The sequence below is a fragment of the Haliotis rufescens genome, unplaced genomic scaffold, assembly GCF_023055435.1.
Source record: "Haliotis rufescens isolate VD_foot unplaced genomic scaffold, xgHalRufe1.0.p SCAF_7, whole genome shotgun sequence".
In the NCBI taxonomy this organism is placed as follows: domain Eukaryota; kingdom Metazoa; phylum Mollusca; class Gastropoda; order Lepetellida; family Haliotidae; genus Haliotis; species Haliotis rufescens.
The window spans coordinates 52151822-52296000 of NW_025964361.1; the positions used below are offsets into that span (position 1 = coordinate 52151822).

The 144179-nt window shown below is 41.5% G+C and overlaps 5 protein-coding genes across 12 annotated transcripts; all 5 read left to right on the forward strand.

The window, feature by feature from the left end:
• Positions 1-17022: 17022 nt before the first annotated feature.
• Positions 17023-53651, forward strand: LOC124111253 (NXPE family member 3-like). Of its 2 annotated transcripts, none has more exons than XM_046470902.2 (4): positions 17023-17421; positions 45471-46193; positions 47039-47091; positions 51502-53651. In XM_046470902.2, exons 1-4 carry the CDS (start codon positions 17339-17341, stop codon positions 52293-52295), a joined length of 1653 nt encoding a protein of 550 aa, XP_046326858.2. In that variant the 5' UTR covers positions 17023-17338; the 3' UTR covers positions 52296-53651. The 2 variants fall into 2 exon arrangements, with proteins under 2 accessions (XP_046326858.2, XP_046326857.2); XM_046470901.2 differs by lacking the exon at positions 17023-17421 and adding an exon at positions 25668-25914.
• Positions 53652-72912: 19261 nt separating this feature from the next.
• On the forward strand, positions 72913-77242 carry LOC124111233 (putative uncharacterized protein DDB_G0286901). The gene is made up of 5 exons (XM_046470874.2): positions 72913-73658; positions 74127-74174; positions 74986-75140; positions 75927-76156; positions 76941-77242. The coding sequence occupies exons 1-5, from the start codon at positions 72974-72976 to the stop codon at positions 77110-77112; spliced, it is 1290 nt and encodes a 429-aa protein (XP_046326830.2). The 5' UTR covers positions 72913-72973; the 3' UTR covers positions 77113-77242.
• A 9238-nt stretch (positions 77243-86480) lies between these two features.
• On the forward strand, positions 86481-95647 carry LOC124133642 (uncharacterized PE-PGRS family protein PE_PGRS46-like). Of its 6 annotated transcripts, none has more exons than XM_048388356.1 (8): positions 86481-87728; positions 88106-88260; positions 88984-89225; positions 91136-92958; positions 93200-93351; positions 94213-94439; positions 94841-95175; positions 95206-95647. In XM_048388356.1, the coding sequence occupies exons 1-8, from the start codon at positions 86552-86554 to the stop codon at positions 95274-95276; spliced, it is 4182 nt and encodes a 1393-aa protein (XP_048244313.1). In that variant the 5' UTR covers positions 86481-86551; the 3' UTR covers positions 95277-95647. The 6 variants fall into 6 exon arrangements, with proteins under 6 accessions (XP_048244313.1, XP_048244314.1, XP_048244315.1 ...); XM_048388357.1 differs by having other exon boundaries at positions 94841-94965; positions 94996-95647; XM_048388358.1 differs by having other exon boundaries at positions 86481-87362; positions 87501-87728; positions 94841-95647.
• A 5560-nt stretch (positions 95648-101207) lies between these two features.
• Positions 101208-107883, forward strand: LOC124133742 (collagen alpha-1(I) chain-like). Of its 2 annotated transcripts, XM_048388259.1 has the most exons (5): positions 101208-103027; positions 103196-103862; positions 103970-104124; positions 105391-105617; positions 106680-107883. In XM_048388259.1, the coding sequence occupies exons 1-5, from the start codon at positions 101270-101272 to the stop codon at positions 107521-107523; spliced, it is 3651 nt and encodes a 1216-aa protein (XP_048244216.1). In that variant the 5' UTR covers positions 101208-101269; the 3' UTR covers positions 107524-107883. The 2 variants fall into 2 exon arrangements, with proteins under 2 accessions (XP_048244216.1, XP_048244215.1); XM_048388258.1 differs by having other exon boundaries at positions 101208-103862.
• Positions 107884-112718: 4835 nt separating this feature from the next.
• Positions 112719-128426, forward strand: LOC124133644. The gene is made up of 13 exons (XM_046498104.2): positions 112719-112848; positions 114936-115090; positions 116515-116747; positions 116945-117141; positions 118198-118346; positions 119298-119539; positions 120048-120163; positions 121711-121868; positions 122439-122680; positions 123702-123799; positions 124381-124532; positions 126301-126533; positions 127572-128426. The coding sequence occupies exons 1-13, from the start codon at positions 112731-112733 to the stop codon at positions 127777-127779; spliced, it is 2301 nt and encodes a 766-aa protein (XP_046354060.2). The 5' UTR covers positions 112719-112730; the 3' UTR covers positions 127780-128426.
• Positions 128427-144179: the final 15753 nt, after the last annotated feature.

The window sequence follows — 144179 nt, forward strand, 5'->3', positions numbered from 1 at the left end:
GCTTAATCATCAATATCTTGAAGTAAGTATCGGCAGTTGCCTCGTTATAGTAAAGGCTACGGTTCGACGCACGCTCGGCTGTCAGCCATTTTTCACGTGGTACACGTACCGTGACGCCCGGCTTAAGCCCCAGGTATCTGTACCGCAGTTACCCTGGTTACAGCAACTATGTTATCATTGTTATATTTTCATCAAGGCACCAGTAATGTACTTTACTTATTTATCAATTCAATTCAATTTTGAGGTAATTAAGTTTAAGAATATTTGGAATGAATTATTAAGTGAAAGTATTTTACTATACTGTCATGATGAACTCATTGTACAAGAAGAGTATTGTGAGATCATCCTTATGTCCATATTTTAACTGAATTTATGAATGATGTGCGCTATGAACATGATCAACATTCACTGAGCACAATGTTGTAAGTGACCATGGCACTTATACTATGGCACCTTAATGAGTCCACTGTAAAATAACTCATTATCATTTCTTAACTATTAATTTCAATATACAAATGCTTTACTAGTTAATTGCTCATTATGATGTCTTAACTACGAAATGGAATACTGAGATACTGTTGAATGTATGTTGTTGCCTTTTGATGTCATATATAATAAAGATTCCTGCATTTCGCCTGAAAACCTCTCTGTCTGTTTTTGAAGGCGTTGAGATCCCGGAGTTAATCCCCCGCAACAATTCTAGGCATAAACGGTCCCTTAAAGCGGACTGTTTCAATTGGTGGAGCTGATCCTAGATGACTGGTGCCACGCCTACCAACAACAAACAGAAGCTTCGACTTCCTGAGGCAAGGTTGAACTTAACCAATTTGCTCAAGACGCAGGAATCACCCCTTCCAGCCTCCCCCTCCCTAACCATCCCCGCAACAACATCATCAACGTCATCAACATCAAAAGCATGAACATCCAGGACTACATCCTCACCAGCGCCATCTCCATCCTCCTCATCTGCTTCAACAGCCTCTCCGTTAGCAGCTGAAACGCCCTCCCATACAATGGCCACACCACATATTAAGCTGAGGCCATACACAGGACAAGAGGAAGCAACGTCCTGGTGGCAAGAGTTCGTGACCTTCGTCAAACTTTTTAATTATAATGAGGAACGACAATGTTTGCTGTTTCCCTTCTATCTAGAAGGAACAGCAAAGCTATGGCACCAGGACCTGGCGGAAGAAACACGAAACAACATGGGCCTTCTGGAGGAAGCCTTTAAATCTAGATTTAACAGGCCAAAAACATTCGATGCGAACCTCCTCCAGATGGCTCAATCAAAGGAGGAAACAATCAACGACTTCCTTACTAGAATACAGGGAGCAACTCGGAACCGGGAACGGCCAATGTCAATGATTGTGGCAGTGGCAGTTAATGGCCTCCGTCCGAGCATCCGCCAGTGGGTTTCGAAGTTCCTTGAGTGTCTATGGAACATGTGGTTGACGTCAAAGGCGCCGATTTCATCCCACATGTGCTCGATTGGTGAGAGATCAGGGGAGCGAGCCGGCCAGGGGATGACATTCACGTTGTTTTGTTGAAGGGAATCCTGAACAAGTCGAATAATATGAGGCCGGGCGTTGTCATGTTGAAAGGTAATGCCTGTGCCATGACGACGCAAAAACGGTAGAACAACAGGACCGATGATCTCGTCTGCGGTAGCGCTGTCCATTGAGATTTCCCTTTACCACTATCAAACGGGTCCCCTGTCTTGCTGTAATCCCACCCCATACCATAACGCTGCTGCCCCCGAACCGATCTTCTTCCATGACACAATGATTGACGTAACGTTCACCTCGACGTCGGTACACTCGAATCCGTCCATCGCTGTGGCTGAGGTGAAAACGAGACTCGTCAGTGAATAGAACTTGTCCCCACTGCATAACCGTCCAGCGTAGATTCTGTCTGCACCACTGTAGACGTGCTTGGCGGTGGTTTCCTGTCAACATGGGACGTCTGGCGGGTCTTCTGGCGACAATCCCTGCACATCTGAGGCGACGCCGTACGATTTGTGACGATATTCGTCGAAGGCCATGGATGCTTCTTGCAGTCACTGTTGCTGGCTGGAATCTATTTCGTAAATGTGTTGTTCGAATCCAGTTGTCTTGTCGATTATTGGTTACGCGTGGCCTGTCACTCCGAGAATGGTCTCTGACTGCATTCATCTGTTGCCAACGTTGCCATAAACACCAAATGGTGTTTCTGTGGACGTTAAATTGTCTTGCAACATCCCGTTGACTTGATCCTGCTTCAAGCATACCAATGGCTCGCAGACGCTCATTTTCGGACAGGCGTGGCATTTCGTAATGTTGAATAATGTTGTCAGCACGATGCTAAAAAATGCATATGGAATCCCGTTAATGTTTTTATACCCATTCTTAGGTAGTGAAATGCATGGGGCTTGCATAAAAGTCATGCATGCTTTTCTGTAACAGTTGCGTTTTTGTGACTTGATTCCATACATGTACTTCATTATTGAAAACCAAACATTACTTGTTTGAAAAATACACTAAAATATTGGTGTCACAACAACTTTTGTTGTTGAGTAGAGATCATTTGTAACGTATGAGATATGCGTGTAATAATATCAGTTATGGTGTCTTTAGTTGCCGTATACGGTGTCATATTAGGTGAGCAGAAAAATATTTGGCGAGACGTCAGCTTCCAAGGTGTTGACTTTTCTGAGTTTTTCTGCTTTTCTGAGTTTCCAACAAAATCCATCTTGTGGATGACAACCTCGCAAAAGGTCAGACCATTAATGAGTGAGTGAGTATAGTTTTCCGCCGCTCTTAACAACCAAGCAATATCACGACGGGTGACACAAGCAATGGGTTTACACCCATGTGGGGAATCGAACCTAGGCCTTCGGCGTGACGAGCGAACGCGTTAACCACAAGGCTACTCCACCGCCCCCAGACCATTAATGACCAATTTTATGCTAATCTGCTTTGGAAAGGCTAAACCTCGTGGTAAACCAACTAAAGGTGTGTTGTTCCACCAGGACAACGCATTCGTGCCGTAGTCATTTGTCACAATGGCTGAAATGTTTGTCTGTTTGTTTGTTGTTTTCCGCCGAACTCAGGTCTGTAAACAATCGAGTCTGGACCAAACAATCCAGTGATTGACATCGCGCATCGATCCACGCAATTGGGATACGATAACACATGCATCAACCAAGTCAGCGAGCCTGACCACCCGATCCCGTTGGTCGCTTCTTACGACAAGCATGGGTTGCTAAAGACCAATTCGTCCCCGGATCTTCACGGGTGGCCATGGCTGTAATGGATGTTTTGCTTTGCACTCATTGAAGATCTTCCGTACGTCCCAGAGCCGGCACCATCAGATTTCCACCTCTCCTAACCTTTTATAGCACCAGGAGAAAGTCTTCAACACCAGAGAGATCCAGGCTTTCCCGCATCGAGGGCAGAAAAGGGGATTATGTTGACAAATAATCAGCAACCAATTCTATCGACGAAGTTCGTCATTGTTATGCTCAGAGCCACCCTTCACATCTACATCTTTCAGATAATCAGTCATTAATGGGGTGCTGCAATAAGTTGATCATTCAGTGCTGTACATGGCGTATTTTACAAATTAGTATGCCTCAAAGTGAGATTGACCAATCAGAGAGCAGAACTACCCCATATGAGCCCCTATACCGTCAGTAAAAAATCCAAGATGGTTGATACTGACCTAATATTAGACCGTATACCGCCAGTAACAGCCATCTTGGATCTTCCAACACCCACCTCACATATTTCACATGGAAGTTCTGGAATCGAAATTCGTTATTTGACACTGTTTTGTGTTTTACTATAATTAATTGCTGTACATGGCGTGTTTTACAAATTAGTATGCCTCAAAGTGATATTGACCAATCATAGAGCAGAACTACTGACCCCACATGAGCCCCTATACCGTCAGTAAAAAATCCAAGATGGTTGATACTGACCTAATATCAGACCGTATACCGCCAGTAACAGCCGTCATGGATCTTCCAACACCCACTTCACATATTTCACATGGAAATTCTGGTACCGAAATTCGTTATTTGACACTGTTTTGTGTTTAACTATAATTAATTGTGATGTGCAAGGACATTAATCTGTTTTTAGATCACGTTCGGACTTTATTGATAAAGATTATAGTTAAAATTTTCAAGAAGGTTTGGCCTTTAAGGCTTGAAGAGTGGTCTCCTTTTTACATTTGCAATGGCTGTCAAACATCTTATTAGTAGTAGCACCGATGAGAAAATCTCTGATTAAAGGCAAAATGTGCGATATGGACGCCAGAAAGTGTAAACTTTTCGACATAATAAATTCATAACCTAATATGACACCGTATACGGCAACTAAAGACACCATAACTAATATTAATACACGCATTTCTCATACGTTACAAATGATCTATACTACTCAAAAGAAGTTAAGGATCACCCGATTCTTTCATATTGGTAATGTTAATCTGTCATGGCATGAGAGATTAACTATTGTAATATGAAAGAATCAGATGATCCTTAACTTCTTTTGAGTAGTATATATCATTCTCGGGTACGTCAACTCAGCTCCTACTATTACCTGCTATTGTACTCACCACAAGAACTCGTTGTTAGCCGAGACCGGACGCGCACATATTCATCGTACTACTTGTCGCGGACCACCCGCTACCTCCTTTTCACAATGGTATGCGCCAGTGGGAGGACCTTATACATAGTCATGCGGGGTTACTTGCCAGGTCACGACTCAAGGGGGGCACGGGTGGCCCAGTCGTCTAAGGCGCCGCGATTCGCTGTGCAGAGTTGCGTCCCTTGGGCACGCCAGAAACCTATGATTGTGGGTTCGAATCCCGGTTCGCCCCGATTATGTTTCTAGGTTTGTCAGCACCATACCCGTGCTCGTGGGTTTCACCGAAGTGGTAAACGTCTGAAACCTGCATCACTTCGGGCTTTCCTCCCACATTAAGCTGACACGCCGTGATATAACTGGAATACTGTTAAACGCGGCGTTAAACCCAACTCACTCACTCACTCACTCACTCACGACTCAACTTATCCTGACTTCCCTTCAATTAGTTTTGCAACAGAAGCGCTGGTAAAATATTGTTGCTTGGACTGTTCAACAATTGTGGTTGTACGTAGAGAAGGACCACCCACATTTATTTCGAGCTGGAGCTGTGGAGTTGGGGTGAGGGTTTGAGATTTTTAACAAATAATCTGAAAATGCTGAAAATTATAATTTGTCCTCAGGTTTAAAAAAGGGGTTTGTTTAACATGCTGGTAAAATACTATTCTTAGTACCACGGACCCAGTCTAATGGTAATGTTTGCATATGTTTGTTTACATGCTTGCTCTTTTGTACTCTTTTGTACCACCGCCGGTGGTTTGGAGAAAATAAACTGTTCAAACTGTTCATAAGAAGGCTGTTGTTTTTTCTGAACTGTTACCATTTTCATACCAATAGTAACAATGCATTTAAAAGTTGCTTTAGTGTTATAATATTCACTCAAGTTTTCCTCAATCGCCTTTAAACATAATTCCCATGGATCAGTTCAACACCGCATATAATTAAATAATTATTTCGAGATTTCGTTAAAATGTGAGATATTCAGCCAGACGTTATGCAATGAAAGACGAATCGGTGTTTGTTTCCATTAAAATACGCGCACGTCTACCTGTATATTGCATACCTAGTGTCACTTAATTTCCCAGTTTGATGTATCAACGAGACACAAAATGGGAAATGAAAAAGAAACTAACTAAACTTTAATGTGTTGGAAAATATCGCCAATGAATTGGTGTACACGCGCATGAATTCGTATGATAAACTGTCAAAACGTTTTGAGAGGTAAGGCCGGGTTCATTAAAGATCGTTGCAATATGTTAAAAAGGTGAAATTTGTAAAACGTCTGTAAAGGAAACATCCAAGCAAAGGCCCTTTTTAAACAGTAATGTAATGATATATAATGATAATGTATATTTCACATGATACAATATACTTTGTACACAATTAGTTAATTATCATCCTGACAAGGTAATATGCTAAACTTAACAAATATTGAACCTTGAGCAACATATGGTCCTTTGTGAAGCTTCACTATAAACAGTAAAAACAACAAACGCAATATTTGTGTGGAATAGAATATGGGCGCAGTTTATTACAACATTTGTGACGAAAACCTGGGGGGAGAAGTTTTAGACTAATAATAAAATAATAACTGAGCGCCGATATATCAGACGTGAGCAGCTCAGAGCATAAACAGGAGGGGCTTGTCTCACTGGGGTCGCTGTTATATCATGCTGGATTCGATGTCCCCCTTTTTTGCATATTAGATTCGTAACGAAACGGTTTACTCTCTTCCTCTTCCGTTCAATAGCAGCCCCGCTCTGTGCGCCATGCCACACCCTTTTAGGTAGGATTTCCGACCACACCAGAGGTGTTTCAGACATAGACTCTGTGATACAAGAAACCAACCCTTCTATTTTCTTACTTAAGTCTACACCAATATCCTTCACTAGGTCATTTGATCCAAGATGTTAATACAAGTACCTTTGGAGGAGGATGTGTCTTGAGTCTATTCCAGAGAATCTGGTATTGGGGTTGGCTGCAGACAAGCCTGGAATATATTGAGATTTCATGATCATGTTAAGCTTCAAGCATTTGAGAGTAAACAAACGGACTAAAACCATTACTCTCGGTGATGACGATGTTAACCTATTCAGTATATACACTACTGCCTGGTTAACAGAATTAAATATCACTTTCTTGTTTGTGAGATGTTCCCCCGTAATATGAACTGCCACAAATATTGGGATAAACTCCATGAATGTGATGTCTGAGGTATAACCTTGGAGTCGCCATTCCTTGGGCCATAATCCAGCTGCCCACCTGCCTTTGAAGTACAAACCAAATCCACAATGCTCTCCACCCGCACTATCTGTAAATAACTGTAGAGAGTCACTTGACTTCCAGTATTGGTCTGGGAACACTGTAATACCATTGTGACAGCTTAAAAATTCCAGCCATGTATTAATATCTCCCTTCATCCCTCTAGTCAGCCTGATATGATGATATGCTCTCTTTATATTTCTTGTTGAATCTATAAATCGTCTTGAAAATGGGCGTCCCATGGGGATTGCTCGGCAGATAAAGTTCAACAAACCTATAAGTGACTGCATTTCCCTCAATTTCACTTTATTACGATCTGCAAACCCGTGAAGTAAGTTTTTACATTGATTGATTTTGTCTGTCGGTATTCTCAATTCCATTGTTACTGTATCAATTTCAATTCCAATGAATGTCAAACAAGTACATGGAAGTACTGTCTTCTCACTAGCAATAGGAACTCCCAACTTCTGACATAGCAACAAAAAGGTGTCAAGTGTGTCTTGGCAATGATTAGGGTTAGGTGAGCTACCAAAAAGAAAGTCATCCAAATAGTGAAGTAATGCCCTTGTTTCAACCTGCATTGAGTAGCCCAGTGTATAAAACTTGCTACTTTTTCAAAAACTGCACAGCTGGTGCGGCATCCCATTGGGAGGCACATATCTACATAATAGTTATCCTGAAAAAATATACCTAAGAGATCAAAATCTTGCTTATTGATTGGACATAATCGAAATGCACTTTTAATGTCTGCTTTTGCAAACATTGCCCCTTTGCCAAATTGGTGGACTAAGTCCACTGCTTCGTCAAAACTTGTGTAAGAAACTGAGGCATACTCATCATCAATATAATCATTGACTGATGTACCCTCTGGGTATGACAAATGGTGAATTAATCGATATTCTCCTGGTTCTTTCTTTGGGACAAGCCCAATTGGCAACACCCTTAATTTTGGAAGTGGTGGAAAAAACTACCATCCTACCTGATATAATTTCTTTCTGTAATAATGGGAATAACATGATTCCCTTGGACCTGTATAATTCAAACTACCCCCCCCCCCCTAGGTATTCAGCCGTGTCCCGTGTCTCGGTCTGGGTATTTTGTTAACAAAGCTGATAAATATTCCAGATGACTGGTGATTTACCTTTATCAGGCAAAACTAGGTTGCGTTCCCATTTGGGGAGTTTACATGTGCCAAATTTGACATATTCTTACAAAGGCGGGAAGGGTGAGGCTTACTGCAACTGGTACACACATGTGCATATCTGCACACACTGCGGCTACATTTCGTCAGATTGAAGTCATAGCATGGAAGCTGGCGTTTTGTCCGCATGTTGGGCTTAACATCTTGGCCTTGGCCTTGACCTTGCCTGTAGTATGGATTGATACACTTGATGATGGGGTTGCAAACATAAGCCAGAGTTCATTATTGATGACAGACCATGGTTCGTGAGGATTGTGAGCATGGCGAAGTCGAAACTGCTGATCATAGGAACGCCAACCATAACCCTTCGTCCTTGTAGCTGCCATTCGTACAATATTCATGTATTTGAGAATGTGCTGTGTTTTGCCCCCAAATCTCTCCAGATAAATGCTGACAAATATCAAGAATGCATCTGTCCATTCCTCGATTGTGTTGACTCTGGGATAATTGCGCCTTATAACCTCAATACCCCCTTGTGCATTGAGGCCCATGAGTCCTACTGGTTTGTTGTCATAGGTCTCCTGTCTGAGCCCTTTAGTTAAGATGCCTAATTCCACATACACATTTATCCAAATTTTACACGAATCATCAACTAAGGGGGATAACTCACCTGCAGTTGAGACGAAACTGGCGGGCGCAATCATTGTCTGCTTGGCCGACGTCGCTACCTCGCTGTCCGCTCGCTGAACAAGTTTCCTCTTTCTTCCAGCCCCTCAAGACTTAACAAACGCCCTGCCTGTTGACCCTAAGGATCTTGAGACATCCTTTTTCCGTGGCATAGCGAGCTGGAAAGCTGTTACTCTTGATAGAATACTTAATGTGCAGAGCGAGCAAAAATTGTTGTTGCTGTCTATAGCGCAACATGAGCGGAAAGGATTAACACGTGACAACTGCACGTGAATCAGACAGATCTAGGTAACCTCCATTTCCCTATAAAATGAAACCAGCAGTTGAGAATTGAATTTTATTATTATACTGAAGATATAATAAAATTATTTATTTAAAGGGACTGGCGAATACATGGGCGAAATATTTTAATAACGCCATAAATTAGTTGAATTAAGGTAAAATGAGTGGAATCATGTGTCATGCTTATAACACCTTTATGTATTTGCGAAACTAAAACTGTTGAGCAAAGGAAAATATTCTCGCCCCTGGGCCAAACCTTTTTCTCGCCCATGGGCGAAATATTTCAATATCGCTATAAAATCGTTGAATTAAGTTAAAATGAGTTAAGTTTTGTGTCATGATACTTGAAACATATACATATATGTATTTGCGAAACAAAAACATGAGTTTTGAGTGAAGGAACATATATTCCCGCCCATGGGCAGGCCAATGGGCGACATAGTGTAAATATTGAGTTTTTGAACAATTTCTTTTTCATTTTCTCTTCCTTGGTATTTTCCCATGAAAACAGCATGTTTAATTTTGTAAATACCTTTGCAAAACCCGTAGAGATTCTGGACTATTGGGTTTCCAGAATTATAATGGGACGTGTTATATCTATTTCTGAAGTTTTACGAAGTTTGTTGACGATTTAGGGTGAAAGAAAACGAATATTGAATTAAAGTTTTAATTCGGTCCACAATTGTGCAATGCTGGATGGCAAATGAAGTGACAGAAATCCGATTTAGCCGGTATCTTCACGGTGCCGGTGTCCCGGTATAAACTCTCCCCCGTACAAATTCTCCCCCCGGAGAGTTTATACCGGTACAGATTCTCCCCCGGAGAATCTGTTCTGAAATAAAATCTCCCCCGGGCGGATATGTTTCGCGCCCCCCTCAGTATAAAGTCTCCCCCCTGATTATTCGGTTTGTTGCAATGTCTTTCAGTACTATATTCTTTAAATAGTTATCTTTAATGTAAGGAGGGTTACTTTAAAAAATAGATTATGAAATATGGTCATAATGAATTGATATTTCAGCATATTTTATTTGGTAACTGTACCTTCCATTCTAAAATAATTATAAGACATAATCACACCAAACAACTTTGAATGAAATGACTTAATGTTACAAATACATGTACGGTTTCTGTTGTAACAGAATTCAGAAATCTTATTAATCCTCGCAAACATTCGGTTTTACCACTAACTACGTAAAAACTGTCAACATACCCACGCGCGCCTCCAGCTCAGGCTGTCCGTTATACTCTGATTTCAGATCTAAAATATATTCCTTAATACAGGCTACGATTTGAAAATGGTATCAGTGTAATATCAGTGGCTAGAATATCATGGTGCAAGCAGGTTTCTGTTAAACATACAACATCATAACTATCTAATTCAGCACTGATAAAATCTACTTTGTCTTTAAGACAGCGTACGTTTAGATGTATAATCTTTAAATCTGGACTATGAAAAGGTCCTGGATTCGGATGGATATCACCGCAGCCGAAGAGAAAAAGTAAAACTAAGAATGATAATCGGAAATTAGATAAGCAAAGTAACCCAAAATATAGAGAAATGTGTATCATCTTCCCGAAATGATAAGCATGTAGAATAGATTTTTAAAAAACCCACCCCGGCCTGTATTGAATAACATCAACCGGCACCGTCAAAGCAAAGTGTACATGTAATTGTTACAATCGGGCTGGCCGTGAATCTTAATGAAGAACACCTTGTTAAAAAGACACACCGAAACTGATTTGCATAACTGATGACCACAACCATCAAAATAGTAAAAATGATACAGTATAACCTCATACTGAAGAGAAAACAAGGAAAAGGAAATGAGATAAAGTAATCTGAGAAGGGATTCATACGTTATATACAACTTAAAAAAATAATATTATGAAAAACGAAAGGAAAAGTGCCCCCCCCCCCCCCCCACAAAAAAAAAAAGAAAAGAAAGAAAAATACCCCGCAAAATCAATAAAAATCAAAATCAACAAATAAAAGGAAACAACCACACACACACAAGTAACTAAATGTATATTTAGATAAATATATAACCCAGAACAAATAAAGGAGAGAATTAATAAATAAAAAATACATTTTTTTATTAAACAAATAAACATTCAAACCTTGAGGAATATGAAAAGCCAATGTGTAATACTAAAGCACGAAGACACGATAAACTGTACCAACATTACAATGTTCCCCGATGTGCATGCTTTACCTGGGCTACATACGGGTGATCTAAGTTAGAAATATATGACTGATATATATTCTTTATACACGGTAATATCGAATATTCTTGGATTATCTTTTTTTTCAAATGTGCTCCATTCAAGAAATGTTATATAGAATTATATATTTACTCTCCCCCATGTATTTTGCTCTTTTATGTAAAAGCTTTTTCACCCTACACATTTTAATTACAGATTCCTTTGTTTTGATTTTAATGCAAACAAACCAGGCTTTTGAAATGCTATACAAAAAGTATGCTCAAAAGTTCGGCGACTTTGTTTCCATAGTGCGCGGTTTGGCGCGGTTTCACCAACTGCAAACCGCTAGGGGCTAGCGTTTGGTAAAACCGCGACAAATCGAAACAGTTCATTTATGATGACGATGTAGTATTTCCATTGGCGCGGTTAGGACCGTTCGGCTAAAAATAAAATCGAAGGTATAAATAACCGTACAGATGCCAGAACGGTCTGGCGCAAAATCCACGTCATTAGAGGCTTAAAACGACATAAAAAAACCTAACATTAACAACTCAACCAACCCCGCCCAAAAAGCAAATAATCTCGCCAACCCCTTTTCGGCCGTTAGCAGTAACACCAACTTTAGCCAAAAATCCCAAGATAAACTTAAAACAAAAAACAAACCCACAAAAGAACCAAACAATAACAATCTAGAAATAAACCAACCCTACAAAATGGAGGAGCTCCTCTACGTAATCCAAAACAGGAAAAGGGGTACAGCCCCAGGATTAGACCTAACTTCTTAACAAATAATTAAAAAAAACACCTAAAACTATATCCTACTCCCTGGAAACAGGCCCTTGTCATACCAATCCCTAAACCTAATAAACCAGCTAATCAAGCTAACTCATATCGACCAATATCTCAACTTCAAACTTATGCAAAGTAATGGAATCAATGGCTAAAAATAGATTACAACATTACCTAACCCAAAATAACATCAACTATTGAACTGCATGGCAAGTATTTATAAAACGACCGGGGGAGGAAATATTCTGGGGGGAGATTTTATTTCGTAGGGTGGGGGAGAGTTTATTTCGAGTGGGGCGGAACTGTACCGGTATAAATTCGCCGGGGGGGAGACTTTATTCTGGGGGCGAATATATTTCGTGACACCGGAACAGTGAGTCAGATCATTTATAGCTGCATCGACCTGTTTCCGCATCACGGGTCAACCGATCAATGCGATACTTAGTGCAGTGCAGGGACACACGATTCTTCCTTGTTCACTTCGATTTGACATGGCGTCAGAGATCTGAGGACGCACGAACAATGGTGAGGGTGAGTGAGTTGGGTTTAACGCCGCTTTTAACAGTATTCCAGTCATATCACGGCGTGTCAGCTTAATGTGGGAGGAAAGCCAGAAGTGATGCAGGTCTCAGACGTTTACCACTAAGGTGAAACCCACGAGCACGGGTATGGTGCTGACAAACCTAGAAACATAATCAGGGTCAACCGGGATTCGAGCCCACAATCAAAGGTTTCTGGCGTGCCAAAAGGGACGCAACTCTGCAAAGCGAATCGCGGCGCCCTAGACGACTGGGTCACCCGTGCCCCCCACGAACCATGGTCACATGCTAGCAAATCAAATCAAATACTCCACCAATCGGTGTTATAAAATTATATAGTTGGACATATAGATGATGATATTGAAACAGTCCGTTTTAAGGGACCGTTTATGCCTAGAATTGTTGCGGGAAATTGACTCCGGGATCTCCACGCCTTCAAAAACTGACAGAGAGGTTTTCAGGCGAAATGCAGGAATCTTTATTATATTTGATATCTAAAGGCAACAAACAAACATTCAACAGCATCTCAGTATTCCATTTCATAGTTAAGACATCATAATGAGCAATTAACTAGTAAAGCATTTATATATTGAAATTAATAGTTAAGAAATGATAATGAGTTATTTTACAGTGGACTCATTAAGGTACCATAGTATAAGCGCCATGGTCACCTACAACATTGTGCAGTGAATGTCGATCATGTTCATAGCGCACATCATTCATAAATCCAGTTACAATATGGACATAAGGATGATCTCACAATACTCTTCTTGTACAAACTCTTCATTACAGTATAGTAAAATACTTTCACTTAATAATTCATTCCGAATATTCTTAAACTTAATTAACTCAAAATTGAATTTAATTGATAAATAAGAAAAGTACATTACTGGTGCCTTGTTGAAAATATAACAATGATAACATAGTTGCTGTAACCAGGGTAACTGCGGTACAGATACCTGGGGCTTAAGCCGGGCGTCACGGTACGTGCACCACGTGAAAAATGGCTGACGGCCGAGCGTGCGTCGAACCGTAGCCTTTACTATAATGAGGCAACTGCCGATACTTACTTCAAGATAATGATGATTAAACATTTTAACACTGATCAAAAACTTCTGACATTTACCAATTATAAGTAAATAACTTATAACACGAGAAAGAGTTTATATAAGAAATGCTTGATATCATATTGTAACTCTTATATACGAGACTGCCACTGAAATGCCTGTATCTTTATAGACTATTCTACAAAATGAAACACAAAATCTACCGGCGCTTCACGATAGTGTGGATGCACTTATCTGATAAATAGTTAAAAGACATTGCCGAGTCTGTGCGTAGTTAGCTACAGAAACAGTTTTACTTTTCGTGTATTGTATTCCAGACATATACGGTCACAGACTGGTTATCTTTGAATACATACATTTAGCTGCCGATGCTATGCTACTCATTATATTGAAACATGAAATGTTTCCTGTGAAAATACAAACAATGAGACGAATAACATGACAAAAATATAAGTGCAGATTATAGAACACGTTCACCACCAAGTCACTTGATACAGAAAACGTTATACACGTGAAACATAATGTTTAATAAGCATCCACGACTTCCATAACTAAAATGGCGTAATATGTTAGATTGATACTTAAACGACTGGAATACTAACGGCAGTATTTTATCCGGGACTCTCTATTATTCTCTTTGTTACCCTGTCTGGCGCTCGACATTAAGGGGCTAAAACAAGGACTGGTCGGCTCGGAGTCAGTATACTGTGTCTGAGTGGGGTATTCATGTTAAACTGCGGCATGGTATCTCAGTGAGCTAGCACTATAAATCGGCATCAGTCCGGACTAGTACAAGCAGACACACACACACACACGTGCATGCACGTCGCTATTTAAGTGCAATAATCTTGGACGCGACGTTAAACCCAATTTCATCTCACCTCACCTATTATTCTCTATTATTCAGTATACACTCAACACCCTATAATCAGAAATACGTTTGTACAGGATTGACCCAGCAAAGCAAAACACACTAAAACATCGCAGGTGTACGTGGAAATGCGTTTAGATTGATAAAACATATGTACATACCTACCACATTATAGTGTCACATCACATGGTACAATAAATATCCCCTACAGTAGAGCCACTTTTCTTCTCTATCAGAGTGAGTGAGTGAGTGAGTTATTATTTAACGTCACATGGGCAATATTTCAGCCATATCGTGACGATCTCTATCAGAAGCGTTTGGTTGGGCTTGGTCAAAACCAACTAAAACATCACATACGTATCACTGAAAGTGTAAAGATATTGTTAAAATATTCCACCTACCTAAATGCCGCTTAATAGTGTCACAGATCGTTGTATTTAAATCAAACACGTTGCTTAAAGTGAGTGAGTGAGTTGGGTTTAACGCCGCTTTTAACAGTATTCCAGTTATATCGGGGCGTGTCAGCTTAATGTGGGAGGAAAGCCCGAAGTGATGCAGGTCTTTTACCACTTCGGTGAAACCCACGAGCACGGGTATGGTGCTGACAAACCTGGAAATATAATCTGGGTCAACCGGGATTTGAACCCACAAACACAGGTTGCTGGCATGTGTCTAAGGGACGCAACTCTGCACAGCGAATTGCGGCGCTGGGTATGGTGCCGGATATGGTGCTGACAAACCTAGAAACTAAATCGGGGCGAACCGGGGTTCGAACCAACAATCATAGGTTTCTGGCGTGTCTAAGGGACGCAACTCTATAAACATAAGGAAGTCCGTGAACCAACATGAATATTTTACCATAAGTTTGTTTTGTCTTTCACAAATTGTTCAAGAAAAGTAGCTTTGTTCATGTTTAACAATTAGAAATACTGTTCCTGTAAACCTCTAAAATCAAACCTTTTGTAGTCCAAAGCCGCGTTTACATTACTTATAATTACTCAATAGTTTTACATGGGCACACGTACTACTTAGAACTGTCGTACATGTAAGGCCAGCTTTAATATGACGTGGGCTGGGAAATGGGTCCTGACTGGGTAACCCTTTGTTGACCCTTTCGTATTTGTCCATAGGCTCTAAGTGGGTCCTGAGTAGGCAGATGTGTATACTATTTTAGCCAATATATGTATAGCCATGTATGCGTATCATTTACAACCCTTTTGTGACATCACTATATATTCACATTTGGGCTGTTACGATTCGAACCGTAACAATTCAACGAATTGAATTCGTTATTCATGGCCACTAGAATCGAATATTTATGAATATGCTATCATGTATATTTACATACCCTGTACCTAAAAATATCCATAACAACATATTATATGCATAGATTTCTTTCAATGACAACACTCTAATAATATTTAATTGTATTGTTTTCACTGGTCATTGTCGCATTTAAGCAGATACTAGTACCTGGATAAGTGCAGTATATAAATTTGATACATTAACTGCTGACTTGTTATTGTAATTGTGAATTAATATTCGTATCCGTTACCCTATATTCGTGATATAAATCGTATTCGCCTTAATTATAACGCGATTTGAATATCATTATTTATCATCTTACTAACTACATACTTTACATGAGACGTTTTATGTTTACGTGTCACCACAAATTACAATTATGCTAGTTTAACACAATTGCCAAATACTCGAAAACACACAATCAATGTACGTTGGAAAGAATATATATTGTAAATGCCACAATGATGTTTTCAAGGATCGAGTAAAAGATATATTGACAGTAGCGCTTGGAGTATATTCAACAGACCTATGAAAACAGCACTACTTCATAAACCTTTTTACTGACATAGTCAAAGCTCAATTGTTACCTCTCCTGGCGGCCATTATGCAACGGCCATCTTATACACAACCCCGCGCTCACGTCTACAGGTCTCTTCCTGTGGTACGGCAATTAGTGGAACCCTCTCCCTCAGATTTATCCTCCATGACACAACATACATCATTATGATCGTCAAATTGATCCGTCAAAGAGGCGGGATGTGGTTTCAGTCGATAATCTGGAACACCTCTTTTGTTTGTGTGTATAGGGAGAAAGCTACATTTACGATTTGGTTGGTTGGTTTGTTGTTTTACGTCCTCAGCAATATTCCAGCGGTCTGTAAATAATCGAGTCTGGACCAGACAATCCAGTGTTTGATATCATAAGCATCGATCCACGCAATTGGGATCGATGACATGCATCAACCAAGTCAGCGAGCCTGACGACCCGATCCCGTTAGTCGCCTTTTACGACAAGCATAGTCGCCTTTGACGGCAAGCATGGGTTGCTGAAGACCTATTCTTTCCCTGATCTTCACGGGTCCTACATTTACGAGCTTTTAGTCCTTCATAACATATACGAACATCTTTGCTAACACATCCCTGAGAAGTGAGTATTCGAATCACAACAGTCTCGCTACATGTCTCATAGACGAAGCAGCAATGCCCTCAATCGATACCAAGCCTCCTCTTGTCCTACATCCGCGTTATCGATCGACGAGGTGCCCATGTTTCCCATGTTCAACTGGCAACAAACCAGATGTTCCCATGTTGACGTCGGTAACGGATTGTACAATTCATGTGCAAGAGAGGGCACATTCACATTTGTGAACGCAGATGTTCAAATTGTCTGTATGTCCTTCCTGTTAACATTACACTATTTAAATGGTTGTATTCATCGCGCAGACAGCAGTCGGGAAGCAGGCGTTCACGATTTCGACTTCCGTGGCGGCAGACGGTCTGTGGATTTTGCTAGATAGGACCCCAACCTTTACCTTTGACACAGACTCACCAAGTCAATCAAAACAATGAAGACGAAACTTATCTTCATATTTGTTACGATATTCGGAGTGCTATGTTCCTGTCTGCTTGTCTTATCGTTTATCAACAGGTAAGATTTGTACAGTTTATTATTCGTACATGTATCGTGGTATAGTCACGGTAGGAGCAATATTCCACTGTGTCTAGGTCGGTTCTGTATTTAAATATCACATTTGATTCACCGATTGTTTGACACTGTCAGTTTAGTCATTGAGAGATATAATATAATTCGTTTGACCTCTAGGCATTTACGGTAATAGAAACCGGGAGATTAACATCACGTCCCTTGGGCTTTAAAGGGTTGGTACGCTCGAAACTGTCACTTAAACCAGGACATTGTGATAATGCAGATAGGGTATTCATGCATGGATGATATACAGCATAGATGTTCAGTCAGCAGACAAAATGGTCGAGCGTGTGTTTGTGGGTGTTGCGAGGCAGGGTACGCGCACTTCTCAGAGATACATAAACACGGATATCATCGGAATTGTACAATGGACTTAGCAGAGATTTGGTGGTGGGGGGAGGGGGTGGTGGATATGAAAATACGAAATGGTTTTTTTATATATTTCTTTTATACATTTGAACAATATTTAGGGACTGTCGTTTAATAGCTGTGTGGGTGGGTGGGGGTATTGCTTTATTTAAATTGAAAAAAAGACAACGAAGTGGTGATATGTGTTCAAATATATGTGAAATTGTTAAATTATATATTTGGCTTGAACGTCTAATTGAGTGTTATACGGAACGTGTATATAAGAACATGACACATATATGCTTCAGTTATAAAGTCCCCTATATTTGGCGGAGCAAACTGTACTTTCACATGCAACAGCTGCGGATTCGTTATTCATAGACGGAACCACCATAAATAGTCTGACACATCATTCAAATGTATGCCTGTACATGTATATGAGATCAGGTTGTGTAACATATGTTCAGGTCTTCAGTAGTTTTTAATAACCAAAAAAAAACATCAGCAGATTTCACGATTGTTTTGGCTAATTTAAGTGGTTCAAAAAACGAATAGCTGAAAACGAACATGTTGCTCACTCATCATGACTGCTCATTTGTGACCAAATGACCAATCAGTGTTTACAGGTCATACAGAATCGGACTACACAAGGCTGTTGGTTTTTTTGTTTGTTTGTTTGTTTGTTGTTTAAGATCCGGGGTAGAATTGATCTTAAGTAACCAATGCTTGTCGTGATTAACGGGATCGGATGGTCAGGCTCACTGCCTTGGTTGATGCATGTTATCGTATCCCAATTGTGTAGATCACGATGGGTTGTCTGACCCAGAATTGATTATTTACAGACCGAAATCATATAGCTGGAATAGTTCTGAGTACGGCGTTAAATAACAAACAAATAATGAAAAAAACGTGAGGGACTATTGTTACACCAATGCAATGTTTTAATACACTGTCCTTTTAAGTATGAAATAAGTAACAGTTTATATAAAAATAATTGTCATTAAATGGTAAATTATTCCAATATTCTAACAGGTAAGTTGTACAATGCCCAATTCAACCATGTGCCCTATTACAACCAGGAAATGTCGAAATATGCTCATCAAGAGTCAGTGAGAGTCTATTTTTTTTATAGTTTTGTTTATTTTCTTCACGAAATTTTAATTTGTTCATGAATGCACGGGCAAGAAGTTAGTCGTCGTAATTCGTTGTGAATGTACATCATTGCAAAAGAGAAGAATAAATAGTTTATGGATGTGTCACATGTGAATAGATGTGATACATTAATAAATGTGAACAAAATATCACCTCAATAGTTTATTGGCTTACGAAGTCACACGACATACATTCTAATAATTAGAAATAAATATATTCAACTGACAGATGGGACCAACGGATGATTCAATCATATCCAGGCCCATTGTGAATGCAGCGAAATGGTTAAATGATACTGTCTGGTGCTCAGAAAGTGATACACGAGTGAACATGTTTCACCTGTGATATGAGATAAACTTTACTTTGAAGGAAGTTATCTAGGCGCAATGGCAAACACGTGACATGAAATAAAAACATGACCCATAATGAAAGTCACGGATGTATTATATTTATAATATAACACTGAAAACATAGCAATAATTTTCAAGATGGCAATATGTTTACATTGAATCAAGTTGGAATTGTCAAGACAGTCTTCCCTTATTCACCATAGAAAGTTGATTAAGTGACCAGCCGCATCTCGGAGATGTCTTACTTCCGGAATCGAGATGGTCGTTCAGTCTCATCAACCTGTTGTCTAGTTCTCAGTAGACACGTGTTCGGAATTGGGGATGGGCTTCGAGGTCCATTGAGACTCGCCTTGCTCTGTGTACTGTTCCATGTTCATTAGGGGAGTCACCAGTGGTCAAGTGGTAGAACGTCCACCCGGACAGCGGAAGGTCCGGGGTTCGATCCTCGGCTGCGTCATACCAGACGACGTCAAAAATGGTACTTGTTGTTACCCTGCCTGGCCCTCGGCATTAAGGGGCTAAAACAAGGACTAGTCTGCTCGGAGTCAGTATACTGTGTTTGAGTAAGGTATTCATGTTAATCTGCGGCATGGTATCTCAGTGGGCTAGCACTATAAAGTCGGCATTAGTTCGGACGAGAACAAGCAGCCACACACACACACACACACACGTGCATGCACGTCGCTATATAAGTGCAATGATCTTGAACGCGACGTTAAACCCCATTTCACATCACCTCACCTCACCTCACCTCACCCCACCTAGGTGAGTCTAGAACAGTCGGGATCGGATTCCGTTCTTCGGCTGATGATGCCACCCCACGAGGTGGCTGTTGGTACGGAGTTCAATGTTTCTGGGTAGTCTGAAGTGTCATAGTCTGTCTGGGTTGTCTGAAGTGTCAAAGTCTGTCTGTGTTATCTGTAGTGTCTCTGGATTGTCCGAGGTTTCAAAGTCTGTCTGGATTGTCTGAGGTTTCAAAGTCTGTCTGGATTGTCTGAGGTTTCAAAGTCTGTCTGGATTGTCCGAGGTTTCAAAGTCTTTCAAAGATTGTCTGAGGTTTCAAAGTCTGTCTGGATTGTCTGAGGTTTCAAAGTCTGTCCGGATTGTCCGAGGTTCCAAAGTCTGTCTGGATTGTCCGAGGTTCCAAAGTCTGTCTGGATTGTCCGAGGTTCCAAAGTCTGTCTGGATTGTCTGAGGTTCCAAAGTCTTTCAAAGATTGTCTGAGATTTCAAAGTCTGTCTGGATTGTCTGAGGTTTCAAAGTCTGTCTGGATTGTCTGAGGTTTCGAAGTCTGTCTGGATTGTCTGAGGTTTCAAAGTCTGTCTGGATTGTCTGAGGTTTCAAAGTCTGTCTGGATTGTCTGAGGTTTCAAAGTCTGTCTGGATTGTCTGAGGTTCCAAAGTCTGTCTGGATTGTCTGAGGTTTCAAAGTCTGTCTGGATTGTCCGAGGTTCCAAAGTCTGTCTGGATTGTCTGAGGTTCCAAAGTCTTTCAAAGATTGTCTGAGGTTTCAAAGTCTGTCTGGATTGTCTGAGGTTTCAAAGTCTGTCTGGATTGTCTGAGGTTTCAAAGTCTGTCTGGATTGTCTGAGGTTTCAAAGTCTGTCTGGATTGTCTGAGGTTTCAAAGTGTGTCTGGATTGTCTGAGGTTTCAAAGTCTGTCTGGATTGTCTGAGGTTTCAAAGTCTGTCTGGATTGTCTGAGGTTTCAAAGTCTTTCAAAGGTTGTCTGGGGGAAAAGCTCAACTCCAACTTTGGCAAAGTGATATTGTTCAACAGCGTGAGGAACAGCATCCGTGACTTTCATTATGTGTCATGTTTTTATTTCATGTCACGTCGGTTCCTCGTGTCTGGTATGACAACAGTGCAAGACCCCTGGGTACCTCTCGCTATACACTGAACTACTCATACTGAACTGCAAATAACTGGTCCCACATATCGGAACGCACATTGTTTTAATTTACCAACAGTTGATACATTAATCTAGGCTACATTTTTCACACATGAAAGAATTCAACTTAGTGTAATAATCAACCTTATTAGCTTTATACCATAGGACTAAACATGGCCATAATCCATGTCTATGTGTGGCAGGTTGTTCAACCCCTCCGCCACAACTGTATGCAAACAAGTGTATTATTTTATAAGTGTATTATATACAGTAGACTAAACATACATTTCTACCATCATTTGTTTCAATAATTAATGGCATTGTCACTGCATGCAGTGTAGGTCCATACGACATGTATTTTCATTATTAATCGGTCGATCTTTTATAAATCATACTTCAGTCATTTATTTCACATTTGCCTCGGTAGAATTTGGGTAGGACATGTAATTCTGGTTAGTCAACAAGGGATGCAGATAAGCGGAAACACGTTTATCCGGACACTATTTGAGAAAACGCAAGTGTCCGGAGAAGCGAGGTTCGACTGTGAAGCGTTTAGATAATTTTGCCAAGAGCTTGGATACCCATCAAACAAGACAATGTCATCAGCGGTAGTAATCAATGGTAGATGGCCATTTTCGTAACATTTCACACACAACTCATCACAAATGATGCGAGGTCCTCTAGGAACACTGAAACAGGTAGCGGGTCACGTTATCTCCCTGACGAAGGGGCGGTCGGGTAGCCTAGTGGTTAAAGCGTTCGCTCGTCACGCCGAAGACCCGGGTTCGATTCCCGACATGGGTACAATGTGTGAAGCCCATTTCTGGTGTCCCCTGCCGTGATATTGCTGGAATATTGCTAAAAGCGGCGTAAAACCATACTAACTCTCCCTGACGTACTCCAGTATGACCTGGATTGATTTCTTACTAAACCTATTTTTTTGGCTGTGTTTGTGAGTTCCCAGGTTCCAACACACACATTTGTGTAAACAACTGCTACAAAAAGAAACACGTTTACACCTACAAGCATATATACAACACACATTCACATAAACCTGCAAGCATACATGCAACACACTTACCTTCGATTACATCTGCAAGCATATATACAACGCACATACCTGCATATACACCTGCAAGCATATATACAACGCACATACTTGCATATACACCTGCAAGCATATATATAACACACGCCTTCATTTACATCTGCAAGTATACATGCAGTACACCTGCGTATACGCCTGCAAGCATGCAAGCAACACACGCACACCTGCAAGCATACATTCAACACGCACTCCTGCGTATTCATCTGCAAGCATACATACAACACAGGCCTCCGTGTACATCTGCAAGCACACATAAAACACACACATATACCTGCGTTTACACCTGCAAGTATACATGCAACACACACCTGCATATACCTCTGCAACCATACATACAACACACACACACACACACACACACACACACACACACACACACACACACACACACACACACACACACACACACACACACACACACTTGCGTCTACGCCAGCAAGAGATTTTATCGGAAAAAACAATGGCACCCGAAAACCTTCTGAAAAAAATAATTATGCTTCAGACAGTTGATAAAAAATACAAATTACCTGCCATAAAAATTACATTGTTGCAATGTGTTTTTCGTTAAAAAATGTTTCTGGTTTTGGAGCTGTAGGTGAAAAAAATATCTAGTCTCGATACAAAATCCCAGTTTCCTTGAGAAACCGAAAAGACAGTCAGTTTCCTGACCCTCGGGGTGGGATGGGTACATTGAAGCGATGAGCCACGGTAACGGTATAGCGAGACAGCGGTAGAGCTATGTCGCTATAGCGCTAATTGAGCTGCTGGTAGCGTCCCGGTAAACAGGTTTTGTTGCCATAAACGTGTATGTCAACGCTTAGACGAGTAACCTGTATGACTATTGTACCATTAGTCCAGGCAATCCAGTTCATGTTTTCACTCAACTTGGAACAAATTGCAACACTTTTTATTTCCACCACAATTCATTTCTTTAAGGTCCCTAAACCAACATACGAAAAGTCCGAAGCAATTCCAGTTTGGGAAATATGTCTAATTTGCATAATCCAATATGGCTACCAATTATCAATATATCTTCCATATTTCAGATGAAGTTCAATGTTTTCATGGAAAAAACCGCATGCATTGTGTTGTGAAATAGCCATATTATGTTTCTAAGAAGATATTCACAACTACTGAACGTTTTCGACTATTGGCAAATCTACAAAATTTCAAGAGGGCCGCCAATTTCAAGATGGCCGACAAGTTTCCTAAATGTGTGTTTAGACTGTTGAATCTTTTAACTCTAAAACAGTGACACGTTTAGAATATACTGCACTAAATGGAAATTAGATGTTAACTTATCATACTAGAGTATTTGGCAGTGGCCCTGCTAATTAAACGAAGTAAACTCCAGTTCGTATTTGGTGGAAAACATCTCGAGATTGTAGATAGCTATGTTTAGCTGGCCCGGAGCCCTTTCAGCGCAGCGATAGTAGCGCTAGAACGATCGTAACTCCCATGATGTAACATAGACCTACGACAGTCGTATCGCTGCGATCGCTTTGTCGAATGGGCCCTGGGCAAGCTACATGTATTCCATAGAAATCGAAGGATGATAAGGTGGGTGTAAAAACCTAGCGCCCCTAGGCAGCTTGGGTTGTATACTCCCCAGGGAGTTGAGAATGATGACTGGAATACAAACGGATCAACTGGTCGGGGAACAAACAAAACCGCATTTGAGCAGATACCAACACCTGAATTCCTGCGGTAAGTAAATGTATGATATAATATAACATAACAAAACATCAGGGCGAGGTGAAATGGGCTTTAAGATTGTTGCACTTACAAACAGCGACTTGCACATGCACGAACACCATCATGCACTATATAAATGCAATCATCGTGAAGACGACGTGAACTTCTTTTCACACAACTAAACATTTAAGACAGCTTTGAGGGGGTGATTCAAATAACTGTCAGGCCTCGATTTGGGGAATTAGCTATTGGGAGCTAGCCTTGAAACAAGAGAGAAGAGAGCTGTGAGGTCCTCAGGGTTCATTCAAGCAAGTGTCTCATATCATTCAAGTTACATCAATTGATATATAATAGTGACGTACAATGATAATAATGATAATAATATGCTAACACAGTGTCCATCTAATAAAGGCAATGTATTTAATATTGGAATATGTACGGTAACATTATACAACAGATGCAGTATTTACTGGAATAATAACGGTAATGCCAAATAACATTTCTTAACAGCTTAATTGAGTAGTCGTAACATTTTAATAGAGCATGTACGGTATTTAAATGACTACGGTAATGAAATTGTGGTATAGGCTGTGTTGTAGCGTGTGCAACTATACGAGGGACGGGACTCTTTACAATATATATTTAAATACTTACTTATTGAGGATAAAACCTAAAAAATATGGAATGCGTTGTTATAGCCCATTCTGTAAGCACTCTAGGAACCGTTTTGTGACAAAGCTACATGTACGCTACGCTGCTGCACGGAAATATAAACTGTATATGCATCTGGCATTTTGAACAGATGGTGTTAGACATAGAAGGGGAATATAATCATGGATGTCGAAATATAGGAGAGAACTATTGGTGCCGCATATTAATGACACATAAACTGGAGGAGCCCACGACGCCTTACACTTAAAACATCACTGGAAAGTGCCTGAGTATTAAACGGTAAATAATATATAATGAGCAGTCAAATGGAACTTGTACACAGTAGATTGGGCGTTACAATATGGCAGTACTGATTCAACTTAACTATAACATTTTCTAGACAATAATAACAATGAAATAAGAAGTTCAGTCATAAAATAGGAATATTTAAATGTTTCTTACCTTGAAACAAGAGAGAAGAGAGCTGTGAGGTCCTTAGGGATTATTCAAGCAAGTGTGCTGAGGACCAACACCCAAGAAGTTATATACCGTATTTCCTCTATTAGACGCCGGGTCTCTAATAGAAGCGGGGTCAATTGTTCAGTGCAAAAAATAGAAGCCGGGCCTCTAATAGACGTCATGTCGATCAATTTACGATTCGGGACACTCGTGGTCATAGAGAAATGGGGGTATCAATAGAAGCCGGGCCTCTAATTGAAGGCTTGCACTTGTCCGAAATAAATAGAAGCCTGGGCATCTAATAGAGGAAATACGGTACCCCCCCCCCCCCACAGCTCTACTCGTTACTCTACTCTATCACATTAACAATTACTTTGAAGTTGTAATTTCGGTCTTTGTTATCTGCCCTAGGCTAAAAAAAGAGAGTGAAACGTAATTTACAAATATTGACGTATCGCCGATTTCAGGGGTATGCAGTCGACGCGATTCAAAAAGGAAAGTGTCCGATATTTCCACGTTGACATGAGCTACTGGTGAAAGCACAGCAATCACGAGCGGTCACGTTCACGAACCTTAACCAATCAGATTTGTCCTTTCAATGCAACTACCCTGCATTCAATACACGCTGAGGTTGAGAGCAAAGTCCGGGTACAAGTATCGTGTTACAGCCGTTAGCATGGAGGCTGAGTGAAGCGGCTAACAATGAAGACGAAATGGATGTTCTGCCTTGCTATCACCTTAGGAGTGTTTTGTTTGTGTTTAGTGGCCTTAGCATTACACAACAGGTGAGATTTATATATCTTTCGCAGCAGCGTTGATGTGGAGCTTTCTACGTTTCGCTGGTACGCCTTTGATGTGTGGTGGTGTTTTAGGAGGGGATTAACTTCTTGGTTAGTGTCAAAAACTGAAATGTGTTCACTGAATTGGTGAACTCCGATTTTGATAATCTAGTGAGTACCATTTACGGTGACGACGGTGACGACGCTTCACAGGACCTATTCAGCATGTTGGCCGGGTGAGACTTTAATCAGGTCACACTGTCCTTGACCTTACAATGTCTCGCATCCGCAGTTCGGGTGAGAGGCCTATGTCGGGTATTTGTTTAGAACTACACAGTATGTGCTTGCAAAATTTGACACCAAACAAAAAACTTACATGATTACTTTCATACGCTCTGATCAAAGGACCAGGTAACTAATAATAATAATATACAAATTAGCAAAACATTCGTCAAAAAACTGTTTGTTTGTTATTATCATTAGTTACATGGTCCTGTGCTCTGATCTGATCGGGTACCATAAGCGTTGTAACGAGTGTCACTGATCGGCCTAGATACGCTCACCTTTATATCATCAGTAATTTGCAGTAAGAGAAAGACTGATGTCAGTGTATAAAACAAAGTGGTGGGACAAGCTACAGTCAATACAAGAGGCGAGGGGAAGAAATAAACTGAGAACCTACAGGCGTTTCAAACACCATTACGATACGGAAGATTATGTTAAGAAACCACTGAGTCGCTGCCACAGAAGTGCGCTCGCTAAATTTAGATGCGGGGTAGCCCCATTAAAGTTAGAAACTGGCCGCTATTCTAATATTCCAGCAGAAGAGCGATTTTGTTTTAACTGTAGGGACTGTGTGGAGGACGAGATACACGTCTTACTTTTATGCCCACTTTATAATGATGTGAGAACAGATCTTCTTAAACGATGTACTTTTACCGATCCGTATTTCAAAGGTTATTCCTATTGTGAGCAATTTACACTACTTCTATCCAGCTCAGATCTCACCTTTTACGTGGCAAAAACCTGCTATGATATTTTATTGAAGCGCCGATCTATTTTATATTCATGATGTATATATTGTATGTATATTCATTTTAGTATATAAGTTGGTTTTATGATCTTATCGTCTCTCATAAGTCGTTTTACACTTTATAAGTATAAGCACACATCGCGATATTTCAGGATTCTGTTGTGGCGACTATAAGTTCGCTAAAATCAAAGTTAAAGGTTTTTTTCTGTCTCTGGTAGCCTAGTGGTTAAAGCGTTCGCTCGTCACGCCGAACAGCCGGGTTCGATTCCCCATATTGGTACAATGTGTGAAGCCAATTTCTGGTGTCTCCCGCCGTGACATTGCTGGGATATTGCTAAACGCGGCATAAAATCATACCCACTCACTCTAAAACCCTACACGACGTGACAATTGAGAATTATGACAATTCAGAATTATTTGTTAATAATTTTGGACAAATTAGTGTTATCAACAAAAATGTGTGCGGTCTGGGAAAACGACTTAATTATCCAGAGTTTTTGGATCTTGTAAATATTTTTTTACTTTGTTGCTCTTCAAGAAACCAAAACAGATACACTCGATGATATTGAAATTGATGGTTTTAAACTGTTTTTGAAGCACATGGGCCTTGGTGACAGGCGTTCGGGAGGTATAGGCCTTGCAGTTAAACATTGTTTCTCTAAATATGTCACTTTACTAGATTTTGAATCGGATTACATACTATGTTTTAAACTATCTAAGTTAGCTTTCAGTAGCAAAGATGACCTTTTAATTGGTATTGTGTACCTTCCACCTGAAGGTGCTAAGTACGCCACTACAGACATGTTTGATCAGTTAGAACAAGCACTATTATATATGTACTCTCACACTGAAACTGTCATCCTTACAGGAGATTTTAATGCTCGTACTGGAACACTGTGTGAATATGTCTGTTTAGATAAACATTTGCTAGAGGAATTAGATATTTATACTGAAGAAATGTCAGATGACTTTGATCCAGAATCTGTTCTAGATGAACTCGGACTTCCACGTCATCGATACTCGAACGATAGTGGCAAAATTAATAATTATGGTTACAAACTGATTGATATCTGTAAAAATTTTAATATGTTTATTTGCAATGGAAGAATGGACAATGACGCAAAATCCGGAAAGGTTACCTGTAAGGATACAAGTACTGTTGACTATGTCATATGTTCCAACAGGTGCCTGTCATATTTTAAGAGCTTTGAAATTGTTGATTTTTCTCCACTATACTCAGATGTACATTGTCCTATAGCTTTTTCGTTATCAAGTATGAATAGCAGAATGTATGGTAATGTACCTAAATCATCTACCAGTAAACCTGTAACAATTTCTACAAAACCCAAAAGATATGACTCATCAAAAACAAACCAATACAGGAACAATATTGATGTTATGCAGATACAAGATGTAAGCACATTATTAGATAAAGTGGTTGATGACACTACGAAGGCAAATGAACTAATAAATAATGCAACTGTTATCTTCTCTGATATTCTTACAAATGCAGCGATAAATACATTTGGCATACGCTCTTCCACCTCATATAATTATACTGGCAATGATAAGAAACATAAAGTTAACAAACCTTGGTTCGGAAAAGAATGTACTCTGAAACGTAGACACTACCATAAAGCTAGGAGAAAATATCGAAGACATAGGAATCAAGAAAACCATATCTACTTTAGTCATGCAGCTAAGGAGTATAAGAAATGTATGAACAAATATATGAAAAGATATAAATGTAAATTAGCCGTTGAAATTAGAGACTGGCAGTAGAAGAACCCAAGGGACTACTGGAAACTACTGCGTAAACGTAAGCGTGCGCATAATGACTCATCCCCTGGTGTTAATGAACTATATGAATACTTTAAGAATATAAACGCATAAGAGTATGATGATACAGTTCCTGAAGATATTAATAATACACATGTACCCCTAGATTGCTCAGTTCTTAATGTTGCCATAACACAACAAGAAATTAGTGAATCAGTATCACAACTGAAAAGAAATAAAGCATCAGGTGAAGACTTTATAGAAAACGAATATAATATTGTCTCAATAGATTTATTTCTCCCATTTTTAGAGAAACTTTTTAATGTCGTACTTGACACAGGTGAAGTTCCCGACTCATGGTTAATTGGGGTCATTAAACCTATCTATAAAGGTAAAGGTGACTCGTGTGATCCTAGTTCGTATAGACCCATTACTATTTTGAGCTGTCTGGGAAAACTTTTTACATGTATACTTAACTGTAGATTATCCAGATTCTTAAACATTAACTCTCTATTATCCCCTTGCCAAGCCGGTTTTCGTAAAGGTTACTCAACAGTTAATAACATGTTTGTTGTTAATTCAGTTATAGAATTCCTAAAACACAACAAACAGAAATTGTACTGTGCATTTATTGACTTTTCCAAAGCTTTTGACAACGTTTGGAGAGTTGGTCTTTGGTCACAAATGTTAACTTATGGTATCCAAGGGAATTTCTTTACATTAGTACAAAATATGTATTCCAATATTAAATCCTGTATCGAGTTTAATCATGAAAAATCTGCGTTTTTCCCAAGTTTTTCGGGGGTCCGACAGGGAGAAAAGCTTTCTCCGTTATTGTTTTCTATCTTTATAAATGATTTAGAATCCTGGCTAAAAACATTTGATTGTAATGGTGTTGATATATCCAGCAAACATGATTTGAATTTAGTTTGTCTACAACTACTAGTTCTGTTATATGCAGACGATACAGTGCTATTTGCTACTTCAGCGTCAGCGCTGCAGAGGTCCCTGGATTATTTTCATGTATGTTGTCAGAAATGGAAACTAACTGTAAATAGTGATAAAACTAAAATTGTTATTTTTGGAAGTGGTAAGTGTAGGGTAAACAAGCTATCATTTTACTTTGGCAAAGAAGAAATTGAAATAGTTGATAATTATAAATATCTAGGCTTTAACTTTCACAAAAATAGAAAATTGACATTTGGTATAAGTGTTCTAGCCACACAAGCTAAGAAATGTATGTTTTTGTTACTGAAAATGGCAAGAAACAATGATTTACCACTTGACTGCGTATTTAAAGCATTCGATTTAATGATTTTACCCATTATGTTATATGGCTCTGAATTTTGGGGACATGTTAAAATAGATATACTTGAAAATATACATACCAAGTTTTTAAAATTAGCCTCTGGTCTCAGAATGTCCACACCGAATTATTTCTTATATGGTGAATTTGGAAGATTTCCTATCAGCATCCATGTTTCTAAGAGAATTATTAGTTATTGGTATAAACTCAACACGCCCCTGTCTCACTTCAAGTTATCCTCGGTACTGTACAACTTCATGTCTTTAGATAGTGTGTTAAATAATCATTCTTATTCTTGGCTTAAGTTTGTTGAGAATACCCTTAACTCATGTGGGCTAAGTGATGTTTATATGTTCCCAGGTAATTTTAACAGAACATGGCTGCTTAATAAAGTAGAAACTACACTAAAAGATCACTTTTACCAAGTGTGGATGAATGCAATAGAAGTAAGTCCCAAGGGACAATATTATAAACACATTAAGACCCTACCATCACTTGATTCCTTTATCTTATTGCCCAAATATATTTACTACCCAATATTAAAATTTAGAACATCCAATCATTGTTTACCTATTGAGACAGGGCGTTGGTATAATACTCCAAGGGAATTTAGAACTTGTAAATTGTGTGACTCTCCGACAATTGCAGACGAGTTTCATTATATATTTCGTTGTCCTGCTTTTGATGAAAATAGAAAAAGATTTATTTCAACAAAACTAACCAAATTTTCAAATATGGCATCTTATAGACGATTGTTTACATCATCAGATTTCACTGTTTTAAGAAACCTAGCAAAGTTTATAAATGTTATCTTCTCTGTAATATCAAAACTTAGATAATAGACATGCTTATTATATCTACCACTGTTTACAATATATTGTTTTATTCCGCCGCCATTTTGACTGCTTGTATATAATGATTGACATGCAAAATGTACTCTAATACCACCAAGCGTGAAGTGAAGTGACATTGCTGAAAAAATGTTCAAAAAGGCTTCAAACGGTTTGTACCCCCTTTGCCCCCACTTTGCCAGTCGGCTGAATGTTGTTTTAGTAACGGATTAGTGGCGAGCAGATTAAAGTCTCTTTTAAGTGAACACTACAAACTGGCGAACTCTCATCACTCCGCCTATGGATTTTACTATGATAATGACTTAACTGTGTTAAATCAATTTGATTTTATAGAGTGGGGGTGCATCTCCTATCTTGTTAGTGTACCGGTGTAAAATATGGCTGTATATGCTATGCTGATATGAATAATAAATGAAATGTGTTATGTACATATTGATGCGCCGGATACAGTATTTGTGAATAAAATATGAATACCGAATGATATGAATGCCAGTTTATAATAAAATATTAAATAATTGCACGAATTTATAATGAAATATAAAAACATCACAAGAATTATGCGATGTGAATAAAAAAATCACTGTGATATTTATTATTACTTTTTATTTTTGGCTGGCTATAGACTATAGGGTGAAACAGACTATAGCCTAATCCCTTGTTTGAATACACAATGCTATTCAAAAAGTGGTCAATTTACACTTGTCAGAGGGGTACACAAAGTACGTGATCTAGACTACCAGTTGTCGGACCTTCATTTTCTTGTGGAAGCCTCGGTGGCTGAGTGGGTTTGATCGCTGACTGTGTGTGCTGGCGATTAGGTCCCTCACTCTAGCAAGTGTGGGTTCGAATCCCGGACGGGGCTCAACCCCCCCAAAGTACAAGAATCTGTAATTTACTAAGAAAGTGTTATCCCAAATATAACATTTGTGGCTGAGTCGGTGGCTGAGTGGGTTAGATCGCTGACTGTGTGTGCTGGCGATTAGGTGCCTCACTCTGAAAGTGTGGTCTCGGATGGGACTCAACCCCAAAGAGTATTAGAATCTGTACTTTACTAAGAAAGTGTTTTCCCAAATAGAACATTTGTTTATTGTCAAGGGGATTATCACGGCTGAGTGATTTCTATATTTTAACAATAGCAACTGGCAAAGCGGGAACACCCCAATTAAACCAACCTATCTGGTAACAGTAGAATTCTATGGCGTGTTGTAGAGCAACACAACCCACTGTAATTTCTGAAGCTGATAGAATTTACCCCGTTCAATGATTATGTGAAATTGTTCAACGTTTTAATGACGCGTACATCTTATGGCCTACTGTTAACGACATTTACAAAGGCCGCTACCATTTTTATGATATACTTTTCGTTATGTTTTTAAATTATAATTTTAGTTGTGATGATATATGAATAATAATGTCCTACGGTGCTCCCTAAGGCTTGTGGGTGAGGTGAAATGAGGTTTAACGTCGCTTACAGTATTATTTCACTTACATAGTGACGTGCATGCATGTGTGTGTATGGCTGCTTGTGCTAGTCCGGACTAATGCCGATTTTAAAGTGCTAGCCCACTGAGATATCATGCCGCAGTTTAACATAAATACCCCACCTAAAGACAGAGTTTACTGACGCCGAGCCGACTAGTCTATGTTTTAGCCCCTTTAGCGAAACAACCGGTGCCATCTTTTAACGTCTTTTGGTATGACGCGAACCTACGACCTTCTGCTCTCCGGGCAGACACTCTGTCCACTTGACCACGGAGGCGGTCTCTGATATAGGCATGTTATGTATTAATATAATAAATCTTCAGGTGACGCTTTTAATAAACTGCATGTCTGTTGATGAGAAGTGCATTCCCGTCTACCTAACACAAGCCTACCTAACAATGGGGCTTGGCCGTGTTTGTGCTCACTCTGTTACATGTTCCTCGAGCCCGAGGCTTCAGCGATTTGACTAATCTCTCGCGTTGGCACTGAACTGTATATGATTGGATAGGGTTAATATTTCACTTCATGTGTTAAATATAATGTCTATCAGCTGCAATAAAGCATTAATGTGAAACAGGATTCATGAAAAGGTTTTTGGCAGATAGAAAAATGAAAACTCTAAACTCAATTTTTTGGGCACATTCCTTTGGGCGTTAAAGGCAAAATAGCGGTGAAAATTATATGAATGGATCACTGAAAATCATTGATGACACGAAATGGGTAAACATGTCCTCCCTACCGTTAGCATGGCATGCCATTGAAAGAATGTCTCATTCAGATGTGATCGGGTTTGCTGCACGTGGAATGCTCCAAATGAACTCGAATAATACGATAAGCGGCTAAAGATAATCATGTAGTCAGATATCCGGGTGTCTAAATGTAACAATGTCCTTATCACGTGACACCGTCTAGGCCAATCAAAATGGGAGATACCTTTCTTCATATTGTCACCAGGCTCCTGTCAACATAACAAATATACGCGCAAAGCTTGCTGCGCCAAGTGACAGAGGAACCAGTTTATCGTTAAATGACTCTCTCCGACTATGCGGATAAATGAGATTGATATTTTTCTTAGGTGATTCGGGGCACATTTGATACCAATCCCCGGCCATTGTGGACCCCAGGGACAATGAAAACGGAAGTTGCATTTCGCGTTGTTGCCATACTAGGATTATTTAGTGTTTCCTTCTTCATGCTTGTCTTACACGCCAGGTAAGTACTACGACAACCAGTAACTGTTGTTGGACGTCTAGTACATGTTACAGTTATCCTCATACATGTTACAGTTATAACGGACCGCCTCCGTGGTCTAGTGGTAGTGCGTCCGCCCGGCGGAGAGCGGAAGGTCCGGGGTTCGATCCCCGGCCGCGTCATACCAAAAGAGGTTAAAAGATGGTACTTGTTGTTACCCTGTCTGGCGCTCAACATTAAGGGGCTAAAACAAGGACTGGTCGGCTCGGAGTCAGTATACTGTGTCTGAGTGGGGTATTCATGTTAAAGGTATACACTCCGGCGCAGTGGTGACTCAGCATAACACCACTGCCACAGGCTGATTTGCATATCACGTGACCGGACTTTTCTCTTGTTTGTAAACAAACGCGCTTTTTCAGAAACTTGGCACACTTCTCTGCAAGTTTTTCATTTGTGTTCGAAAAACAAATTGGGAAAATTATGAACCAAACAGTCTTAAGGATTTTCAGAGCAGCACTGAGAGATCACTAAGACGAAGGGGGTATGGCTATTCACTCACGTCATCTTTAGAATTTTCACGATCACGGAAAGTATTAAAGGGGAGAAAAAATGAACTTAAGACAGAAGGGCGTGGCAACTTACCAAGGAGGGCCGACCCGATTGGTGATGAAGAGATCGAGCCCCTGTGGCAGTCCGGATCCATTGGAATCACTCATCCAATGAGCATGATAAACTGTCTCTGGCTCTACAACACAATCCATTTTGGGTTAAGAGGTGTCAATGATAACTACCGTTATCGACAGTAGACAACACAGTCAGCGGTCTCATATAATAAATGTTTCTGGTGGTGTCAACACTATGTTTGCTGGCAAAATTACTGGTGGAAACATAACGATTAATCTCGTTAAACCTCCAAGCCCGGTCCCAGTCAAAAGACGCCGGATTGCCATCGAAAGTGATGTTGACACCGACTAATGCATCTACTCTGACCTCTCCTCCTCGAGACATTTCAATCTATATAAGTGAAGTTACACCAGAGATATCATCAGATTACACAGAATAGTTGCTGTTATCGTTATTAAAGTTTCAATTATTCTGCAAAAGTCTCTTCAAGTATTTTGTTTAAAATAATCCGAGGAACTTTTTTCTCAGCGAAGGGATATGCCATAAAGGAGTTAAGATGTTGTTTATTTTGGTTTATAGTAACTTCACACGGCTATGGAAAACATGTATCACTACGCAGGTATCTATACGTAAGATTTCGACAAGTTGCTGATGTTAATGTTAATGTAATTATTCCTTAAAAGGGAAGCAAAAATGTGAAAATGATAAATAGAATTCATCACTTGTTTTTTTTTAATATTGGAAATATCAACCGTGTCCCGTTAATCGCCAAAGGCTCGGCAAATACCGATTAACTAAGACTCGGTTGATAGTTCCCATATTAAGAATCACTCGTGATGAATCCTCTGTATAGTATTCATTTAAGTGTGAATGCCAAGGATAACATAACGACAATTGAATGGGTAAATATGGGCGCAGCTTTATTACATGGAGGAAGTCACGACAGGTTTTGATACTGAACACCGATTATACAAGGGTACAGGTTGTACACTTATCACACACACAAAGTTAACTTGCTATTGCATCCGTGGTTGATATGCACATCGTGATGCGGCAGCAACAGTAAACATTCTGACCAATGGGCCGGAATATAATACAAGCCCAAACACACACACCGAACACCCTCCGTGGCTACGCACAACGTGAGGTTCAGTTAGTCCTGCGATGAACAATTACACACCCTGTGTACCCTCTGTGGATACACACAACATGAGGGTCAGGTTAGCTACAAACTTTTTGGTAAATACTTTACCAACCGTGGTTACACACAACGTGAGGTTCAAATAGTCCTGTTGTGACAAACCATACAGCTTTTTTGAAAGGGGGGGGGGGGAGTGCACAATTAAGATCTATTTATTGTCTTTGGTGGTAATGTATACAGAAATAAACCCCCACCCCCACCATCCCCACCCCCACCCACATATTTGGTACGCCTGCCATGACCTCAGCCAAGCAATCCTTTAGCTGCACCAATTCAAGTCTCAATGGTATGGCACATACTGAAACAAAGATAATATATATAAGAGACAGAACCATGTCACATGTCATGACACATGTATAATATATAATGAAATAATGCGTTAAAATTATGCTGATACAAAATTAATACATCAAGTGACTACACTTAATACTGTTTTATGAACATTTGCTGAATAAAACTGTAAGAATTATGCATAATGATTATTGTAGCATGTGAAACAAATAGCACTTGTGGTGTCAAATGACCAAGTTATTTATGTTCAATGAATATTCATGGCATAAAGAACAAATTAAAGCATACCAATGTTATATCAAGATCAGTGTGGTACTGTGGAACGTAACCAATAAATGTGGAATTCACAATTATTTGACCTATTATTGGGCGTGGTGGGCCGGACAAACTTGCTGTAATGAGATAGGGTTTACTGCTGGCTGGTCGCTGTGAAAAGAACGAGATTTAAAACACATCTGTGACGTCATTCTATTTGAACGCTCCATTATTTTTAAGGAATGGAGAGTTGCTTGTCAGCTGTACATTATCCTGAAGCAGCATTTGAATTTTTCAAATATTTTCAACTACAGAATATTTTGTCAAAGTGTAAAAGTAGGGATGAGTTTTAAGTAGGGGAATATCCTCGTAACTCTCCATTCCTTAAAAATAATGGGCCTCGGCCCCTGCGGGGCCTCTGCTCCATTCTTTTTAAGGAATGGGGAGTTACTCGGACATTCCCCTCTACATCGACCCGCACAAGTTAACGTTATCCCTTGACCGTTAGACAGCATGGCGATTGGTTATTTAATACGCTCGGTTATGCACCCAGATTCACTGGGTTTACAGTCAAAGGGAAGTAACTCATGATGTTTTTGGTGATAGAGCGCCTAACCTCTCACTTAAACAAATTTGTTGCAGACAGGCTTACACAAATTAGATTATATACCGCTGGTATTAGGTACGAGTATCTGTCACTGTTTGGACTTGAAAAACACGTGTTATACTGCTGTGTGTATATCCACCCAGAAGGATCTACATGGTACGACAGTAATGTTGGATCTAAGAACGGTATAGTGTTATTTCAGGATGAACTGCTTGACATCCTAGGTGATGTTGGTTACGTTTCGTGCATTTTATGGGGTGACTTCAATGCAAGAACTGGCAAAGAGCCAGATTATGTAGAGGATGATATACTTCAATATCTCCATGGCCAGGATACTTCATACTGGGACTTTCTCTTAGACAGGTTTAATCTGTGTAGATATTCAAACGATACTGTTCTTAATAACTTTGGAAAATGTTTTATCAATTTATGTGCTTTTTTAAATGTACACATTATGAATGGCCGCTGTGGAAGTGATTCCGAGAAAGGTGATTTTACATTTGTTGGCAATGCTGGAGCAAGTGTTATCGATTACATTATTGGCACCATAGATATATTTGACTTGTGCCAAAATTTTGATATTGAGTCACGCCACGAATCACAGCACCTGCCTATTACAATGTCTTTACGAGCGCTTCATTCATGTGGAAAAACATCATTTGAAACGCCTACCATAGTCATTCAATGTTTAAATGGGATAACAGCAAAGCAGATATTTTCCAAGAACGACTTCTATCAGACATTTTGCTTGCCCCTTAAGAAAAGCTATTGATTCTGTTTTTACAAATATTGATGAAAGTGTCTCGTTTTTTACAGAACCTATTGCATATGCTGGGAATGTAATGAAAAGGGAAGTAACCCCTAACAGAGAAAGTAAACAGTGGTTTGACTGGGAATGTTAGTTGTTAAAGAAGGAAAGATGCACTCTTTTAAACCATTTCAGGAAATTGAAGGATAAAGACTCCCTTGCTAAGAACAATGATTCGAAAAATAAGTATAAAGCTACTTGCAGAAAAAAGAAACAAAATTACATGGATAGAAGCAGAAAAAAACTTGAAGAAAGTATCAGCTCATCAACACAGTTTTGGACGACCTTGAAAAGCATCAGCAAAAAGAAGGAAACTAAAAGTAACATAGAAATGCATGAGTGGTTTAATTACTTCAAAAATCTTTTCAGTGGTGATGATTCAACAAATAGCTTCCAGTTGAACTCTTTTGATAATGATGAAACCAATTTTGCAACGGAAATATTAGATTCCCCAATCTCAAAAGAAGAAATTAAATCTGCTATTCAAAATCTGAAAAACTTGAAAAACCCGGGATTTGATAAACTTGTAACAGAATTCTTTAAATACTCTCTTGATAATACCCTGTCGTATTTGGTAATATTATTCAATACAATATTGAATACCTGTTACTTTCCATAAGGTTGGACACTCGGAACTATCTTTCCAATTCACAAAAAAGGCTCAGTGACAGATGTTGAAAATTATAGGGGGATTACACTTACCAGTATATTCAGTAAGATATTTCTTAGCATTATAAATAAACGCTTGGTATTGTGGTCGGAAGCACTTGATAAGATTGAGGAAGAGCAAGCAGGTTTTCGACAAGGTTACCCAACCACTGATAATTATGTTTATTCTCAAGGCTCTTATAGATAGGTATATTCAACGTAAACGTGGAAAATTGTACGCTATATTTGTAGACTTTTCGAAAGCATTCGATTCAGTCTGTGGAGATAAGTTATGGTATCTATTTAATTCACATGATGTCAGTAATAAAATGGGTAAATTGTTATGTGGTATTTTTAAGGAAGTTAAATCATGTGTTAAACAAAACGGCAAAAACACTCGTGATGAATCCTATATATAGTATACATTTATATACCGCTGGTATTGTTTCACTGTATCAACATGTATCACTACGCAGGTATATATCTATACGTAAGATTTCGACAAGTTGCTGATGTTAACGTTAATGTAATTATTCCTTAAAAGGGAAGCAAATATGTGAAAATGATAAATAGAATTCATCACTCGTGTTTTTTAATATGAGAAATATCAACCTTGTCCCGTTAATCGATATTTGCCTCGCCAAAAACTCGGCAAATACCGATTAACTAAGACTCGGTTGATAGTTCCCATATTAAAAAACACTCGTGATGAATCCTCTATATAGTATACATTTATATACCGCTGGTAATAGGTACGAGTATCTGCTCAAATGCTTGTTCCCAGACCAGTGGAGCCCTTTGCATTCCAGTTGTCATTCTCTTTGTGTAAAGTATTGTTGAGTGATAAATATAAAAGTTGGCTTCTTAATGATATCAACTGACGTCTTCAATAGAGAGGTAGCTATTGTGTTGTTTAATTTGTTTTGATAGGAAAGTAAAGAAACATGTTTTCAGTTAAACGCGGCAATTTCCAGATTTTTCTGGAATGTTTTTACATGTTTTCTTCAAGTTCCCCAACCCAACTCGCGGCTAGAATATCAAGTGGTCGTCCCCCATTGATAACCGATCTTACACTAGGGACATATTAACCCGCCCCTACAGCGGCATTAAACAACATTCGCTCATTTAAATAGATGTCGTGAAATTTGCTCTTAAATACGATGTTAAATTCTTACATAATTACGATATTTAATTTCCTGTCACCTACTTATAGTTGAACTACAGGGTTGTTGAATTAATAATTAATTTTATTTAGGACATATTCAATTACGATATTTAATTTCCGGTCATCTACTTACAGAATTGAATTGAATAGAAGTTTCGTTGAGTGGAATATGCGTAAAAGCGAATATTGTTCGATTTCTATCATTTTGAATACGACAGGATACAAAGTAGCCTCGAAACGTTGTGTGTGAGAATACAGAAGCTCTAATTCATATTTTGGTTTCTTTGACACGTTAAATCAATACCATGCTGAAGCAGACAATGGTTTCCATGGTTACCGGTGGCAGCGTGTTGCTTCCATTTCGCAAATCTAATGTATATAGATAAATCCGCTATACAAATATTATATTGACCCGTGAAGATCCGATATCTCCAAAGCGATATCTCCTGTGAGAGGCAGTTTCGGATGATAAATCGTATGTACCCGTGTGAATCGTCTTATGACATTTATTGCCAGTTACAGGAGTCCCGATAAACAGAATATGTACATATTCTGAAAATAGTGTGTGATAAGACACGCACCAAACCTATACTCTTTATGTACATGTTGCTCTTATTTAAGAACTATTGGTTTAACAAGATACGTGTATTAAAGTGCCATGCTTTCCTGCTGTGCTATCATTCCAATTTAAAATAATTACAAAAAAATTGGTACCACTCATCTTTCAATATATATATATAAACAAGGTTGGGTTAATCACAAATATATTTGAATGAATACAACAGTTATACTTACTTAATATCTTTAATTTGATGATTTGATCATTTCTAAATAAAAGACCCTGCTAATTTCATTGTACTATTAACAGAGCTGACTCGTCCCATATGCATGTATGAAAGGACAATTATATATTTCAGCACATTTTGATGTACACGCTTCAAAAAAAGAAACGCATAGTTAAAAAATAAGGATATTTATCAAGCGGATGTAAAAGTATCTACACAGAATATGCTTGAATACAATCAAATGAAATTAGACAGTGATCGACAAAAGCATTGTCGTCATTGTCAGCATTAATTCAGTTCAGTCATTGCACATGTGTAGCCACAAGGGGGCGTCATGGTCAGTATCTGGTCACACCACCTCTTGCAGCCGTCACTGCTCGACACCTTGGCACAGATTGCACAAGTCTTCGGATTTTTTCGTGGGGAATTCTTCGCCATTCCTCCTGAAGGCGTTGGGGAGTTGTGCCAGTGTGTGGGAACGCTGATGACGTTGACGGACGCGTCGATCAACTTCATCCCACAAATGTTCAATCGGGTTGAGATCAGGCGATTTGGACGGCAGGGGTGGCAGGGGTGGTCACTTTTGGTCTTCCACTTCTGGGATGATCTTGAGTCAAATTAGTGCGGGTATATGTCGAGATATGGTGCTTTGGTGAACGTTGAAGTGTCTTGCAACGGCAGACTGGGACACCCCTGCTTCCAAACGTCCAATGGCGATATTTCGGTCAGCTGCCGTTAATCTTGGCATTTTTCGATCTCCGTTCACGTCAGAAAATTCGTAATGAACTGATGAGTTTTGTACGGTCTTTTATAGTCAGTGTTTCCAACATTTTGCACATGCAGTGTGCTGAAAACTTTTTCTGAGAGCAATTTCCGTGCATCCTTTGCATTTTTGCTGATAAACGTTTACAAAAAACATTTTGAGATGTGTTTGCGCGCAATGCACAACAAACATGATTAACGGGAATCAAACAAAAGAATTGTCTTTATGAAGATTGCTAGGGGAAAAAAATGTAATTGGTATTCTCAAAACACGTATGCGTTTCTTTTTTTGAAGAGTGTACAATGATTCATAATTTGGCTCAGAACATTGTATAAAGTTGACAATCATAGAAAACGTTATAAAGAATTTTTTTCAACTAGCTCTGTTTCAGTCATAAGGCATCAGGTAAATCTGTCATACAGACACTGAAACAAATATATCCAATACAGCCAAATATTTGGCAAAATGAAGAAAGTCTCTTGGCTCCTCTTTATTATATTTTATAAGTATTTTTTAACAACTTTTGTTTCAGTAAAATATGTTCATTTCAGAGATTAGATGTCAGTTTAGGTCAGAATCAGGTCTGTGGTACGTTCACTGCAACAGTGTTGACATTAAAAAATATATTTACATATATCAATGTATACAGAGGAAATGCCGGAGTTGCTTAATACATATATATGTGGACAAATATGTATGGACAATTGGATGAATAGAGATATACCTTCTTATGTGTATATAGATATACCATCTCATGATTAGTGATCACAGATGATTGTAGAAAGTGCATAAAGAAAATTGAATAAATGTGTGAGTAATCTGGTTAATACCACGTGTCGCCATATTCAGCCATATTGCGATATTGGTTTCCCACATGAAACATGAAATCATGACGTGAATTTATACCTGGCTTTCTGGTGTTATGTAACCACTAGTCTATACCCCATAATCTCCTGTAGAAAAAGAGCCAAATTTACGAATAAAGATCACAAGATTAAACAGATGTATACATATATATAAATATGCTGTATTACAACGTTAATAAATCAGTATATATGTGTTCTGCGCAAAATTAATAACACATACACACTAATAGACACTTCGAATTTATAAAAAAAAGTCCAGTTTCCACCCTTGCAAAACTATGCTGGTATTTCCAGAATCGATGGTAGCGCCACCAATGGCTTTTACGAGTTATGTCCCTTCTTTGTCCCTCCTATTGACCAATTAGATTCCACCTCATATCACGTGCAATTGTTTCAAACAAAATGGCGGCGCCATGTCAAGACGATCAGATCGATAATACATAGATCCGACCGGGAGCCATTTAACCAATAGGGCGCCATCTTGTGCCTTAAGCGCTAACGTTATCCAAAGCCTTTACAGCCGCGTGTTGTATTGTTGTTGTTTTTGGCACGAAGGCGACTTTTTTCAATTTTAGTTATTCGCATGAAGGCGAATCGCGGAGCGAGGTCGAGGTTAAGAACAACCCTAGTATGCTTTGGCACACGCCAATTTCGTAAGGGCGATGTAAGCGTTTGACGGCGTCAGTACAAGCAAACCATTTCAGAATTCGATTGGAGAAGAGGTCGAAAATTGATATAGAACACCCTGGGACACTCCGGCATATGCGAATTTCATAGGAGTGATATACTGCAAGCAGTGCCTTACTATTGACGGCGTTGGTAATAGCAAACCATTTGAGGATTTGAATATGGCTGAATAAGTTTGCGTTTGTACGCACAACACTTGGGACATGCCATTGCTACTTACATCTATATTTCAATTTAGATATATATTTTGCTGAAGTTATGTGCATCACATTCGAGATTTCTTCCCACGCCTCGATGGTGGTTTCATGTATACAATCGACAATCTAAAGGCAAGAGAGGTATTGGAGAAGTGGGGCGGAACCTTGAGATCTATCAGCGACATACCGACGCAACAGGGAGCAAACCATGTATGTCAGTTTATGTGCAGTGTTACGTTTTCACCATGACTGCTGTTATTATACGTGTACAGGTGTGCGGGCCTTACCTCGCGAAGTGTATCAAATCACTTGAGCACTTTAATCAAGAACATGAAAGATTTGCAAAATATCTGTCGACGACCAGTTGGCGGTAAACATGCTTTGCAAATCCTTCAGTCATGGATTTACAAAATCTGACCTGCAGTTTCTCGAGAATGATTGAATGAATCAGAGTTGTTCAGTAGGATTGATTCTATACCCCATAATTCACTATTATATAGGATTACTGGCTCGATTAATGTTTTGCATAATTTGCAAGTAAGAGCTGTAGGTATATCTTGGTTAAGAATGGAGACCAAAGCTTTTGTTGGGCCTTTTTCCTGAGAGGTGTAGCACTATTTTTAAGTTGACCATTTGTTTCAAATGTAATTCCTAAGTAGTTATATCTATCCGTATTTGACCGCCTCCGAGGTCTTGTGTTAGAGCGTCCACCCGGAGGGCGGCCGCGTCATACCAAAAGACGCTAAAAGATGGTACTTGTTGTTACCCTGTCTGGCGCTCGGCATTAGGGGCTAAAACAAGGACTGGTCGGCTCGAAGTCAGTATACTGTGTCTGAGTGGGGTATTCATGTTAAACTGCGGCATGGTATCTCAGTGAGCCAGCACTATAAAACGGTATCAGTCCGGACTAGCACACACGCACGCACACGCACACGCACATACACACACACACACACACACACACACACACACACACGTGTATGCACGTCGCCTTTTAAGTGCAATAATCTTGGACGCGACGTTAGACCCTATTTCACCTCACCTGTTATTTGCCCACCAACTTCAAGAACGCCAATCAAACAGTATACAATTATATTCTCTAAATGATCCTCAATGAAGAATCTTTAATGTCATTCCATGATTGTGAAAGTGCTGCAACTGATGATCGTTTACACTCTGTCAATTCTCAAAAGTGTCACGGATCAAATCAAGGGACAATACTTCTGTTTATGCTTTTTTTTATTCGGTTATATACCTGGAGGAAAACCGTATTCTGGAGTCATTCGTCTCTCTGTATAACAATGAAAAGAAAATCATAATAATTTCCTGGAAAATGTTGAAGAATAATCATTCCGATGAAGTAAACACCATCACTCCACCATGGACATTGAACTGTATAGTTACGAACTGTGTACAAGTATTTATGTTTCTTAAATATAGTAGAACACTTCGAGAAAAACATGAAGTTATCCACAATCAATGAATCAGGCCAGTTTCATTGGCGCCGCCATGTTGGATTACAACGCCACCTTGTGCCTTTGATTTTTGTACACTCGACCGTTACAACACGTTTGAAAGGACCACTGTCCTTATTTCGGGCATAACATAATCTTATATATCATCTATATGTAGTCATAAGGAACACACTCTCGCGACAACATTATCACGCATATATAGATTTATAGATAAAACTTGTAATCTAGTTTCCTACTTCCAGCAGAGACCATAAAATAGATTTATGGTCTCTGCTTCCAGCAAACATGAAGATATTGCTGGAACGCGAAGTGCTTCACGGAACTAAATACGAGCAAATCATGCCAACCTCAAATATAGTTTGCTATAATTGAGCTCGCCTGATATTCTTGAGTTTATGGATGTTAACGAATGCACAGTTGTATGAGAGAATTTGGACCTCGAAACACGTTCTAATATTGACGTTTTGAAAGTTTGCTTTGTTTGGTATATTTATTTACGTAAACGAAACTGTTGTAAGGTCATTATTTATATTTGAAATCCAGTCCTGGGTATGAAATTATACTTTTCCAAACATATCTATAAATGGGAAAAGAAACAATTCGGAAATTCGAAACTGATGGCAGCAACAGCTGTCTCATTGACGCCATTTTCAGAAACCTTTTAAAAGGAACCTCATCACTAAATCCAAAGAATCGAAATGAAAATAAATTAGCACAAACTTATAACTATAATTAACAGACCTGTCACGACTTGAGGAGGGTATCTGACGGGCATGTAAATCATGAATATTATCCTGATTGATATTATTTTCTAACGTTGCCACAACAAGAAGGAAACGTCGCTATATAAATGCAATGCAATAATCTTGTTCGCGACGGTAAACCCAATTTTACCGCATTACTGTTCAAGATATTTGACATGTATTATACAGAAGTATTACATACCAACGTCATCTCAAGTATTCAGCAGTACTCCTCCTGTCATAGTGGAGTGCAAAATGGTGTGCCGGCCAAACTCCCTTTGTTTCAGGGAATGGACGGATGTAACTTGATAAATCCGATTTCACTATCTGGTTTCCAGATTTTACGACCGTTTCTAGTCAATGGATAGTCAATAATTAGTTGACTGGGCCGCGCGATTGTTTTATTAGGTTTCTCTTTCACTGTATGTTCGCCAGTATTCGGGTCTCAGAATTCCGTTTCAGAAAAAGAATATCTTGGTGTTTTTTTAAATCATTTATATATATATATATATATATATATATATATATATATATATATATATATATATATATATATCGATGAGCATGTTTTTTTGAGTCCTTTTGAATGATAGTTGTCAATCAGTCACAAGTTAAAAAACATCCGTTTTTTTCATATGACTGAAGTTGATTTGTCATGGTTGATGGGTGTTGCAACTCGCAGCCGTCCAATTGTGGCTGTCCTTTACCTTGTTTGGAGTTTTATGCATATTGCTGTAGGCATTACTTTTACAGTTCTTTTCAAATGCACCATTCTTCTATACAATTCACTCTGCTTTGTTCGCAGACCGAGCACCTTTCTTCCAAGATCTGATTTCAAGAACGGAGTTCGGCGTTCAGCGGATTGGCTAGGTCCAATGTCTCTGGATAGGAAAACAGCACCTGGGTTGAAGTCAGTGAAGAACAACCCCTTTGCGAGTGTCATAGCACAGATGGACCCAAAGACCTGTTCATATGCTCCTAATTCAAACATTCAACTCGCTTCATCTAAAACGGACTTCAGACTCGGGGACACCATTTCTGTTGAAATCCAACTTTTCGACGCGTACAAGCGGAGGAAAAACAAGGGTGGTGATAACGTGAGAGTATGGATGAGTGAAACGTCAAAAGATGCGCGCGCAGCAGGCGTTGTCACTGACAACAAGGACGGTACCTATACAGGAACTCTCAAGGCTCTCTGGACCGGAAGTCCAAAAATCGAAGCCGCCATAGCTAGTCGGAAAGAAAACGTGGATATCTTCTATCGGGTATATCACGATTACTACACACTAAGAAACTTATCTGCGATGTTCGAGAGCGATGGCGTCCAGGAGGAAACGTTGTGCCTACCTATACCAAACATCCGGGGCTATGAGAACGTCTGTAACTTGACAGCCGAGAATTACGGACTCCCGTGGTATTGTGGGAAACCATCACACCGGAAGCTGTTGTGTCACGACTTCACGGGGTTACGTGAGCCGGATAAACAGCCATCTCCATTTACTCCACATGAGGCAAAATTCTTCGAAGGGTACAACTATTTATCAATTTCCTTATTCATATTGTTTAATTCAGATATTATTATTAACGGTCCATTTCTCAAACAGCAATGATGACATGCTAGTTATCTGTAAATGTTCTCTATTATGATAAGTTCAACATACTGATTGTCTGGGGGCACGGGTGGCCCAGTCGTCTAAGGCGCCGCGATTTCGCTGTGCAGAGTTGCGTCCCTTTGGCACGCCAGAAACCTATGTTATATTTTGGTAAACGTCTGAGACCTGCACCACTTCGGGCTTTCCTCCCACATAAAACTGTTAAAAGCGGCGTTAAACCCAACTCACTGACCCACTGATTGTCTTGTTATCATGATTATTGCGAAATACTGGTTATATGTAAAAACCCTGAGTATCCCGTCATGGTGATTATTTTCCACATAATAATTATCTCCTAATGCTGATTATTTCAACATACTGTTTATCTCGATATGATGTTTATGTCAACATAATGGTTATCTCGATATTATTTTTATTTCGAAACCCTAAATCTCGATATGATGTTTTGATAATGGTTACCTCGATATTATATATATTTCAACATACTGGTTATCTCGATATGATGTTTACGTCAACATACTGGTTATCTCGACATGTTTATTTCGAGATGATGGTTATGGCAACGTTCATATCTCTAATTATCCTATCAATTCAATCAATCTGTACAAAGAATATATACTTTTCTATCCCTCAAATATACGTATGGTTTTTCTTCATTATCTTCAAATACTGTCAGATCTACCTCGTAATCAACATCAATATATATTATTTACATTTAATGTTTTTAATACAAATATAACCCACGCATATTATTTTTCAGACACCTGCTACATCAAAAGCTCCCCACATCTGTTGCGATTAAAGTGACGTCAGGTATGTCTCAAGTTATGAAAGATGGACAAATTATCACACAATATTACAGCTGTGTCATGTGAAATGTGTCTAGTAATAATGAAGACTGGGCAAGTCAAACCAGTGGGACACAATCAAGCACTGAATAAGTCATGCGTAATTTCTTTCCCCTACGGGTACACGAGAGACACAGTCGTCTGTAGATTTGCCATAATTCTGTTATATTTTGGTGAACGTCTGAGACCTGCATCACTTCGGGCTTTCCTCCAACATCAAGCTGACACGCCGTGATATAACTGGAATACTGTTCAAAGCAGCGTTAAACTCAACTCACTCACTGTTGTGGGAGAGGTTCATATAGTTCACAATTAAGTATCTGTTTTATTTTCAATTCAAACAGAAAAAGGCCATGATTGCAGTTGACTAAAAGAGTCGATCAAGTGAAAAGCCAATAATTTTACCCGACATTTGGATATTTTAGTTATACTCGGTTCTGAGTGGTCAATATAAGCTATAACCTCGCATTGCTTTATTGTTGAGCAAAATACGATATGCCGTCATCCCTTGTTCATGACGACACAAACTGATTGCATTGATTACATCGTCATCTGAACCAAAGGCTTATTTCATTGAAGTCCCGGTAGGGCCCTGAGCTAACCAGCCTGTGCCAGGATCACCCAAACCCTCTTTGCTGTAGTTTTTTTATTTTCATCTATAATAATAATAATAATAATAATACTTACAGATATTGTGTCATCATACTGCGCATCCAATGACATTATTTACATGGAGCAGAAAGGAGCCAGAAAGGGATGTTGGGGTTGTAAGGATCAACTACTAGTTCAGAAAATGATCCTTGAAGAGGCTAAAACTTACAACCGTAACCTTTCAATGTCTTGGATAGACTACAGAAAAGCTTCTGATTCTGTACCTCACGAATGGATTTTGAGGTCACTGGAGTGTATTGACTTCCCCGAGCGACTACGTGTTTTACTCACGTCTTTAATGAATTGCTGGTCAACTCAACTTGAGATGTATTCGCAGGGGCAGGTGGTGACTTCGGAACCCATTTCTATCAGAAGAGGAATATTTCAGGGCGATTCTTTTAGCCCTTTGCTTTTCTGTATGTCACTAAATCCTTTAAGCTTTTTGCTCAGCAAAGAGGAAGGTTATCACCCGGGACCTCCTCAGCACAGATCCCCATCACCCCTTACTCACCTCCTTTACATGGATGACCTTGAACTTATTGCCAATGGAGGATCTACACTCAAAAAACAGATTCTGCTTGTTGAGTCCTTTTCTCATGATATCGGCACGTCCTTTGGACTCGACAAGTGCAACATTCTTCATTTGAAACGTGGCAAGGTAGAAGAGGGAGTTTACTATACGTACTTAGGGATGCAGATTAGGGACAAACTCTAGAATGCCCATATCAAGGGCAAACTTTGGGCAGAGTACAAATGCAGACTAAAGAAAATCTGGAGTTCAGAGCTGAACGCTCGCAATAAAGTCATAGCCACAAATCCTTATGCCGTGCCCGTCTTTTCGTATTCTTTTGGTGTTGTTGATTAGACGAAACAGGAGATTCAGGGTATTGACACCCTCACACGAAGTACATGTCAGGCAATAGATCCCACCACCCTCGCTCTTCCCTCAATCGCTTATATTTACCGATCATTTTGGGGGGGGGGGGCGTGGTTTGATTAACGTTGGGGCTCTTCATGATAGAATTGTTTTGTGCACTTTTGCACACATTTCTTTGTCTGATGATCCTCTTGCGAAGCATGTCAAGACTCATGATGAAAACAAGGCATTCCACAGTTTTCTAAACGAGCCAAGGATTCGGGACATAATGTCGGTGTTGATTTTGTGGATGGTTCTGTACTGCTGGACGGTACAGAAATGAGTGTCAACCAAGCGAAGTGCATATCAAGTCGGCCCAGACTCAGTTTTTCAAGGAGAGGCTTTCTGAACGACCACTGCATCGAGTTTATGTGCAGTGTGTTGAGGCAATCAGCAATCCTGCAGAGTCCTTCGCTTGGATGAAGTCGTCTGGCCTGAAAAGTGAAACTGAAGGCTTTCTGTTTGCTGCTCAGGACCAGTCACTTTCCACTCGAAACCGCCAATGTGTGATTTTGCATCAAAATGCGAATATGAAATGTAGATTATGTAATGAATTTAATGAGACATTGTCAGTGGATGCCCAGCTTTGGCACAAACACAGTATCTTAAACGACATGATGGTGTAGCTCGATCATGTTATTACCATCTCCGCCATGCTTGTGATTTTGACACAGAGGTCCACCCATGGTACGACGTTAAGATGTAAGGGCGTCATGGAAATGATCAATACAAAATTCTTTGGAATAGGCCCATTTACAGCCTCAGATGTATCCAGGCCATCAAACCTGATCTTGTCCCTTTTGATAAATCCAATGAAATCATTTATATCATTGAATTTTCTGTCCCCATTGACAGTAATGTGATTGACAAGATTGTGGAAAAACATGGCAAATATGCGGACCTCGCTTTCGAAATGTCACGCATGCTTCCCAAGTACCAAGTTGTCCGACTCCCCATTGTTCTCGGTGCCTTAGGTTTGGTACCTCCCAATCTGTTGACTGACATTGGGAGAGTACCCGGGTTTGCTACCAGGAATACAGCCCTTCTGACAATCTGAGTAATGCAGAAGGCAGCAGTCTTGGGGAGTCTTCACATTCTCCGAAAAGATCTGGGTGGGTTTGACTTGGCAGCGATTCCTGGGAGAAGTCCCATTCGCTGTCTCGGCTGCGTATAGAGGGGGCAAGGGCCCTGAGCTGATGATGAGCCTAACCAGCCTGACTGTGCCAGGAACATCCAAACTCTCTTTGCTGCATTTATTATTTAATCTGTAAATAATAATCATCATCATCATCATCAATCATCAATCATCAATCATCATCTGGCATCAGGATTTGAGAAACGTTCCCAATATGCTGACTTAGGGTCGTCGTGTTTCATAAATAAATAAATTCATTTGGCACTATATGATAAACTGGGCATTGTACTCATACCATCTTTCTAAAGCTGCTTCCCTTGGGTGAAAAAAACATCGTAAACATCATCTATTTTAAGAATGCCATTATGATGGAGATTATTACCCTCCTGTTGCCGTACAGTAAATCTCATATATTTGGAATAGGAAATATACTGGACCGCAAAAGAAACGTCACCCCAAGTAACATTGCATGAAAAGTTGTCACCTAAATATCTGGGTAAATTTTGTCAAAGTTTCTAAAATTTAACATTACCTTGTCCGGAAAAAAATGAAATTTGATGATAAAAAAACAAAGCAGATGGCAACAAAACCGATCGCCCAAACGCATCATGGCAACGGCCATGGTAACCCGTGCCAATGCGCTCCCCCATTTCTTGCCCTATAAAAATCCACCCAGATCTGATAACATTCATTCGTTAATGAATTGCTACCACATGCCAAGATTGACAAGAAATCCCAGCGACCTCCAGCCCTTGGACGATTGCAAGCTGGGCAAACCGCCTGGAAAGTAGCCAATGCATTTCAAGTCCACGTAAGGACCACATACAGGCTCCAGCAACGGTACCAGACCACCAACACGACAGATGACCAAGAGTCACCACCCGATCGTCAGATTGTGCGACAGCATCTTCAATATCGCGTTGTTACTGCTGCGGAAACTGCTCTACAGACCATGGGGACACACCAGCGACACATTAATGCCATTCCCGATTTAAATCCCATTGAGCACCTGTGGGACAAGATTCAAAGACGGCTGAGTGACGTCCGACCAAGGTCGACAACTGCAGCTGAACTGCGTCAGGCGTTCCTCAGAGTGTGGGCTCAAGTGCCTATGGCCTTCATCAACCGCCTCATCCATATCAACGTTGCACGGCACATGGCGGACACACGAGATACTGACTTGTGATGCCATTTTCTCAGAGACTAGTGTTTTGTTTCACTTTAAGAACATTTGCCACTTTAATTTCAACCTTGAGGATCAGTTTTGTCCCATGTGTCATCTTTTAAATATGTCTCAAAGAATGTTTACAGTGTTTGAACAAATAAGGTTTCTCATACATCTATCCATGGTGACGGTTCTTTTGCGGTTCAGTATATATATGATGCTCGTCAATGACTTGTATTATACAATTTATATTCCTAATATATGATACTTACGGTATGGAAACACACTCTGCTAAAAAATGTCATAGTTATTGCCATCAGTGTGAAGAATCTACATTGTGACGTCATCGGTATTGTGTCGCCAGTAAAATGTACGCTACGCATGGGGACTTTATCACGTCAAGAATGGTGTATTCATTATGTCAGTAAAGTTTGCATGTATTTTATTAACTCGTGTATCTTGAAAGTGAAAACTATGTAGTTTATACGCCAATGTTCTCTGTTTGCAGAGCAAGACACAGTTCCTTTGCCAAGTGTCCCCTGTAACAAAACACCCTTGAGGAAAAGCTGGGAGGCATCAACACCTATTGGCTTCTTCTACAAGAATTCCTGGAAGTCTCTAACTTGTAAAAACACGATTCCAGCTGATTCGAACATTTACAAGGAATGTCTGAAAAACCGGAGAATTTGGATCCATGGAGATTCCTCTTCAAGAAGTTGGTTCAATACTTTAACTGAACGTTTAGGATTGACACTTGTTACAGAGGCATGGCACCATTCTAAATGGCACAAACCGGCAGTCACAATGGACACGCTGCGGAACATCACGCTATTGTTGGTGCCACATGAGTACCCATTTTATCATGGGTATACGTTCAACAAACTGGCTTATAACAGAGCAACGCATGCCTATCTGGATGATCTTCCAAATAATTCTCGGGATATATTTCTCATTCATATATACCTTCATTTTAACCCCTTCCCTCCAGAGGTTTTTAGAACTCATATGAAAAGAATTGCACAATCTGTCAAATCGTTAGTTGCTCGTGCCCCAGGGGTTAAAGTGGCTATTCGAGGAACTCATGCTTTCAAGGGTAGGGGCAAGATAGGGTTTTTGGACGACTGTTGGATGTTTGTATACGATACGATCCAGCGGGAAGCATTTAAAGGGCTGGAGAACAATGTGCTTTTCTTAAATAATATAGATATGACAGTGGCCACAGAAAACGACGACCAGCATCCTAACTCGTTAGCAGTGGATTCCCTCATCAATCATTTCCTGGGATCCGTGTGTGAAGGATGAGAGATGAGAAAGATGGGTGTGGAGTGGCGTCTGTGCGTTTTGCGGAGAGTGATATATGTATATATGCGTTTAGTGTGCAAGTGTGTGTCTCTATGGTTTTATGTTTTGATGTGCATCTGTTCCTGAACCAACATTTATCGGTAAGAGATTTAAACGTTCACTTGGGGACACGGGTGGCCCAGTCGTCTAAGGCGCCGCGATTCGCTATGCAGAGTTGCGTTCCTTAGGCACGCCAGAAACCCATAATTGTAGGTTCGAATCCCGGTTCGCCCCGATTATGTTTCCTAGGTTTGTCAGCACCATACCCGTGCTTGTGGGTTTCACCGAAGTGGTAAATGTCTGAGACCTGCATCACTTCGGGCTTTCCTCCCACATTAAGCTGATACGCCGGATGTAACTGGAATACTGTTAAAAGCGGCGTTGAACCCAACTCACTTACTAAACGTTCACATTCCTTAGCAGGTGTTTGAGTATTTCATCATAATACTTATCAACATTACCAAAGATTGCATATATTTAGAGCAAATAATTGTGCAATATCAACGTCGGCCACTATAGAGTGTGTTCATGGTATCCTTTCAACTCCTTTCTTAAGTCAAGTCCTGATATAACGAACACTGGATATAACGAACTCGGGAAACAACGAACGCGCATATAATCAACTTCGTACATAACGAACACTGGATATATCGAACTCTTGATATGCGGAATGACGGATATACCAACACTGGATAAAAGAAACTCGGGATTAAACGAACCCGTATATAATGAACTCCGTACGTAACGAACTCTGGATTTAACGAATCTAACAAATCCACATGTAATGACCGATCTTTTTCTCACATTAACGCTAATCTTAATTGCCATTCCCAGCTTATGATTTACTTTCCACAATACAAGGTACCGCTGTGTGGTGTGGTAACCAATGGTCGAATTAACCGAAAGTAGGTATCCATAGTTGTGTCCCTCATCTTCACCAGGATCATGTGATGGTCCTTGATTTGTAAGAATCTACAAGGGGGCACGGGTGGCCCAGTAGCCTAAGGCGCCATGATTCGCTGTGCAGAGTTGCGTCCCTTGAGCACGCCAGAAACCTATGATTGTGAGTTCGAATCCCGGTTCGTCGCGATTATGTTTCTAGGATTGTCAGCACCATACCCGTGACCTGAGATTTCACTTTGAGGTTATACTTTGTCTTGATTGTAATTAGCTTGGCTATTTCTATTTAAAGTGTGTGCATATACCACAACTCTGCTGGTTTTCTTTGGAAGGCCGTGTTTGCTAAAATATTTGCACCCGTATATACGGGAACTGATTGAGGTTGTTTTTCGAATTAAATATGGTATGCCTCTAAAATGTGTTTGTTAGTACTGCTGACATACAGACTCTGCATTCAGCTGTTTGGGCAAGAAGCATCCCTCAAACGTCGTTACCAATAATAAGTCGCAATCTATAAATGTTCAGTTTTAGCCTTTGGTCTACTATCTCCCGCTACTCCTGATTTATTAGCTCCTGTGACCCCTGATCTTCCAGCTCCCGTGACCCCTGATCTTCCAGCTCCCGTGACCCCTGATTTTCCTGCTCCCGTGACCCCTGATCTACGAGCTCCTATAAACTCCTGATCTACGAGCTCCCGTAAAATCCTGATCTACCACCTCCCGTGACTCCTGATCTACCACCTCCCGTGACCCCTGATGTACGAGCTCCTATAAACTCCTGATCTACCAGCTCCCGTGACTCCTGATCTACTAGTTCCCGTGACCCCTGATCTACTAGTTCCTGTGACCCCTGATCTATTAGTTCCTGTGAACCCTGATCTACTAGTTCCCGTGACCCCTGATCTACTAGTTCCTGTGACCCCTGATCTACTAGTTCCCGTGACCCCTGATCTACTAGTTCCTGTGACCCCTGATCTATTAGTTCCTGTGAACCCTGATCTACTAGTTCCTGTGACCCCTGATCTACCATCTCCCGTGACTCCTGATCTACCAGCTCCCGTGACTCCTGATCTACCAGCTCCCGTGACTCCTGATCTACCAGCTCCCGTGACTCCTAATCTACTAGCTCCTATAAACTCCTCATCTTCCAGCTCCTATAAACTCCTCATCTTCCAGCTCCCGCCCGTGACCCCTGATTTACTAGCTCCTATAAACTCCTGATCTTCCAGCTCCTATAAACTCCTGATCTCCCAGCCCCTATAAACTCCTGATCTACCAGATCCTATAAACTCCTGATCTACCAGCCCCTATAGACTCCTGATCTTCCAGCTCCCGCCCGTGACCCCTGATCTACTAGCTCCTATAAACTCCTGATCTTCCAGCTCCTATAAACTCCTGATCTACCAGCCCCTATAAACTCCTGATCTACCAGATCCTATAAACTCCTGATCTACCAGCCCCTATAGACTCCTGATCTTCCAGCTCCCGCCCGTGACCCCTGATCTACTAGCTCCTATAAACTCCTGATCTTCCAGCTCCCGTGACTCCTGATCTACCAGCCCCTATAAACTCCTGATCTACCAGCTCCTATAAACTCCTGATCTACCAGCCCCTATAAACTCCTGATCTACCAGATCCTATAAACTCCTGATCTACCAGCTCCTATAAACTCCTGATCTACCTGCTCCTATAAACTCCTGATTTACCAGATCCTATTAACTCCTGATCTACCAGATCCTATAAACTCCTGATCTACCAGCTCCTATAAACTCCTGATCTACCTGCCCCTATAAACTCCTGATCTACCAGCTCCTATAAACTCCTGATCTACCTGCCCCTATAAATTCCTGATCTACCAGATCCTATAAGCTCCTGATCTACAAGCTCCTATAAACTCCTGATCTACCAGCCCCTATAGACTCCTGATCTTCCAGCTCCCGCCCGTGACCCCTAATCTACTAGCTCCTATAAACTCCTGATCTTCCAGCTCCCGTGACTCCTGATCTACCAGCCCCTATAAACTCCTGATCTTCCAGCCCCTATAGACTCCTGATCTTCCAGCTCCCGCCCGTGACCCCTGATCTACTAGCTCCTATAAACTCCTGATCTTCCATCTCCCGTGACTCCTGATCTACCAGATAATATAAGCTCCTGAACTACCAGCTCCTATAAACTCCTGAACTACCACCTCCTATAAACTCCTGATCTACCAGCCAATATAAATTCCTGATCTACAAGATCCTATAAATTCCTGATCTACCAGCCCCTATAAACTCCTGATCTACCAGCTCCTATAAACTCCTGATCTACCAGCTCCTATAAACTCCTGATCTACCTGCCCCTATAAACTCCTGATCTACCAGCTCCTATAAACTCCTGATCTACCTGCCCCTATAAATTCCTGATCTACCAGATCCTATAAGCTCCTGATCTACAAGCTCCTATAAACTCCTGATCTACCAGCCCCTATAGACTCCTGATCTTCCAGCTCCCGCCCGTGACCCCTGATCTACTAGCTCCTATAAACTCCTGATCTTCCAGCTCCCGTGACTCCTGATCTACCAGCCCCTATAAACTCCTGATCTTCCAGCCCCTATAGACTCCTGATCTTCCAGCTCCCGCCCGTGACCCCTGATCTACTAGCTCCTATAAACTCCTGATCTTCCAGCTCCCGTGACTCCTGATCTACCAGATAATATAAGCTCCTGAACTACCAGCTCCTATAAACTCCTGAACTACCACCTCCTATAAACTCCTGATCTACCAGCCAATATAAATTCCTGATCTACAAGATCCTATAAATTCCTGATCTACCAGCCCCTATAAACTCCTGATCTACCAGCTCCTATAAACTCCTGATCTACCAGCTCCTATAAACTCCTGATCTACCTGCCCCTATAAACTCCTGATCTACCAGCTCCTATAAACTCCTGATCTACCTGCCCCTATAAATTCCTGATCTACCAGATCCTATAAGCTCCTGATCTACAAGCTCCTATAAACTCCTGATCTACCAGCCCCTATAGACTCCTGATCTTCCAGCTCCCGCCCGTGACCCCTGATCTACTAGCTCCTATAAACTCCTGATCTTCCAGCTCCCGTGACTCCTGATCTACCAGCCCCTATAAACTCCTGATCTTCCAGCCCCTATAGACTCCTGATCTTCCAGCTCCCGCCCGTGACCCCTGATCTACTAGCTCCTATAAACTCCTGATCTTCCATCTCCCGTGACTCCTGATCTACCAGATAATATAAGCTCCTGAACTACCAGCTCCTATAAACTCCTGAACTACCACCTCCTATAAACTCCTGATCTACCAGCCAATATAAATTCCTGATCTACAAGATCCTATAAATTCCTGATCTACCAGCCCCTATAAACTCCTGATCTACCAGCTCCTATAAACTCGCGAAAGGTCGTTCTGACGTGACCCGTAATGGGATGTCCTCAGATCTTTGTATAGCGATAGCGAGAACTAAGATTTGATTTTAATGAGATTGATGGCAGTCAGGATGTCAGTACTACTGTCTTAACAGCGACGTCTGTCGTTGCCGCGTCCATTTACATGAAGCTGGTGTCTTTGCACTATACATCCTACAGTTAATATGATAATATGATCACAATTCCCATGGCAGTCAGGATTTCAGTACTACTGTCTTAACAGTGAATAATGCCATACGATTAGACAGTATTAAGCCAGACAGTTTTTGTTTCAAGTGCATTGGAAAATCCGAAGACATTTCATAGTTTATTAAATGAAGACACAAACTATCCCAGACGAAGACGAGTTCAAAGAACGGCAATCAATTCACACAATTTCTTGTATCGTGTAATGGTATTCTGCACGTACTTATGACGTAGACCGAAAGACAAGGGATTCGACAGAATTTAGTTTTTGCATGAAATATCAGTTTATGTGAATTGCTAATAAAATATATCACCAGCGCTTTGCCGATGCGACGTTGAATTTGTACATACTCATTATTCACATACGGAGGAATAGATAGCGGATTTACACGTTATCTTCGGCAGGGAGTCTGGAGCAGATCATCCTCAGCACCCAGTAATTCTTTCGGTGTGGTGCACAACTGTGAGTGATGTAGGTGGCTTCCGACCGTCACACACTGAAGTAGCACGGCACATCAGGGCCCTATCTGAAACTCACATATAGCAAGACATAGCACCAGTTCAGATTTGTTTTAAATAAAACTGGAGGTATAACAATTTGATTGGGCATTTATGTTATAAGGGTAACGCTATTTTTCAGGGCATATCATTTGCAGAAGCCCGAGGTCTTCCACTAACTGCCCGGCGACTGACAATCTTACACGAGGGATGGGGAAAAGCGCGAGAAGAAAGCATTGTTGTATTTTATCATAATACATTATGATAATAATTGATACGTTTCAACTGTAACATACATACATGTTGATGTTTCTTTGTTTGTTTCTTGTTTAACGCCGCACTCAGCAATATTCCAGCTATATGACGGCGGTCTGTAAATAATCAAGTCTGGACAAGATAATCCGGTGATTGATATCATGAGCATCGATCCATGCAACTGAGATACGATGGCATGCATCAAGCAAGTCAGCGAGCCTGACCACCCGATCCCGTTAGTCGCCTCTTACGACAAGCACAGTCGCCTTTCACGGCAAGCATGGGTTGCTAAACACCTATTGTTAGTGCAGAATGTATAATTTATGTTGCAAATCTGTTATGCAAAAATGTTATGAATTTCATGTACATATATCAGCCTTAACAATGGTCTGTTGGTTATGTCACTGGACTAGGAGCATAAAGGTCCAGGGTTCGGGCCGAGGTTCAGGCAAAAGTTTTTGTGAGTTATAATCAGTTGTGTTGCATCATGGGATTAGTTTCAGGTCATGTGACCTCATCCACTGTCACCTTCAAAAGATGTCCCTGTACAGCAAGTTAAGCATACAATCTCTCACATCACCTCTGTTTGAGGTACTTTTTTATTCCGCGATACAGCTGGTTGTTGTATGGCTATCAGTGTAAACATGAAGTCACACGTACTAAAAAAATTATGTAAAGATGTCAGTCCCGGTAAAACATAGTGACGACGTTCATACAGTTTGGCCCTCACTCTATGAAGGTTCACACTCCAATGAACTCACACAAAGTGAAGGTCAATTCTTAATGAACTATTTAAAGGGCTGAGGATCCTGCTACTTAAGAGTAACACTATCAACCAGACGACGTCACATAGCTCATGTGAAGTACGTCACAATGACCCCGGATGTATCAGTCTCCTCACGCATGGAACATCTAGCGTTCATGCATTTTAAGTTTTTGTGGAAAAAGTGAGAGAGTGAGTGAGTTGGGTTTAACGCCGCTTTTAACAGTATTCCAGTTATATCCCGGCGTGTCAGCTAAATGTGGGAGGAAAGCCCGAAGTGATGCAGGTCTCAGACGTTTACCACTTAGGTGAAACCCACGGGTATGGTGCTGACAAACCTAGAATCATAATCGGGGCGAACCGGGATTCGAACCTACAATCATTGGTTTCTGGCGTGCCTAAGGAACGCAATTCACAACAGCGAATCGTGGCGCCTCAGACGACTGGGCCACCCGTGTCCCTATGTGAACGTTTAAATCTCTTACCGATAAATGTTGGTTCAGGAACAGATGCACACCAAAACATACAACCATAGAGACACACACTAAACGCATATATACATATATCACTCTCCGCAAAACGGGATTTGAACCCACAATCATAGGTTTCTGGCGTGCCCAAGGGACGCAACTCTGCACAGCGAATCGCGGCGTCTTGGACGAGTGGGCCACCCCAAGGCCGTAGTTAACTTTTTTTTACGGGGGGGGGGGGGCAAATATTTGTACAAGTATCACTTGTCTCCAACTTGATTCAAATAAAACTGTTCTGTAAAAAAATCCAGGGGGGTCATGATATTAGTCACTGGATTGTCTGGACCAGACTCGATTATTTACAGATAGCCGTAATACAGCTGGGATATTGCTGAGAGCGGCGTTAAACAAACAAACAAAACAAAAACCCATATGTAAAATATGTACTACGCCTGTGGTCCGATGAGGCTGGTTGGTAGTTTGGGCTTTGAACGTCGCGTTCATCATTCTGTACTCGGATTGGAAAATTCGCGCCAGGAGGAGTCGGCATAGGGCAATAAGGTTCTTTGCAATTATATAAAAGTTGTGCATAGAGCCTTTCACTGTAAAGTTTTCTCCTTTCCGTTACCGATCAATCTTCCTTAGATGTTTTTTTATCAGTGAAATGTATTGACGGACTTGACGAGAATAACCAAGGAATGTTATAATAATTTTAATTTCTTTTCACTTTTGTGAGACTTAGGTTGAACGGGTCCCTAAACCTAGTAATAGGTGAGGTGTGATGAGGTGAGGTGAGGTGAGATGAGGTGAGGTGAGGTGGTGAAATCGGGTTTAACGTCGCGTCCAAGATAATTGCACTTATATAGCGACGCGCGCGCGCGTGTGTGTGTGTGTGTGTGTGTGTGTGTGTGTGTGTGTGTGTGTGTGTGTGGCTGCTTGTACTAGTCCGGACTGATGCCGATTTATAGTGCTAGTACACTGAGATACCATGCCGCAGTTTAACATGAATACCCCACTCAGACACAGTGTACTAACTCCGAGCCGACCAGTCCTTGTTTTAGGCCCTTAATGCCGAGTGTCATACAGGGTAACAACAGGTACCATCTTTAAACGTCTTTTGGTATGACGCGGCCGGGCGGACGCCCTACCACGAGACCCCGGAGGCGGTCAAACCTAGTAAAAAGATACTTTATTATGGTTTAGTGCAATGGTAGACAGGGGTCAAAGGATATATAAGGAGGTTCTTTTAGTAAAGAATTATTCCGGAAACACAGGACACAATAGTCCGTACATTTAATCCTTTTCTTTTTACAATATACATATCAACTGACAGTAAGATACAGACACAATGTGCCCAGCTCACGTTAAGCTCGGAGAACACATCATCTATCTCGTACCCGTTATTTAAAATCTAACAACCTGGAACTGTAATCTCGTAGAATCTATATAAAAACACAACACAGAATGTAAGGAATAAAAGGATACCTACGAACCCAGAGAGTCGAATAAAAAACGGAAGTAATAGTGTGCAAAATTAAAGGGAGATAAGTCCGCAATCGTATAACCGTTGTAGACCACAAGAAAGTATGGACGAAAATATAACTTTACAACTTTACAATAGCCTGCACTTCATCCAAAATATGGAAAGTTTCAACTAACAGATAATTTGGAATATGTCTGTGAAGGGTCAAAGTTGTTTTTGTCCGGATCCAAAATAGAAGTTGCAATTGCCCTGTAGACAACCGATGGATTAAATTGACTGAAGAGTTGCAGATTATTTAAATGTTTGTGATATGGAATTAAGGAACATTCCATCAGGTATGTAACAGTAGGATAGGTAGATATAGCTTAGAGTAGGTCATCAGGTACATTACAGTACTAACAGTTGTCGGTTGGATGTCCAATTTGCTAGTATAGTAAGATGTTTCTGTCAATCCATATATTTCCGTCGATTAGAAAGAAGAACGCTTCACATATACGTGCAACATAAACGACTCAAGTTTTCTTGTGTATTGATTGTGGTGTCATGATATATTATGTATATATATCTAGGAAGCTAGCGCAGCTGACGTATTACAACAAGGCGTATTGCAGGTTTGTGTGTGTTGTTTAACGCCGTACTCAGCAATATTCCAGCTATATGACTCAGGTCTGTAAATAATCGAGTCTGGACCAGACAATCCAGTGACTGATTTCATGAGCATCGATGAACGCAATTGGGATACGATGAGATGCATCAACCAAGTCAGCGAGCCTGACCACACGATCCCGTTAGTCGCCTCTTACGACAAGCATAGTCGCCTTTTGCGGCAAGCATGGGCTACTGAAGACCTATTCTACCCCGGATCTTCACGGGGTTGATGAGTGACTATGTTTTAACGCTGCAGTCACTAATATTCCAGCTATATCAGAGGATAAACAATAGAGTCAGATATAGGAACACCAGTGACTTACCAGCTCCTGACACGATCCGTGCTATCTGGCAAATACACACACAGTCAGCCAGGTTCACACCATAACACCATAACACTGTAACACCGTAACACCGTAACACCATAACACTGTAACACCGTAACAACCAGGTGCTCGTCACACGACAGGCATGGAACATTGGGGGCCTGGCTATAGTCTCGTCCGGATTCCTCTCTGAACAGCGTCATCACCACCCAACAGTGATTGTAAGACTTTTAATTGTACGGTGTCGGGCAGCAGACACATACCTTTTCATGCAAACCGTGGGAGTGGCGGATGCTATCGACAGGGCGGGACATGTATACCCTTTTCGGGAACACGCAGTGTCATCATTGATTATCAGTGATCCATTATTATATATTTCACTTCTATTTTGCCCTTTGCGCCAAATGGAGCCTTTTTCGTGAGATGGTCGAGGTTGGTTGTTCTCCGGCGTTGGTGTTCTCTATCTACTGAACTGAGGTTATTAAATCCCACCATTCGTTCCTGGTTAAATAATCAGCCGTTCTATATATCACTTTCGGGTGCCATTGGGCAACCTTGCCATAAAGGTGTGCAACAAATCATACGAATTTTTTCCACATACTATTTCTAACGTCATCGCCTCTATCCAAATATTTATACCCTAAATGCACCAGAGTATGTGTCTAATGATGGCAAAGCATAATATACGTCCTCTTAGCGTGTGAAGTGACACCACTGTGAAGATGTTTGTTTGTTTGTTTGTTCTTTAAGGCCGCACTTAGCAATATTCAGGCTTTAAGACGGTGGTCTGTAAATAATCGAGTCTGGACCAGGCAATCCAGTGATTGACATCATGAGCATCGATCCATCGATTGGGATACCGATGCATCAACCAAGTCAGCGAGCCTTACCACCCGATCCCGTTAGTCGCCTCTTACCACAAGCATAGTCGCCTTTGACAGTCTTTGCTGAAGACCTATTCTACCCCGGATCTTAAGTCATAATTAGTTCTCATCTCCACCAGCCCGCATCAGTGTCCCGCGTCATCATTTGTGAAGCTTCAAACGTCCATGCAATGAGTGAGTGAGTAGGGTTTTACGCCGCTTTTAACAGTATTCCAGTTATATCACGGCGAGGCAGCTTAATGTGGGAGGAAAGCCCGAAGTGATGCAGGTCTCAGACGTTTACCACTTCGGTGAAACCCATGAGCATGGGTATGGTGCTGACAAACCTAGAAACATAATCGGGGCGAACCGGGATTCGAACCCACAATCATAGGTTTCAAGCGTGCCCAAGGGACGCAACTCTGCACAGCGAATTGCGGCGCCTTATACGACTGGGCCACCCGTGCCCCCTCCATGCAATGAACATCAAAGGCAAGACAAAGGTATTTTCCCAGATACAATATGTGAATTTCAAGAGCAGACAAACTATCTTTGTGGTAAAATTGATTCCGAAATGTATATCAATATTGTCATGTAATGTAATACAACATGCCAATAACGGTTGCCTGTACACAACAGATTGCAGTAGTTACCAAATGGACCCGTAATTACTCCATTTATTTATTGAAACAGGCAGATATGAAGGTATTGCAAGAGAACACAGACTTTGTAGGATTTGTAAAACTGATTGTACTGAAGATGAATATCACTTTTTATGTGTATGTCCAGTGTATGAAGATTTAAGAGCAAAATATCTAAATAACTATTTCTACCGCAACCCAAACGGTAACAAATTCTGTAAATTAATGACTTGTGATTGTACAGAAACTATTAGAAATCTATCAATGTTCATTTATCATGCCATGAAACTAAGAAAATGTATGAATTTGTAACACGCCCCACACATTGTACTATAGGCCTTTGGCCTCATAAGTACCATGAATAAAGATTGATTGATACTCCAGGCAGTACCTGGCAAACCAGTAACTTACCGCTCGTATAACGTTTCACGTATGGATAAGTATACACGAAGAAAAGAGTTAAGCATACCCTGTATATTTTACAATGACTGGACGTACGAGCGTACACATCCATGTACACAGGTCGGTTGGTTGAGTGGGTGGTTGTCGAAATGCGTTACAACTGTTTGCAGGACGTTATTGATGTACCGATCACCATTGAGGTTTCCTTGGATGAGGTCCAGAGCCAGCTTACAATCGTGTGACAGGTAACCAACCCAAAACCATTACCGAACCTCCACCATACGACGTAGTAGGTCTAATGTTCCTTGGTGTATAGGCCATATTTTAATGCCTCCAAACCGTCAATCCGTGACATGGACCAGGAACCTGCTCTCATCGGTCCCATGGACTCTTCTCCAAGTCCTCAGATTCCAAGCTCGCCAGGCCAAACACCACGTGTAAAGGAATTCTCCGATGATGATGATCGGCAAGAAAGGGATGTTTTCCCTTCTTGACTTCATTCCCATCGCTTCTCAGAACAGGAGATGTTGCGAATGGTTGGTACAAGCCGAAGCAGGGCTATGTCTTCACGCCTTGACGTCATGCGAGGTCTTCCTGACCTGACCTGACCTGTACAGCACTGGTTTGCCTGTGTTTTCGTGCTTATCACGGTATTATGACACCCTAGTTGACGTCCTATGCTTTTGTCGGTCATGCCTGGCGAATGCGAAGTGACGGCACATTTGCCATTGTACTGTCCTATCATTTCGACGGAACACCATTCGTGACATGGTCATCACGAAATTTGCAGTTGTTGCGAATGAGGATATATCAGTATTAATTATTTCCAAGGGTGCTTAACCTTTTTCTTTGTGTGCACATACCTACGAATCCGCACTGCATACCTGCATACCTACCTGCACATCTTCCCATCTACCCACCAGTGAATGTCCGGGTTAGAATTGGTTTTCATCATCCCATGCTTGTCATAAGAGGCGACTATGCTTGTCCTACCCACCTTTCTATCATGTTACTCCTATAAACCAAACGACGAGAAAATTGGAAAGCGAAGGTGTATTTTAATTGCTATTAAGTAATATTACAAATTGATCTAGTAATACTATTAACGTAGATTGAATAATGATCGAATAGATTTAGAATTTAATTAAAAAAAGAAATAATTCAATCGAGTTATCATAGAAAGCATTACTTGGTTATCAATGGGGTTATTGCAAAATGATGACAATGAAGATAATGTGAAGATATAAATGTAAAAACGCATCCAGTGTAGATTTTACGCGATTCACGTCCATGGATTTCCATTTAAAACACAAGTATAACACCCTCTCTTTTTGTCGAAGGTACATGAATATTAATTTAAACAGAGTCAACCTTGTTATTCACTTTGTTTCATGGTTTGCGTGTCACATCCATAACTTATCAAATCTATCACATAAGAAAACACTTTTATCAGTTTTGTTGTTCAAATTAAAACAAAACCTCTTTGAACTTGGGGACATTGTCTCTCCACATTGCACATATCACATATCACTTATACAATAATACTCAAATTCTCACGTTCAACAGAACCACTGTGTAAAAGGCTGTTAAATAAATTGGGTAATATGTCCAGGCTTTGCGACACTTAAGACCCCTAATGACATTCATTTAATGACCCAATGACATTCATTTAATGACACAAATTTGCAAAGCACAAAGTGATTATGGTATCACATGTTGAACGTAAATGGGGATTGCAGTTTGTTTATATCAGTCATCGATATGAGTCACTTACATATTCTACAAGTCATGCATTAATAATTCGGAACCTGCAACTGCATCCCAAATAGAAATCAAATATATTTGAACAGGATCAAGTTTCAAGATGTTGATGTACCTGACAATCACCAATATTCCAGCTACATCCCGATTGCCCGTATGTATTCAGTCTTGGTCATACAGACCAGAGGCTGACAGCCTGAACAACCATTTACGTGGCTCCACGCCGCTCTCACTTGGTAACCATCCAATCATCAATCTGGTCTTACGTTAGGCATAGGAATTGGAGCACCTGTTCAGCCCGAGAAATCCAAATAAAATTGATAGATACGATCTGGGCACATCCTTCTCCTCTGTCATTGGTCGACGTAACATGTTCCCGCAGTCTGACAAGGTGAGTGATTTAGCCCAGAAATAGACTCACACATTGAACCCATGAAATATGTCCCACATTGTACTCATAAAAAAGGCCCACATTGTACTCATGAAAAAGGCCCACATTGCACTCATGAAATAGGCCCACACTGTATTCATGAAATAGGCCCACATTGTACTAATGAAAAAAGGCCCACATTGTACTTATGAAATAGGCCCATACTGTGCTCATGAAATAGGCCCACATTGTACTCATGAATTAGGCCCACATTGTACTCATAAAAAAGGCCCACAATGTACTCATGAAATAAGCCCACATTGTACCCGTGAAATAGGCCCACACTGTACTCATGAAATAGGCCCACATTGTACCCTTGAAACAGGGCCACATTGTACTCATGAAATAGGCCTATACTGTACTCGTGAAATAGGCCCACATTGTACCCATGAAAAAGGCCCACATTGTACTCATAAAAAAGGCCACATTGTACTCATGAAAAAGGCCCACATTGAACTCATGACAAAGGCCCACATTGTATCCATGAAATAGAGCCACATTGTACTCATGAAATAGGCCCACATTGTACCCATGAAATAGAGCCACATTGTACTCATGAAATAGGCCCACATTGTACCCATGAAATAGGGCCACATTGTACTCATGAAATAGGCCCGGACTGTACTTATGAAAAAGGCCCACATTGTACTCATAAAATAAACCCACACTGTACCCATGAGATAGGCCCACATTGTACATATTAATGTGTAATGATGCAGGAAGACAAGACTGTCTTCTTCAAGGTTTGTACCTCCCTGTGCAAGAGACAGTACTGAGGCTGGCGTAAAGAGATGTTCATTAGGTATCAGAGACATCTTAATATTTACATACTGCTAGTGGTGAACACAAACTTCTTTTTTAAATGACATTTTGTGTGAAAAGAATTTGATTGATGAAATTATTCAAGTTTTACTTACCGAAGACAGTAGTGGTGGTAGCGGGTGTGGTCGGTGAAGTGCGAGCAACTTTAAATGAAGGAAACATTAATATTAAATTATATCGCAACTAATATAACACTGCATATTGTCATATATCACTTACTTGCATGTGTATAATCTTTCGAAGGTGAAACACTTTGCAGCGTTTTGAGAATGATCCATTAGCTGCATGGATGTACTGTCATTTTAGTAATGTAAAACAAAGACGTATAAAAAAACGCCAGGGAAGGTAAAGGTAAAGCTACATAACGAACAAACACACACACACACACACACACACACACACACACACACACACACACACACACACAGAGAGAGACAGACACACACACACACACACACACACACACACACACACACACACACACACAGACACACACACACACACACAGAGAGAGACAGACACACACACACACACACACACACACACACACACAGACACACACACAGACACACACACAGACAGACAGACACACACACACACACACACACACACACACACACACACACACACACACAGACACACACACACACACACAGACAGACACACACACACACAGACAGACACACACACACACACACACAGACAGACACACACACACACAGACAGACAGACACACACACACACACACACAGACAGACACACACACACACACACACACACACACAGACAGACACACACACACACACACACACACACACACACACACACACACACACACACACAAACACACAAACATACACGATAAGCAATGGAATAGAATATATTTAGGACAGCCAGGAGTTACAAAAAATATTTTTTTAATTATGTTTGCTTTGGAAATCCCCAGATGAATCCCCTGAAATTGGTCAAATAACTATTTTCTAGTATACAGTCAAACACTTCGGCCAGAATAAATGCATGCGCGGGGACTTCTTTCTTGTTTTACAACATTGGTCCTGATGTATAGGGGGTTGATGATAGACAATTACGTTTGAAACTGGTTTGGACTTGATATGCTTACTCCTTCATCACTTTTGGATAATGGTTCACAAACACATGCTTGTGATATTGTCGGAATCGTACACCTGGCGCTGCTTTTACTAGATATTCTTATGATTATGGAAATGATTTTTGTCGCTATTATGATATTCTTATTACAGTAAAGAATCATGCCAAATCTAAAATCAGATTTGATAATGAAGTGTTTGTCGGGTGTAACATATGTTGTATTTGTGATTACACTCCCTTCGTAAAATACACATTCAAGTACCTTTCAGCCATGGAAGCCGTGCTAATTTACACTTATCAGAGGGGTACACAAAGTACGTGATCTAGACTACCAGTTGTGGGACATGCTAAAGTCTATCAAGCTGTGTGGATGGGGTCATGAAACTCATTGGGTATGCAAAACTGATGTAATGGATTCACGGAACGGCTTTGTGGAAACCGGATTTGCTGATCTATCTGATGGTTAAATCGAAGTTTAGATGTTCAAATGTAGCAGAAGCGAATCTAAACTGACATAATTTGACTTTACTAGTGCCTGCCATGGCCTATGTATAGCGTACCATTCAGTGAATTCATTATGTATGCTAAGGGACAATTAAAGACTAATACAAATATACCGTTCACCAAACCTCCGAGATAAACGTGCTGCATTAAATTATCAAACTAAACTGCCGGTAAAATGAAAGAATACACCCATGTTTGAGTGTGGCTAAAAATCAAACAAGAAAGAAACAAATTGACATGGTTATTCGATGGTGATGTACTTGTTACGGGCGTCATAGCTGTGTTTTGGACATAATTTTGCAGTGTTTCGGCGACTGCTTTCAGCCTAGTAACATATTTATAGCGTTTGTAATTGTGTGATCAAATCCAATTTTCAAGTGTATACTTTCTTTTGAACGTCAGTTTACTTGAAACTATTACTGATGATGTTTTTTTATAATTTGCTAGTGGTTAAAGCGTCCGCTCGTCCAGACCCGGGTTCGATTCCGACATGGGTACAATGTGTGAAGCCCATTTCTGGTGTCCCCCGCCGTGATATTGCTGGAATATTGCCAAAATAGGCGTAAAACCATACTCTCTCACTTTTATAATTTGGCGAAAAAAGGCAATATAAGTCGGTTAATGCCTGTGATGTCATAGGATTTGCAACGAAACATTATGTTTCATCGGATTATTATTGTTTTTCAGCCAGAACTTTATTTTTTCATTTTGTTCACCTGGCGAATTGCATTTATGATCACAAGAATACACAGTCTGATTTGACATAGAATTAGAATATCTAATGTATATGCTTAAACGTTCAGTCAGTGCATAAACGTACATATTGTCACCGTATCGTATATCTACCCTTGTCACGGTCTAGTGACCACACCACTCCCTCGCTTTATTTCCGACACCGCTCGGCAAAGCCCGGCGGTCGTCGTTGTACAGTGTCATTGCATTCTAAATTAGATAAGTAGTGAACCGACTATGTAATGTAATGGCACACTCATACCATGTATGTACATGTATGTTTGTAATCTCCTATATGTTCGCTACCTTATTCATGTATTTGATAACTATGATTTTCAAACATTAGGGGAATTTATTTGTACCCTCACACATTGCTAATGTATTTGTGATCATATTTGCCTCCTCAATAATTGTACATAGCTTGTATATCTTTAATGATACCGTTGGATAGCCTATGTTCAGCGCTTTATTTTGATACTTACATCCTCCGTCTGGATACAGTAGTTAGTTCGCTATTCGTGTTTTCCCCACGTTTAGAAACACATATTGGCTGAGTGCCTAAGAATTCACCGACTGTCCAGGAGAGATTTTCTCCTCTGAGGTCCGCGCACAGTTTTTATGTACTTCTTTAAGGATCTTGTGTCTTTACCCACAGGCTCGTCAGATCGTTTACGATTGTCTCGCTACTGGGTGGTCACGCGAAACTCAGGTTTCTTTGGAAGTGATTACGGGGCACTTTTGATCTAGTACTGACTTACTCTTGTTGTATTGAGCTAATTTAACGCAGTAACTAGGGTTCCAAATACGCAGTTTTCTAGTAATCCGTGGATAACCAACATTCACGTGATTGTCTAGCTTTTGTTGAATTTAATATTTCCGTGCTCAGTCAAAGTGCGTGAATCTTAAGTCTATTGGACTAGATTGCTATTCAGACGTTCTCGTCTATTTTATTGTCCTAGTGATTTATTTTCGGGATAGGTCCTCGGTTTATTTCCCGTTATTTCAGGTAGACTTGTATGTAGAATTCACAAGTGGTCGCTCGCACGGGGTGTGTGTTAATGACAATCAATTCACGTTTTTTGTTAGTTTCACGAGTGAGTGAGTGAGTGGAAAGCGCTAACAGCGTTTTTACGGTGCATTATTGGTGCAAATTGGCCATATAGAAGCGTACTACAACACATGTTGAAGAATACTCGGTGTGGGAGATCAATCATTCTTTTTCAATTTAATTTAAGGCCATGGGCTTAAAGGCGTTTTATTGTTTCCGTTTTAAGCCCATAGTTTAATAACGAGGGGGCTAAAAACGTGCAATCCTGGTTATCTGACGGTGCCAAATCTGGTGGATGTTCAATGTGTTCTAAGTCACATTAATGCACAAAAGCCCGAGTATTTGTTTGTTGTTTAACGCCGCACCCAGCAATATTCCAGCTATATGACGGCGGTCTGTAAATAATCAAGTCTAGACCAGACAATGCAGTGATTGACATCATGAGCATCTATCTACGCGATTTAGAGACAACATACTTGTGCACAGGTGTATTGTCGTGGATAAAAAATACACCTTTAGTGATTTTTCCACAAAGTTTAGCCTTGATATCCTCACGCAGTTGTCTACGCAGATTACCATAATATTGGCCATTAATGGTCAGTCCTTTAGAATTCCAACACACCGAAGCAATCACCTTACCAGCTGATCGAATAGTTTTCTTCTTCTGAGGAGACGTCGGCTGTTTCCCTTGCTTTGGTGAGGTGAGGTGAAATTGGGTTTAACGTCGCGTCCAAGATTATTGCACTTATATAGCGACGTGCATGCACGTGTATGTGTGTGTGTGGCTGCTTGTACTAGTCCGGACTGATGCCGATTTATAGTGCTAGCTCACTGAGATACCATGCCGCAGTTTAACATGAATACCCCACTCAGACACAGTATACTGACTCCGAGCCGACCAGTCCTTGTTTTAGCCCCTTAATGCCGAGCGCCAGACAGGGTAACAACAAGTACAATCTTTTAACGTCTTTTTGTATGATGCGGCCCGGGATCGAACCCTGGACCTTCCGCTCTCCGGGCGGACGCTCTACCACAAGACAACGGAAGCGGTCCCCTTGCTTTGGCTGTTGTTTAGTCTCGGGCTGATAGTGGTGAACCCAACGGCGTAAGTCATCACAAGAGGTGATGAAGCTGGCGTTTCTGGTCAGGAGATCCAGAAACCTCAAACATTTGGCATGCCCAGTTCATTCCTCTGAATGTGCTGAGAGATGCCTACTTGTTATGTGACTTGTGGTAATTTGCAGAGGAAGGGATATCATCTCCGTAAGGTTGACACCATATCTGCATGGATGGATGTTTGGGTTAGCCCAATTTTCTCTAATGTCATCTACAGAGAATAGCTACTCATTTTATTTGCCTGCAGACATTTGGTTGTGTATTTGGTTCAAATACAGACTGTAAATATTGTACGTATCGTACTTAATGCATGCACAATACCTCAGTACATCCTTAGTAGTTAGGCCCTGAACCTTCTAGCCATCCCCTGTATATTAAAGCTATATCATATGAGCATCTAAATACAAGCCAGTGGTTGATAGCGCAACCATTGTCTGACAACAATGACACACAATCAGCAAGGTCATTTTGGCCACCTGATACCCACTTTAGTCGTAACGAAGTGATCATTGCGACTTACAAAGGCTTATTTTCTGTGTGACAACAAAGATTTATCTTGTGACCGCCATGACACTTTCCGTATGGAAACACAAAGGGCGAACGGGGTCAGTTGTGACGAGTGACGTAACAAATCATGTTCAAACCCACATTAAGACATTGAAGCTATTACGATAGCTTTTCGAATCCTGAATTATTAAGTTTGATGATTTGGTTGGTTGGTTGGTTTGTTGTTTAACGCCGCACTCAGCAGTATTCCAGCTATATGACGGCGGTCTGTAAATAATCGAGTCTGGACCAGACAATCCAGTGATTGATATTATGAGCATCGATCCACGCAATTGGGATCGATGACATGCATCAACCAAGTCAGCGAGCCTGACCACCCGATCCCGTTAGTCGCCTTTTACGACAAGCATAGTCACCTTTTACGGCAAGCATGGGTTGCTGAAGACCTATTCTACCCCGGATCTTCGCGAGTCTAATGATTTGGTACGATATTACGCAAATAAAGTCCGGGTGATTCTTCGAATATGTCAAACGAGAATTAACATGGTCTTAAACAGTGACGTTACCATATAATATTCATATAATCACAATGTAGTTCAGCTCATAAATGACCACGTGATGCTCCGGGTTACAATTGGTCTTCGTAATTCAATGCTTGTCGTAAGAGGCGACAAGCGGGATCTGGTGGTCAGACTCGCTGTCTTGGTTGATGCATGTCATCGTTTCCCAAAATAGATGCTCACGGTGTTAATCACTGGATTGTCTGGTCCAGACTCGATTATTTACAGACCGTCGTCATACAGCTGGAAAAACAACAATAAAGCAAACGAAAAAAAGAAAAACAGTTTTTAACAGGTGAATACAGATATTGATTACAGACGAATCCTGACGACTATACAGTCTGCTTTATACAAGTTTCAATATTAACACAGCATTAAGTTTTCTATTTAAAAGATACTATTATATTAAATATAGCAGACCGCAAGGGAAATAACTAAATATTGATAAGATCGAGATATGTAACTTAGAAACAGTTCATATTGTAGACGTCGACAGTTGTATTTTGTTTACCTGTTCCTGCAAGAAGATGTAACCACAACAGCGTCCAAACTAGTTTATATTAAATTATTTGTTTTAAAACTGTTTAAGTTATTATTTTTACAAGGCATGATCTTATTCTCCGTTCTGGATGATAGTTACATGTAAATCGACATTCATTGGTCGATTTCAAAACATCTGATTTAATCTCATTCGTGAAATGATAGGTCAGACAGTCGCTGACGTACCACATTATTTATCCACGGGGACAAAAACGTTGGTGGCGCATTGCTAACATCAATTTGTATGTCTCGCCAAACATTGAAAGGTCAGTGTTTAGCCCTCTGTTCAAACAGCCATTGTTGGCCTGACGTTCCTGGAACAGAAACTCAATACGTACCCTCCATGTAGCATGCGTAATCATTAACATATACACACACGTAAACGACAAGCCTCCGAGCTGATGCAGCGAATTAGTGACTAGATCCCAGCTGGCCTCTACAAATATTGAAATATGGATCGAAGCATGCATCCTTTTCCGTAATAGGCACACCCGTTTTTCTTCTCAACCAATGGAGTAATATTTCCTCAACATTGTTTAACTTCCCCTTAAACCTGTATAAATTCAGGGAAAAGCGCTTCCTCAGCCTCTTCGCTTCTCTTTGAGATTTTAAGAGCTGTTCGGGAAAGTTGTCAAGATGAAGCTGATTGTCGTTGTTCTGTTGGCTGTCATCTGCTTTGGTGCGTCTTCTGCTTTTTACGGAGGCGGGGTCAGAAGGCAACCCACAAAGCCAAGCAAAGATTTGAAGGATGCTCTTTGGTGGATGAAAAAAGGAGATGATAATGACAATGGTAACACTGATGACAATGGTAACACTGATGACAATGGTAACACTGATGACGACGATGACGTGAATGGCAATGGAGACGTCGATAACAACAACGATGATACTGATGATACTAATGGTGGACATGTCAGTGGGGGCAAGCAAGGAGGAAGGCCTTCCGGTAGACAGAATGGGAAAGGAAACAAAGGTAACAATGGAAGAAACAACAATGGAAGAAGAAACAATGGAAGGAACAACGGAGGAAGGAACAACGGAAGGAACAATAATGGAAAAAGAAACAATGGAAAGAACAGCAACGGAGGAAGGAACAATGGAAAGAAGAATAATGGAGGAAGAAACAATGGAAGGAACAATGGAGGAAGAACTAATGGAAGGAACAGCAATGGAAGAAACAATGGAAAGAACAACAATGGAGGAAGAAACAATGGAAAGAACAATGGAGGAAGAAACAATGGGGGAAGAAACGATGGCCAACAGGGACAAAATTATTATGGAAGCGGTACTGACGGAAGAAACAACAACGACAAAACCACAGGTAGTTAAACACTACGTAACCTTTTGTACTGATTAAATACATGCCAATTTGGTTGGCATGTAATCGTGACAGACAATACGTCAATCATTACTAATGAAATGCTGACAAAGAGGAAATTATTATAGCTGTTGGTTTTATATTCTTTTGTTTTGGACTTTTATCCGATATTCGGTTTTAAGAAAATACCTCTGCTTGCTTTGAATTCTTAGTTGACATATTTAACATATCTAAGATGTTGAACATTTAACAAAAAAAGACAGATGCGTGTTATATTGTCCTTCAACCTTTGAAGGCGTCAGTAGATTTCGTTTCGATGTAAGAAAAACCGTTTCAATCAGGTGCACATGCTGAAGAGGTTTTTAAACTGGTTTGGAAAGATTATACACATGCAAGTAAGTGATATATGACAATATGCAGTGTTATATTAGTTGCGATATAATTTAATATTAATATTTCCTTCATTTAAAGTTGCTCGCACTACACCGACCACACCCGCTACCACCACTACTGCCTTCGGTAAGTAAAACTTGAATATTATCATCAATCAAATTTTTTCACACAAAATGTCATTTAAAAAAGAAGTTTGTGTTCACCAGTAGCAGTTAGTAAATATTTAGATGCCTCTGATGTGGTGTGTGTCTGTGTGTGTCTGTGTGTGTGTGTGTGTGTGTGTGTGTGTGTGTGTGTGTCTGTGTGTGTGTGTGTGTGTGTGTGTGTGTGTGTGTGTGTGTGTGTGTGTGTGTGTGTGTCTGTGTGTGCCTATTTTTGTTATATTTTACAATATAATTGCGTTTATGTTTATCGTTTCCAGTGTGATCCTATCAATGAGTAACGTTTTTCGCGAACACAATTGCTTATGATACAGCCGGAATGGTAGAATGGATTATGCCATAAGTAGCGCCTTCTTATAATTATGGAAAGGTTTTTTGTCACTTTGTATTTATTGGGACCTTTGACTGAGAAATAAGCTGTACTACAGCGTTTATATGTATCTCAAAGAAGTACCCTTTGCATATGATATTATCATATTATGAATTTCTCTGACACAGAATTTAATGTACATGTATGTGACAAAAAAGACATCGTCTTATCCGATTCGAGATAAGGATTAATTGAATTTTGCCAAATACTTTCTGAGATGCTACCTATGGCAACTTAAGATAATATACATTTCGTAAAGTATGTGAGTTTCTAAAGGTAGGTATGAATGTCCAACTTTAACGACTTGTGAAAAAGGATAGTTTGCAAATATTTGCAAAGGATGATTTTATGCAGGTTTGTGATTTCGTTTTTCGTTCTTACCCTTCTCCCTCTCACCGCAATGTAGACGTGTGTCGTGATTTGGCCGACAAGGGTTCCTGCGATTTCTACACCCACCCGCAGTGTCTACAGAGGGTACTCAACACATGCCGTCCTCTCCCCGTCCTCGCAGAGAAGATCTGCACACAGTCCGTTATCAGGGAGCCAGAGTTTGATGACGAGGTAAAATAAGCGTTATTGGGTCAAATGCCTCGACTTCAAACTGACCTTGTCACCTCAAGTATATTCACAGGTTGACAACGATTGCTGTCTGATCCAAGTTTGTCTTTTGTAAAAATAGTCCTTCGTACGATTTTCAGCGTCTCAGACATCGTTTTCCGAGAATGAGAGAGTGAGTTGGGTGTAAAGCCGCTTGTAACAGTATTTCAGTTACATCACGGCGTGTCAGAGGAAAAACCGAAGTGATGCAGGTCGCAAACGTTTACCACTTTGGGGAAACCGACGAGTACGGGTATGGTGCTCCAAACTAGAAACATAATCCGGACGAACCGGGTTTCGAACCCACGATCTTAGGTTTCTGGTTTCCCATGGTACGCAGCTCTGCACAGCGAATTTCGGGGCCTTAGACGACTAGGCCAACCATGTTCCCCTATCCGCGAATGAAATAAATATGTCAAACCATAGCAATTTAATCATTACGTTATATATCACTTCCGTTCTTAATATCATATGGCCTTATCACTTTGGCTATGAGATATGTATCAAAAGTTCATAATATATATATGCTTATTTGTGGCACATAAAAGAACCAGATGTTTATGTTAAAGCGAACGAGATATAAGTCTCACCTTTGACGACTGATATATACTATTAAAAAAATGTTTAAGAACACCCGCTTTCTTCATATCACAGTAGTTGATCTGTCTTGATGATGTTCTTTAACTTCTTTTGTGTAGTATATCTGTAGATATACCGCATCATGAATACAACTCTGTGTTTTTCCGCCAGGGTCTCAACTACATCGACAACGTGAGAAAGTGCACTATTAACAAGCTGCTTCCAGTTGTGGACTCTGATGATTGCGATGAGATCAACCAACTGGTCCTTAACGGCCACACCAAGAACCCTGGATGCCTGTTCCAGGACGGAGATTTCTGCAAAGTTGCTGCAGATGCCCAGAACTGCGAAGCCCTCTTCCACATTTTTGGTCTGAGCCACGCCGGCGAGCTTCAGTTCAAGTAAGATGACCGTCATTTTGACCTCCTTATTGTTTTTACTTCAAATCATAATGCAGGCTGTCGAAATGCCAAACAGTAAAACGGTAAGAACATGTTTTTGCCACGTCTTGTCATCCCATCTTTAGTACCCTATTATTCCACACCAAATATATAATAAGCATTATTATACCTTTCAAAATAAGCTAAGGAGCAAAGAAGCTACACGTCTCAGTTGATTGTTAGCGACATTATATCCAAACAATGAACAGCACTAGTGCCCAGTTAGACTTCTACATGTTTTTATTTTTTAAAATATAATTTGATTTAAAACTTTGAAAAATTAAAATAAATGCTGATTGGTATTGTAGACATCCTATCTATGACAAACAATAAATTTGCTTTTTTTCGGCACAAATTTACATTACACACATGACAGGAGTCATGTTGTTGCAAATACCTTTTGGGGGTTTTATGCCGATATTAGCACTATTTAGGCATCACTACTGCGGGGGACACTACAAATGGTCTTCATACTTTCGGTGTGATGACGAATTCTGTAACTACTAGACTACTAGGGGTGGTTAGGTAGCCTAGTGGTTAAAGCGTTCGCTCGTCACGCCGAGGCCCCGGGTTCGAATCCCGACATGGGTACAATGTGTGAAGCCCATTTCTGGTGTCCCCCGCCGAGATATTGCTGGAATATTGATAAAAGCGGCGTAAAACCAAACTCACTCACTCACCCACTCACTAGGCTACCCATCGTCTCTCATAACTGTGATATGATCTTATGTGGTAATCATGACAGGCTGTTCACGACCTTCAACTCGCTCATCGTGAACTGCGACAGCGACACCCAGACGACCTTCAACCTCAACTTTGCCCAGAAGTTCCTTGCTGAAAAGACAACCACCACATCGACAACAACCACCACAACCACCCCTATGATGAGGATGATGGGTGGATTCGGTGGTGACTAGATGGCCGTGTATTGGTCCGACGTCCGACAAGACGCTGGGATTGAACTAACGCGAATATCGACGGAATTGGGATACATGGTTGTGTAATCGTGTTTTTGAAACGGGAATAAAAAGTTGTATTTCATGAAAATAGGTTTCGTTACTTATTTATTGCTAAAAATACGGAATCTCTAATGTATTAGAAGTACCATTGCAAAAGAGGTTGCTCAGAAGCTGTTTCGTCAAGGTTACAACATTCAAGGCCTCAGTAAATCGTTCAAAACGTTTCCATGATGTCCGATGCAATCCCTATTTTGACTTGTACATGTACCATATGTTCGCGTGTTTTTTTAGCTGAACAATAGACATGCCTTTGCATGTGTTTGTGACGGGTGCCACCGTTGGGGCAGGACACGCTCACCTTTTCGCGAACACCTCGTATTATTACTATTTGATAGTGATTCAGACACATGCTCATGCTATAGTCGGACTCGTACAATCGACTCTGCTTTATGCAGAGATTTCTTTCGGATATGGAAAGGTTTTCCTGCCCCAACGGTGGCACCCGTCACAAACACATGCAAAGGCATGTTAATTGTTCATCTGGAAAAAAAACACGGGAACATATGGTACAAGTCAATATAGGGAATTGGATTGGACATAATTGTTGTCACTGATGCGTCAAACTTGGAAATGTCCTCCACATGTCTGCCATAAAACGTTTGGAAAGTTTTACTAAGACCTTGAATCCGGGGTAGAATAGGTCTTCAGCAACCCATGTTTGCCGTAAGAGGCGACTATGCTTGTCGTAAGAGGCGACTAACGGGATCGGGTGGTCAGGCTCGCTGACTTGGTTGATACATGTCATCGTATCCCGTATCGTATCGATGCTTATGATGTCAATCACTGGATTGTCTGGTCCAGACTCGATTATTTACAGACCGTCGTCATACAGCTGGAAAAACAACAATAAAGCAAACGAAAAAAGAAAAACAGTTTTAAAATATCTAACAGGTGAATGCAGATATTGATTATAGACGAATCCTGACGACTATTCCATCTGCTTTATACAAGTTTGAGTATTAACAAAGCATTAAGTTTTCTATCTAAAAGATATTATTATATTGAATTTAAAAAAAAGAAAAACAAAAAAAATATTATTATAATATTATTATTAGTAGTAGTAGTAGTAGTATTTACAGATTAAAATTTAAAAAATGCAGCAGAGAGGGTTTGGGTGATCCTGGAACAGTCAGGCTGGTTAGGCTCATCATCAGCCTCAGGGCCCTTGCCCCCTCTACACGCAGCCCAGACAGCGAATGGGACTTCTCCCAGGAATCGCTGTCTAGTCAAACCCACCCAGAACTTTCCGGAGAATGTGAAGACTCCCCAACACTGCAGCCTTCTGCATTACCCAGATTGTCAGAAGGGCTGTATTCCTGGTAGCAAACCAAGGTACTCTCCCGATGTCAGTCAACAGATTGGGAGGTACCAAACCTAAGGCACCGAGAACAATGGGGAGTCGGACAACTTGGTACTTGGGATGCAAGCGTGTGACATTTCGAAAGCGAGGTCTGCATACTGGCCATGTTTCTCTTCAATCTTGTCAATCACATTACTCTCAAAAGGGACAGAAATTTCAATGATATAAATGATTTCATTGGATTTATCAAAAAGGATAAGATCAGGTTTGTTGGCCTGGATATGTCTGAGGCTGTATACGGGCCTATTCCAAAGGATTTTGTATTGATCATTTTCCATGACGCCCTCTATATTATCCGTCGTACCATGGATGGACCTCTGTATCAAAACCACAAGCATGGCGAAGTCTGTAATAAAATGATCGAGCCACCCCATCATGTCGCTACTGTGTCTGTGCCAAAGCTGGACACCCACTCACAATGTGTTGGTCAGTCTCATTAAATTCATTACATAATCTACATTTCATATTCACATTTCGATGTAAAATCACACATTGACTGTTTCGAGTAGGAAGTGACTGGTCCTGAGCAGCAAACAGACTACTACTACTACTACTACTACTACTACTACTACTACTAGTAGTAGTGGAAGACACTGGTCCTGAGCAGCAAACAGATTACTACTACTACTACTACTACTACTAGTAGTAGTAGTGGAAGACACTGGTCCTGAGCAGCAAACAGATTACTACTACTACTACTACTACTACTAGTAGTAGTAGTAGTAGTAGTAGTATTTACAGATTAAGATATATAGAAGCTGCAAAGAGGGTTTTGATGATCCGTATTATGATTATTGATATTAGTGTCGTTATTCCCATGTTTAAAACATACAAAGCGCTCTACTCACACCAGGGGGAAATGTTTAAGGCGGACAAGTCGCCCAGCTCCCGGGGAATGCACACAGTGTCTTGCTAAGCAGACACACAGTGTATGTAGATTGCTGCCACTTACCGAGTGCCTGTGAGGTGTATAACATTAATCCTCCGTTAAAGTGCGCAGTGCGCGTGATCAGCCTCGTTCCCACATTGTGCCGAAAAAAGTCATTGACCTTCTAACTCTTGATTATACAAATAGCGTTGGGCGAAATCACTGGTAAATGTTGATGGGAATGTTTTCTTTTCCCGGCAAATACCGGCTTAAACATTACACACGAGAACGCCAGCTTATGACCCATACGTTAACGCTGTATGGGTTGGTCTAGATTTAGGTATTTGCTTAATTTTCCATTAATTAGTGAGAGGGATGAATCCAGATGTTAATGAATTCTGAATTATATAATTAAATCTGTGTTTAAAAATGCGCTCACGTTTCGTCATAGGTTTTAATTATGTTAAGTAAGATCTGGTGCTCATCATATCATCAACTGGTTTGTCTTTTGACTTGATTAATCACAGGCCGATGTGAAATACATCCGTCACTATTATCAATACGATCTGATATAACGCATTGTCACACGTTCTGAATTCTTCACCTCTAAGTGTGAATCTATTTTGTGGGATGAGTGAGTGAGTGAGTGAGTTGAGTTTAACGCCCCTCTTAACAGTATTTCAGTTGTTTCAGAGTGTGTCAGCTTAATCTGGGAGGAAAGCCGGATGTCTGGTATGAAAAAGTTACGGTAAAAGTACTTTTTTATAACTACCGGTTCTTCCAAATACCAGTCAATGGATTACAGGAAATATCTAGCGGTATATAGAGGATTATCTAGAGGATTAATTGTAAGACGTTAATCCTAATCTTAGTTAATTAGTATTGCCGAGCATTTCAACTCAGTTCACAAAAATGAAAGATTGTCACATCGTAATATATCTTTAGTTACACACAGACGTCACAACAGTTATCTGTTTTTACTTGTAGTTGGTGTCAGCTACAACCAGCACCGGCAAGGATGATGATGTAAATCCTGCCAGGGTGATGACGTAAATACTGCTGGGGTTATGATGTAAATCCTGCTACGGTGATGACGTAAATCCTGCTGGGGTTATGATGTAAATCCAGCAGGGGTTATCATGTAAATCCTTCTGGAGTGAGGATGTCAATGCTGCCAGGGTGATGACGTAAATCCTGCTGGGGTTATGATGTAAATCCTGCTACGGTGATGACGTAAATCCTGCTGGGGTCATGATGTAAATCCAGCAGGGGTTATGATGTAAATCTTTCTGGAGTGATGATGTAAATCCTGCAAGGATGATGATGTAAATACTGCAAGGATGATGATGTAAATCCTGCTGGTGTGATGATGTACATCATGTTAGGGCGATGATGTGAATCCAGCTGGGGTCATGATGCAAATCCTTCTGGAGTGATGATGTAAATCCTTTTGGAGTGATGATGTAAATCCTGCAAGGATGATGATGTAAATCCTGCTGGGGTCATGATGTAAATCCAGCAGGGGTTATGATGTAAATCTTTCTGGAGTGATGATGTAAATCCTGCAAGGATGATGATGTAAATACTGCAAGGATGATGATGTAAATCCTGCTGGTGTGATGATGTACATCCTGTTAGGGCGATGATGTAAATCCAGCTTGGGTCATGATGCAAATCCTTCTGGAGTGATGATGTAAATCCTGCAATAGCATCATGTAGGAAGCAGAGGTACTGTAAGTCCCCATGGTCTCCAGTAAGGCGGTTTAGCTTCAGTTCTGGTGGTCTCTAGCTCCGTATTTCAATAGGAGAAAGTGAAATCATTATAAACATGTTGACTTGAATGCTTCATTATTTGACATGGTCTACATTTTCATCTATCGTGCTAACACTTTACTGTTCTTTGTGACAGGTATGTATCAAAAGGACTGTTATCGTCACGGTATGGTTGAGGTACTGCTGATATGACGGACGATAAATGTTAACTCACTCACGCAAAACAGTTATCGTAGTTCGGATTACCGAGGTTTCGCTATACCGAGGAAAGTCATTATCCATAACAGTTGTTATTGAAGAGAAATAATTGAATAATATCTCTGTTTATCAAAATCCGTATGTCTTTTTCATTTGGATTTGAGAGTTACGATATATTTTTCCTTCTTTGATTAATCTGATTTCCAGCGTGATGCATGTTTTTAAAATTATTTTATTTAGGTGCCAATGTTCCCTTTAACGCATTGTGGGGCGGCGAGATCGCTAAGTTCATAAAACGTTCGCTCGTCACGCCGAAGACGCGGGTTCGATTCCTCACACGGGTACAATATGTGCAGCCTATTTAATATGGTGTCCCCCTCCTTGATATTGCTAGAATATTGCCCAAAGCATCTTAAAACTATGGTGCACTAAAATGCATTGCACATGACGTCTTCTTTTATTTTTCTGAATGCCACTTGTCTTCATCTATCTCGGACCTCGCACATTTCTTCATATTAATGAATCGTATTACCACAACATCATTCGAATGTATGGTACTCTGAATACATAAAAATGTTTCAGAAAGCTGTTCACTTCTTGCAACCAACGCATCCCACAGCTGTGAAACGCCCACCGCTTTGGGATTTACATCCTTACCTTATTAGGCAATCCAGTTAGCAAGAGCTTCATGCTAGAAGGTTATAGTTTCATCTTCCTCAGGAGGTGACACATGAATCTTGCAGAATTCAGCTGTTTTTTTCTCTCAAACGGACCATGAGGGTATGACCAAAGGAGATCCCGCAACCATAGCATGCAGAATGAACCAGGTAGGTCAAGACACTGACAGTAGGACAGTGTACATGCGATGCGTGCTTTTGTATTTAGTCATTAGCAGGTAATTACCGTAGTTCAACAGGCACGACGGTGGTATCCACGACCTGTTAATTGCTTGAAAAAATTTGAAAATGTTTGGTTGCTTGAAATGTCAACTCAGTCTTGTTACACATATGTTGTAACATACCCTTGTTTTCTCGTACTCAAGACGTCAATAGATCTTTTAAAGTGATAATACCTGTCACACATGGTTGAAATGCTACAGATGCTGGGAGACGTACCTCCTTCATTGCAGATGGTGAAAAGGTTTGTGACACTAAAAACACCACCGAGGGATGATTAAATCGCATTAGACGCCGGTAATCGCCAATTAATTTCTACATTCCCTACAGTTTGTATTGATAAAAGTATATTGACGTGTTTAGCCCGAAATTCAGAATTATTTCCTGATTTTGTTTCAAATGTTCTGGCTTTCGAAATAAAGGCAGTTGAACCTTGCAGTGGAACCATGAAGTAGGGTCCATCGTTCCAAATGTAGCACTAAAATTAGGGATATGGTGATTTGACAATCTCATTAAAGTCAGATCTTAGTTCTTGCCACAGCTAAACAAAGATCTTTGGACATCCCACGTCAGACCGACCTTGGGCGAACTTTGACCGAGCAATGGAATGAGCAATTAGAAGGCAGCTTTCTCGTGCTTTAAGGCACTAATTTCAAATTGGCGACTACGCTTCGAAACATATTTTCACATATTCTCGATTACAAATTTGTAACCTGAACAAAAGAACATCCTGGAATGGCTCATAGATGGTCTAGATTGTATGGATTCAGTCGTTAAACCCGTAACTATCGTTCGGAGTTAAAGTTTTCGAGGTTGCATGATTAGAAATCACATTCCGACTGTCACTTTCATAATCTGGTGAGCGATGCTCAGATTGGTCGGATAAAAGGTCGTTCTGACGTGACCCCTAATGAGATGTCTTCAGATCTTTGCTTAGTGGTAGCGAGATCTGAGATCTGATTTTAATGAGATTGGGTGATTAGAGTGTGTAACCTTGCTGATGGTATGTCATTGTACCCGATGGTTTGGATCTTGCTTTTACTACATAATAATATGGCGAAAAAAACAAAAGGTGAGGGTTGTGAGTGAGTGAGTGAGTACGGTTTTACGCCGCTTTTAGCAATATTCCAGCAATATCACGGCGGGGGACACCAGAAATGGGCTTCACACATTGTACCCATGTCGGGATTCGAACCCGGGTCTTCGGCGTGACGAGCGAATGATTTAACCACTTGGCCACCCGACTGCCCCGTGAGGGTTGTGTATATGTAGTCGTCGCTGCCAAAATGGTCACCACTGGATCAGTCATCACTGAATCAGTAGTCACCACTGTATGAATAGTCACCACTGAATAAGTACTCGTTATTGTAGTCTTCACTGCATCACTCGCCATCGCTGCATCACTGTATAAATGGTCATCATTGAATCAGTACTCATTATTGCATCTGTAGTCTTCACTGCATCACAAGTCATGAAAACGGTGTCCAAGGAGAAAGGACGTATGTATGTAATTGTGTTGATTTTTTCAAAGCTTTGGATTCAGTACAATACTTTCTTTTGTATTATGTATTATTTAAAAATGGTATATCAGGTAAAGTAGAAAATGTGTTGACGGCAATGTATTCGCAGCTACGTTCTTGTGTAAATACAAGTCATGGTTTCTGTGATTTCTTTGAATGCAGTTGTATGGTAATCCCTACATTATTTATTTTGTTTTTAAATGATTTTATTGAAATGATCAAACAGTCTGACTGCAGATGTATATATGTTGGTAATCTTGCATGCAATCACAATCTCACAGAAAGTGTTTATGTCATGAAATGTATATCCTACTGGACAAAATTGTTTTCCATGCCATAGGTACCCTAGAATTTGCCAAAATGTAGATTTTACTTGATAATGCCGGAAGGCAAAAATGGGTCAAATTTGTTGGAAATGTTTTGTTTGAACGTGGGATTTGAGTCGTATGGGGGTGTAGGAAACCCGCAAATATTTATAGTTTCTTTTTCTTAACGATTGGAAGATGTATCGCTTAGAAATTGGCTATATAGTCTCATGGGGAAAATGAACCTAAGACTTTATGAAATATGTAAATATATTTGTTGCAATCAGAACAGCATCTAGTTCATATTACGAAACGCTTCAGTAAATTCCGTTTTGAAAATCATAATTAACGTATTGCGTCTGGACGATGGGAAAATATGTTGTCCGAAGATTATGTTTATATTATAAACATGTTTGTTTAAAGGAAATTATCGAAGATGAAGAACATTTTCTGTTGACCTTTGTATGAGATTTTGAGGAGGCAGTGTTCTAACATTATATAGCCGAGGCACTAAGCAACAGACGCACATACGTCACCGAATATGTAGTCGTGATCGCATCGGTAGCTCTGTATACGTTTTCATCCACCAGTAGTCATCACTGTATTAGAAACCACTACTGCAGTTGTGTAAACCTGATATACCAACTACCCATTCATGTCGTATAATTTGGATACACTAAACTATGGTTATAACGAACTCAATGGGACTTCTAATTTCAGTTAGTTATAACCGTAGTTCGTTATAAGCATATATACAACATAACTACAGCAAATAGTCGGGACCAAAAAAAATAGTTCGTTATATCCGTCAGTTCGTTATAAGCGTGTTCGTTATAACCGTAGTTTACTGTACCGTCAAGATATTGGAATGGAACATCACCTGTATCGACAATTATTGTTGACCTTTCCAAAAAAATATTGCCATACATCATTAATATATAAGCAATCGAGGATAGCAGTACACTATCTATAAAGTGTTTATTGGTTCTTAAATATAAGTATAACGTGTAAAACCTGCAGCTGCATGATGTCATAGAGCATCACTATGGTTATAAAGAACTCAATGGGACTTCTAATTTCAGTTAGTTATAACCGTAGTTCGTTATATATATATATATATATATATATATATATATAGCATAGCATATATACAGCAAGTGGCCAGGACCCATAAAAGCCAGTTCGTTTACCGTCAGTTCGTTATAAGCGTGTTCGTTATAAACGTAGTTTACTGTAATTGTGCCCAGGTTCGAATATTTACAGCCCCCCGTGAGCTAGCTATGATACGAAATAGGTCGCTTGTGCCTGACACATGTAATGTCACAATGAAATATGTGTAAATCAAGCTGTAATAGAGCTGGCTGCGACTTCAAGACCCACTCCCCCTAACACACATCACATAGGGTGTCCGCTGTAACAAGGTCATCCTGTAAGGACGCTCGGTGTATTCCTGAGGTACACACGCCTATTTCAAAGTGCACATTTCACCTGGTGCAATGTGTTGGATCTTTTAAAAAACCATCCACGAAAGTTCATTTTCAATGGAAATACCACCCATACATGTACCAAATGCATGTGTTCTTAAAAAGTATTTACAGTAAACTACGGTTAGAATAAACTCAAAGGGACTACTAATTTTAGTTCGTTATAACCGTAGTTCGTTATAAGCATATATACAACATAACTACAGCAAATAGTCGGGACCAAAAAAAAAGTTCGTTATATCCGTCAGTTCGTTATAAGCGTGTTCGTTATAACCGTAGTTTACTGTACTGTCAAGATATTGAAATGGAACATCACCTGTATCGACAATTATTGTTGACCTTTCCACAAAAATATTGCCATACATCATTAATATATAAGCAATCGAGGATAGCAGTACACTATCTATATATTGGTTCTCAAATATAGGTATAACGTGTAAAACCTGCAGCTGCATGATGTCATAGAGCATTATTTCTTCAACAAGGAAGAGGTCCCGAATGACACACCTAGGAGAGCGTGTCACCAAACATTGAAAGGTCGTCGGTTAGCACCCTCAGTAAATAATTATTACCAAGCATTAGCCATTCTTGGAGTGATTAACGCGCTTTTCGACATGTCACCCACACAGTATTTAACAGAGGCACACAAAACAAAAACGTGCACACACAGAGAGAGAGACGAAAGTCCTCTTTTCGGGTGCAATAAAAGTGTAACATGCCACCTTTTACTGGCTCTGGCAAAGTAAACGAGCATCAAAATGACATTCTATTCTGTGAGTAACACCCCAGCGATAATCCGTCCAATCGCGTAATTTTTCTATAAACGTTCTCTTTGGTTGGCCCTCCCTTCTGCACAGTATAAATTGGGAGCACAGGACTCCACTGCGACTTTCAACAGGTATCAGCGGACCTGTTAGGAAATAGGCCTCCATCATGAGATTACCGTTACTTCTAGTACTTGTGGTCTTCAGCGTCGGAGTGTCGTGTGGCTACAATGGCAGGCGGCAGCCCAAAAATGGCCAAAAAGGCCAAGATCATGGAAGCACTTGCGACTGTGGTTGTAATGCAGGAGGCACCACTGGCGGCAAGGGTACTGGTGTGACCAACGGCGGAACCAACGGTAGAAGCGGCGGGGGGAACACCGGTTCAGGAAGTAACTACGGTAATGGTGGCGACTCTGGAAACGGTGGATACCCTGGGGGAAGCAACAACGGAGGAAGACCCGGTTCCAACAATGGTGGATACCCATCTGGAGGAAGAAGACCCGGTACCAACAATGGGGGAAGACCCGGTAGCAACACCGGAGGAAGCCCCGGTAGCAACAATGGAGGAAGACCCGGTACCAACAATGGAGGAAGACCCGGTACCAACAATGGAGGAAGACCCGGTACCAACACTGGTGGATACCCAAGTGGAGGAAGAAGCCCCGGTAGCAACAATGGAGGAAGACCCGGTACCAACAATGGAGGAAGACCCGGTACCAAAAATGGAGGAAGACCCGGTACCAACACTGGTGGATACCCAAGTGGAGGAAGAAGCCCCGGTAGCAACAATGGAGGAAGCCCCGGTACCAACAATGGAGGAAGACCCGGTACCAACAATGGAGGAAGACCCGGTACCAACAATGGAGGAAGACCCGGTACCAATACTGGTGGATACCCAAGTGGAGGAAGAAGACCCGGTACCAACACCGGAGGAAGCCCCGGTAGCAACAATGGAGAAAGACCCGGTAGCAACAATGGAGGAAGACCCGGTACCAACAATGGAGGAAGACCCGGCACCAACAATGGAGGAAGACCCGGTACCAACACTGGTGGATACCCAAGTGGAGGAAGAAGCCCCGGTAGCAACAATGGAGGAAGCCCCGGTACCAACAATGGAGGAAGACCCGGTACCAACAATGGAGGAAGACCCGGTACCAACAATGGAGGAAGACCCGGTACCAACACTGGTGGATACCCAAGTGGAGGAAGAAGACCCGGTACCAACACCGGAGGAAGCCCCGGTAGCAACAATGGAGGAAGACCCGGTACCAACAATGGAGGAAGACCCGGAACCAACACTGGAGGTAACAGAGGAGGAAGCGGGACCAATAGCGGAATTGACTTTGGTAAGTCGATGTACAATTATCAAACAGCATACAGTTGTACTTATCACACCCAGATATATATTTGAAACAAGGTGGCACGGGTGGCCCAGCCGCTTAAGGCGCCGCAATACGCTGTGCAGAGTTGCGTTCCTCTATTGGGCACAACAGACACCTATGATCGTGGGTTCGAATCCTGGTTCGTCCCGAAAATGTTTCCAGGTTTGTCATACCCGTGCTTGTGGGTTTCACCAAAGTGGTAAACGTCTGAAACCTGCATCACTTATTGTTTTCCTTCCACATCAGACTGACAGGCCGTGATATAACTTGACTACCGTTCAAAGCGGCGTAAAACCTAACTCACTCACTCACTATTTGATATAATGTTCCGCTACTTCCAGCATTGTGCTCTCAGTTGGCTGACGAAGGTTCCTGTGACTTCTTCACTGACCCCTCTTGTTTCCAAGCAACCCTCAACACATGCCGCGTGTCTCCTGTATGGGTCATGCAGATCTGTCAATTGTCTGTGGTAGTTGATGGCTCTTTCAACAGTGTGGTAAGGTGCTAGCTGCAACAATTACTTTGTACAGTTGCGTGTCCACGACTTACAACTTAGGTTATAATCATTTGTTTTCTGGGGCTATTGGGTAGCCTAGTGGTTAAAGCGTTCGCCCGTCATGCCGAAGGCCCGGGTTCGATTCCCCACATGGGTATAATGTGTGAAACCCATTGCTAGTGTCCCCTGTCGTGGTATTGCTGGAATTTTGATAAAAGGGGCGTAAAGCCATACACTTCATACAGATTCCTGTCGGTGCCCTTCACTTATTGTAAAAGTGTGCATGCTTTGGAGAAATACGTACTAGTAGTGGACTGTGATTGATTTGGTAATGCTCTTTTTAAGTTCGTATGATAGTACAATGAAATGAATTTTAAAGATTCATTTTCCTCTGTCCCTTGTGGTGTGAGGCCAAATGAGGGCCATCTTATGTATAGGGGTGGTCGGGTAGCCTAGTGGTTAAAGCGTTCGCTCGTCACGCTGAAGACCCGGGTTCGATTCCCGACATGGGTACAATGTGTGAATCCCATTTCTGGTGTCCCCCGCCGTGATATTGCTGGAATATTGCTAAAAGCGGCGTAAAACCAAACTCACTCACTCACTTATGTATAAGAGCTATTACTACTACAGGATATGAAACGCAATACGTATCTCTAGGATCATAAAGTTTGTTCTCATTGTAGCAGAATATCCGCTAAAATAATTTGTTTCACTCATATGTAGGGCAAGGAGTACATGGAACAAGTGAGAAAATGTATGACTAAAGGCACTTTGCCGGCTCTGGAGAACGTTGCCTCTGTGAAGGACTCCTGCGGGAACACGGTAAAAACGGTTGAAAACACTGTCTTTGGAAGTGACAGCTGCATTGATCAGGCTAACTTCTGTGATGCAATGTCGGACGCCGCAAACGCAAAGAATATCATCTACAGTTTCAGTCTGGCTCACGACAGTGACTTCCAGGAACGGTAAGTGAGTCAGTGAATGTTGTGTAACGCTGCTTTCGGCTGTATCTTTACGCCCAGATCTAACATGAAACGGAAGAGGCGGACTTCGCTGGTCTCCTATTTCTAGTTCAGGCGGGTGAATCAGTAGAAGGGAATTGGCCCCGCCCAGCCCCATGGGAGTTTTGAAAGTCATGATATTTACAATTGTATGTTACGTAATGCAGAACTTATGTTTTTTTGCTTATTCTCATTACAATATGGGGCGGTCGGGTAGCCTAGTGGTTAAAACGTTCGCTCGTCACGCCGAAGACCCGGGTTCGATTCCCGACATGGGTACAACGTGTGAAGAACATTTCTGGTGTCCCCGCCGTGATATTGCTGGAATATTGCTAAAAGCGGCGTAACACCAAACTCACTCATTCACTCTCATTACAATATAGCTGTCAATACATTTTGGCCAGAAAGTGCGTCAGAAAACCACGACGCGACGGGCTTGTTTTCAAGTGTCAGGGAAACAGAGAGCTTGAAATTTGCTGCCTCTCTACAATGAGTATTGTGTGATGTGATAAGAGCTTCATTTTCTTGGAGGGAAGTCCACGGTCCACTTTATTTCTGGAGACCGCCTCCGTGGTCTAGTGGTAGAGCGTCCGCCCGGAGAGCGGAAGGTCCGGGGTTCGATCCCCGACCGCGTCATATTGCACTTTTATTGCACCCTAAAAGAAGATTTTCGTTTCTCTGTGTGTGCACATGTTTTTGCATGTGTGCCTCTGTTAAATACTACTTGGGTGAGATGTCGAAAAGCGCGTTAATTACTCCAAGGGTACCTGATGCTTGGTTATACTTATTTACTGAGGGTGCTAACCGATGACATTTCAATGTTTCTGGTAAGAAGCTCTCCCAGGTGAACCGCCTCCGTGGTCTAGTGGTAGAACGTCCGCCCAGAGAGCGGAAGGTACGGGGTTCGATCCCCGGCCGCGTCATACCAAAAGACGTTTAAAGATGGTACTTGTTTTTACCCTGTCTGGCGCTCGGCATTAAGGGGCTAAAACAAGGACTGGTCGGCTCGGAGTCAGTATACTGTGTCTGAGTGGGGTATTCATGTTAAACTGCGGCATGGTATCTCGGTGTGCTAGCACTATAAATCCGGACTAGTACAAGCAGACACACACACACACACACGTACATGCACGTGCAATAATCTTGGACGCGACGTTAAACCCCATTTCACCTCACTTTATTTCTGCTTAAGAAGTAGCTGTGCTACACACTGTCAGTGACTAGTATTAATGATGCATTATTTTTGTATTAAGAATTATATATCATATATTAATATTAAACATATTTGTTGAAACGCTCTCATGGGTTCGATTCGAGTTGACAACCTACTCCAAAAAGTATTTCATTCAATGTTTCATAATTCAAAAGATACACAGAGAGTAATTTTACATGTTAGAATGGCCGCATGTTCTGTTCCAAATTTAATTTTGCTCCGTCAATATATAAATAGACAAGCTTGTTCAAGCTATAGTACAATATGAATAGTAATAGAAATAGTAGTCATATTAATTGTTACAGATTTTGAATCTTGTGAGATTTTGTAAGGAATCTAGATATATTTTCATCTACAGCTATATATTTATTTCAAATACATGTATTTATTGTGGCAGACAATATTTTTTTCTCTTACTTACTTTTTTAACCATTTTCTGGGACACCTTTTTTTTCGATAAAATACCAGATAAATATCAGTGAGTCATCATTATTTAAATACGGGTAAATATTTTTAAAGCTTGTACATTTTATCAACATCCTGAACGAGGCTGTACTTAATGTTCATATCTAATATAAGAAATAAACAACACGTGGTCGTCGGCTCACTTCCGGCTCGTCGTTTATTTCGGAAAATAGACCAACTTTCAATTCAATTCCAGCCTTCTGGATGTATTCAATGGGCTCCTCAATTCATGCGGCGGTGACGCCAGGGCTGTTTTTGAAGCTGCAATCAATAGTGGAGGTGGAGATGGTGGCAACGGTGGAAGCGGTGGCAACGGAGGGGGACGTGGTGGAACTGGAAGTGGAAGTGGACGAGGCGGGAGAGGTGGCAGTGGAAACACTGGAGGACGCGGTGGTAGCGGAAGTAGCAACGGTAGAGGTGGAAGTAGTGGGAATGGTGGAACTGGGCAGGGCGGTAATAGAGGAGGAAGTGGGGGTAGTACAGGGGGAACTGGAGGCTATGGCGGAGGAAATGGAGGACGTGGTGGAACTGGAACAGGAAATGGGCGTGGTGGTGGCCGTGGAAGTGGAACAGGAACTGGAGGCTATGGCGGAGGAAATGGAGGACGCGGTGGAACTGGAACAGGAAATGGTCGTGGTGGTGGCCGTGGAAGTGGAACAGGAACTGGAGGCTATGGCGGAGGAAATGGGCGTGGCGGTAGCGGTGGAAGCAAAGGAGGACGCGGTGGAAGCGGAACAGGAACTGGGCAGGGCGGTAATAAAGGAGGAAGTGGGGGTAGTACTGGAGGAAACGGAGGCTATGCCGGAGGAAATGGGCGTGGCGGTGGAAGTGGAAGCAATGGAGGACGCGGTGGTGGCGGAGACAATGGAGGACGCGGTGGAAGCGGAACAGGAAATGGGCAGGGCGGTAATAGAGGAGGAACTGGGGGTAGTACTGGAGGAAACGGAGGCTATGGCGGAGGAAATGGGCGTGGCGGTAGCGGTGGAAGTGGAAGCAATGGAGGACGCGATGGAAGCGGAACAGGAACTGGGCGGGGCGGTAATAAAGGAGGAACTGGGGGTAGTACTGGAGGAAACGGAGGCTATGGCGGAGGAAATGGGCGTGGCGGTAGCGGTGGAAGTGGAAGCAATGGAGGACGCGATGGAAGCGGAACAGGAACTGGGCAGGGCGGTAATAAAGGAGGAACTAGGGGTAGTACTGGAGGAAACGGAGGCTATGGCGGAGGAAATGGGCGTGGCGGTAGCGGTGGAAGTGGAAGCAATGGAGGACGCGATGGAAGCGGAACAGGAACTGGGCAGGGCGGTAATAGAGGAGGAAGCGGTGGAAGTACAGGAGGAAATGGGGGCTATGGCGGAGGAAATGGACGTGGTGGTAGCGGTGGAAATGGAAACAATGGAGGACGTGGTGGAACTGGAACAGGAAATGGTGGAACAGGAACTGGAGGCTATGGCGGAGGAAATGGAGGACGCGGTGGAACTGGAACAGGAAATGGGCGTGGTGGTGGCCGTGGAAGTGGAACAGGAACTGGAGGCTATGGCGGAGGAAATGGAGGACGCGGTGGAACTGGAACAGGAAATGGGCGTGGTGGTGGCCGTGGAAGTGGAACAGGAACTGGAGGCTATGGCGGAGGAAATGGAGGACGCGGTGGAACTGGAACAGGAAATGGTCGTGGTGGTGGCCGTGGAAGTGGAACAGGAACTGGAGGCTATGGCGGAGGAAATGGAGGACGCGGTGGAACTGGAACAGGAACAGGAAATGGTCGTGGTGGTGGCCGTGGAAGTGGAACAGGAACTGGAGGCTATGGCGGAGGAAATGGAGGACGCGGTGGAAATGGACGTGGCGGCAGCGGTGGAAGTGGAACAGGAAATGGTGGAACTGGGAGGGGTGGTAATAGAGGAGGAAGTGGCGGTAGTACAGGAGGAAATGGAGGCTATGGCGGAAAAAATGGAGGCCGCGGAGGAAGTGGAACTGGAAATGGTGGTTCTGGAGGTGGACGTGGCGGTAGCGGCGGAGACAGAAGTAAGTGAAATCAATGATTATGTCTTTTAAGTAATATATCAGCAATATCGCCCAGGGGACGCCAATAAAGGATACCAATATCACATATCAATATCTAGATGCAAACCTAGCCGTCAGTCTGTCGAGCGATTGTGCATACCACCATGTTACCTAAACGCCCTGAACGATTCCAAAACACGCATAGGATTATTTTAATATTTAACATCTATCCATGTATGTGAAAAGGTTTGGTTACTTTCAGCTTGCTCTCAAATGGTTGAGGAGGGATCCTGTGACTTCTACACTGACCCCTTTTGCTTCCAAACAACCCTCAACACATGTCGTGTTTCTCCTGTGTGGGTTATGCAGATTTGCCAGCAGTCCACTGTCATCGGAAATGCTTTTACTGGTGTAGTAAGTTACATGGAGGATTCATCATGTTCTTATTCAGTTTCAAAGAGTTTGTCAAAACTCTCCCAGAATGTTCATTTTACATGAGCATCTTCGTGTCCCAATTGTCTATAAGGGATGTTATGAACCTATCCAGCTCAAAGCACCAACATCGATATTTGCTTCTGAAATTCAAAATCCTACTACCCTTACCGTGTGGCATACTGAAAAGATTGTTGATCTAGTTGTGGTACTCTTCAAAAGGAAGCATCTTTACATCGCCAGGCTCTGACACAATGTATGACGTCAATGCTTCTGTTATAACGCAACTCACCAGCTCAGCTGAATGTGGAAATAAAAACTAAATCGAACATGTTCTACTAAATATTGATATCTAATTAACATTCGCCAAGCCGAATTGCAAATGTTTTAAGTTTGGGATTGAGAATAAAAAGACAATTATCAAATAATTTCATTTAATCACGGTTTTTTTTCAACTGATCAGGTTGCAGCACAAGCATCCAATCTTTTTACAAATATCTTTGAGCTAAGTGTGTAACATTATTCCCACTTGTTTCTGTGTTCACATCTGGTCAAGCACATAATTTTAAGAAACCTTGTCCAACAAACCCTTCCCTAAATAACCAGCTAGACTATATGAGTACTTTAAAGTTCTCCTGTTCATGGAAGAGGAACTCTACAAATACTATTTCTTTACAAAATGTTCAGCCATCTTGTTCCAGAATTGACAGCTTATAAAAAATCTAGGCATTGTATTGTAATTGTAAAATATCAATTAACTTAAAGACCATTACAAATGACTTCTTAGTTCCTACATCCAGAACAATACTCTCTGGTTTAGCCATGTTTCCTGATTTTCGACAGGCTGCTGACTATATGTTCCAAGTCAGGAAGTGCATGACAGGAAGACTACTGCCAACTCTGGAGAACCCCGTCTGTAGCAACGTGGTAGACCTAGCTGAAGGCAGTCTCACCGACCCCGACGGCTGCATCGGCCAAGATGACTTCTGTACCGTAATGTCTAATGCTAAGGACGCAAGGAACCTCTATCTTATTTTCGGTCTTCCTCATCCAAGTGACTTCCAGGCACGGTAAGATGAACATAGCGTCTAACCAATATTGTCACTCATGGAAATAAATGCGTGAAGACCCTTCCATTATCATAACAAATCGGTGCTCGTCCAGTGTATGACTCCGACTATATGACACGCATGTGTTTTACAGAAATCCAAAGTATACATGTATTCTGCTTCATTGCATTGTGAATCAGTTAGTCATGTCGGTATTTCTCGTACTATTTCTGTGGCAACACACACAGTTTGGTAATTGAAATAAACCAAGCACGAAATACTATTGCTGAGTAGATTTCCTGACCCATGAAGGATATTTTCAGTTGGAAATCATAATTCACATATTTATATATATTTGTATATGTTTTGTTAGCTGCTTTTTGCTTCGTTTATAATTATCGCCATGTTCTATCCGATTTCAGACTTTTGGAGGTATTCAATAACCTTATCAGAAACTGCGATAGTGCTGCTCAGGACAATTATGACAATTTAGTCAACCCGGGCAGTGGGTCTGGAGGAAACAATGGAGGAGGGCGTGGCAACGGAGGAAACAATGGAGGAGGGCGTGGCAGCGGAGGAAACAATGGAGGAAATCGTGGCAGCGGAGGAAACAATGGAGGAGGGCGCGGCAGCGGAGGGAACAATGGAGGAGGGCGTGGCAACGGAGGAAACAATGGAGGAAATCGTGTCAACGGAGGAAACAATGGAGGAGGCCGTGGCAGCGGAGGGGGGCATGGCACCGGAGGACGCAATGGAGGAGGGCGTGGCAACGGAGGAACCAGTGGAGGAGGGCGTGGCAGTGGTGGATCCCGAACCACCACGATGATGATGATGATGGGGGGAGCAGGAGGCGACTAGACAATTCCCCGAATCGTGATAAAGACATTTACCCTTTGAATATCATTTACTCCCATGACATTACATGATGCTTGATTGTTCTCCAGATGCTCAAAAATCACCATTAATGATCCGGTGCTATATGAAAAAAAACTTTCAAAGATCTCGTTATTCTCATGGTTGGAAGTTTGTAAACAATTACCATAACACTTAGATACACTTTCATTCATTCTTTTTAAAACACACATTCCATGTTATCTGTTGCACAGTGTAACTTGTGCTGAAGGAAAATCACTGGTTATATTCAATAACGAGTTCAAGTATCATTCTTGTCATCTTATGTGCCTGTATATATATATATATAACAAAGCAATAAACATTTGACTATGAAATAGTTATTCGGGTACTTTATAACCTACACCTGGAGTGATGAACCCAAACCATCTCCACGTGATATTCTTGGGAATACATAAATATGGATAAGTCGACTAGCGTTGCGATGGATAAGCCGACTAGCGTTGAGAAAGATAAGTCGAATAGCGTTGACATGGATAAGTCGACCAGCGTTGCGATGGATAAGCTGACTAGCGTTGAGAAAGATAAGTCGAATAGCGTTGACATGGATAAGTCGACTAGCGTTGCGATGGATAAGCCGACTAGCGTTGAGAAAGATAAGTCGAATAGCGTTGACATGGATAAGTCGACCAGCGTTGCGATGGATAAGCTGACTAGCGTTGAGAAAGATAAGTCGAATAGCGTTGACATGGATAAGTCGACTAGCGTTGCGATGGATAAGCTGACTAGCGTTGAGAAAGATAAGTCGACCAGCGTTGAGTAAAAGGTATCCTTGGTTTCTCTGTCGTTGATTAAAAGATCACTGTCACACCACTGGTTAAATTGAATAATCAACATTTATCTTCAGTGGGTGTACATGTATGTAGTATGTGTGGTGTTTAACACCGCAATAGCAGTAAATAATGGAGTTTGACAATCCAGTGATTTATGTGATGATCAACGATCCACGCGGTTGGTGGACGATGGCTGGCAATCAACCAAGTTACCAAGCCTGACCACCTGACCCATTAAGTGGACTCGTACGACCAGCATAGGTTGGTACGGTAGATGGATGCATGTGTGCAGATGGATGCATGAACCTTAGACTGGCGAAAAGTGTAGACACTGCTAATGCATAACACTGATTGAGAGGGGAAGGATTCACTGTCCACGGCAACAGTGATCAGTGCACTCATAAGCTTACATACAGCATATTTGAAATGTTGGTTTGAAGACAAGATACGGTCCATTTAAGGTGGAGAACACAATTTAACAGAAGGGAAAAAACCTACAAGTATTAGGTATTGTTAGTTTGTGTTAACAGTAACACATCTTCATATCAGTTTATTTGGTTCTCAACAGACAGTGAATGTGACAAATTGGTGCTTTATTATGTAGTCAACAAATTGTCTTGAGAGAAAGTAAAATATAAGCGACAAAAACATTTCCATAATCATAAGATGTATTAGGTGATAGCACACTTCACTGGAGTAACATAACATGCTACATGTATTTGAATTGAGTGAAATAATATGCCAGACCTATATTCAGTCCGCCTCATTAATACTGTGGTCTTCAGAGTAAGATCCGGCCGCAATGAAATTACATAGTAACTAAAATTTGTATTTTCTTGTCAAAAAAAATGTAAATCTCACCCAGTGACCTGCCAGTTGATGTGGATAAATTCACATGTGGCTGTGTCAACCATTGGCAGATCACAGGCTGTGATTATAATTTCAAGATTAACAACTTTCCTCGTGCTAAGTATGTTATAACGATATACATGCTATTATCTCATGTATACGTGGGGGGAAGGGGGGGGCGGTTTAAGGAGAAAAGTTCTGAGTCTCACTATATATATAGCTATGTAGGATGTATAGTACATCCATAACAGTTTGCATGGATTAAGTACAGTGAAGTCCAGTACATGTACAATACTGTCCATGCTTACTGGCTGCATATGGACCAAATACACAACCAGGCAGCATCTTACACCAGGCATCAAAATAACTAGTCATTCTCTGTTGATGGAAAAGGTACAAAATTGACTACTGTGCTGTCACCAAGTATCTCCAACATCCATGCATGCGGACATGGTGGGACTTTTAGGGGTTTAGGGGATTATGCTCCTGGCACTTTTAAGAGGTAGGCAGCCGTGTTCAAGAGGGGAAGAGAGCCTCGATGATGATTAAATATCAGGAAGACGTTCAACTGCCACCACCAAGGAAATGTTGATAAAAAAACGTGATATGATTATGGATGATCGACGAATCACCACGCGTCACATAGCCAAATCAGTAGGCATCTCTCATAGGAGAGTTGAGAACATTCTGAGGAATGAAATGATCGAAGGTTTTACCACGCTGCTTTCAAAGGCTTCTGACTCCTGCTCAGAAACATTCCTCTCGTGAGCACTTACGTCGATTTACGTCGTTTTGACTCAACTGATTCTGTTGAGCGATTTGCAACCATGATGAGTACTGAGTTCTGCCACAGACTAAACAATAATCAAAGCAGTGGACACATCTTACAGAAGACCGTACGGTCTGTTCATTCGGCTGCATGGTGATTGCTTGAAAGTTTTTGGATTCTGAAGGAATCCTACTGTTAGACTACCACCCCCCCACCCCCACCCCACCCCCCGGCCCCACCCCACAACCCACACCCCGCCCCCACACCCCGCACCCCACACCCACACCCCACCCCGAAAAATCAAACGACCAGTGCTAATATGCTTAGGTAACCTAGTGAGAAAATCAAGGCTAGACGTTGTGGAAAACGCAATAAAGGCGTGTTGTCCCACCAGGAGAATGAAACTGTGCACAACTCTTTTGGTTGTCATGGCTGCAATGCAAGACTGTGGTTTTGACCTCATTGAACACACTCCGTATTCACCTGATTGTGCACCGTCACGTTTCCACCCATACCAAACTTTGAACAAAGAACTGTCTAGAAAGCATTATGCAAATGGTGATGACGTCATTTCTGCTGTGGATAACTTTTCAAACCACCAGTAGGAATCCTTCTACACCAGTGGAATGCAGGCACCACTCCAGCATCTTTGGCAGAAATGTGTGGACCTCGGAGGGGTTATGTCGAAAAATATTAAGCGCTCCATCACACAGTCCATCGTAGTTAGGCTCAGAACCCCCTCCTATGATGATTTATCAATACTAAATTACATGGCATTCGCTTACACAAATACATTCTTTTATTTCAACGTTTAAAGGTGAGGTGAGGTGAAATGGGGTTTTACGTCGCGTCCAAGATTATTGCACTTATATAGCGCCGTGCATGTACGTGTGTGTGTTTGTGTGGCTGCTTGTACTAGTCCGGACTGATGCCGATTTATAGTGCTAGCTCACTGAGATACCATGCCGCAGTTTAACATGAATACCCCACTCAGACACAGTATACTGACTCCGAGCCGACCAGTCCTTGTTTTAGCCCCTTAATGCCGGGGGCCAGACAGGGTAACAACAAGTACCATCTTTTAACGTCTTTTGGTATGACGCGGCCGGGGATCGAACCCCAGACCTTCCGCTCTCCGTGCGGACGCTCTACCACTAGACCACGGAGGAGGTCCAACGTTTAAAGAAATCTCTCCCCAAAAGCAGAGTCCATTGTATAATTGCGACGATAGCAACAACAAGTGTTAATGAATTGAAAAGGTGATGGCATCCCGCCCCACCTGAGGCACCCGTCACAAATACATTTTGGTCACTGTTAAGTCAAATATTGAAATGCCCTCTATACGTCTACCATAACAGTAATGCCTTGAATGATGGTCGGAACTTTTTGAGCAAGACTCGTATCTTCAGAAAAAGAGCATATTCGATTGTACTTCAAACATGTAGACACTAAAGATTCTTGAATATTGCTCGACATAAGGAAGAGTTGACCATAGGAAAGTTGAAGTCACCCCACTTGCCATACAATCTTAGTTACAGCTTGCTGTTCTTTGACGTCATCCATCCGGAGCCAAAGTCTTGCTGTAAGTGACAATTATCTCTTTAAACAACTGAAGTCTGTACTGAGGGAACAAGGCTTGCAGTCGATGATTCCTTGAAGTCCGCTGTTGAGGGCCAGTTGGAAGAGTTATATCATAGTAAGATAACAATTCTGATTGACTTTTTGCAATATTCCAGCTATATGACGGCCGTCTGTAAATAGCGAGTCTAGACAATAAGACTGACATCATAAGCATCGTACCCAACTGGGATACAATGACATACATCAAGTCAGCGAGTCTGACCACCCCGATCCCGTTAGACGCCTCTTACGACAAGCATCGGTTGCTAAAGACCAATTCTAACCCGGATCTCCATGTATCTGAAGGACAAATGGACCAAATGCATTGAAAGGGGAGCCATTATATTGACAAATATAAGTGAACTTTGTGTTCCTCACTTTTGCAGGTGAATTATACCTATCACAATTGTTGAAATTCTGTAGATATTGGGGAAAACTCAAGCCTGACCTACATGGGAAGAAATATCGACAGTGTGTTTTAATTTGGGACATCCCAAAACAACAGTGAGCGACGATTAAATTACATTCCATAATCGCTCAATAAAGTGGTACATTCTCTACTGTTTAATTAATTATGAGAACATTATGAAAATATACTGTTGAACTGTTTTGTTTCAAATATTCAGGTTTCTGAAAAGCATTCAGGGAAATTTTGCCCGTAGTAAGTGGGGTAGAAGCAACATATATGATTGGGGATCGGGTGGGGATTGTGTGAATAGATGTGTGTGGCTGCTTGTACTAGTCCGGGCTTATGTCGGTTTTATAGTGCTAGCCCAATGAGATACCATGCCGCATTTTAACGATGATATCCAACTCAGACACAGTATGCTGACTCCGAGACGACCAGTCCTTGTGTTATGACATAAATTGTCTGCCGAGCACCAGGCAAGGAAACAAAAAATACCATCTTTTAACGTATTTTGGTATGACGCGAGCAGGGTTGGATGCACCGACCTTCCGCTCTGCGGCCAGACCTTCTATCCACTGGACCACGGAGGTGATCAACGTGTCAATTGGGCAACAACTGTGAGTACATAAACAATAATGTTCTGGATTATGATTATAACTTGTTGTACCATGGACATGTCATCTTAATTCTAAGAGAAATCTTTAGTCGCGCATGATACACCTGGGAGATGGTGAAGGTGAGGTGAGGTGAACTGGGGTTTAACGTCGCGTCCAAGATTATTGCACTTATATAGCGACGTGCATGCACGTGTGTGTGTGTGTGTGTGTGGCTGCTTGTACTAGTCCGGACTGATGCCGATTTATAGTGCTAGCCTACTGAGATACCATGCCGCAGTTTAACATGAATACCCCACAGTATACTGACTCCGAGCTGACCAGTCCTTGTTTTAGCCCCTTAATGCCGAGGGCCAGACAGGGTAACAACAAGTACCATCTTTTAACGTCTTTTGGTATGACGCAGCCGGGGATCGAACCCCGTTCCTTCCGCTCTCCGGGCGGACGTTCTACCACTAGACCACGGAGGCGGTTCACCTGGGAGAGCTTCTTACCAGAAACATTGAAATGTCATCGGTTAGCACCCTCAGTAAATAAGTATTACCAAGCATCAGGTACCCTTGGAGTAATTAACGCGCTTTTCGACATCTCACCCGAGTAGTATTTAACAGAGGCACACATGCAAAAACATGTGCACACACAGAGAAACGAAAATCTTCTTTTTGGGTGCAATAAAAAGTGTAACATGTTCCCTTTCACAAGCTTTGACAAATTAAACGAGCATCAAAATAAATTACATTCTATTCTGTGATTAACACGCAAGATCGTCCTTCTAATTGCGATTTTTCTCCATTAAAGTTTATCTTGGTTGGCCCTCCCTCCCGTACATTATAAATTGGGAGCAAAAGACTTCACTGCGCCTTTCAACAGGTACATGCGGACCTGTAAGGAGATAGGGCTTCATCATGAGATTATCATTACTAGTACTTGTGGTCTTCAGCGTCGGAGTTTCGTGTGCCCACAGCGGTAGGCGACAGCCTCAAAATGCGTACGATCATGGAGGAACGAGGGGCGGCAGTGGTACTGGTGTGACTAAGGGCGGAACCAGTGGTAGATACGGCGGAGTGAACACCGGTTCTAACAATGGAAGAATCAATGGTTGGCCTTCAGGAGGTATCACCGGCAGTGGGCATTCGGGCAGCTTCGGTGGCAGATATAATAGCCATGGGGGAAAACCCAGTAACAACAATGGAGGATACCCAAGTCATGGCTACGGAGGAAGACCCGATCCAAACAATAACGGAAGACTCGGTCCCAACTATGGAGGAAGATTTGATGCAAACATTGGTACCCACATTGGAGGAAGACCCGGCCCCCATTATGAAGGAAATGTTTATCCCATCTATGGAGGAAGACCCGGCCCCCACATTGGAGGAAGACCAGGCCCCCACATTGGAGGAAGACCCGGACCCCACATTGGAGGAAGACCCGGACCCCACATTGGAGGAAGACCCGGGCCCCACATTGGAGGAAGACCAGGACCCCACATTGGAGGAAGGCCCGGCCCCCACATTGGAGGAAGGCCCGGACCCCACATTGGAGGAAGACCCGGGCCCCACATTGGAGGAAGACCAGGACCCCACATTGGAGGAAGACCCGGGCCCCACATTGGAAGAAGACCAGGACCCCACATTGGAGGAAGGCCCGGACCCCACATTGGAGGAAGACCCGGACCCCACATTGGAGGAAGACCCGGGACCCACATTGGAAGAAGACCAGGACCCCACATTGGAGGAAGGCCCGGCCCCCACATTGGAGGAAGGCCCAGACCCCACATTGGAGGAAGACCCGGACCCCACATTGGAGGAAGACCCGGTTCCTACATTGGAGGAAGGCCCGGCCCCCACATTGGAGGAAGGCCCGGCCCCCACATTGGAGGAAGACCCGTCATCCTCAATGGAGGAAGACCCGGCACCCACATTAGAGGAAGATCCGGCCCCTATATTGGAGGAAGACCCGGACCCCACATTGGAGGAAGACCTGGCCCCCACATTGGAGGAAGACCCGATCTCCAAATTGGAGGAAGACCTGGTCCCCTCAATGGAGAAGGACCCGGCCCCCACATTGGAGGAAGACCCGGCTCCCACATTGGAGGAAGTCCCGGTCCTAACATTGAAGGAAGGCCCGGTCCCTACATTGGAGGAAGACCCGGCCCCCACATTGAAGGAAGACCCGGTTCCCACATTGGAGGAAGGCCCGGTCCCCACATTGGAGGAAGACCCGGTCCCCAAATTGGAGGAAAACCCGGCCCCCTCAATGGAGAAGGACCCGGCCCCCACATTGGAGGAAGACCCGGCTCCCACATTGGAGGAAGGCCCGGTCCTCACATTGAAGGAAGGCCCGGTCCCCACATTGGAGGAAGACCCGGCCCCCACATTGAAGGAAGGCCCGGTTCCCACATTGGAGGAAGGCCCGGTCCCCACATTGGAGAAAGACCCGGTCCCCAAATTGGAGGAAGACCCGGCCCCCTAAATGGAGAAGGACCCGGCACCCACATTGGAGGAAGACCTGGCCCCCTCGATGGAGAAGGACCCGGCCCCCACATTGGAGGAGGACCCGGACCCCACATTGGAGGAAGGCCCGGTCCCCACATTGGAGGAAGACCCGGTCTCCAAATTGGAGGAAGACCCGGCCCCCTCAATGGAGAAGTACCCGGCACCCACATTGAAGGAAGGCCCGGTCCTCACATTGAAGGAAGGCCCGGCCCCCACATTGAAGGAAGACCCGGCTCCCACATTGGAGGAAGGCCCGGTCCCCACATTGGAGGAAGACCCGGTCTCCAAATTGGAGGAAGACCCGGCCCCCTCAATGGAGAAGTACCCGGCACCCACATTGGAGGAAGATCTGGCCCCCTCGATGGAGAAGGACCCGGCCCCCACATTGGAGGAGGACCCGGCCCCCACATTGGAGGAAGACCCGGCTCCCACATTGGAGGAAGACCCGGTCCTCACATTGAAGGAAGGCCCGGTCCCCACATTGGAGGAAGGCCCGGCCCCCACATTGGAGGAAGACCCGGCTCCCACATTGGAGGAAGGCCCGGTCCTCACATTGAAGGAAGGCCCGGTCCCCACATTGGAGGAAGACCCGGCCCCCACATTGAAGGAAGACCCGGCTCCCACATTGGAGGAAGGCCCGGTCCCCACATTGGAGGAAGACCCGGCCCCCTCAATGGAGAAGGACCCGGCCCCCACATTGGAGGAAGACCTGGCCCCCTCGATGGAGAAGGACCCGGCCCCCACATTGGAGGAAGACCCGGTCCCAACAGTGGCAGAAAACCTGGTCCGGACAATGGTGGCTACCCAAGTGGCGGTTACGAGGGAATACTCCACCCAAACAATGGGAAAAGACTTGGCACAGAAAATGGTGGCAACCTAAGTCACGGTAATGGAGGCAGAATACCCGGTAACAATGATGGTAGAAGACCTGGCACCAACAATGGAAACTTTCCAAGTGGTGTTAGTGGAGGAGGACGCGGTACCAATAACGAAATTGACTATGGTAAGTTGATGTATAATTATGTAATTGTAATTAGAACATCCAGAAATATATCTGATACTTGTGGAGTACCGCTCATCTTTTTTAAAACAATGTTTCGCTACTTCCAGAACTGTGCACTCAACTTGCTGATGAAGGTTCTTCTGACTTCTTCACTGAACCATATTGTTTCCAAGTAACGCTCAGCAAGTGCCGTATTTCTTCTGTTAGGGTTTCGCAGATCTATCTTCAACCTAATGCCCTTGTTCCATCCTTCACCGGTACAGTAAGTACATGCACTATCATACTCCTATTAATTGTCAAAATGTTTGTCAAATGTCTCTCAACATGATCGTGTTACACGCGCGCTACTTTCATTAGGACCTGGCATCTTTAACTTGGTGGGCCAGTCGTCTAATGCGACAGATTTGCGTCGCTCGGGCGCGCCAGAACCCTATTACCGTGGGTTCGAATCCCGGTTCGCCCCGATCATGTTTCTAGGTTTGTCAGCACCATACATGTGCCAAGTGCTCGCTCGTCACGCCGAAGACCCGGGTTCGAATCCCGACATAGGTACAATGTGTGAAGCCCATTTCTGGTGTCCCCCGCCGTGATATTGCTGGAATATTGCTAAAAGCGGCGTAAAACCATACTCCCTCACTCATACCCGTGCCCTTGCAGCAAAGTGGTAAACGTCTAAGACCAAGCAATTCAACTTTTGATGTAACCACTTTTGTGAATTGTGAAGTATTAAACACCTGTTAGCAGAATCAGACAACGGACGATATCCCTGAAACTTCTTTCTCAGTCTCAAACGGTGGACGGGTTCACATAATGATGTATGTATGCACATTCGGATTTGATCGTTCATCTTTATTTCCCTTTATACCCTACTTGGACATAAAACAATACATGCGTCAAATAGATGGTGAAAATCATCTGTTGTACCTATTGAACCTATTGGTAGCAGTGTCTTCACACACATATATGTCACAAATATGTCATATCTGTTGGAGGTTTGGAACCTAACCAGCTTGATGCACCAACATTTACATCTGGTTATGAAATTCCAGTCGCCCATGTGGCTGATACAGAGAGGGTTGTTGATGAAGTTGGAGAACTCCACAAATGAAGCATCTACAGACTACCTCTGTCTCAGACAAGGCAGTGGTAGATAACCTGTAGGTGTAGATCCATTCAATAAATGTATTCACATTCATCAAACCACCCTGTCAAACACCTGCTAGCATATAGCAGTTAGACTACTTATTAGAATATAATAGACGTTGCAGACCGACGTCTGACGTAATTCACATAACTTTTTCATTCAATGCAACGTCGCTGTACAGGTGCTACTACTTTTATCGAGCAAATGCATTGGAAGCATAATTAAGTTGAAATCCATGTGAGCGTCTGTCGTCATCGTTACTGAAATTTGTAAAGTGCCACTTAAAGATAAATACAAATGATTTGTTAATCCGTAAACCGTATTCCTGGGAAGGACACTATCTGGCCTGACGATGTTTCACCTCCGTGTTCTGATTTTCGACAGGCTGCTGACTATATGTTCCAAGTCAGGAAGTGCATTACAAGAAGACTGTTGCCAACTCTGGAGAACCCCGTCTGTAGCAACGTGGTAGACCTAGCTGAAGGCAGTCTCACCGACCCCGACGGCTGCATCGGCCAAGATGACTTCTGTACCGTAATGTCTAATGCTAAGGACGCAAGGAAGCTTTATATTGTTTTCGGTCTTCCCCATCCAAGTGACTTCCAGGCACGGTAAGATGACCGCATAAACTTTATCAATCTCCTCTACAACTTTGTATTTTCTTGAAACACATGCAGTATGTTTTACGGCAAGTTTAAGTGGCATCGTTGGTACTCAATGCCATATAAAGGCCCAGTAACTTTAAAAATAACGTCAAGATCCTTTCTGTAATCATAAGAAATCTGTGCTCGTCAATTGTACGATTTCGACTATATCCTAAGCATGTGTTCATACATCATACCTTGATCCACCTTGATACCTTGAGGCATTTGTCAATAAATGGGGTGACCATAAATTTAGTTATATCTCTATCTTCAACAAAGAAAAGTAAATGTCATCTGAAGTATGTGAAATGATTAACATCATCATTGATAACATCCATGTGAAATATTGGGATAGGGCATTTAGGCAAGAAGTAGGCATTAGCATGCCCACCAATCGTGCTCCTCCCCTTGCTGGTCTTTTTTATGCTTACAAGTCAAGATTGCTTCTCGGATTTTCAAGGGGATTTCCAAAGGTGTTGAAATTAAGTTTCAGGTGATGACTGATGATCTAATATCATTCACTAATGGTCAAATAGTCAATTCCCTTCCACTGGTTTGCCCATCCGAGATCGAAATAATAGAGACCAATTAAACCGCCTCATCTGTTTCACTTTTATATGATGCATAAATATTCAGAGTGACAAAAAACTATCCACAAGATCGTATGGCAAGAGGGATGTCTTCAACTTTCTAATGGTCAACTTTCTAAGAGTCAAGTTTCCGTTTATGTCGAGCAATATCCTTCGTTTAGTGGTATTCTGCTACTACATGGTCTATCAGATGTAACGGTAACTATTTCCCGTATTATTTCTGTTGCAACACAACACAAAGTTACACTTTGGTAGGGGTAATGGATTGGCTTGTGTTGGTGAGAGGGAATGAGGCAACCTCAGGAATCTCGCTGAGTGAAAACCTCGCTAAATATAAGTATACATTCTTGCTTGGTAGATTTATACACGCGTAGAGGATATTTTTCAGCTCCTGATATATGTAGTTCATTGTTTAACGCCATGTTCCATTCGATTTCAGACTTTTGGATGTATTCAAAGACCTTATAAGAAACTGCGATAGTGATGCTCAGGACAATTATGAGAATATGATCAACCCGGGCAGTGGGTCTGAAGGAAACAATGGAGGAGGGCGTAGCAACGGAGGAAACAATGGAGGAGGGCGTGGCAACGAAGGAACCAGTGGAGGAGGGCGTGGCAACGGAGGAAACAATGGAGGAGGGCGCGGCAACGGAGGAAACAATGGAGGAGGGGGTGACAACGGAGAATACTATGTAGGAGGGCGTGGCAACGGAGGAAACAATGGAGGAGAGCGTGGCAACGGAGAACACAATGGAGGAGGGGGTGACAACGGAGAATACAACGGAGGAGGGCGTAGCAACGGAGGAAACCATGGAGGCGGGCGTGGCAACGTAGAACACAATGGAGGAGGGGATGACAACGGAGAACACAATGGAGGAGGGCGTGGCAACGGAGAACACAACGGAGGACGGCGAGGCAACGGGAAACACAATGGAGGAGGGCGTTTCAACGGAGGAAACGATGGAGGTGGACGTGGCAACGGAGGACACGATGGAAGAATCGGTGGAGGAGGGCGTGGCACCGGAGGACACAATCTAGGAGGCCGTGGCAACGGTGGAAACAATGAAGGAGGTAGAGGAAACCAAGGACACAATGGAGGAGGGCGTGGCAACGGAGGAAACAATGGAGGAGGGCGTGGCAACGGAGGAAACAATACAGGAAATCCTAGCAACGGAGGAAACAATGGAGGAAATCGTGGCAACGGAGGAAACAATGGAGGAGGGCGTGGTGGATTCCGAACGACCACGATGATGATGATGATGGGGGGAGCAGGAGGCGACTAGACAATTCCCCGAATCGTGATAAAGACATTTACCCTATGAATATCATTTACTCCCATGACATTACATGATGCTTGATTGTTCTCCAGATGCTCAAAAATCACCATTAATGACCCGGTGCTATATGAAAAGAATCTTTCAAAGATCTCGTTATTCTCATGATTGTAAGTTACTTTAGAAATGTGATACATTTTGAAATATTCTCTCTAAAACCACACATTCCATGAAATGTGGCACAGACCAGTCTTATCTGTGCTGAAGGTAAATCACTGGTAATATTCAGTAACGCGTTCAAGTATCATTCTTGTCATCTTATGTGCATGTATATACATATAACAAAGAAATAAACATTTGACTATGAAATGGTTATTCGGTTACTTTATAACTTACAGCTGGAGTGATAAACTCAAACCATGTCCAAGGGATGTTCTTGGGAAGGCAAAAAGATGGTTAATTTGACTGGCGTTGAGATAGATAAGTCGACTAGCGTTGAGATGGATATCTCGACTGGCGTTGCGATGGATAAAGCTAACAATGGTAAGGAAAAGGAATCCCTAAGTTGAAGTGTCGGTCATTCAAACACCACCGTTACATTTTGTTGAATGACTTTAATTATCAGCATTCCTCTTCCGGGAGTATATATCTGTGTGGATGTGTCTTTGTTGTTTAACGTCGCCATTAACAATATTAGTGAGTGAGTGAGTTGGTATGGTTTTACGCCGCTTTTAGCAATATTCCAGCAATATCAAGGCGGGGGACATCAGAAATGTACCCATTTCGGGAATCGTGCCCATGTCTTCGGCGTGACGAGCGAACGCTTTAACCACTGGACTACCCCTCCACCCCAACAATATTAGTAAAACAATCAAGAATGAACAAGATTGATATTATGAGCAGCGATTCACGCCGTTGATGTACGACGACAGGCAATCAACCAACTCACCGATCCTGCCCACCTGCCCAGGAAGTGATCTCTTACGAGGATCAAGGTTGGTACGGGGCCCATGTGTGCAGATGGATGCGTGACCCTTGGACTGGTGAAACGTGTAGACAATGTATATGAATAACACTGATTGTGAGGGGTGGGATTCACTGATCACGGCAACAGTGCTCAGTACACTCCCAAGCTCACATAACCTCGAAGTAGATTTGAAATGTTGGCTTGAAGACAAGATCAGGTGGGGGGAAAACTCACATGTAGAAACATGTTTGATTGTACCTCTGAAGTTCAGAAAAGTAGGCACCAAAGGGTTGGAGCTGCAGGAAAGTTGACAAATGGAAAGTTGAAATCATCGTCTTGTGGAGCATAATTGTCAATTTTTTATGCATATATATGAATATAAAAAAGAAGAAGCGGTTTCACTGGTATCATCTATTTCTAGTTCAGACAGGTAAATCAGAGAACGGGAACTCGCTACTTGCAATTATTTAATGATATTTGATCATCGAAATAGAGGTTAAAAGCCAAATACCTGTGTTTTGATTTTGCCAATCAAAGTAGTATTCCGATTTATATGTATAAAGACCTAGGCCAGCAAGGAAGGAAAGCACAATCGGTGCCCGTACGTCTTGCCAAAGGGTTTACCCCCAAGTTTCACATATATTAGGATATCCAACATTTCACATATTATTTTCTCAGTAAACATCAGATGACATTAATTTTGCTTTCATTTTCGATAATTGTCCTGAACCTTTTCAGATAGATATGTAACTATATCTGTGGTCACCACATTTAATGACAAATGGCGTATGGATCAAGGAACGAAGTTTTCTGTTAAGTTATTACAGAAATGAACTTCGCTCTTGCTCTTTTCTGAGATTGCACATGAATCCACATGATATTAATTCCACTTGTCTCAAATACTTTCTCAAACAATAAATATGAGGAAAGTCCTTCCTTGATTGTATTTAGGATTATGGTTCATCTTTGAGACACAGGATTTGGTCGAACTGGTACTCCTTGACTGTAACGTGTCTCGTTGTCCAGCTTTTATTGAGCTTTGTAAGCCAGTACAAAATGAATGGACATGTCTTCAACTTTTAGAGTCCAACCAAACGTTGAGAGTACTGATTCGTGGATTAAGCAGTTTTCCCCTCTTACAAGGCCTTACATAACGTACTCATTGTATGTTAGGATCACTACACTAAGTGTTTCATCAAAGAACTTGGTACAAGTGACATATTAAATAATGCCACGTATAAGGAAAAAAGTTAACCATATGCTATTGAAATTGATATGAGTACATTACAATTTACATGAAATAGAAAATTATAAATTCTTGGTTATATTATATTACAATAAGATAGATAAAAATCAAGTCAGTTCATGTCTGACATATATCTTGTGTCAAAGGTAAGATTTTCTATATTGCCAAAGGGCCCGTGAAGATCCGGGATAGAATAGGTCTTCTGCAACCCATGCTTGCCGTAAAAGGCGACTATGCTTTTCGTAAGAGGCGACTAACGGGATCGGGTGGTCAGGCTCGCTGACCTGGTTGATGCATGTCAATTTCGTGGATCGATGCTCATGTTGTCAATCACTGGGTTGTCTGGTCCAGACTCGGTTATTTACAGACCGCCGTCATATAACTAGAATATTGCTGAGTGCGGCGTTAAACAACAACAACAAAAACAAAAAAACATTGCCAAAGACCCACCTGGCTTCAAATACAATTGAAGTTTATCGAATTGGGTGAACGGTTGGCATACAGTGATTGATTTTTTTACAGATTAAAATCCTGTCAATCACATTAGTGTCAAAAGGGACAGAAAGTTCAATGATATACATGATTTAATTGGATTTATCAGAAAGGACAGGATCAGGTTTGTTGGCCTGGATACGGCTGTAAATGGGCCTATTCCAAAGAATTTTGTATTCCGGGTCGTGCCATGGATGGACCACTGTGTCAAAACCACAAGCATGGCGAAGACGGTAATAAAATGATCGGGTTACACCATCATGTCGTTTATGATACTGTGTTTGTGCCAAAGCTGGGCATCCACTGACAATGTGTTGGACAGTCTCATGCTTCACAAGAGGATCATCAGACAAATAAATGTGTGCAAAAGTGCACAAAACAATTCTATCATGAAGAGCCTGAACGTTAATCAAACCACGCCCTCCCATAATGATCGGTAAACATAAGCGATTGAGGGAAGAGCGAGGGTGGTGGGATCTATTGTCTGACATGATTCTTTGTGTGAGGGTGTCAATACCCTGAATTTCTTGTTTCGTCCAATCAACAACACCAAACGAATACGAAGGGACGGGTACAGCATAAGTATTTGTGGCTTTAACTTTATTGTGAGCGTTCAGCTCTGAACTCCAGATTTTCTTAAGTCTACATACATTTGTACTCTGCCCGAAGTATTTCCTTGATATGGGCATTCTGGAGATTGTCCCTAATATGCATCCCTAAGTTCGTATAGGCAATAAGTTCAAGGTCATCCATGTAAAGGAGGTGATTAAGGGGTGTTGGGGATCGGTGCTGAGGAGGTCCAGGATGATAACCTTCCTCTTTGCTAAGCAAAAAGCTTAAAGGATTTAATGAAAACAGAAAAGCAAAGGACTAAACGAATCGCCCTGACATATTCCTCTCCTAATAGAAATAGGTTCCGAAGTCAACACCTACCCCTGCGAATACATCCCAAGTTGAGTTGACCAGCAATTCATTAAAGACTTGAGTTAAACAAGTAGTCGCTCGGGGAGGTCAATGCATTCCAGTGACTTCAAAATCCATTCGTGAGGTAGAAGAATTTCTGTAGTCTATCCAAGACATTGAGAGGTTACGGTGGTACGTTTTAGCCATTTTCTGAACCAGCAATTGGTTCTTACAACCCCAACATCCCTTTCTGGCTCCTTTCTGCTCATTGTAAATAAAGTCATTCGAAGCGCAGTACGATGACACGAACTCTGTAAGACACCCTGTAAATAGTTTGTACTGTGTGTTCAAACAAGTAATTGAGCGGAAGTTTTGGGGTCAGTCAGATCATGAAATTTCCTATTTTGACTTGTACCACATGTTCCCGTGTTTTTTTCCAGGTGAACAACTGCCCTGCTTCTGCATGTGTTTGTGACGGGCGCCATTGCAGGACACATCCACCTTTTCGCGAACACCTGGTATCATCACTTTTCGATAGTGATTTATGATATATTCGGAATTGTTCAACGGACTTTGCTTCAGCAGAGATTCCTTGTACATGTCGAAGAGGTTTTGACTCTTCTATTTGTAATAGGTTTTCATTGTCCCTTTGATAACACACGTAACATAGGCAGCACATGATGCTAAGTCACCATTATAGGTTACATATATACAGTAAACTACGGTTATAACGAACTCAAAGGGACTACTAATTCGTTATAACCGTAATTCGTTATAAGCATATATACAGCATAACTACAGCATATAGTCGGGACTAAAAAGTTAGTTCGTTATATCCGTTAGTTCGTTATAAGCGTGTTCGTTAATTATAACCGTAGTTTACTGTATTCAGATACTTTCGTAGCGAATGTTCTCTTTGAGAAAATGTTATATTTTTAAAATTGGTAAATGCTTTTAGTCTATGTTTTATTTTCAGGATGCCGTTGTGAATTAAAGGTATGATTTTCAAGTGGTTCATTGTATATCTAACATCCAAGCAATGGGCAAAACATTAATTCAAGCAATTAAATAGTTTATTTTTAATGGTGTCAACATTTCGTGTTCCTTTTAATAATACATGTGTGAACATTAAAAACACCACATTTCATAAATATTGAAGAGGCATTGGCTATTCCACAGGAACATGTGACAATTGTTGATGTAGTCTCCCATCAACGTTTAGTCAGTGGATAAAACCACCCCTCTATTTGGATTAGACCAACATCAGCCGACAAAATACACAGTCAGTTACCCGAGCGTTTAGACAGGTAAGCCTGTCTACTGTGAACAAACATTGTGAGCGTCACTAGCGATGTGAGAATCCTCTTGTGTTTGGTTTTACTTTAAGGTTAAATACTGCAGAGTATAGAATTCACGTAATGATTTAACTCATTAACATTGCAAACTCGCGCTGTCAAAATCTTTAAACCGATTCGTTTCCTTAAACTACCAATCCTCGTACCGTGGACCAATGAGAATTTCGGAACGTTTTTTGAATGAATATTTTAAAAGTATAAATATTTTGGTCATGCTTGTGTCTTCCTCAAAAGATAGCAATTTAAGGGTAAAATGAAGATTGTCATCGGGGTGGTCGTATTTTGCTTGATTGTAAATTCGGTATTGTCCACCAGACAGCCTGTAACATCAAGAAACAAATGGCGAAGACGGGGCGGTAATAAAACTGGAAGTAAGTATAACAATCTTTATCCGGTCTATGTTCTTTTGCAGGACCGCCTCCGTGGTCTAGTGGTAGAGCGTCCGCCCGGAGAGCGGAAGGTCTGGGATTCGATCCCCGACCGCGTCATACCAAAAGACGTTAAAAGATGGTACTTGTTGTTACCCTGTCTGGCGCTCGGCATTAAGGGGCTAAAACAAGGACTGGTCGGCTCGGAGTCAGTATACTGTGTCTGAGTGGGGTAGTCATGTTAAACTGCGGCATGGTATCTCAGTGTGCTAGCACTATAAATCGGCATCAGTTCGGACTAGTACAAGCAGACACACAAACACACACACACACGTGCATGCACGTCGCTATATAAGTGCAATAAACGCGACGTTAAACACCATTTCACCTCACCTCACCTTTTTTTGCAGATTATACACTTACGTAAGTACCTGCATGACAGGAGTATTGCCGTACGGCGTCAGGCAACAAACAAACATTTACGTTTTATATAAATTGTGTGAGTGGTGGGAGCTAACGGTAGATGATGACCTTCTTTCTCTTTTCGCGAACACCTGGTGTCTTCACTAAATTTCAGTGATCCATTCATATAATGTTCACTGTTATTTTTGTTTTTGCGCCAAATGGAATCTGTTTCAAGGATATCGAATCTGGTTATTCTCTGGCGTTGACACGTTATATTTATATCTACAGTTTTTACCTATTATCTATGCTGGGAAGAGGGAAATAAATAGTGCATATACATAGAAATCAAAACATTCAAATCAAAATATACAAAACTAACGTTAATGATGAAATTTGAAATGAAGAATGAAATGTGTATGAGATTGGGGTCGGTAGTCTACACGAAAATGAAAACACAGCGCATGTAACGTGTGCGACCGGTGGGGCAGGACACGCCCACCGTTTCGCGAACACCTGGTGTCATCATTATTTGATAGTGATTCATAATCACATGCTAATGATGCAGTCATTTTTAATGTATGAAAATCCATTGAGGGGCACATTTCTGTCGTGGTCCAAATATAAATGTTAAAGTTGTTATTAATATTATAGGGGGAACGGGTGGCCCAGTCGTCTAAGGCGCCGCGATTCGCTGTGCAGAGTTGCGTCCCTTGGGCAGGCCTGAAACCTATGATTGTGGGTTCGAATCCCGGTTTACCCCGATAATGTTTCTAGGTTTGTCAGCACCATACCCGTGCTCATGGGTTTCACCGAAGTGGTAAACGTCTGAGACCTGCATCACTTCGGGCTTACCTCCCACTTTAAGCTTACACGCCGTGATATAACTGGAATAATGTTAAAAGCGGCGTTAAACCAAACTCATGATCACTCATTCACTATTAATATTACATACCACCTCCGTGGTCTAGCGGATAGAGCGTCTGCCCGGAGAGTGGAAGGTCGGAGGTTAGACCTCCGGCCGCGTCATACCAAAAGACATTAAAAGATGGTACTTGTTGTTACCCTGTCTGGCGCTAGCTAGCTATAGGCATTTGAAGATAAATCAAAGACAGGTCTGCTCGGAGTCAGAATACTGTATCTGAGTGGGGTATTCATATTCAACTGCGGCATAAGCCGGACTAGTACAGTCGACACACACGCACACACAAACACACGTGCACGTCGCTATACAAGTGCAAGCATCTTGAAAGCGACGTTAAATGCCATTTCACCTCACCTATTAATATTAGAACGCGAACACAAAAACAATGAAATTCATGTTAGTTGAATGGCTTATACGTTTATAACGAACACGCTTATTACGAACAGCAGATATAACGAACTTTTTTGTCCCGGCCATTTGCTGTATATGTGCTGTGTATATGCTTATAACGAACTACGGTTATATCGAACTAATATCAGTGGTCCCTGTGAGTTTGTTATAACCGTAGTTTACTGTATTTCGTTACCAAATTCGACGATTCGCGACAGTTTGTATTTTTTAGTTTAATTTTTGGAAGAATCTTCCGAAATTGACAGCATAATATTTCCGATAGTATTAATATCGCGGATGTTGTCAGCAGGCATTTCGGGAAAACACTTAACAATCTGTGGTTGTATCTAAAGTAATCGCTAATTCATTTTAGATGTAAAAACGAATTGCGCTGTTCTGGCCAAAAGATCGTCATGTGACTTCTACAGCGCATGCGTGAAGAAGGGTGTGACGTCATGCAGCCTTAGAGATGCAGCCGAAGACTTCTGCCAGACGACCGGGGCTGGTGAGCGGGAACTGGACAACCTGGTGAGAAGGGACTGTTTGTTTGTTTGTTAACATGTATTGCATGGTGGTCAAGCCGAGTCGTTAACGCGTTCGCTCAACGCCCGGTTAGAATACCAACGTGGGCGCAATGCATAGAGCTTATTATTAGTGTTTTCAGCTGTGTGATTGCTGAAATATTTTCAAATGCGGAGCAAATTAATTGAGCATCATACATGGATATAATGTAGAACCGATCTGTAATGTATAACACTATAGGACCAACCTTTAATGCATAACACAATAGGACCAACCTGTATGTATAACACTACGGGAAGACCTGTGACGTATAACACTATGGGAAGACTTGTAATGCATAACGCTATGGGAAGACCTTTAATGCATAACGCTACGGGAAGACATTTAATGCATAACTTTATGGGAAGACCTGTAATGTATAACACAATGGAAAGACCTGTAATGCATAACACTAAAGGACCAACCTTTATGTATAACACTACGGGAAGACCTGTGACGTATAACACTATGGGAAGACTTGTAATGCATAACACTATTGGAAGACCTGTAATGTATCACACTATAGAACCGACCTGTAATGTATTACATATTCGTTAAGGATGGATGGGTTTGGGCGTGTTGGGTGTGGTTGAGTACTTCTGTGATATTGTTTGAGACAAACATTTTTCTTCCCTCGGAAAAAAGAGCTCCGAAGTGAAATGGATTTAGACATCGACACATTTCTTTATTAGGCTGGTTAACTTTATGTTAACCCTAAGCACAAATTATTGTTTCCAGTATTTTAGGGAACATATATTTTTAGAAGAATACCAGGCTACCCCAATGATTTCAAATGGAAGACCCCTAAAATGTACGTATGAATGCTGTCCTCTGCGAGATCCGGGAGTTCAGATTGGCCCGTCATCTTTGGCAATTCGCTATGCAAAGTTTCGTCTCTTAGTCCTGTTAGGACGCTGCTCGTGGCTTCGAGTTCTACATCCGTCCTTATTAAGGTCTTTGGTCTTTTAGCGACCGCCTCCGTGATCTGAGCGTGATGGTAGAGCGTCCGAGTGGAAGGTCGGGACGCGTCATACCGAAATACGTTAAAAGATGGTACTTGTTGTTACCCTGCCTGGCGCTTGGCATTAAGGGGCTAAAACAAGGACTGGTCGGCTCGGAGTCAATATATTGTGTCTGAGTGGGGCATTTATGTTCAACTGCGGCATGGTATATCAGTGGGCTGGCACTATAAAATAGGCATTAGTCCGGAAAAGTATAGGCTACTTCACGCACGTACGCACGCACGCACGCACAAACACAGAGGTGCATGCACGCCGCTATATGAGTGCAATAATTTTGGACGCGACATTTTACCCCATCTCACCTCACCTCACCTCTGGTCTGTTACCACTATATAGCGCACTTGTTACAAATACACATGGCTGTTTCAGGGCAAAAGGTACCTCAGAGATGTGAGAACGTGTATTCAGAAGAACCTTCTGGGTCTTAGTGACGCCACATCTTGTGATTCAACGGATCTGGGACGTGTTTTCGCGCAATCTGATATCAAGTCCGACTGCATTTACCAGAACGTCAGTTTATGTGCCGTTCTCAGCTCCTCGACAAATGTCATCACTCTTCTTGATATATTCTCCAACCTCGAGTCGGGAGTCTTCACACGACAGTATGTGTTAATACCTTTATTAACGTTAAGTTTCTCTCTCACACTCGCTCTCTCTCTCTCTGTGCCCTCTCTCTTTCTCTCTCTCTTCTCACACGTGAGAAGGATATTTAAATGAAGCTATCAGTTCTGTGATAACATGCATGCTTCATGCTCGCTATCCACACAGGTACTTTTATTCATTCCTTTTCCTTTTTAAGATTCATCGCTCGATTCCAGTCCTTGTCGCAAGGTTGTAACGAAAGATCCAAAGAAAACATCGAGAACACTTTCCCCAGGGAGTTTCTGGACATACTGAGGCCTGGACCTGATGCAACATCAACCCCTGACACTACGACTTCACCGACAACAGCAACATCAGCAACCAAGGAGACATCTACAAGCATCGAGTTACGAGGTGAGCTCTGTCATTGTACAGAGGTAATCAACACATATCTCCACTATCTGACTTAATGAGAAGATACGAATGATGATATGAAAATGGTGCAAACTTATAGCGATAAATCTTTCTAACATTTATTATGCTTCTAAAATATACTCATCTTCCCGCGTCAAGAGAGTTATTTGCCTTTTACGCCTCACTGGAATCTGTTGCGGCAGATAATAGACGTTTTTTTATAGTAAAAGCACAACTACAATGTGTTATCAAAAAAAGTTTCTTTTGCGAAATCCGTTCATCAAGATGTCGTACTGCTGACGTGTGTAGAAATGGAAATCCATCGTGATGTCAGGTCACGTGTTTGTTCGGGTCTTCCAGTCGTTATGTAGGACTCGATGACCATATTTAACGGGCAACTAATGGGGCATGGGTTACAACGAGTGACTTTACCTAACGACGTATATTGATTTCATGCTATCATTTCTCTGTCATTACTGTTGTATTTTGGAACTACTTCTGTCTTGTTTGCAGGTAAAAATGTATAACATAATAATAGTTTAATGAATGAGTAACAAATTGATTTCTCACATAGTCTGCAAAGCCCTGCTTCATCAGGACAGACTGTGGTTGAAGTCTTGTATTTAATGGCCACAAGGATATAGTGTAGGTATATCCCCTGGTCACTTTTAATATAGTTTCCTGCGTAAATAGCGTTCCCCGGGTTCCATATGTTACCTTAAACCCACCTCTATCTGTAATGAGCCCTACTTTGTTGATGTTTACCTTTCTTTAACCGATTGTGACTATAACCAAGGGCTTTTTTATAATGCACTATGACCAAAGACCGAGAAACTCTCAAACTTGCCAAACACACCCATCCAACTACTCTCCGCAACCAACGTTGCTGAGCTACACCTGATTAGTGACCTGTGCGATGCACTCAGAACCACGTACCACCATAAGATGTCATATCGCCTGGACGTAAATCTGACCGATACTTTGGCAATCGACTGTACCCGACAGTTTAGGATTCGTTTGGTTAAAGTTTCTTTATTGTAGTTTCACTGGTTTCAGGAAGAGATTGTGAAGTACTCAGCAAACGCACCTCGTGCGACTTTTACCCTGCTTGCGTAAAACCGGATGAGGCTGCATGCGCACTACGCGAGGACACTGGAGACTTCTGTCAACAAGCAACGGCAGCTGAAGAACAATTTGACTCCCTGGTAAGCAGGCCCTTTAGATTTGTTTGTTTGTTTTCAGCGTCACGCTCAGCAATACTCCAGCTGTTTGACGACTTTCTGTAAATAATCCTGTCTTCATCAGACCATCAAGTGATTGATGTTATAAGCGACGATCCACGCCCAAGGGGTACGATGACAATCAACAAAGTCACCTAACTTGATCACCCGGTGGCCTCTTAGGTTGCTGGGGACTTATTCTAACCCGGAATTCCCACAAGCGATGCACATATGTACATGTATTTTAGTAATTATAAAAAGCATTAATTTTATGGAGAAAAACAATAAATCTGAGTACAATTCTTTTAAACATAGGACATGTGTTCAAAATCAAATAGAGTTGAATAATATTCTCTGTTCTGTACTTCAGTGTGTGAATGGTTGTTATTTATGGTATATGACGGATACGGTGCCCGGTGCCAGGTGCTACTTCTGTGTCAGGACATATTAAGATGTTTTACTTATGCCAAGCATCATCACATGTAAAAACGTTACGGAGTGAGTGAGTGAGATTTAACACCGCTTTGAACCATATTCCAGTTTTATCGCGGCGTGACAGCTTCATATGCAAGGAAGGGGATGCAGGTCTTAGACGTATACCACTTTGGTGAAACCTACGAGCACGGATATGGTGAGATAGCTAGACACAATCGGGGCAAACTGGTATTCGAACCCACGATCATAGGTTTCTGGTGTGCCCAAGGGAAGCCGCTTTGCACAGCGAATTCCAGCACCTTAGACACCTGCCCCCCCCCCCCCCCCCCCCCCCCCACACACACACACACACCCACACCCCAACCCCCAACCAAACCCAACACCCCCCCCCCCCCCCCCCCCCACTGTAAAGTTCAGAATATATGAGTGAATGAAAGACTGGTGCTGAGCTTTTTTTCGAAGTGTATATAGGTCATGATGACTGGCATCGTCTAATTATAGGGCCGGAAGTACCTTCAGGACGTCAGAGTGTGCCTTCAGAAGAACTTACTAACATTCGACAACGTCACTTCCTGTAAAGGCAACCAACTTGGTGACTTGGAACAGGTGTTTGCACCCTCTGGCATTAAGTCGGACTGTCTGTACCAAAACGTATCGCTCTGTGCAGTGGTCAACACGATATCCAATGTCCAAGCGCTGTTTGACCTCTTTGCCTCTCTTCAATCCGGGCCCTTTCAACAACAGTGAGTACCGACATTCGGGTATTCTTTTGCAAAACTTGTCAACCAAAGAGCGTTCGAAAGAACCGATCTTCAAATGTTGATCAACATATACTGAAACACTATTTGAGATGCAAAGATATTATATCGATTTTCAAAAAAATATCAGAATTTAGTCTCCTTCGATCTCCGAATAGTTACAGTGGTGAAGCTGAGTTCAGAGTAGGATGGTATTGATAAAAACTATTCAGTACAGTATTCTAAAGGAATCTCGTGACAACAACTGAACTGTATAAACATTCTTATATACCGGGGGCGGTGTGGTAGCCTAGTGGTTAAAGCATTGGCTTGTCACGGGTTCGATTCCCCACATGGATATAATGTGTGAAGCCCATTTCTGGTGTGCCCTCTCTCTCTCTCTCTCTCTCTCTCTCTCTCTCTCTCTCTCTCTCTCTCTCTCTCTCTCTCTCTCTCTCTCTCTAACGTCTTCAGCGTATACAGCATACTCTAGAGTTGATTCTATATTTTTCAGATTCATTTCCCGGTTTGATGCCTTGGTCGAAGGATGTAATGAAGGCGCTAAGGAGAAGTTCGACAACATATTCCCTGAGGATGCTACTGAGGTCCTGACCCAGGTCGACGATACAGGTAGAGCACTTCTTTAATACCATCATCATCATCATCATCATCATTATCATCATCACGATCATTCAGAAATGTATCGTCCACTTCTGGGAAGCCAATTTGGGGGACGGGGTTAAGTTGGTTTAGTTTGATGATAAATACCGACAATAAGGCATGAATAACCTAACCCTCAAAATATAAATTGTCTAGTATTATCTTTTCAAAACGAAAAGAGCAAGAGAAAAGTAATTGTACTGATATATAGTAGATGAAGTGTAATTATTACCAAGTGTTTCAGCGACTCTAGCCCTGATATTTACATGAAAGATCAATGAAAAAGGGAAACATCAATTCTCCTGGACGTTACAGTTAGAGCAGCACCACCATGCGAGATTATCCTTTAATTATTGTGTTCATACATGTAGGCGTGAAAAACATTGGTGTATCGATGAAAGATGAACGATCTAGAATGGTCATGGTAGAAACGCTGGCGGCCGCGAGTAGCCGCATGGTGACCTGAGAGGGTGTATGGCTTAACCCTGTCCAACACTGAAACACAGGTTATGAAAGTGAATGAGTAAGATGAAGAGTGTATCGTGCATAAACAATACACAAGTTCTTGTACTTTTTCAAAATACCAAAATCTAATCTACCAGAACATAGTCAATATAACAGAACATTGTCGTTTTAGAGCTCATCCATGGAACAAAAAACTAAAATGATCTCCCCTAACAGCTACCCATGAAATCAAATGTGATGACATCTTTCAGTTAAATTAGTCAGTGATTGAGTGTTGGTTTAAGATGTAGTCAGGTATATTACAGCTATATGAGGGGCGACCGAGAAGCCTGGTTGTTAATGTGTTCGCTTGTCACGCCAAAGACCCAGGTTCAATTCCCTACACGGGTACAATGTGTGAAGCCAATTTCTGGTGTCCGACGACGTCATATTGTTGGAATGTTGCTGAAAGCGGCGTAAAACCATATTCAAGACTCACAAGAGCTATGTCACCAGACAAAACATTGGTAGATCCACTAAATCGATGTACGCTCAAGCAATAACACGCGGTAACAATCAGTTCTATTTCAGCCGACTATCAAGTGGGTACGGGGTATCTATTCCGACCCGGATTCCCGAAATAGTTCAGTTTGATTGTTTGTTGTTTAACGCCGCACTCAGCAATATTCCAACCATATGACGGCGGTCTGTAAATAATCGTGTCTGGACCAGACAAACCATTGACATCATGAGCATCGATCCACGCGATTTGGATACGATCACATGCATTAACCAAGTCAGCGAACCTGACCACCCGATCCCGTTCATCGTCTCTTACGACAAGCATAGTCGCGTTTTACGGCAAGCATAGTCGCCTTTTACAAGCATGGGTTGCTGAAGACCTATTCTAATCCGGAACTTCACGGGTCAAATAGTTCAGTAATCCTTGGGGTGTGAAACTTCACTCCTATCATTAGAAAACCTATCAATGTCCGTGGTTCCACACAGTAAATGTCAATAAAACGGGTACGTTGTAAACACTGGACATTGAGAACTTGTTTGTATTTTATCAGTTCGAGCCCTCAGGGAATGTGAGCGGCTGGCCGAGAGTGGGGACTGTGAGTTCTACACCCAGTGTGTCAGTGTGGGCGTCAACACGTGTTACGCTCGTGATGAATCAAAAGGATTCTGTGAGCAAACCGAAAGTAAACAGGATCAGCTGGATGCGAAGGTATTTTGTTCATCCTGTTGTCGTATTCTCACAAACTAAATTGTTTCGAAATTTCTTTTTTCCCGTTACTTCGATTATATTTTCGTAATTTTGATTTTCTTCCTTTTTTTCGAGAATATTATTGAAATAACGAGACAAAATGTTTTTTTAGAAATTTCGAGCTTTTGAAATAAACTTGAAATAATTAGAAAATAATCGAAATTACGAGAAAATAATCAAAGTGATGAGAAAGAACTCGAAATGTCGAGATAACAGTTAAAATTACGAAAATATGATGGAAGTAACGAGAAAAAAACTCAAAATTAAAAAACAACAAAGAAGTAATAGAAATAACGAGAAATCTCGGTTTAAAAATATTATATTTCTACGAAAGTGGCACCATTACTCTTCCGTACTTTACCACTTACCTTTAGACTGCTTGAGTCAAGGTGTGGTTGCATTAGCTAAAATGTACATATCGTACATATACATGGCTGCAACAATGTACATATAGTTCACTGCAACGATGTATATATGACTGCAACACAATATACGCATGTTGACTGTCACCCATGCCTTATCTACCTGCAGGGTCTTACCTACATTGAAAACGTGAGGAAATGTTTGATGAAGAACCAGCTACAACTAGGAGACTTTATTCCATGCGACACACTCAACCCTCAGATATTTATGGCAATCATTCAACCCAACGGAAGATCATCCGACTGTCTGTTACAAAGCGGCGCGGTGTGTACGGTCCTTGGTAACCGTGACAACGCCCAGGCTATTCGCAACATGTTTTCTTCAGACGGTGCTGGAGAGGTACAGAAAAGGTATAACACATTGTTTCATTTCTTAAATTTGTAATAAGGTAACAACTTGCGATTCGACAACATCATCGACAAAAACATCTGTCAAGCAGAAATGCAGGAGACCAGTGAAGATGCGGGGTAGAATAGGTCTCCAACAACCCATTCTTGTCGGAAAAGGCGACTATGCTGGTCGTAACAGGCAACTAACGGGATTGGGTAGTAAGGCTCGCTTACTTGGTTCATGAATGTCATCGTATCCCAAATGCATGGATCAATGTTCATGATGTCAGCCACTGGATTATCTGGTCTAGACTCCATTATTTAGAGACCGCCGTCATATAGCTGGAATATTCCTGAGTGCGGCTTTATCAACAAGCAAACAAATGTAGGATGTCATTCGTACAGTCTCTGCCCCATTGTACACCAGCGTTTATTGTTATGTAGACCTAATTTTTTTACAGGTGGGTTAACACTTCATACACGTTCTCTGAATTCACTGGTTTCGGCAATCGTTGGTCCAAATGTTCATTGACACCCTGTAGCGGATGCCCGATCTGTTCGTTAGGGAAACCTGAGTTAGGATGTCAAGAGACTCTTGATGTACTCAATTTTGTTTAGTATTCCCCGCCACGAAGTGGAAGGGGAATATAGAAATAGGTGCTCTCCGTCCGTCCGTCCGTCCGTCCGTCCTTCCGTCTGTCCTTCCTTCCTTCCGTCAGTCCGCCATTTTTCGTTTCCGGAGCAAAAACTCCAAAACCATGAGAGATATCTTAAACAAACTTGGCACACAGATAGGTCTAGTGGTAAACTGGTGCTTTTTGATTGGGGCTTTTGAAAATAATATTATTCGATTTTCCATAGCATTGGACATTGACTTAGACTAAAAATGGCGGTAGTGCTCGTTGAAAACCCTACAATATTTCTTGCCTTGCACACAATCGGATATTGACGGGAGATACAAGTATTTCATGCTCCTTTGGGTATGATCTGTATTATAACAATGAAATGATACTGATCGTTTGTGCATGTTTTCCTTCCACAGAATTGCAGCCTACATGGTTCTGTTGGTGCAGCAGGTGTGTGGTTCAGGTGCCCAGTGGATAGTGGACACTCTTCTCCCCAAGACATCTCCAGCTCCAGGTTGGTCAGTCAATGTACCCTCCCGTCTGTGTCAGTTCATGTACCCTCGGGGGCACGGGTGGCCCACTCGTCTAAGGCGCCACAATTCGCTGTGCATAGTTGCGTCCCTTGGGCACGTCAGGCAGATATGATTATGGGTTTGAATCCCGGTTCGCACCGATTATGTTTGCTGGTTTGTCAGCATCATACTCGTGCTCGTAGGTTTCACAAAAGAGGTAGACATGCATCACTTCAGGCTTTCCTCCCCCATCAAGCTGACTGGACCACCCGTTCCCCTCCAGTTATAAGGGGCCGGCCGAACAAAGCGTTCGCTCGTCACGCCGAAGACCCGGGTTCGATCCCCGCCATTGGTACTATGAGTGAAGCCCAATTCTGGTGTACCCCGCCGTGATATGGATGGAACATCGCTCAAAGCGGCGTAAAACCATACTCACTCACTCAATCCAGCTAAAGGAACACACGCGTGTGGAATTGATATCCCTCGCCATGATATTGCTTGAAAATTCTAAAAGCGGCGCAAAATATTATTCCCTCACTCGCTGTCGACGACGTACTGACGCTTGTCTCGCTGTATGTTTCAGCGCTGACAGGATGTGACGCGTTCAGCGTTAACGCATCCTGTGACTTCTTCCCATCATGCCTCACTGCTGCAACATCCGACTGTCGCATAGCAACACAGGTTCATCAGTACTGCATCAATTCGGAGGATAAACAGGCGGAGTTTGATTCTATGGTAAGCAATGGTTGTTGTGATGATGTCAACCCTGACTCTATGGTATCCCATATTTCAACGTGAGTAAAACCAGAATGATTACATTCTATTTTAAGTCACAACTTCGCTCTAACCTTCATCTGCTCATTTCTTTTCTTTTTAAAGCCGAATTCAGCAATATTCCAGTTATATGACTGAGGTCTGTAAACAATCAAATCTGCGCCAAATAATCCAGTGATTGATATCATGAGCACCGATCCACCTAATTGTGAGCGTGCCTGACCACCCGATCCCGTTAGTCGCCTCTTGCATGGGCTTCTGAAGGCCTATTCTAAGCCGGATCCTTTCCACAATACAATACACTCCGGACGGCCGCGCCAAGTCAATTCCGGTTTAACAGATTTCCGGATTGATGAATAGTAATTGCTAAAATAGACTAATGCCGTTTGCATATTAAACAGTGATCCTCTCGAAAGTGGGTAACGGATACACGAGGTTTCACTGAATGACTTATACTGAGGAGCAAAAGAAACTATACGTCTCAGGTGATTTTCTCATATGTTTGAATTTGAATTGAAATATCTTAAGTTGGCGATATTACATCCAAAATATTATCTGCAGTGGCGCTTAGTCAGCACTCAAAGAATACTTCGCATGATTTTTTTTTAAAAATAATTTTTATTAAAAAAAAGATTAAAATAACCATTTCGTAGAAGACACAACTGCTGATGGGTATCTTGGTAATTTGCCCAAGAATTTTACTTAAGCTTCAGGTATGTCGTTGATCTGATATCGTTCATAAACCATCAAATAGGCAATTCCCTTACACTGCTATACCCACCTGAACTAGAAATAAAGGAGGCGAGTGAGACTGTCTCATCTGTTTCATATTTAGATCTATGTAAAAAGTTACAACACTCAACGCCTCAGTAAGGCTTTCAAAACGTTTTTTGATAGACATGTGGATGGCATTACCAAATTTGACCCTCAATGACAAGGGTTATGTCCCATGTAATTCCCTTTTTTGCCTTGTACCATTTTTTCAGGTGAACAATTGGCTTGCCTTTGCATGTGTTTAGACGGGTGACACCGGTGGGGCAGAATACGTTCACCTTTTCGCGAACACCGGGTATCATCACTATGCGATATTGATTCGTAAATAAATGTTCATGATAAAGTCGGAATCGTACAATCGACTCTGCTTTTGGCAGACATTTCTTTTGAATATGGAACGGCTTTGGGCTTTTAGACATCTCATCTATGAAGATCAATAAATGTGCTTTTTCGGTACAAATTTCAAACATGGAAGGGGTCATGTGGTTGCATATTCCTTCCTCACCCCCAGTGGACCGCCTCCGTGGTCTAGTGGTAGAGCGTTCGCCCGGAGAGTGGACGGTCCGGGGTTCGATCATACCATACCAAATGACGTTGGTACTTTTTGTAACCCTGTCTGGCGCTCCGCATTTAGCGGCTCAAACAACGACTGGTCTGCTCTGTGTGCACGTCGCTATATAAGTGCAATAATCTTGGACGTTAAATCCCATTTCACCTCGCCCCAGTCTTCAATAAACTAATTAATTTTTACACTAAATTACCAAGTCACAGATTACGATTTACAAACTTTTGCAGGAATGATTCATGGTTAAATTGACATAATCAAATTTAACGACAGTTCTTTCAATTTTCAATGACATAAAAAAACAAATTCGGTTTTCTTTCTTTTGCCCCTGAGGTTTTTTTCCGTTCTTCATTATTTGTCTAAATGTACAAAACTATATTCTTTTTAAAGGGTGTCACTTACATAGAAAATGTCCGGCGTTGTCAAATCAAGAAACTTCTTCCCCTGGAGGGATCACGTGACTGCAAAGACGTAGATACCTCGGCGCTGGAGACGTTGACAAAAGTGCCCGGATGTTTATGGCAGAAAGGAGAGTTCTGCAAACTAGTCAGCACAGAAACAAACTGCATTGCGCTCTTCCACATTTTTGGTCTTGGAGGACCCAATTTAGACATCAAATACAAGTAAGTACTGACAAGGGTGCAAAATGATAAATGCCTGTAATATTTAAAATAGTTAATAAATAGAACTCAAACTTTTTTAATGGTTTTTCCGTACAAATTCCAGCGGAGTCTCCACAGAAATTCCACGGAAATGTTTTATATTTCTGCAGAATTAACGCAGAATTTTTGTAATTAGTTTGCGTAGCTGCCCCTGGACAACTCAGAACTACTGCGGATTGTACGTGAATTATTTGCAACTTATCAACAGAATGTTTTCTGCAGAACACAACATTAAACATAGTTTTGGGTTGTAGTGTAACTGTAACAATCTGTTTTGTATCTTTTTTCATACTGTTTAAAGTATGTTTGTTTGTTGTTTAACGCCGCATTCAGCAATATTCCAGCTTTATGACGGCGGTCTGTAAATAATCGGGTCTGGACCAGACAATCAAGTGATTGACATCATGAGCATCGATTCACGAAAGTGGGATACAATGAGATGCATCAACCACGTCAGCGAGCCTGACCACCCGATCCCGTTAGTCGCCTCTTACGACAAGCATAGTCGCCTTTTACGGCAAGCATGGGTTCCTAAAGACCTATTCTACCCCGGGTCTTCACGGGTCACTGCTGAGCGTAATTCATTTAAGTCATAGTATTGCTATCAATAGAAAAAGAGTTGACACAAAACACTATAACATAACTGTTAAGAATGAATTTTGATTTAATGGTATTATCTGTGGAACTATTGGGGGAGAGTGAAAGTTGTATTACGCCGCAGTCAACAATATTGTGGCTATATCGCGGTGGACCTATTAATAAATCAGTGGCGGATAGTATGAACACAAACAGACATGCCAGACATTCTTACCACACGATCCTCATTTTACTCGGCTCATACGCCAACCATTGTGTGCCTTTTCTGTCCCGGAATCCATATGGGGCGAGCGACCAGAATAGTATCATAAGTTTTATAAGTCATTTTATATTTTTCACATTTTAAGTCGGTGGATTCTCCAACCAGGTTTTATAAATGTCTTCATATACTCTTATTTTCAGATTATTTTTTACTTTCAACAACTTGGCATCTCAATGTTCCGCTGACGAAAAAGCAACCTTTGCGGCCTTCTTCTCCAAGAAGTTCCTCAACAGCGTTCAAAACGACATAGCAGCAACTACGACCACCGTAACAACGTCGACAACCACAACCACCACAACAACGCCCAGTTCTACCAGGATGATGATGAGTGGATTTAATGGGGATTAAAGATCAGTTCTTTATTTATGCACTTCTAACATGATGTGTACGTGTTGGTGTGTGACCAGTTTTAAATATAAAACGTCTAAATTCTCATTGTTATATTTCCATATATACTCCAGTATACACTGGACATATCACGATACATTGACTAAAAATCTTGTTGCGACAGTCCGTGACCCTCTTTCAGGCCTTTTCCACGATAGATCAAGTCAACATATTTTCAAACACAATAGCTGTATTATCTTGTTGATAAATCGAAGCGTTGTTGCAATTTGAGTATGCTGGGTTTTTAAAAGATATACGTTATCAATTTCATCAATGTGAAATATGCTCGGTATTAAAATATTGTTCAATAAGGGATTCGAGATAGATCCAAAAATAGAAATAAGTTCGAATATCAGTTACTATATTGTTTATTTCCTCAAAATGTGAAGTAGGTATGAAAAAATGGAGGCGGGGGAAATCCGGAAAGAAACAAGTTTAGTTTTCCTTCCGTTATTGACCCGGACCTGTCGCGATTCGTCATAATCAATTGTTTTTAAGTTTTAAGATGAATTATCAACAAGTGTTAAGTATATTAATTATTGTTTTTAAAATAATATATTTATATTTATAATGCCAGTAAATGAGTTTTCTTTTTACTTATTTCTGGTCGGCGGAATACAAAAACCACTGCTTTTCATTTTTTGGAAATCGGCGGATCCGTAAACCAAGTCTTAGAAACGTCTGGCCTAGAGAGTATGCGTCGTGTGTTTATGTTACCTCTTTGATGTGACACACTGTGCAGGTATCTGGATATAATAATACGACGTTGATATCTTTCTTCACAGAAGATAATAGTGTTGCTGTGTCATCAGTCGTGGTATTGCTTGAAATTTTTATTTTTATTTTTGAACTTACTAGTATTGTTTTCTTTAATATTATGTGTTAATCATTTGATACTTGTTTCCCCTTTCGTGTCATCAAATAATCTGTCAATAAAGGTAATAATACGTAAATCGTGTTCGCCCTTCTCTGTGGACATATATCTTTAATATTTAAAACTTTTGAGAGTGAGTGAGTGAGTTTGGTTTAACGCTGCTTTTAACAGTATTCCAGTTATGTCACGGCGTGTCAGCTTAATGTGGGAGGAAAGCCCGAAGTGATGCATGTCTCGGACATTTACCAATTTGGTGAAACCCACGAACACCTAGAACCATAATCGGGGCGAATCGGGATTCGAACCCACCATTATCGGTTTCTGGCGTGCCCAAGGGACGCAACTCTGCATCGCGAACTGCGGCTCCTTAGACGACTAGGCCACTCGTGTCCCACACTCTTGTGAAACCCACAAGCAAAAGTGTGGCGCTGGAAAACCATCATGAAGTCGAATCTGAAATTCGAACACAGGATCCTTGTACGCCTATGGGAGCGAATCGCGCAACTAGAGCCATATACTTCGGTATCCACTTCTATGACAGTTACGACTTTCCTTAAAGCTCCGCGGGGGCACTGGTTGCTCTACCGTCCAAAGCCGTGACACGGTTGGAACGTTGCCAAAAGCGGCGTTAAACAATACTCACTCACTTGATGTATGCATTATGCTAAATGAGTCGTATATAGACCATGCATAGTCTTATTGGAACTGTTAGACTGTTCACCACAAGCCTCCGTCATCTGATTACAAAATAATGTAAATAGTGAAACAATGTTTCATAATTAAATTAGTGACTACACATAAGTAGTTACATATTTTGTCGTGACGTGATCTATGAGCGCACACTACAGCTATTCCGCTAGCTCCTCACACAGGGTCCGATCTCCTGACGTCACGCGGAGTCTTGATTATCAACAACGATGAAATGTTTTCTGTAAAATCACACAACCTCTGTGTCGAGCTATCAGTTGGTTGTCGACTCAGTGAGATCCTCACAGCTCAGCATCTTGATTTGATACCTCTCCAGATCCACGATTGCCTTGTCCACACAGGCCTGGGAGGCTCCGTGACGGTGAAGGAAGCGCTCCAGCTCATCCCACGTGAGCGCCGGGAACAGGAAGTACGTCAGTGGACGGCCCACCCAGTAGGAACTTCCCTCGGGCTCCAAGACCTTCGCAGAAATAGAAACTATTATCCAATAATTATAACCGAATTAAAATTCTCAGGGGTGGGTTTTTGACACTGGAAAAATGTTAAGCTCCACGCTTTCTTGTTTTCATAAACTGACCGGCAAAAAAGTACACACCCATGTTTGATGTTGGCTAAATAAAAGCGACATTATCTTTGCATAGCAACAAGATGTCGTGAAATGTAGACACCAAAGGCTGGAGCTGCTGAAGTATTGCTCGACAACAAGGGAAAGTTGACTATTGGAAAGGTGAAGTCATCCCTTTCGCCATACAGTCTTGTGGAGATTGTTATGATTACGGAAATGATTTTGCTGCTTTTACTTATGAAATATGCCATTTCCAGTTCTTAAGACGCTCGACTCCTAGAACGATAAGGGAATCGTAGCAAAACATGATTTTACACATCATTTCGTTGCTCTTGCGTATTGGTTGAAACACTAAGAGTTGTATTAGGATCATAAATTTTGGTTTACATTCCGAAGAGAATCTCGACTCATTTGACTGACCAGCTCATGATGCACAATGTGGTCAACAAGATACAGCTCCCTCACCTCTGCTTCCACCGTATTGGTCACTTCCAGGTCAGAAATGTCTGAGCCTTCTGATCCGTCTGAAATAACGAATACTAAAGAGTTATATTAAGAGTATCATCATCATCATCATCATCATCATCATCATCATCATCATCACCATCTACATTATCATCTTCATCATCATAACCACCATTATCATCATCCCCATCATCGTTTCGCCGTCGTTGTAATCGTCACCATCATCATCGGCACAATAATCATCATCATCATCATAATGACATCCATAATCGCGAACCTTCCTGTTAGCCGAGGGGCACGGGTGGCCCAGTCGTCTAAGGCGCCGCGATTCGCTGTGCAGAGTTGCGTACCTTGGGCACGCCAGAAACCTATGATTGTGGGTTCGAATCCCGGATCGCCCCGATTATGTTTCTAGGTTTGTCAGCACCATACCCGTGCTCGTGGGTTTCACCGAAGTGGTAAACGTCTGAGACCTGCATCACTTCGGGCTTTCTTCCCACATTAAGCTGACACGCCGTGATATAACTGGAATAATGTTAAAAGCGGCGTTAAACCAAACTCACTGACTGACTCCTGTTAGCCACGGTGGTCAAAGGCCTGACAATGTTTGCCTTCTTACACTAATTGTCTTCACAACTCACCATGCAGGTTGTCTCCCTTGGATAGCATGATCAAATCATTTAGAGTCAATGGAAAATATATTTAGTCGTGTTTAATACATATGCTTCCATCCACACCAACAAATATCCTAAACCACACAGCGTCACTCTACTATGTGGATAATATGAATAATATGTCTGCATTTAAACCTTTAGCTAAACACAGCATTGTCAACATTACCATAATCTTATTTGTATTTCGTCAAATATACAGTTACTAATCGTTTCCTCAAAGACATATAAAGTCCAAAGTTTTATGCTATCGATTTTGTTACATATTATATCGTTAAACAGCAGGGCGACTGTACTTCCCCCATCAAGTAAAAAAAAGTAACAGTTTCAATAACTGTCATGCAAAAACGACATTGTCCTTTGAGTTAAATATCTGCATATTCGCACGCGTCACACGTCACGCGACAATTGAAGTTTGTCAACCGTTTAAAAATCTGATACTTAATATGTGATTTGTTCAGTCGGGGCTTCAAAACATATACTACTTCACATTAGGTAGGGATGAGTTCATATCCATGATACAAAAAACTGATAATCATAATAACGTGTATATTTACATGGAAAGACATGTGATTATTCCTATCAATAATTGAGCGTATTATTTTTTTCTAAATAGTAAAGTCAAACCATTCTTTGGGACAGAATTTAAAAATTTAATTCCTTAATATATTTTGGGAGAGGGGAGAGGACAACTTATATTTTCTTCCAGCATTTGCGGGGGCCCCGAAATCAAATGGTCGGGCCTGATATATTTAACCCTACAAATGAGAATAATATAGCTGTCCCGTCTTATCTCTATTGTACTACTGCTGTACAGGCCTGTCACTGTGACACAGGGTAATGGAATATGTCCCCCACTCACTAAGTGACATTGTCATGGTCCAGATACCTGAAACTTATCCGTGTGTCTGTTTAAGGAGGCAATGTCAAGCTGTAAACTGAGGCTCGCCAGGGGGGAGACACTTCAACTTTAAACTTTTCTTTTTTTATCAAGTCGAAAGTTCTCTTTAAATGTTAACATTTCTTTTATTAGCTCTTCGAGACCTCAGTATGTTAAATGTCAGAATGAGCTGAAAGTGAGTGCGGTGATCTAGCGTTTCTCTATCTGGATAATGTACTCATCTACCTGTCTGTACATGTACTTACCTACCCCTCTGTCTGTCTATGCCCGAGGCTATACATGTGCTTACCTGCATGTATATTTGTCTATGCCTGAAACTATGTATGTGCTTGCCTTCCTGCATATGTGCCTATGCGCGAAGCCATTCATGTGCTTGCCTTCCTGCATATGTGTCTATGCGCGAAGCAATTCATGTGCTTGCCTACCTGCATATTTGTCTATGCGCGAAGCTATTCGTGTGCTTGCATATCTGTTTATTTTTTCTATGCCTGAAACTATTCATGTGTTTGCCTATCTTCATATGTGTCTGTCCCTGAAGATATTCATGTGTTTGCCTACCTGTATATGAGATATGCCTGAAGCTATTTATGTGATTGCCTGCCTGCATACATGTATTTGCTTATGCCTGGAAATTTTCATTTGCTTGCATATCTTTATGTCTGTCCATGCCGGATGCTATATATGTGCTTGCCGGACTGTATACTAGTATTTGTCTATGCCTGAAACGATGGATGGTCTCGCCTGCCTGTATATTTGTCTATGCCTGAAGCTATTTATGTGCTTGCCTGTATATTGTTCTATGCCTGAAGCTATTCACGTGCTCGCCTGCCTGTATATTTGTCTGTGCCTGAAGCTATTTATGTGCTTGCCTGTATATTGTTCTATGCCTGAAGCTATTCACGTGCTCGCCTGCCTGTATATTTGTCTATGCCTGAAGCTATTTATGTGCTTGCCTGTATATTGTTCTATGCCTGAAGCTATTCACGTGCTCGCCTGCCTGTATATTTGTCTATGCCTGAAGCTATTTATGTGCTCGCTTACCTGCATATTTCATGCGCTTAACCGCCTGTATATGTGTCTGTGTCTGAAACTATTCATGTGCGTGTGTGCCTGAATCTGTGTCCATGCCTGAAGCTCGCCATGTGTCTATCTGTCTGTATACTATCTACGCGTGAAGCAACCTGCCTATCTACCTGGTGTTGAGTGGCAAATATCGACCACCAGCTCAACGTTCTCATATAAAGCTACCTACCATCTGTACCTGTGAATCATATTACCTGACTGCATACCCTGTCTATACCCGAGCCGATGCCTACCGTCCTACTTCCAAAGTTTCCTGGTACCAAGGGTTAATTAACACCCCAGCCTCCGCGCCCCTCACTCGTACAATTAATTGGTCGTTATACTGGGAGCAGCGCTAAATCCAAAGCCAACCTACATTGTAACGACATACTTACATACCTAATTACCAACTAGTAGTAAAAATAGCTTTCGTACTTGATATAACAAAAATACAAAAAAAAAAACATCCTCCATCTACTCATATATATATACTCACCGAAAAAGAAGAAACGCGAATACCATACATGTTGGTTATAATATGAAGAATTACTCATATATGCCTGAACATTCGAACAAACGGACATACTGGTATGTTGTTACAACCGATGCTCATCACATGTGACGTCATAGATCCATGACTCGAGATGCACCATTTGCCTCGTGCAGGAATAGCGTGTAAAGTTTTGAAATCACTTATATCCAGTATATCCTGACAAGAATAAAGACACTGTGGTAACACTTGACTGAATGTTAATTTTGTCATTAAGTAGTACACATTGGAAACATCTCTTCTTAACATACATCCTTATATATAAATATAGGCATACTATCAGGCAGAGAGAGAGAGAGAGAGAGAGAGAGAGAGAGAGAGAGTGAGAGAGAGAGAGAATACAAAGCTGTATAATTTAGTCAACCGGTCTCACGAATGTGATTTTCAAGAGTCCTATATAAATACATACGTCCAAAGATGCAGACAACATGTGTGTGTGTGTGTGTGTGTGTGTGTGTGTGTGTGTGTGTGCGTGCGTGCGAGTGTGAAGCTATTCATGTGCATCCCTGCTTGAATATTTGCGTCGACTAACTACTAAATCACTACCTATCCCCTAGTGTATGATTATACCACACTAACTATCTACCCGTCAACGCACACATAACTTTTTAATATTTCGTATGCCTGTGATGTTATGTGTACGCCCGTTCAGGCGTCAATCTGTCGGTACAAATCACTCTCCTGTCACCCTGAGTGGTGAACGTCAACCTTTGCATCCCCTTTACAACCCGAGATCATCTTGACTTAGTAAACAAAGACTCGGCGATCAGGAGATATGATAAACATACTGGTATGTCGGCTTAGGGTACACGCGTTAGCATAGCAGTGACACGCTGGGAATGTGATCACTAAAATCATGTACTGTTCGCTAATAGACGCTCCTTTAACCCATATGTTCATCACGAATAGGCTGCTTTCAATATATGCCAAGACACTGTGAAATCTAAAACGGATCAATGACATGTTCAGGTTATCATTTAAGGGAATTTATCAGAGATATATCATGATGAAAAAAATAATTTCTTAACTTTAATATTCTTTATACTCATTTCACATACATTTTCGAACTTGTTTTCGGTACTTATTCATGCTTCAGTTGCCTGGGTGAGGAGGGGGCTCGAAGTTAATATCGTTGGTTGTGAATACGATCTTGAGTTAAAGTATGTAAACGTTGTTATATCGTTATGGCGGTACATGTGACCGGTCACTCCCCACTCCACCCCCATCCCCGCCCCTATTCCCCCACCCCATAGGCCTATCCATAATTTTGAAAAAGGGGGTACATATAATACCTAGGTCACAAAGTGACCTCACCGAGGGTGCAGTTAACATGTAAGGTGTCCGCAAAAAGGTAGGGGCGCACCCCCCCCCCCCCCCCCCCCCCCCCATCCCTCACCCCCCTCTCCCACCCCGTGTATCAGTGTAAGACAAATGTTACCTTGACTCATTCTGCACTCCTGGCTGTGGTCTCCTTGTCAGTAGTCAAGCATACGGTTTTCACCCGCACGCTGTCTGCATAACTTCCTCTTCAAAGCAACTTGTCAGGTAAAACGCATACCTCACTAAGGTCACCCTGTCGTCGAAATCACCGTGAAACTAATAGGGCGGTGAAAAGTGATATTATTCCAATGGTTAGGCTAGGACAGTGCTCAATGACCACATATGTCCTTCTGTCTCACGGGGGTATGTGGGTCGAGTGTAAATTACTGCACGCGTGACGACTAGACTTGCTTAGTCTTCATTAGTATTCCCCGTGTATTAAAAATGTTATTGCATGAATGTAGGCTGGGGGAATTTAAATCTTGAATTGCTATACCCCTTAACTTAACTTAAATTAGTCAAATATATCCTTCAACGTTTAAACGATATTTGAATTGTTTAATATATTTGGGCATGGGCGATGTATGAACAGATGAATATATTATCATGATATTTGCAGCTTATCTGACAATCTCTGCTAGAAAAGCTATTAAATATAAAGCACCAGAGATTAACCAGTCTCTATTATTCGCCGATACAAATTCCATGGGGCGTGACAGGCAAATACAGGTGAACATTATATGAATGGATCACTGAAGATCAGTCATGACACCAGGTGTTCGCGAAAAAGGTTAGCAAGTCCTGTCCTACCGACAGTTACCTCGCTTGGGCACGTTATAAAAGCCAGATTATGGGTTCGAATCCCGGTTTTAAGGTTTGTCAACACAATATCCGTGCTCGTGGGTTTCACCAAAGAGTACATGTCGTGGGGTGGGGCACGGGTGGCCCAGTCGTCTAAAGCGCCGCGATTCGCTGTGCAGAGTTGCGTCCCTTGGGCACGCCAGAAGCCTATGATTGTGGGTTCGAATCCAGGTTCGCCCCGTTATGTTTCTAGGTTTGTCAGCACCATACCCGTGCTCTTGGGTTTCACCGAAAAGGTTAACGTCTGAGACCTGCATCACTTCGGGCTTTCCTCCCTCATTGAGCAGACACGCCGTGATATAACTGTTAAAAGCGGCGTTAAACCCAACTCACTCACTCACGATACAAGGTTTTCAGCCTCGTTGATCCTCTAGCCTCGCATTCCAAGTCGGACATGCCTGTGTGATGATGGAACGCTGTAATCAAACGGTAGTTAGTCTAATTAACGTGCCTGTATAAATGGCATAACTGAACTTGCACTGAACGATGCACCAGTTCACGATTACACAGAACAGCTTATAGAAACAGTCAGTGATTGTGATTACATATTATTACTAGTTTTAACGCCTTGATGACGTCCTAATGTTCTACGTGCAATAAAATAACAATAGAATAGTATTTTGTTTGACTTGCGAACACCTGGTGTCATCATTGATTATCAGTGATCCATTCATATAATTTCCACCGCTATTTTGCCTTTTACGCTCCATGGGGTCTGTTTAGTCGAGTAATCGAGACTGGTTGTTATCTGTCGTTGACGTTTTATATATTGTTGGACCATTTATGGTGCCCCATGACAATATTACAGGGTTTTCAGATATCCGACCACCTCCGTGGTCTAGTTGTACAGCGTCCGCCCGCAGAGCGGACGGTCCGGGGTTCGATCCCCGGTCGCGACACAACGAAAGACGTTAAAAGATGGTATTTGTTGTAGTCCTGTCTGGCGCTCGACACTAAAAGGCTAAAACAAGGACTGGTCGGCTCGGAGTCAGTATACTGTGTCTGGGTGGGCTATTCATGTTAAACTGCCGCATTGAATCTTAGTGGGCTAGCACTATCGAACTGACAATATCTGTACAAGAACACACACATCTTGAACGCGACATTAAACCCCATTTTACCTCATCTTCAGATATCCGGGTCCATATCATTTTTTAATATTAGAGTGAGTGAGTTGGGTTTAACGCCGCTTTTAACAGTATTCCAGTTATATCGCGGCGTGTCAGCTTAATGTGGGAGGAAAGCCCGAAGTGATGCAGGTCTCAGACGTTTACCACTTCGGTGAAACCCACGAGCACGAATATGGTGCTGACAAACCTAGAAACATAATTGGGGCGAACCGGGATTCGAACCCACAACCATAGGTTTCTGGCGTGCCCAAGGGACGCAACTCTGCACAGCGAATCGCGGCGCCTTAGACGACTGGGCCACCCGTGCCCCCTTTTAATATTAGAGTAAACCATACCAAAGGTATTTGTATTTGTACAATCAAGTAGGTAATTACACAAATTAACCAACGTTTTTTTTACATTTACTTTAAAAAAAACAATATTAATTATAATAATTACATCTAAGCCAATAATCTTAATGTACAATTTACGATAAGTAACATACATTGGACATACAAGTACAAAATGATACGCGTCTTATATTAAATGACTATTTCTAACATTTAGACAATAATCATAGTTTATCAGTTCCCTTGGTTCATTATTGTATCGTCCACTGTCATTTTTTATTTATGTATCTTTGAAAATAATTATCTTTCAGGCTTTGTTTAAATATAATCCACAGTGCCAAACCCATATTTCAAGAAAATATCTTTAATGTTGTTTGTACAAGTTACATTATTTGCATTTTAAATCTGTACTTGACACTGAAACACAGTCTGTAAAGTACAATTATTGGTACTTAAAACTTTAAACCAGTATGTAATGATAATGAATATCTACCCTGTTCGCCGTAAAAGGCGGCTAAAGAAGACTTTGAATTGACAGTAATTTGACACGTATCTGCAGAGTTTTAGATGGACGTGTTCCATTCCTGTACATTTAAAAAAACAATATTTACGAACCGTATATCATAGTTGGTGTTGTATCGGTTAGAAAAATCACTTACTTTTTTAACCGCCTGTGTGAGTGTCTGGTGCTACCGACAGGGCAGGACATGCTTACCCTTTACAACTTACAAGTCCCATCTTTAAACGCCTTTTGGTGTGATGCGACCGGTGTTTGAACCACGGACCTTCCGCTCTACCACTAGACCACGGAGGCGGTACCGGTCAGATTTTGAAAAAATCATCATATTTAATTACATTACAAAGGTAATTGAATTGGTTTTATAGTTTCCAGGGGGCGGTCGGGTAGTCTAGTGGTTAAAGCGTTCGTTCGTCACGCCGAACATCCGGGTTCGATTCCCGACATGGGTACAATGTGTGAAGCCCATTTCTGGTGTCCCCCGCCGTGATATTGCTGGAATATTGCTAAAAGCGGCGTAAAACCACACTCACTCACTTTGACAATTTCCAAATTATTCCAAACACATTACCAACATCCATGTATATGGAGCCTCCATGTACATGGAGTACGAAATATCATAAATATACGGCTTACTTAACGCTAGTCATGGCCCCGTGCACCGACGACTTTCTCTCCATTGGACTACTCCAAGCGTAACGACGACGCAGCGATCTATTTTCATGATTCACATCAGTGATACAGAGAAATGTGGACATGAGTAATTACTTCCTTCTAATGGAGCGTACGCATACCTTTTTATAGTTTTCCAGTTTAACTAGTATGGGCTTGAACTCACATGACTTTAAATATGAAAATCGAACAGTCGTAGGATGTTAACAGTAGTAAGCGGGTAGCATTTGAATTCTAATATATGGCAAATTGAGACATTCAAACACAAAATATATTTCATCACTGAGATTGCATTTCTCTCTTCTTTGTAGGCATGGCATGGGGAGAGACTTAATCCCTTGTATCCCATCCCAGCATCCCATAAGATGGAGTGGTTACAGCTGTATATATACGAATTCTATTTTGTTCTTCTTCGCGTTCCATAGAATGTACATGGTCATAGGTGAGGTGAGTTGAAATTGAGATTTACGTCTCGTCCAAGGTTATTGCACTGACAAAGCGTCTTCCCCATCCCTAGTCAGATCATGCCCCTCTCCCTCAAATATCAAACTTTCCTGAGATTGGGAATGTTCAGCTAAGACCAGATATTCCCCCGTCTTTTCACTTCCCGATTGGTTAGAAAAAAAACACTTTATAAATAGAGTTATTCACAAGCCAATCCTTAGGTTTGTGAGACATTTTGTGAAAGTGAAACATTTCATCAATGTAAAAATATTATATGGCTTCTTCAAACCATTCACATCGTTTAAGCATTCAAGAGGGAACTGCCGGAAGAAGCTGGAGTAGGCAAACCACAGCTATAGTTCAGCTATTTGAAGGCGGTCTGTAGACAATCTAGAGTCTAGACCATTTTCTAATAAAAAAGAACCGTTGTGAAAACGTTGTAGCAGCGTTTCGTTGTTTGCTGGGAATACGACACAATCGATGTGTCGCATTGGCGTTTAACTTTAGCTACACTTCTTAAATGAGGCGACAACGCGACAACATTTTGGCCTTGAAAGAAGTCTTCTTGTCGCATTGTCGTCCTGTAAAAATCAAAAATATTATTCAAAACGCCTCAATGCGAAGATGCGACAAATGGCCAAAGGACGACTCTGCGAAAACGCGACAATGTCCCTAGAACTAGGACACCAAGGTTTTCATAAAATCATGATTTGTTGACGTGTACTGTTTTGTCATTCAAACAGGTACCATTTTCCATATCCTTCACCATTGTAAGTCCTCACAGGATTCGAACCTGGATCTTCTCCATGACACAATAGCCATTTGGTTACATAGATCTCTTCTCTTCTGCCTCACTAGAACTTTCCATCCACATCCGCAACTCAATGCAAAGATCTCACATTACCGCTATCTTGATATCATTGCATTGGCTTATAATTGCCACAAGAATTGAGTTCAAGGTACTCTCCCTTGCTTAAAGTTGCTACAATGGATCTGCACAAGCATATATACTAGAGTTGGTGGAGAAGTTCATGGAGTTGTGAAGAAGTGCATAGATGGATAACATAATTTCTCTGTTCCGAGAGCCAAGGGTCTTTCGCATTCTGTTGTCCTTCACTGGTTAACTCTCTCCCAGTTGAACTCAAGAACTCCCTTGTCTTTTCGTTTCCAAAGCTTAGCTGAACATTCATCTCTTCCACAAATACTTCTGACTTCAACCTATTCACAATTTGCGCTTCGAGCAACCACATCGTGGATGTAAGATAGCGCCTAACAAATGCACTTGTCAGTGTAATGTGTATCTGTGAACGTTGCAAAAGAAGATCCAGAAGAAATATTAAACATAATAAATATAAACACAAAAGATTGAAGTTACCTTTATCGGAGAGGAATAGGTGACACTGGATGGCTTCTCTTGATTTGCCATGACCTGTGAACAGGTCAAGCGCAGTAGGTCGTAAGTTTCCTTTGGTTAGCAACGCATGTTCCATCATAGAAACACAAAACATGGTATTTTCACACCATTGCGAACGTTGACCTGTCGCCCAAATTCAACGCGTGAACGTCGGATCCCTGTCTGTGACACATTCAGATACCTACCGGATTGTCCACAGGGCGGGTATGATGAAACAACATAATTAAAAAATATTATGCAAATAAAAGCGACAAAACCGTTTCAATAATCATACGATCTCTATTAAAACTTAAGCAAAGTCCATTGTACGATTCTGACTATATCATAAGCATATGTTTATGAATCATTGTCGAATAGTGATGATACAGGTGTTCGCGAAAAAGTGAGCGTAGCCTCCTTCACTGATCGCACCAGTCACAAACACATGCAAAGGCAAGTCAACTGTTCACATAAATAAAAAACACGGGAACACGCGAATAGGTGAACGTAGCCTCCTTCACTGATCGCACTAGTCACAAACACATGCAAAGGCAAGTCAATTGTTCACCTGAGAAAACACGGGAACACGCGAAAAGGTGAACGTGTCCTGTCCCACTGATGTAGTATGGTAATGGTTATCTCACGAACAAATGCACAGCAATCGTATATTTCCAGCATTCTATTGTTTATGAACACTTACTACCTTCAACCTCCAAAGCCCTTAGCACCACAAGAACAGGTGAGGTGAGGTGAAATTGGGTTTAACGTCGCGTCCGCATATATCTCAAGATCTACAATTCTCTACATATTCAGATTGGCCCTACTTGACAACAAACAGTATGTTCACCACCTCTCACTGAAAACTCATCTTCTTAAAAGCGTTGTTCAACACAAAAACTTTCAGTGTATTTCAAATCATTGATCATAAACAGATCTTAATTATGAAGCATGTTAACTACCTACAACTCAACTACAACTCTGTGTGTGTGTGTGTGTGTGTGTGTGTGTGTGTGTGTGTGTGTGTGTGTGTGTGTGTGTGTGTGTGTGTGTGTGTGTGTGTGTGTGTGTGTGTGTGTGTGTGTGTGCTTGTATGTACTAGTCCGGAACTGATGCCGATTATTAGTGCTAGCACACTGAGATACCATGCCGCAGTGTAACATGACTACCCCACTCAGACACAGTATACTGACTCCGAGCCGACCAGCCCTTGTTTTAGCCCCTTAGTGCCGAGCACCAGACAGGGTAACGACAAGTACCATCTTTTAACGTCTTTTGGTATGACGCGGCCGGGGATCGAATATGGTAAACAGGTTATCATCAGTAGCGGATGGCTCAAATTATTTTAACAAACGTGTTGAAATATATCAAGATTATCAACCTTGCAAATGGAATGACTACATTGTTGCATTTCCCGGGCAAGAATGAAGGGAATAATTAATTATGAGTTTTGTAACAATCAGTTTATCACGCAATGTCTTTCTGAATAATATCTAGTTTCTTATTAGCTTTCAAAGTAGTGATAAAGTGACTCTTGTATTATAAACACTGTCCAGAGGACAACATGTCGTCGACCCGTTACCTCAAGCCACAATAACACAATGTACGTCAACAATGGTGTTTGTATCATGGCAACAATAACATAGAGCGCGTAAGAAATGTGATTCGACTGGATTTTTATTAGTGAGTGAGTAAGTGAGTATGTTTTTACGCCGCTTTTAGCAATATTCCAGCAATATCACGGCTGGGGACACCAGAAATGGGCTCCACACATTGTACCCATGTCGGGAATCGAACCCGAGACGAGTGAACGCTTTCACCACTAGTGTACCCGACCACCCAGGATTTTTATAATAAATCAATGAAACAAATACAAGCAAAAAACATTTCTTTGAACGGCATTTTTCACAACACTAGCAATACAGTGTGACCTACAAATAACATTCAATCACACAATAGGCTACAGATTTCTTATGATTATGGAAAGGATTTTGGCGCTTTTATATACAGACTTTTTCAAACAGACTGATAAGATCTAATTATCAGTAAGCCCTTTGAAGATCTTCTTAAGCTATAAGATATTTGTACTAAAATTGTAAGAAAAACTTCAAAGTATTGTCAATAAAGAACAGTCCAAAACTAATGATTGAATTCTAAACCTGCAAGGGTTTCTTTGTATTTAACAGAAAGAAATAGAGGCTATGAAAGGAGTAAGTGACATATATGGATTTACTGTACAAGAACTGTGCAAAAATGTTCTTTCTTTTTTGTCATAGTGGGGAAAATTGTGTTGAAATTCAAAATTTCAAATGGAATGCCACAGGTGACATAATTTGAAACATTTCAATTATAAATTATTATGTGTTGATTCCAAGGTGAAATGCGAAGGTTAACCCATAAATCAGTACCTACAGAACTAACCTGTGAAATCACACAAGATCAATGAACAATCAACAAATTATATTGAAACACACATGATGAGGTTAAAATAATAAAAGTGCAATACAATGGGTCAGATACGCTGCAGCAGCAGTAGTATAACTACAGGCCCTATCACATTCGTCACTGTCCTCACGATTGTCCAGAAATTGTCAGTCGAATGTCGTGAGTGAAACACGTGCCCCGTTCTTGAATCCAGAAAACAGTATTGGAAGCAGGCAATAAGTCGATGTTTTCCGATAGATATCCCGTCCGCACTGTGCAAGTACATAAAGCGCAAGCGAGGTCATGGAAGGAGGCCTCCAATCGTCCTCGTGTCACTCTTATATAAAGTACAGTCGGCCCTCTAGAAACTGTTGCCTTGCGAAGCGCCTCGAACATGAGAGTTTGTCCCGGAAAGGAGGTAGGGCGGTAGGGTAACTCTTATCTATAAAGGCGGTAACTCATGTACTCTGGTTGACAAAGACCGTCAATAACTACACCCTAGAAACATTAGCGCTTGACATTTTACGAGCGCTTCATTTTTGCCGCCACTAACAATTATCAGAAATAAACTTCTAAACGCTTCCACATAACAAAATCAAGAATGAAAAGCTATTTTAAAGGCTTTGCTATTTTCAATGGTTTGTAAACCAACAGTTCTTAATTCTAAGTGACCGACTATAGGATATTTTGATGAGGCATATGATGATGTTTCAACAAACTCTTTTGAATATATTAGTTTGGCCAAACTGATAACATTGTTAGTTACCGAGGCTGGATGTCTGACAAAGTTGTTTAGTATAACAATGTTTTTCACCTGCTTTCAGAGAGAAGGTTTACATGATCTTATTTGAAATATTGTTATTGTTTAGGAACAGATAACACCAACATCCTCACTTCATCTTTTAAGGTTTTTGGTATATTGGCGCTTAATGTGGTTTCATAGAAATCCTTAAATTTAAACAATACTGATACTAGCAAAACGTGTGTTTTTCGGTTTCCATTGAACATTATGAATGTACAACAGTTGAAACAGTTAAAAGACGCTTTTTGAGTCAAATACTCATTCCAACAACACCAAACACCCAGTGTGGCTTGGCAAAGGACGGGATACACATGTAGAACCGTGTTTAACCCTTAAAGTGCATATCATCATATTTTCCATTTTTTCTTTATGAATTTCAATTTAAAGTGACTTCTTATGATTATGGAAAGGCTATTATACACATGAAATTAGTTTTCAATCAATGAATCATTTTAATTTACGTTGCACCTTATTTATAGACATGAAATTAGTTTTCAATCAATGAATCATTTTACATTTACGTTGCACTTTATTTATACACATGAAATTAGTTTTCAATAAATGAATCATTTTAATTAACGTTGCACTTTATTTATACACATGAAATTAGTTTTCATTAAATGAATCATTTTAATTTACGTTGCACCTTATTTATAGACATGAAATTAGTTTTCAT

Bases quoted from the DNA above. Each gene is read 5' to 3' on its own strand.
- LOC124111253 (XM_046470902.2), top strand. From the start codon at position 17,339: ATGAAGACGAAACTTATCTTCATATTTGTTACGATATTCGGAGTGCTA. The intron at 46,194-47,038 runs GTACAACTATTT...ATTATTTTTCAG, and splicing joins GAGGCAAAATTCTTCGAAGG to ACACCTGCTACATCAAAAGC. The intron at 47,092-51,501 runs GTATGTCTCAAG...CTCTGTTTGCAG, and splicing joins TGCGATTAAAGTGACGTCAG to AGCAAGACACAGTTCCTTTG.
- LOC124133644 (XM_046498104.2), top strand. From the start codon at position 112,731: ATGAAGATTGTCATCGGGGTGGTCGTATTTTGCTTGATTGTAAATTCG. The intron at 116,748-116,944 runs GTATGTGTTAAT...TTCCTTTTTAAG, and splicing joins TCGGGAGTCTTCACACGACA to ATTCATCGCTCGATTCCAGT. The intron at 124,533-126,300 runs GTAAGCAATGGT...TTCTTTTTAAAG, and splicing joins AGGCGGAGTTTGATTCTATG to GGTGTCACTTACATAGAAAA.
- LOC124133742 (XM_048388258.1), top strand. From the start codon at position 101,270: ATGAGATTATCATTACTAGTACTTGTGGTCTTCAGCGTCGGAGTTTCG. The intron at 103,863-103,969 runs GTAAGTTGATGT...CGCTACTTCCAG, and splicing joins CAATAACGAAATTGACTATG to AACTGTGCACTCAACTTGCT. The intron at 104,125-105,390 runs GTAAGTACATGC...GATTTTCGACAG, and splicing joins TTCCATCCTTCACCGGTACA to GCTGCTGACTATATGTTCCA.
- LOC124133642 (XM_048388355.1), top strand. From the start codon at position 86,552: ATGAGATTACCGTTACTTCTAGTACTTGTGGTCTTCAGCGTCGGAGTG. The intron at 87,729-88,105 runs GTAAGTCGATGT...CGCTACTTCCAG, and splicing joins CAATAGCGGAATTGACTTTG to CATTGTGCTCTCAGTTGGCT. The intron at 92,959-93,199 runs GTAAGTGAAATC...GGTTACTTTCAG, and splicing joins CGGTAGCGGCGGAGACAGAA to CTTGCTCTCAAATGGTTGAG.
- LOC124111233 (XM_046470874.2), top strand. From the start codon at position 72,974: ATGAAGCTGATTGTCGTTGTTCTGTTGGCTGTCATCTGCTTTGGTGCG. The intron at 74,175-74,985 runs GTAAGTAAAACT...ACCGCAATGTAG, and splicing joins TACCACCACTACTGCCTTCG to ACGTGTGTCGTGATTTGGCC. The intron at 76,157-76,940 runs GTAAGATGACCG...TAATCATGACAG, and splicing joins GCCGGCGAGCTTCAGTTCAA to GCTGTTCACGACCTTCAACT.